At 40.3% G+C, this 134,677-nt stretch overlaps 7 protein-coding genes and 2 long non-coding RNA genes across 38 annotated transcripts in view; 6 read left to right on the top strand and 3 right to left on the bottom strand.

Annotated features, from left to right (window-relative positions):
- Positions 1-498, bottom strand: part of Mtp (microsomal triacylglycerol transfer protein) — a 17,946-nt gene extending 17,448 nt beyond the window's left edge. For both annotated transcript variants that reach the window (XM_022792607.2, XM_022792609.2), the window contains exon 1: positions 1-498. This exon is cut by the window's left edge. The gene's annotated coding sequence lies outside the window, so the exon portion shown is untranslated.
- A 6,302-nt stretch (positions 499-6,800) lies between these two features.
- Positions 6,801-8,225, top strand: LOC111245452 (uncharacterized). The gene is made up of 2 exons (XR_015322416.1): positions 6,801-7,240; positions 7,854-8,225. It is a non-coding gene; the product is annotated as an uncharacterized LOC111245452 (long non-coding RNA).
- Positions 8,226-8,859: 634 nt separating this feature from the next.
- Positions 8,860-19,729, bottom strand: LOC111244710 (telomerase reverse transcriptase-like). Of its 8 annotated transcripts, none has more exons than XM_086981828.1 (11): positions 18,524-18,658; positions 18,071-18,313; positions 16,969-17,027; positions 16,289-16,324; positions 14,643-14,815; positions 13,916-14,138; positions 13,192-13,398; positions 11,442-11,639; positions 10,971-11,142; positions 10,043-10,245; positions 8,860-9,868 (listed from the first exon to the last, which is right to left on the bottom strand). In XM_086981828.1, the coding sequence occupies exons 2-11, from the start codon at positions 18,152-18,154 to the stop codon at positions 9,757-9,759; spliced, it is 1,467 nt and encodes a 488-aa protein (XP_086837954.1). In that variant the 5' UTR covers positions 18,155-18,313; positions 18,524-18,658; the 3' UTR covers positions 8,860-9,756. The 8 variants fall into 8 exon arrangements, with proteins under 8 accessions (XP_086837954.1, XP_086837951.1, XP_022647789.1 ...); XM_086981825.1 differs by having other exon boundaries at positions 15,093-16,324; XM_022792054.2 differs by lacking the exons at positions 18,071-18,313; positions 18,524-18,658 and adding an exon at positions 19,597-19,729 and having other exon boundaries at positions 15,093-16,324.
- Positions 18,985-30,010, top strand: LOC111244709 (uncharacterized). 6 transcript variants are annotated; one of them, XM_022792049.2, is made up of 18 exons: positions 18,985-19,125; positions 19,564-19,744; positions 20,095-20,275; positions 20,543-20,676; positions 21,008-21,280; positions 21,661-21,855; positions 22,037-22,295; positions 22,387-22,616; positions 23,027-23,230; positions 23,583-24,293; positions 24,572-24,724; positions 24,952-25,092; positions 25,300-25,815; positions 26,544-26,844; positions 27,275-27,411; positions 27,784-27,970; positions 28,244-28,468; positions 28,874-30,010. In XM_022792049.2, the coding sequence occupies exons 1-18, from the start codon at positions 19,079-19,081 to the stop codon at positions 29,293-29,295; spliced, it is 4,497 nt and encodes a 1,498-aa protein (XP_022647784.2). In that variant the 5' UTR covers positions 18,985-19,078; the 3' UTR covers positions 29,296-30,010. The 6 variants fall into 6 exon arrangements, with proteins under 6 accessions (XP_022647784.2, XP_086837944.1, XP_022647787.2 ...); XM_086981818.1 differs by having other exon boundaries at positions 22,109-22,295; XM_022792052.2 differs by having other exon boundaries at positions 28,244-28,476; positions 28,874-29,029.
- A 1,200-nt stretch (positions 30,011-31,210) lies between these two features.
- LOC111244386 (uncharacterized) lies at positions 31,211-37,969 on the top strand. 2 transcript variants are annotated; one of them, XM_022791436.2, is made up of 6 exons: positions 31,211-31,400; positions 32,585-32,829; positions 33,090-33,223; positions 35,166-35,315; positions 35,630-35,931; positions 36,511-37,969. In XM_022791436.2, exons 2-6 carry the CDS (start codon positions 32,703-32,705, stop codon positions 36,626-36,628), a joined length of 831 nt encoding a protein of 276 aa, XP_022647171.1. In that variant the 5' UTR covers positions 31,211-31,400; positions 32,585-32,702; the 3' UTR covers positions 36,629-37,969. The 2 variants fall into 2 exon arrangements, with proteins under 2 accessions (XP_022647171.1, XP_022647170.1); XM_022791435.2 differs by having other exon boundaries at positions 31,212-31,517.
- Positions 37,970-39,116: 1,147 nt separating this feature from the next.
- LOC147757995 (uncharacterized) lies at positions 39,117-114,305 on the bottom strand. Of its 5 annotated transcripts, XR_015322413.1 has the most exons (5): positions 113,263-114,305; positions 106,679-107,131; positions 79,272-80,049; positions 64,459-66,858; positions 60,821-64,214 (listed from the first exon to the last, which is right to left on the bottom strand). It is a non-coding gene; the product is annotated as an uncharacterized LOC147757995 (long non-coding RNA). The 5 variants fall into 5 exon arrangements; XR_015322412.1 differs by lacking the exons at positions 60,821-64,214; positions 64,459-66,858 and adding an exon at positions 39,117-40,104 and having other exon boundaries at positions 113,263-113,800; XR_015322414.1 differs by lacking the exons at positions 60,821-64,214; positions 64,459-66,858 and adding an exon at positions 57,027-60,794 and having other exon boundaries at positions 113,263-113,800.
- Positions 42,089-52,564, top strand: LOC111244582 (neuronal acetylcholine receptor subunit alpha-10-like). Of its 4 annotated transcripts, none has more exons than XM_086981830.1 (2): positions 42,089-42,192; positions 51,065-52,564. In XM_086981830.1, exons 1-2 carry the CDS (start codon positions 42,141-42,143, stop codon positions 52,192-52,194), a joined length of 1,182 nt encoding a protein of 393 aa, XP_086837956.1. In that variant the 5' UTR covers positions 42,089-42,140; the 3' UTR covers positions 52,195-52,564. The 4 variants fall into 4 exon arrangements, with proteins under 4 accessions (XP_086837956.1, XP_086837958.1, XP_022647562.1 ...); XM_086981832.1 differs by lacking the exon at positions 42,089-42,192 and adding an exon at positions 44,278-44,668; XM_022791827.2 differs by lacking the exon at positions 42,089-42,192 and adding an exon at positions 47,689-48,287.
- On the top strand, positions 106,757-108,459 carry LOC111245213 (uncharacterized). Its single transcript, XM_022793249.2, has 2 exons — positions 106,757-107,371; positions 107,895-108,459. Exons 1-2 carry the CDS (start codon positions 106,757-106,759, stop codon positions 107,979-107,981), a joined length of 702 nt encoding a protein of 233 aa, XP_022648984.1. The 3' UTR covers positions 107,982-108,459.
- A 14,892-nt stretch (positions 114,306-129,197) lies between the features above and the next one.
- Positions 129,198-132,347, top strand: LOC111245214 (uncharacterized). 9 transcript variants are annotated; one of them, XM_022793250.2, is made up of 5 exons: positions 129,198-129,531; positions 129,712-130,028; positions 130,461-130,593; positions 131,338-131,457; positions 131,905-132,347. In XM_022793250.2, the coding sequence occupies exons 2-5, from the start codon at positions 129,861-129,863 to the stop codon at positions 132,012-132,014; spliced, it is 531 nt and encodes a 176-aa protein (XP_022648985.1). In that variant the 5' UTR covers positions 129,198-129,531; positions 129,712-129,860; the 3' UTR covers positions 132,015-132,347. The 9 variants fall into 9 exon arrangements, 8 of the variants coding, with proteins under 8 accessions (XP_022648985.1, XP_086837960.1, XP_086837965.1 ...); XM_086981834.1 differs by having other exon boundaries at positions 129,324-129,568; XM_086981839.1 differs by lacking the exon at positions 129,712-130,028 and having other exon boundaries at positions 129,324-129,531; positions 130,423-130,593.
- Positions 132,348-134,677: the final 2,330 nt, after the last annotated feature.

Consider the following 134,677-nt stretch of genomic DNA (forward strand, 5'->3'; position numbering starts at 1 on the left):
AACAACAACAGAACTCGTTTCGCACGCTATGCTCGGCAGCTAATATAACGGCGATAGCTTGTTGGTTCGACCCGCTTAGATGAGAAGGATCGACGGCAGCAGCAAACAGCCAGAAAAGACTTAACGGACAAGATTGCTTAAGACAAGATGTAAATGCTTTGCAGAACACTTGCTGGAAGGGTGATACGTGGCGGCCAGGGCGCGAGCGGCCGTTGACGTCGAGTTAGTGCAATAAAGATGGCCAAAGCAGATTTTGCTGCCGATGTCACCCTCAGATGCCTGATTCGCTTCTGGCGTGTCGCAACAGTCGAGCATGCACACCTATCAGGGAACCCGCAATTGCATATCGGCAGTGTGTTAATAAAACGAATCAAGGGCTATTTTTCGTCTATGTCGTTTTTGCCAACGCTTTCTGTGTATAATTAGAAGACAGTGAGAACGCTAAAAAAAGTTCGAATCATATTACGCTGTTGTTCATACCAGAAATACTATTGACCAGTTTACCGTACACCGTCCTCGTCATGCGTCTTGGTCTCCTGAAGCCGTCGCCACAGCGGCTTGTAGAGGCGACCGCGCTAATGTGGAATAGAGAGATCGGTTCCATATACAAGAGTATAGTCAGGCTACGACCCTCGACGCTAGTACCTGCTTTGCGCGCTGCAAAAAGTAAAAGCTAACTCAGTTTGCAGCAAAAATGAGATCTGATAAGGCTAGGAGCTGTCATTATGAATCTGTCACAGGATGCTTTTGAACGTCACCTTACGAATTCCTCAAATTTCATTCGTTCTACATAGATTACGGAAGATACGAAAACGGTTTTTTCTGGTCAAGTCGGTTAGAAAGATATGTGAATATGACTTTTATTTCCTTCCGCAGTCCTTTATATATTTAAATGGATTGCATTATTTATTGGCGGATTGCTCTATATCGTTTTTCAATACCTGATAGTACCTGAAGTGTCGTTTTAACTAGAACAACCTGACCTAGAAATGTGTACAACATTTGTATTTGTTAATAAATATCTTGCAAAATGGAACGACTAGTAATTTCAGCTATTCCAAGTGATTTTTTAACATCATAAAGTTAGATGATCATGTACTATGTTGATATTTTTGCTGGATTCTTGTTTAAAGTTCAGCGACGAAGCAAGCCGTCTCATTTAACGTATCGTAGTGATATTGGCATTGGGATAGTTGCAATACAAATCAGAGTAATGATAGTCCCGCTCACCAGCGCCGCTGCTTTGGCTTGCGTTACATTCTTGTGTGTAGTTCAATGTAAAACAGGAAAAAGTTTTTCGAACGAAACATCCGTTACTGCTGCTACTGCAGATATGCCAGCGAACATGATGATCGTTATGATTACTAATTCCTGTATAGTCTATTTTAGTAAACTGTAATAAGGAACATATACACTTTACCAAAATATCGATAGTGGTTACTTTTCAGCATCCTACGCCAACAACTTTTCTTATCAATAGGCAAACATAACCTATTTGATTGTTGAGTGAGCATCTCCCGTACCCAGATCTCCTGTTTAGACGAGCCTGCAAGCCTGACGACTGTTGCCCGCCCATGCCAGTCACAACAAGCGTACCTAGTCCGTTCTTTAAGCTCTCTTCAGAACTTAAGGACAGTATAAACATAGTAAATCTTCAGTACAGAACAACGAATATGGCCTATTCGTTTGCCTGTACTTGGTTAGTACATCCAGTGAACATCAACAGATTAAGTGGTAAGCCTGTGTTCCCGACCGTCGTTTTGAGGTTCGTTTGACGTGAGTCACGTAAACACTGTGTCGTCTTCACTGGTGATTTGTAGCATCCAAACATAATTTCAAAATTCGCTTGACCGGAACTAACCGCGCGCCAGTCGCCGTCAGATCCACGCGCTAATCGACTCGACATGAACAAAAAAAAACAAAGCATAGGCAACGATTCTTTGTTACGGTCTATCCGAATTTTTACCCCGACCTCATTTTCAATTGAGGTACAACACGTTTCGTTTCATTAGAATGATCTCCTTTACGAATAAATAAACTGGCACACTAAGTGACTGATACCACGACATTGGGCAGTAACGCAAACTAAACACAGTTTCAATTCAACCGCATCTCGACTCCGCTACAACTACGAATTTAAATATTTAAACATTTCTATATGTAGCTCCCGGTCGTTTGTTTAGCCTTTGATTCAGCACGCAGAGTCATCGAATAACGAAAAGAACTACTCTTATTTTAATTTTAGTGGGGTTGAATTGGATATAGTGGAGTAGACGCCTGGATGCTGAGTTGTTGTTACTGTGACCAGAATCGTTGATTGACTGGGCCGAGAGAGCAATACCGGATGTCTCGTCGTGTCCATATGTAATTCTTATAGTTTAGGGTGGTACGTTAGCGAAGATGTCAAATTGCGGCAATTGCCGCAGGGGCAGTCAGGCGCCCTGAAGATTGCTCAGGAATCTTCGGAAAGGCACGCGGCACCTTCTCAGTTTTACACCCCGTTTAAAGTAGAATGGCTATTGAATACGTGGTTGTTATATATGGAACGTAAAACATTAACATGTGTCAAAGAGACATTTTTAAAGATGGTATTAGATGAATAAAACGAATACATCAGTGTCACAGATGGCAGGGATCTATAACAGGTAGTGCGAAATTAAACTGATACTGTATCTAGAGAAGGTCCCCTTAACTACTAGTTAAAGAACGTTATTTTTTTACCGAAGAACCATAACGACTTTGAACGGCTTTGAAGTTTTCAGGAACGATTGATTCTGAAACTTCATTAACTTGATGGTATTGTAATTGACTATTAACTTTCTATCTGGATTACGTAACTAAAGACGATATTTTCGAGGGAAAACACGCTGCTATGAGAGCAGCGTCCTTGTCGAAAGGTGCAAGCGACTCGATTTTTATATATGGTAATGATGACAGCTTCGATTCTGTCCATACAATGATCGCCTCCAGAGTCATATGCTCTATCTGCTATTTGACGTAACTTCAGCCGTCTGTAAGAAACAAAGGTGTACCTTTTTTATTGCAAAAAATGCCTTTCCAGCAACATAAAAGGCCTACTGCACGACTAATAAGGCTTTTGCTAACGGTAAACAAAACACAGGTCCCTGCACACAGGTGGGTCGATTATCAGGCGCTGACTTGATAACAGTACGTATGAGTACCGCCTATGAGTACAAACTAAGAGCATAAAATAACTACGGAAAACATCGATCCCCGTAGTATTTACTCTGTCATGGTCAATAATGAAAAATTTGCGGGAAAAAGAAAACCGCATTAGAGTCAGTCTATCATGTATGATCCATCTTCATTTAGCCCACGCGGGACTTACAAATCGGAATTCTCGCCAGTAACAAATCAGTGATCATCGAATGCAGCCGTTTGTTTTGATCTTCTATTTTAAGACAATTATCTGATGATAGCTCGTGTCTCCTACTCACCGGCACTGCAAACCACTTCTACCCTAAAATTAGCACATACTTCGGATACAGGCTCCGCCTGTTCAAAGGCTACATACGTGCAAATACTAGGTAGAAAACCATTGACCCTAACATATTTTATTGCTAATATTAACAATTATACATGAGCAGTATATTTTTTCTACATATGTGTGGCTAAATGAAGAATTGTGCCATTTTTATGGAGCTCACATGGAATTGAAATGGCGAGCGATAGAGCTTTTGCTGTTGCTTCTGATGGCAAGTAAAACGTTTCTTTTTCTTTTTTTTTTTAGTGAATAGCAGTTTCTGATCTATTTGCAGACCAAAAGTATAGGCGCTTATATTCTAGTTAGCTAAACTACTAATCGCTCAGACCTTCATTAATTGTCCGAAAATACAATTCAACAATAGATGAGTTTCAGTTATTTTATTAACATCATCTTTTACGGTATAAATAACTACTGTATCCCGTAATCACAAATAAACATAATCACAAATGGACCCCTATTCAACAAAAAATTGATGACAAAGCATTTCTGTAGTACACTCGATTATGACAAACTTATAGTTGGTTTCTAAGTTAAGTCTAAAATAAAAGTTTCTAAGTCTAAAATAATCGCTCAGTCGGTTTGCAAGGAGTTAGTGAAAATGTCTGTTCATTTCGGGGACGAAAGGTTCGCAAGTTCTAATTTAACATATGATTTAATTGTCGTAAAGTTTTCTTCAGGAGGGTCACACTCTCTTGGATTGGCCCTCCCGAAAAAAACAAGCTTCTCTCTCCATTGCCTATTATATTCGGAACAGAAACAATCTGTTCTCATAATTTTAACTGTGAAAATCTTTCAGGGCCATAGACATCTACGAGCAGAAAGTAATCTTCAAGTAGCATCTTGAACAATATATTCTCAGGTTTGTTGAAAGTTAACTTGAGAGTTACTTTTTCATCGCTCTGTGTTGTGCAGACCGACTAAGTTGCTAACTTGGAAGAAAATGGAATTGTTCCATACTACACGACGACGCCCATTCGAACGAAATCCTCTCAAGTTCATGAGAGCCGGGCGCCATTAAAGGTCAGTTAAGGATTACAGTTACTAGGGGGTATACAGGAACGAATTCCTGTAATCTAATTTCTATAACTCCTTCGTTTTCATCTACGTGATAATGTTTCTCTGTTCATGGATCAAACACATTTAAAAGAGTTCCACGGCTATAACCCGCCGGTGAAGAAATTGTTTCAAACGTAGATACACGTCTAAATACACTAAGACTTCTTGCGGCCATGATATAGTAGATAATTAAAAGGAACGATACAATGAAATTTGCCTCAAATCTGAAGCGTATGACCCTTCTCTAAAAGCAGTTCGCGACGCCTCTACCTAATTCATAAGGCGCTTTGACGGTCAGTGTCGCAAGAGGCTATGGCCCGAACCCAAAATTTTTAAACTACTACGATTCCCTTTCCTGTTGGCTCCTATCTAAACGAGTACCATACGATAATTGCTTATGTGTGAAACGCAGAACAAGTACCGTGCAAATTTTCTTCTTTGAAGATCCTTAGGAATAATTGTCTTCTGTATATCAAAATGACTTCCGGTCGATAACGTATCTTAACAACGAGATCGAAACTTCGTTCAGCAAGGTCGATTGCTGAGATTAACTATCGTCATTTCGGATCTTAGCAAGGAAGGGGTTCTACGTAGTGAGTTATTTTGAAAAAGTTTAATCTATACACACACGCTAAAGGGTACTATTAAATACGAAGGACGTAAAAAGAGTTGAAAAATGAAGTATGATATTTGTTTTGTTATGTTGCAAATACTTATGGATGTTTCTAGACGACCTTGAAAATTTAGGATGCTGCCACAATCACTGATAAACTACTTAAGCAGGCTGCTAGTAATAGTGGGTTACACGTGGATCGTTCTTGTTTGAGTTTTGTGTGTTTTTTTGTTAATAATTCATATTTTTCCGCGTGTGGTTTTAACCCAAAACGCGTCAGCATTCCACTTTCACCGCCTGTAATTTACTGTTAAAGATTTGGACAAGTAACCGTATACCACAACTCCCATCATTGTTTTAAACACTTGGGGTTCTTCCAGGAAAAGTATTTTTGTTTTAGTTGAAAAGTTATAGACAAGCTTTTATCAAGGCAGAAAGCTAGAAGACAAGTGTCATAGCGATTGGTACGCGGTAGCCGCAGCCAAACCTGGCCAAGAAAAAGCTTCTACATGGCGTGCTCTATTTTTGGCTCTTTTGTAAAAATGAGCGTTGCCCTTCTTGCCTTCGTTATCGTATCAAATCCACTGTATAATATTACATATGTACATTTACAAAGCTAGTTGACCCTTCATGCTTCTTTTAAATGGTGTATGCTTAACAAATTACTAAGATATCTGCGAAGTTACAGGCATTCATAGTTCGACTCGAATTGCTCTATTTTGGCCAGACTGTCGCTATTGAGTTTTGTAAACATGTTTATATATTTCGCGCATCTATCGGACTCGGTGCTAATCAGAGGAAGATCAGGCACGTCAACGCCAAAGCTCCAAATATCCAGGAATCATTGAACATTTCTACATTGAACAAAAAGAGCGAAGTCCCATTGATAATAATATGCGTATAGGTTCTTCGAAAAAGTACAATGGTATTTTTTTAATTCTTGTTGTTGCCCTTGGTAGTCCAACGATTCTACGTGAGCTAAGTACACGTATTTACTTGACCATTTTTCGTGTTTCACATCCGGTCTTCCGTCGTAAGGCTCAATATTACTCTAATGGTCCAGACCCAAATACAAACAAGCACTACGTCCAGACGCATGTTCAAATACTGCTTTCTATGACGCACCGATTTAATTTATTTCTATTAATTAATTAATGTACCAATCAGCAATCACTTCAATGCATCAGGGGGCCTATGTTCACATCGAATGCAATTGGTTTCATTCAAAAGATGCTCATGAGAGGTCTGCCGGTTAAGTGACAATTTACGGCTATTCATTTGACGGTGGGTATTGCCTAGGTCGATCAAATTCTGCTTTGGCCAAGTTTCATTAGATGATAAAATTTAAGGATATTAACGGTATGGACTTACTGTGATAGAACAAGACTTTTGGTTGCAAATTGCATACGAGCATAGCAGCTTAAACAGCGATACCCAGGAAGAGATCACTAACTAGCCTTAGTGCTGGTTTCAACAAACATTTCAGCCATGCTTTTGATAAAATAATATTTTATTAGGGGTTTATTAGTGTACTCTTTTTCCGGTTATAATTATTTCGATCCATCTTCACCCAAAACCTATCAACAGCCAGTTCGTGTCGAAATTGTCGTATGCTTTTTTGCTCGCAAAGGTACACATTAGCGATGTTACACACCACCCGCACATTGGCACCATTAGCTTATCGTGAGTCGACTAAGCTACAAGCAGCTCATGTGGTCTTCGCAAATCATTCCGTTCTAGAATAGCTCCTCCATGCATTGCTCTTACAATTACAAACCCTGGTAGCGTCTCTAGAAAACTTTGAGCCAAATCCTGACCCTGAGTGCCTTGTGCATTTCCTACGTACAAAGAAATACGTGTGAATAAAGCATTCCTTTCCCGACGGGTGCACGCCATGCAGTTGGCTCTGCCCGACATCTGCTTCCCTCGAGGGACGGGCAGCACGGAAGTAATGTATTTATTTCATTTTCGTGCCTGTGCCGTCTCATCACGGGTGAGCGTTGGATCAAGCCTAATGTCTCAGCGTGTGCGAGAATTGTATTTGCATAACGCAATTTCTCCTTGTAAGTTATTATATATACCTTGTTATAGGTTTATTATCCTTTCGGAAATCGAGACGAAGGTTTAAATTGTTTTACTGCGTGTATTGTCATCGCTGGCAAGATACGTCTTGGTGAGAATATTAAAAGTGTATAAAGTCGCGTATAGTCATTATTCGTATAGCTTCCTGTTTTTAACTTTGTTCTATACGTGTTAGTTAAATTTTGTTGGGTAATACGTCCGTTATTATGAGTCGTGTGGGTAACTGGACAAACGTTTGTGGCATAGGGCCCGATCACGCCCATTTTGCTCTTAGGCGAAGTTCTGTTGACATCACCGCTCGCATCAATAGCAGACGACTTGTTTTTGATATGCGGGGATTTTCAATTATTTGGGCTAAATACTTCAGCAATTCAATAACGAAAGTAAATGGGCGAATGCTATAATCTAATGTCCATGCAAAAACCTAAGCACTCTTCGAAGTGACACAACATTTGAGGACGGAATACATTTTTCCGCCGGTAAATCGAATTTCCCTTCTACATTTGTACTAGTTATAGAAACATGTAGTTTGTTACCACGAAATCTACCAATGTGTTTACTAGTGCTACGACTTCTCTGTCGTACCAATTGCAGGTTTTGACATCGCTCACCAATGGCAGTTAGCCGTATCGCCTGCGACGTACTCATATCTTACGCAACAATGCTGCTTTTCGTATTATCTTCAGCCTGATGAAGCCGCTTCTTCACGCTGCAGTTGTTAGGCGAGGGTATTTGCATGGTGACGAATTAGATTATCTGTATTAGTACATTAGTCCTGCTATGTTATCGAAAGAGTACGGCGGAGGGAGCGACGAGCTTAAACAGGGAAAGTCTGTTGAACTGTCTTGATACGGCTATCGGAGGCCGCGCCGCCATTAAAACCTAGACATCGACTAATAATCTATGGATGTTATTTAGAACAATCGTCTTAAAATGACTAAATTGCACCAGCTGGATTACCAAAGATCATTCAAAGTTTTATCTATTACCTGGTACATAAATACGTATTTTTACTTTTATTATCTCTTCGTAAGAAAGAACCTTTCACACTGTAAAGTTAATGTCGGCGCCTTATAGAATGCATTTAACAATAAAGCTGACTAGTTAAAACAGCCGATTCTAGCGCGGTTGTTGTTTCGATAACATAAAGTCTTAATTATTGTGGTAACATGCATAGGATTCTGGGTGTAAAGTTGGCTGGCCATACAACTGCTGGTTTCGAAAAGGACTCTCGAAGGTACCATGAAGACTTCGTATCTAAACTGTCAAATAGAAATCCGTCGGTAAATTAAGACAATATTTTCTAGGTTGTGTCGGTATTTAGCCGTATTTGTTCAATAAGCCTTTATCACTCTAAATTTCGAGCGTTGCTTTTCATTATGAAAATAATTATCATGAACGCTTCGGCTATAGAATTTAGTTTATTACTAGATAAAGAATACGATACATAGAATATGATACGATAGATGATCAAAAATGCCCAAAAAAATGTGGAACTTGTATGAAAAAAAGATATCTAGTTAACGTGCTAAAAATTCAATATGCGCTTTCTTTATGAGTTCATTAAACATATGCCATAGGTATATTGAAAACATCTCTGTTCCGTTGCATAGTAATAATACTTAAACACATAATTCGAAATTTTATTGGATCAGTTCAGATCAAAAATATATCTGCTACGATCGGGACTAGTTGACACAGGCCCGTTCCCAAAATATAATTCAATGCCCAATATCAAGCGTATCCCGACGCCTTACCTATGTTGATCTAGCTCATGGTTCGATATAGATTGTCTAGCTTTTCCACTATGGTCGAAATATAGCCCAAATATCGTTTGATTTTTGTGTAACTTGCTCATATAGAGCATAAAAGAGCTACAACGGTTGTCCTAGAATACTTGTGTATAAGTAAAGCGCCTTTCTGTGCTAACTGTAGTCCTCAGATGGCAGAGAGCAAGCTCTAATGATCTCAGGTGCAAAAATCGACTCCGAAATCTCAAATTCAATGCAAACAATGGTTTAGTTATCCAAACCGCTATCCCAAATAGTCTTCAATGACTTCATTGTCTACAGTCCGTTGTCTGGGTTGCGCCCTCTGCTAACCATGATCCATACGCTCACGGCTTAACGAGTCTGACTCTGTGTCAGACGAGTTCATCAATTATTTCTTCTTACTTGATTTGGCACAATGTATCGGCTTTACATATATCTAGGCATGGATCATCCCAGAGGTTTTTTGAGTGCGTATCCTTAAAAACCTCTTAACAAGAGGACAGTTTAATAGTATGCGTATTTTCTAGAATCGTGGTAAATCATGTGATCGGAGCAAGAAAAAACGCATATCTTTTATACTAATATTCGGCCAGTTCGCACAGCTATACCCTGTGTCCTATTGTGTTTATATGAATGCCATTTTTATCTAACAAGCACTTTTAATCCGTGATTAGTAACGTCATTATTCCCTAAACGCGCTACGATCATCAAACTTCGGCCTATTTTTAGCTTGTCGTTAGAGGTCGTATTGCTCTCCTCAGTAAGTCTTTGTGAGGAAGGTCTTGATGTTCGCGAAGTTCCTGATCCAGGTAAGTAATGACCTTTTCATATGTTTTTCTGCAAGAAAGGAAACGTACTCACATTACCTAAGCAGGTAGACAAGACCTAGGTTGCACTAGGAATAAAATCGGCAGCAATCTCGCGAAACCATCTTCGTAGATCTGCATTTACAGACCCTATTTGTTTATGAGGCGAACGCATATACCAACAATAAGCGATTTAATCTCCTACCTATTTTTGTGAAGTTGGAACGCTCTTTTAAAGGCGACATTGTGCAAATAGTTAGCAACACGACGATGCCAATGACAGGTAGTTGACGCGGCCAAAGATGCCTTGGCTATCTGATTACACGTATATCGATAAAATACAGATCGGTGGAGCTTCACAAAGTTCAACAGATTTTTCTCGCTGAGATTCGAATCATCCGCGTAACTCTAATCAAAACATTAAAAAAAAATGTGAGAACACGGCTAGGATAACTAGGCTGTTACAAGCAAATCCGGCGAACCTTCGAAACTGACTATTTTCAACTAGCCGAACCATACCGGGCAGTCTTATGCCAATCGGGAATGTTCCCATACGCGATTTCTCTGCCTATCGTTTTTCGAAATTGAATCAATAATGGGATATGTTGTCCGACCAGTTGCCCCCTTTGAGTATGGGAAGCCCCGTAATCGTACCGACTTAGATCGGGCTAAATGATTTTTGCTCAATCCTGGAAGTAATTGAGACATGGTGATAAAGCATGATTTGTGTTTTTGGCCAGGCGTATTCTTTTCTAGTTTAAGTTTTGAAAATTGCGCGAAAATTCATTCTTGAAACGTTTGTATCATTCACGTACTATGGTTTAGTCAAAGACCTCCTTACCTAATGTCTTCGCCAAATTTCAACTAGCTTTTTTTTGTTATATACCATAATTGAAGTTTCCTTCTACATGTTACAGCATCTGAAAGATGCCGTTTTTATTCCCCTCAACAGTAAGCTCTATATTCTTGTTGCACCACCAAAGCTTTCCTATTTAACACGCTACAATTTCTGAAAGCAAAAAACGATTACATTATCTAAATTCATGCGCGTCGAAAGTAGTAGATATCATGCGGACACACGTTGCGAATATATTGTCTACTCGCCCAAAGCGTATGTAATACAAGCTTGTTACCCGGAAGCGTACGGAGCTCTCGACTGCGATCTCGAACATGTTCCGGAACAAGCTAGACAAGTTATGGTTGTTGAAATGAAACAATCCGAGAGAATATGCCCAACTACTTGTCGCTAGCAGGTAGCTTAAGGCCTGGACCGGCGGTTTGAAATGCAGCTCCTTATAGTAGCATCTGTTGAAGTGTCACAGGTTAGGATTTTCGTATTTCATAAAAAGCAAATACAGCCCACAACCGGGAGATATTACGTCCGATCCTGTGTTAGTATATACATTTGTACGAAATAGATATTGCTTCGAATAATCATAATCATAAGAGTAATACAAATAATTATACAATTGTAGAAATGCTCCTTAAAGTAAAACATGAATTTTAATTTGTTCAGATAAACATTACACCTATAGGAACATCGGATAAGTCAAGCATAGTTAAGGCTAAAAAAGGATAGAATAGATAATATATGCAGTAGATACCTGCAGTCATGAAGAAAAGTTTTGTAGTCCTTTGAAGGCCTCACAGCTCCTGAAGTGCAATCGATCTCCACACCACAGTATGATATAGTTAGTGGGATAACGTCGTTTTCAGGAGTTGCGTCATTGTTTCCCGGTTTCCAGTTGAGCATCAGTTTGCTTTTCGAAAACTGTAGTCCAGGATGATGCATCTCATTTTCGCTGGTTTCGATGTAAACAACGAAAGAAACTGTTGGATATTTGGGACGCGGAATGAAAGGTATACTCGAAGAATCAATCTACGGGGTGGTAACCATCACACTTCCATCTCGGTGATCACACATAGTAGACGTAATGTCTGAAGGACCAAATTGAGCTCGAATGCTAGGAAGAGACTAAATAAAATCAAAAGCGGGGTCTCTCTCTACGACTGCTTCTATTTCGACATGGCGCAGACCACATATTCATACGAACGACGAAGAAAGGCACATCCATCCTGATGGACAAGACAGAGTCAACTGGCGACAACCAAGCAAATATCTATTGACAAGCTGCACATACTGGCAAAAGCAAGGCAAGCAATTAATAGGCTTCAAACATGACATCCAGGCACTTCCATCTAAATATTTATTGAGGTATCTATTGTAGGTCGTAGCCATTCTGCAATAGTCCAGGAGACGTGCACCTATATGTACTAGAAGGTTGCTGGGCTGTCTTGAGAGTAATATATAATGTAAAAGTAGCGGAGTGCGAAAAGGAAGTATAGAAGCTTTTTTTCCGCAAGTAGATTAAGTGGATAAATGTTCTCATTAGACGGTGGATATATTTCGTTTAAGATAGGTAAAGGCAAAATAGAGACTGGTACGTTGCCCGTCTTCGATGTAGAATCTCGCCCTCGTCTATGAGAATTTAGTCGGTCTATTAGAACAGAAGGTAAACGACGATTTTGACGGGAGACCATGGGTAACACCCGTACGAAGTATTTGAATTCTTGACGGCGCACAGTGAGCTCCGAGCTGACAGTGAACTGCCAAAGGAAACATAATCTTTTGCCAAAACGGAGAAGAAGTGCTTTTGTAAAGGTCCCAATCCCATGGGCAGAGACAGTGGGCAAGACTTTGTCGGCTTTTCTGAATGCAGTCGCTTGATTGTAACGCTCTTATTTGCTTTAAAAAGCTTGCGTCGACAAGAGGTTGACGCCGAACAAATGGTGCCAGCTTATGAAACTATCCATCTACTATGACATCTGATCACCGTTCAACGGGCCTATTGGTACATTTATCTGCGCATAAATGTGTAATAGGGCCTTTTTTTGTGGCGTGTCTTAGTTCCAGGACCTTTCAGTGTTGAGATGATCTTTGATATCAAATGCTTTCGGAAGGCGGTAGCCCTGCTCAAAATAGCAACTAATGCTATTCTTCCTTCGATCAAATAAGGTTTTACCTAATTAACTAATCTATTGGTGCCGTTCGTTCAGGTTTTCGCGTGTGTGCTATTGCGAATTCGTTTATTGTGGAAATGTCCTGCAACTTCACGATTACGAAATGGTGTTCGCATGCTTCAATATTTCGGCTAAAAAGGGCAGAAAATAGCACCAAACCGAAAATGAAGCTCTTTTTTGTCTTAGCAGTGATAAAAATTTGAAATGACCTTTTTAAAGCAGTTCTTTTTAAGCATTTTTTATGCATGTAAGTTGCGGGGGAACTTGTAACTCTTCATTTTGAAAAACAATGTCAACTAACACATGGCAGTATTTTTTCTTTCAACTACTTACAAAATAACCCGAGCACGCCGAGCATTATCTAGTCGGTTTGTAATAACAAGGTAGTCGTCCATTGTCCTGAACACAACGAGGTTGTCCACCGCTGAGTTACAGTTTAGCGAATTGAATCGTTCAAATAACACATCGACAGTATATGTCAAATAGAGATCAGCCAGAAACGATGAAGGCGAAGCTCCTTGAGGTAAGCCTCGGACAAAACTGCAATAAACAAGAAAACAGTTCGAAATGAAAAAAAGCCTAGGTGATGATTGTGTAATAAATGAAGTGGCATCAAAGCCAACAGCAAAAATTATCGTGTATAATAATTTATAACATTGATTGCATTTCCGAGCAATTGAGCCTCTAATCCTCTATGACCTCTTTTATATGAACTGCTAAAAACGATGAAACTTTGCTGCTCTGGTCTATTCTTTCTTAATCTGTTTGATTTACTATATGGTTGATTCATTCCAGCATACAATTCTTAATCATTTTATCATATTTGTCGTCTGTTATTTTTCTGCTTTGCCTTGTTGTCCTTGTCAACAGTTATACCGGTTTCACAGGCCCTAGTTGAAAACGAAATTAGAAAATATACTTGACAATGCTAAACAATAGTCTTTAGGAGCTAATCAGAGAGAGCGAGAGAGTACTTCATGTTACCATTATTATTATCTATTCGACGTATCAGTGATGAAATACAAATAATCTTCGTGTAATATTTTTCAAATACTACCGATAACATCGATTGTCCAATGAAACGATGAAATTGTCAATCGTATGAAGAAGGCGGGCTTTTTCTTCTGAGCCCTTAAGATATATTGTTCTGTCCGTGGGGACCAAAATCGAAACTCTTCCTTCCAGTAGGGGCCAAGCAAAAACGTGCTCCTGAAGAATATTTATTATCCGCGCTTTTAGCATAGGCTTTAAAGGGATGTCTACCTCTTTAAACTGCAACGCTGTAAATACACAACGCAGCAAAAATCAATAAAAAAAATTGTTGAAAAACGTTGTTCCTAATTTGCAATATTCATCCAGTAATGGTAAAGGGTAGAAAATCCAATCGCAAACGATTATATAATAGATTTGACGAATCCAAACGTAGACCGCGGGACTTAGCTGACGCTAAACGTCTTCTAGGAAGCCTGGTCGACTACGCAGGTGATTACGTGAAAACTGTTCAAAATATAGCTGTTTTTACATAAGAGCTAGTTTTCTCTGAAATACTCCAATAGTATTTGCGTATACAAATATGTTAGAGATAAATAAAGTTAATGAAAAATAGGCCAAGCAGCTATTTTCACTGTTGGCCTGTTACGAACTTATGTTGATAGTTAGACGCTTCTTCTCGGCTACAAACTCATGCCTCGTCGTGTAGATTTACATTTTACTTTTTGTGTATTAATGCCATATATAGGTTAGATTTCTACTTATTATATCCTTTAACAAAGGTGTTGGATCACCTTGTTGACCGGTAGGCCAACGTCGTTCGATGATTTCTTTTAGATCTGCGTGGTTCACACTACCGTAGCAATCTTTAACATCTGCTCTTACGATGTAAAGGGAACCCTTTGAAGCGATAGCGCTCAGTCGCTGAAGTGCTAACGAAGTGTTTAGACGACAGATTGGACCGCGTCTGAAATTAAAGACAAAGACGATTTTCGAATTAAGTTTCCTTTTCTACATAACGTTTATCACAGTCAAAATATAGCAATTAAATTAAAGCCATCCGAACGACTTATAAAATTATGCTAATGAATAGTGATTTCTTTATAAATGGGTATATAACAGCCGTTGTTTTACTTTTGATTTGGTATTATACACTGTTTCAGTTTATCTAAGCGTCTTTATACGCGTTCGGATTATTCTATACCTAATTTTTTATATGTCATCCTCATATATGTAGTACATACAACCGAGTATATGCGCGCGCTTTGATTGCTTCTATATACGTCCGTGCAGTCTTTGAGAAGGAAACCATTTCGGGAAATTGATTGAGCATCGGCCGAAATTTGAGAGGATTTAGTTTGGGAAAAGGTCGTATGTTCCCTATAGGGCATCCGCTGGAGGGCTCCAGATTATCGCGAATTAATTCCTCTAGGCATCGTTTGCGATTATTACGAAATTGTTCTGAACTCCCGTAAATTGCCACTTTCGGCATGCTTCGTCGGTTTGTAACGACCACGGCAGCGTGGACGTTTAACACGATAAGTCTCATAATCAGACAGCACAGAGATTCTACTAGCTTTGCTTGCTCACTTAGACCTTCGATACGTTTTAGCCAACGCGGTATCTTAGCGCTAGATACAGAAAGCCTTCGGCGAAACTCCGCACCAGATCCATAGTCGATAAGGGTCTGGAGAAGTAAGCGTAAAAAGCTTTCCATACGAGATGCTGTTCGGGTAAATAAAAGGTTTTTCGGGAGGACCCGTCGTTGAAGGGCAATTGCACCCATGACAATCAAATCTGTCGGAATCTCAGAATGGTCTCCAAATTGCATACGCAGAAATATCGTATTAGCTTTTGTATTCAGAAGATTCGCTAGTGCTCGGACAACGGGGTGGCCTTCCACGAATACATTTCTAGATAGCAGAACCCTAATTTCCGGAGTCACGGACTCCCACCAAAAAGGCAAGGTTTTTCGAAGGAAATTGGCTTTATCAGTGGTGAAATAGTTCCGAAGTTCAGAAAGTTCAACGCAAGCCTTTTCACTTGTTAAACCAAATCGTTCAATGATTATATTGTTCGCCTTTTCAAGTCTATCCTGGCCTTCGTTAACGTTTTCGGAGAATTGTATTTTCTTCACTGCGCGTGCCACGTAATGCAGGGTAGACTTCTGCTGATATAATGGCGGTCCGCTCATTTGAACATAGTAAGTTACCTGCGGGTCAGCTACAAGAACTGTCTTATTGTTTAAGGCTTCTGACCATACATCGATGAGACCATTCTGTTTCAACAAATTGTCCAGTTCGCCCCGAAAACGGTTCCTGTTGAGAAATCCAACAATTTTTTGCGGCGATATTCTGCGATACGGCCCTTGCGGACCTAAGTCGCTGAGTACGAGCGTAGTTTTTAAGAAATGCGTTAGCTCCGGGGAGAGATTACCAACCGCTTTATTATTAGAGATAGCTTCGAGTGTTGATATCTGAAAATAAACAGAGTCATCCCGCCGTACTTAGTTAATAGGGGGTTTGAATGTGTAAGTAACATTTATAGATAGTAAGCATGTGTTACTTGAACTCCAGGTAACATGAAATGTTTGTAAGCCGTTCGTTTGATACCGTTTATATGTGATAATCGTTCACAGGCACACCCTTTAACGTACAAGTATAGTACAAATGTCCTTTTATTAGAAAAGGTCTCATGTGGTACTATTAGGGTACCTTACTAGAATACATACTATTAGGGTGTGTATAAGACAGACCAAATGTCAAGCATGAAAATTATTTTGGAACATTAACACCTCGGATGGCCGAGCTGAAGAGTACCTCTGAGGGCTTCTGAGTAGACTACTTCGAATAGGGTTATTCAGTACTCAAAGATCAACATTACGTTGGGCCTTAGTGGCACTACCAAGAATTATTTAGTCTTACAAAAATTTTACACCGCAATAAACAAAAACGTTTCGCAAGTTTATTTTGTATACATTAATATAAAGTTTTGCCAAAAAAAAATCTAACAAGCCAGCAGAAAGATAGTTCACACACATAGCTAAATTAATCGTGTTTAAATATTATATCAAGCACGGAAATCCATATAACCGGTGAATACGACAATGTGCAACAATACCTGGCAGGATAAGCAGGCTTCAAGTCCCTGTTTGAAGTACTCCATACTTCCACGGTAATCTATGAGAACCAATAGATGAAGTCTAGCAATTGTAGTTCACTTGCGAACTTGAAAAGGCACGCTGCTTAGGGCTCGCCGAAGAGGCTCGGAGAAATAACTATTTTTGGGTATCATCTACCACTATCTCACCATAACACATAAACAGGAGCCGAGGAAAAATCGACCGTTCAACGACGCGTCTTGCTACGCTGACGCAATTTTATTGTGAGCGTGCAGTGGTGACGTTAATGAATCGACAATTGATCTACAAAATGATTTAGCGATACTTGATGCGCCATCGGGTATCAGACTTGCAGTCGCGGGACGGACTGGCATAAGGAAGCCTGTTGTTTAAAATACATTCGTTCGTTTTGCGCCTACTCACACAGAATGGACTGTCTAAACATTCGAATTCGAGACATCCTCGTACCATATTCATTTACAAGGAAACAGAGCTGTCAGACGTTTCTTTTCCGTGTGTCCCTCAACTTTTCCGTGAAAGAAGTACTTATCTTTCAATGTGATTTATATGCTACATGACATATAATCTATGATGTCATTAAGAATGAAGAAAATTCTTCGGTAATATCTCAGCAATTGTTCTGCGGCTACATGGCAGATTTCAATATTTGATGTTACATTCTATTTAGCATAAACTATTGTTCGATTGCAGACCGAAACCTTGATTTGTGCCCGTTAGAGTTAAATCACCGTTTCGGCAAAAGGTATCATTATAGGTAGAAGATGAAAGAAACCGGTCCAGTTCAATCTTGTGTCTGTCTCGCATCTGCTGTAGGTTTATGGCCAAACGTGTCACCTTCGTCAATTATCTAGCCAAACAATCCTAATTACAAAACAAAGCCTTGTCCCCTTCAACCTACAGCATGTTATCCACGGAGCAGCGGATCAAATCGTCCATAATATTTTACTTCTCCCCGCTGTCATCGAATTTGCTGCAACGGCGATGGTATACCGCTGGCCACTGGACATTAACCGGCTGGAAGGTAATATATCTACTCACAGCATATACATCGATTGTAACAATGTGTGTGTATATACATACTGCGTTTTCTACGCAAGTTGAAAACTTGTACTTTAGCTGGTACTTCAACGCGGCACGATTATAAAGTTCAATTTCATTGTTCATTAAAATCTCGCTGATACGGTCCCTTGAACTGCTGGTTGACCCGACTCAGCTGCACAAGTAGCTAGCGATAGCATTGACTGCAGGGTACGTGGCGCTCTTTATTTGAGAAGATCTCACAGAGAAAAATTTTTGGCAACTACATCACATCAGAACCTGCTTCTGTCGGAAGAGAAAAACATTGAGTATCATTTTAACCTTGGTTGAAATTATATTTTTTGTAGTGACATTATTATTGACATCTAGAAAATATTCTGCTGTCACTAAATACTCAGAGAGATCTTATTCCCGGTGTCAACATATTGTGGCAGGCAAAAATTTAAAAACGGCTGAAGATCATTAGATTGAAGCCTAATCGCTAGCGTACGCCACCTTTGTACGAAACTTTAGAGTGTCCGTGTTTTATATGCATCCAAAATACTTCGTCATCATTATCTTCTTAAACAATAATATGACTACGTGTCTTGCAACAAGGCAAGATCGCGTATTTTTTGACGCGGGTTTCGAACGGTCGCAGTTTCGAAATCGGTGGGCAGCTTCGAGCCAACGTGTTCGATTGGCAAGTGTTGTTACAGTTCCGTTGCGCGCCCGTTATCATGTGCCGAAAAGAGGGCATTTTGCGATAACGTAGACGTCAGCTACAGGCTTGCCTGCATCGCCTGATCGTTTATGATGGACGACCAGAGTTACTTGATCATACGACATTCGATATTGTGCATCCGTTCGTTTTCTTGTGCGCACATGATTTATTGGCAGCTAGAGACCATGCGCTAATGGCTGTGCAAGCTTCACACCAGAGGCGTTCCATGACGCTACGCTAGGACACTGCGGCCGGTAGTCATGAGTCGCGTGTCTACAAATTCTAGAGACGGCTCTGTCTTTGAATAGTCGCAGACAGTAGGTAAATAGAGAGCAAGCGAGGTAATAATGAAGATGCCTAAATCCGCAAAGGGACTGAATACGGATCATATTCGGTGAGTGACGCACAGTAGGTTCCAGTGAATAATCCAAGCTATACATATGTTGTCTGTGTTTAAGAGAAGACTACGCAACGACCACGTGTTCACGTTACGGGATAATTGACTACGTCCAGTGATGCTTCGAGTTCGAGGAGCTGTTGTTTAATAGAATACAATGAGAATTGTAGGCTTTCATATCGAAAGTTTCAATGACCAGTTTCTTCCATCTGCTACTTTATCTAAATTATTCGCTATTTGTTCTGAACTACTCGCTTCTCTACTGTACCTAGTTAGTGTCCTACAATTGCACGGTAAAATTGATATCTTCCTATTCGTCGATGTTTACCATGTAGCATGGACTAGCTTTAGCAGTCGACGCGTGTACAACGAAGCTTTCCAAGTATAATTAGCAGAAAACGTTTTACATTATTTGCTATCTGATCAATTTTTTAGTGATGAATGCCTCTATCCTAATCTCGAATTTACCGTCCAAGTATTCGGGGATATAACGGTGGCTCGCGTGCAAGTAGAAACATTTCTGGAAGATGTTCGGTCACGCTTCATCTCGGCCTACGAATTTAAACAGCTCATGCCCAAGCCACCTGCTAAACACTACGAAGATGAATCTTATCTTGTAAGTATCTCTATCAACAGTACAACGATTGGCGTTACTATTACAATTATCGCTTTGTTTATCTAACCGCCTAGATTTTAGATTTTATGCAACACTTGCGGCAGCATCATGGCGCGGCATCGGCACTCGCCTCACAAACGAAAAGCCCTTGTCCAGCGGAAACCTGTATCATTTATTTGAATTAAATTATATCGGGTTAGTCTTTCGAACATTAAGATGGTCAATTATCAAATGACCATTAAAGTTCTGCAGTTTGAGCGATTTCAACGAAAATACCTACATTGACAATGGCTAATCATATTGTCATCCATGCATTTATTGTTGGCAATGTTTTTTGCATGAACTTTCAGTTAATTTATGCCTTGACAGTTACCCACAAACTGGCTACTTACGCGCTGACGCGATATCGCCTTTTGCTTCACTGGTGCATGCGCTCGAGGTTATGGGTCTTCCCGTCGGATCAAAGGGCTGTCAACTGGGATCGTTCACACACCCTGCACAATACCATTATCTCCATCGGTAATCTTGTCGGTACGTATTATCTATTTACATCTTCGATTTACCAGCATCACTGTCAATTTTAGGTAACATCCTTATTGTTCCCTCCAGAGACATTTGTTTCTGGTATTTTAAACGATACTTTCGAGGATTGCAGAAATTAGTTCGGGTATTTTGCGTTCGGTGTCTGAAATACAGGCAGTTGATGTTTCTCGTTGTGCGTACACTCCTTCATATCTTCCTTACGATTTTGTACCGCAGCATACTAAATGCATTAATTCTTATTATGTATATATGAAGGACCGTCAATATTTATGGAACACAATGTTTTGGGGACTGCAACGACAATCCTTGAGCATTCAACCCAGAGTCTGGACATTTTCATGGATCGACAAACGGCAGGAATGTTGAGACTTTCGTTACGCTATAATCAGGTAAAGCTGCTAACACCGGACAAATGTTTAAATGGAACGTTTCGCGGATTAACGAACCGATAAATATAGAATAGATATTTCGTTATATGTCAACAAGGCACAAAAGTGTATCTATCATAAGTCGTCGTCACATTTCCGATATACCTTTTCATCAAAACTAACTGATATGATAAAACGACGGGTACATTATAGAATCGGTTCTAGTGATATATAGGTGATATCCCTTCTTATCAGGACTCTTTTAAGGTCAACTATTTCACCACCCTGCTATATATTAACACAGTGTAACTAACAGCTGCGAACGTCTGTTCCGATTAATGCTGTCATACAGGTTCGACGACTGCTGGTCTACGTAATAGACTCGACACATGCTGACCTGTTTTTCCAGCTGAAAAGCGTAGCTCTTATGTCCCATGTCGACGCTCGGCAACTTGGTAGCCAACAGAGGGCCGCACGAATCGGCCGTCTTGAATTGCAGCTAGAAGATATAGGCATGATGCAAAGACTGCACGATCTACAAATCATTTGTGGTCCTGAAGCACCTTCGTCGACCCATTTTGGTGTTTGTCTCACCATGCGAATACATGTCCATTGTTCAACCGAGGTGTTTGATGGCGATCAAATTTACAGTTTTTACAGAAAAAAAATGTTTATGTATGATGATTGTAGGATTTGCGCTGCTTTAACCAATATTTAATAGCGTAACGCAAATATAACTAAGCCTTTCAAATAAGATGAGGTCTCAATGAAAACGGAATACTATTCTTCGTAACTTCGTAGTTACTAGAAGTGATACGGGCAGCCAAAGAGCGCTTTTACTATCACATACTTTTGAGACCCTTGTATAACGAAGTATCGCGCATTTAATTTGAACGAATTGTAGTTGAATTCACATGGATTTCGGAAAGTGGTGAATTCCAAACAAGAAAGGGATAAATGGAAGTCGAGGTATTTGCAGGCTAAAGTTATGCCGCTCTTCGGTAGGTAATGATCAACATGCTGTCCCGCCTGTCGCGCAAACTTTTGGCCTACGGCGAGGTAGCCTTTTGTAACGTAGATCGACGTGTGCTCGCGCTGCCATGGGCATTCGATGCCCACTGGCGGCAGAATCTCATCCAACAGCTTTCAACGTTTGACAACCAGTATGCGGTGTGTGCCATCTTCGCCTGGAGCAACGAGGCAAGTGCTACTGGATAAAGTTTGACCGAATTTTCAGAGCTTTGCATATAGTACAACATCATACGTATACGGCAACACGTGAACAAGAGGCACTATTTAGGTGCCCCCTGCCCCGTTCCATCTTAATATGATTTGCTTATTATACTTATGAAATAAAGGTAAATTGCTGCTAGCACTATAGGTACCTGATCAACTGAACTTTAACTTCTCGATGGCCGACGTGTTCGCACTCATCGTTTCAATGGATCGCAAGGCGCCCCAGGCATTGTACAAGGCCTTACGCAATATTTACACGGCTCTTGAAAACGGAGCCATGGTCAACTTCGAACGAGCGCTGCGAACTCTCTTTGCGCGCTACGATTCGGCCACCGTAATGAGTCCTACCGGCTATGCTTACGCCGATCCCCTGGAGGACCAGCACGATCAACCGTACGTTCCAGGTAAACTTTTCTTCCACCTCTCAGGAGTCCTTATTCCCGATCGTACAAACCTCGGGTTCGTTGTATCAGGTAAACGGAGTTCAATTTCCAGGTACTACGTACGTGCGTCGGATATTCATTACTCCAACGCGAATCATTTTGCGCTTTGCCGAACTTCATACGCAGAATCGAATTCTTCGTCACTTCTGTCCCGATCACGCTGTGCGTGTCAGTTTCCGTGACGACAATCTGGATAAACTGACGTTTGCCGTTTTTTCGATGCGAACAAAAGATGTATTTCTTGAGCAGATCGTCGGAAGGCACCTAGAACATGGATTTGTAGTGAGTAGCTATCGCCCATCAATGATTGTTAAAGTGATTGATTGTGAAGAAGCTGCTAATTGAATATTCGTTAAAAAGTAAAATAGCGATTGATGTACGAATCACTTAGAGTCGACCTCCAGACCAGGCGAACCACGCTGAAATCAAGCTTTTACTAGGCTGTTATATTGTAGGCGCTGTTAAATGCCATATTCATTTAACCACGCGAGCCAGTGTCGTCAACAGCATATGTAATGCTCTTCGATATGAGCTTATTCAACGTTTGAGTTGAAAAAAAAATTACTGATTAAAGCAAAGAATTTCGCTGTGTGTAGAAAAAAAAAATTTAAGCCTGGTACCTCGGTAAAATAACCTACCGCCATTCCTCCGTCGTTTCGCTGATGTAATTGTTTTCCAATGACAACATTCAGATCGGACCCCGACTGTTCCAGTTTGTAGCGGCGTCCTCTTCACAGCTTCGAGATCACGGCGTTTGGTTTTATGCTCGAGATAATCTTGGCCGCACCGCTGAATCTATTCGGCAATGGATGGGCGACTTTCATCATATCAACAATGTAGCTACCAAAATGGCTCGTATGGGACAGTGCTTCTCATCTACCCAGGAGACCGTTGAGGTATGGGCATACGCAATACATTTTGAGGCGTGACTACTACACAGGGTCATCCTTTATTATGTTTCCACTACAACTGCAGCAAATTCTTAAGTTGGATTGCATTTTCGACTTATAAGAACATATGATTTTAATCCTTTAATAGAGAGTACACATAGCGGAAAATTATAGAATCTGTGTTTAAATCATTTTGTTGGATTGTTATACAAATATCTAACGTGCTTTGCTAACTCACTATTTAAAGATATCACTATTCAATGTGCGTCATGTTTATTACAATGCTTGTTCATGAGTATAATACAATGACCTAATAGCATTTTATTGCTTGTACTTTCGCCGAATGTCTGATCTCCAGATTCGTCAAGAAGAAGAACTTCTCTGGGACGATATTGAGCGTCCGGAAAGCGTTCATCCACTGTCCGGTCGGCCGTACTGCTTCTCCGATGGCTGTGGGAAAATTTCCCTCGAGCTAATGCAGCAGGTATGGCGGACACTGCCTCGCGGGGCCAGTGAACTGCAGCCATCCGCTTTACAGATTCGTTACCGAGGTTGCAAAGGGATGGTGTCACTCGATCTTTCTTTACCGGGTCGTGCGCTCGTGCTCCGAAAATCGATGCTGAAGTTTCGTTGTGATTCCCCAAGAAAGCTCGAAGTAATCAAATGGTCTGCACCAATGGTAATGTTTCTTAATCGACCATTGATTGCTATTCTCGAGCATCACGGGATCGATGTTGAAATTTTTCTTCGACTTCAACTTAGTATGATTCTACAGCTGGCCGATTCACTCGTGTGCGAAGGGGCAGCGCTACGAACCCTCACGAGCTTTGTCCGGACGCCCGTTCCGTTCGCAGGACTCGCGGCAGCCGGTTGGCAATTGGCTCGAGATCCGTTTATCATCCAAGTGCTATACGATTTGCTGAAGAATGCGCTCATCAATCTTAAGGACAAGGCCAATGTAGCCATACCGGTGAACGAAGGCCGGAATATGCTTGGAGTTGTTGATGAGACGGGTTGTCTTGAATACGGCGAAGTGTTCATCCAATACACGGAACTGCCCTACAATGACGTCAGTATTGAAGGCTTACTATTTGTAAGCTAATACAGTTTAAGATATGATCGTACTTTCAGAGGTATTATTGAACTTTTCTAATAAACTTACGTTTATTTGTAACTTTAGCTAAAGTCTAACGTATCCGAGACTTTCCCCTATAATGGCTCGGTGCTGTACACTCTCGTAGTACAAGTAATTATAACTTAGCTTGGTTAATCTGCTTAACTTTTCCGCAAATTCTAGTCGCTAGTTTTCTCCATGTGATATGTGGGTGCATTGATTTCTTTCTATAGGCTGGCCAAGCACCTGTGCGAATTTTAGAGGGTGATGTGGTGATTACGAAATGTCCTTGTCTGCATCCCGGGGACGTGCGACGCCTTCGAGCCGTCGATGTACCCGCTCTCCGACACATTCGCGACTGTGTCGTCTTTCCGTCAAGCGGAAAGGTTAGCTGCAGATGGCTGACAGTTTCAACAAAAATCGACTGCAATGTGGCTCATTAGATTTGTGAGCTTTCAATTTTTCTTATACAAGCCTATCTATTCGAGCGTTCCATATAGTACTCAGAATTACAAAATTGCGCCTTTGACTAACGCATAGTAATATCACGCATCGAAAAAAGTTTCAAAATCATTCACGTTTTCTGTATAATGTCCTCCTATCAATCGGCCAGGCACCACATCCATTCGAAATGTCCGGTTCAGATCTCGACGGTGATGAGTACATCTGCATATGGAAACCCGAACTCATCTTCGAAAACAATGTTGACCCCTATATTTATGATGACAAACCCCTAGGAATAAACCCATACTCGGTAAGACACGGCTGTTCGTCGCGCCAGTAGGTGCCTATAAGCGATATCTGCATCATGCTTGATTAGCGGCTAGCTTGATTCTCAACAATCTACGGAACAACTCATGCAATAGAGTACAGTAATTCCAAGCACTATAAATAGTGACAATATAATAACGCTATCTTGGTTAAATTTCATTTCCATTCCCGCCCCCTTTTGCCGGTGCAGCACAATCTGAATGAAATAAAGTTCCTGTGTAACTACATTGGCAATGACATCATCGGCATCATCTCAAACGCCCACTTAGCATGGGCCGACCAGGCTGGTCTCGGAGCAGAGATGTGTCAGACGTTGGTTAGCAAAGCTTCGAAAGCATTGGACTTCGCTAAAACCGGCGACGCTGTTGAACTCTACCCGAATGAAAAGCCTGACAAGTTCCCCGATTTCATGGAAAAGGGTGACCACAAACATTCATATCCATCTCACAAGGCGCTCGGTATCTTATATCGAACTGTACGGCAAATCATGACGGTTAATGATACAAAGCTAAGTAAAGCTCGGAGTTTCTCGCCGCTTGAAGTGCCGGGTTGGCAGATGTTTGCTCAGGGTGCGCTAAAGGCCCTACGGAGCTACAACGCCAGACTGAGCCATCTCATGGAACAGCATGGAATTCAGAGCGAGGGTGAAGTATTCAGTGGATTCATTGGAACGATATCGTCATTCGAAGCTGCTAATGCTTCTACGGTACGATATCTCTTGCTATTGCATATAAGACCACTATTTGGTTGGTGTGATTAAAGAGGGTTACCTTTTAGTATATTTTTCGTGCCCAAGAGAGACAGGTTTGACCTGTGAAAAAAACATCTTTATAGCCATTTTGTGCGTTTTCTGGGTACAAGTTGACCATTCTTCTTTGGTTCCCCTTATCATTTTATTTTTTTAATTTATATATGCTGCTGTATTTTATACAAGCTGATAACCTAATTAGATTTACCCTTACAATTTTATAATTTTAAAATGTGTATTTGTGGATTTAGCCATTATGAATCGAAAAGTACGAAAACGGAAACAGTATTTACGAATAGTGATAGACCACAACGACGTTATCCACGCTAAACTTAGGGCAACTTTAAATCAGGCCTGGCAGGATATTGTCGAAGTCAGTAACACCATCTAGCAATAAGCTTTCTGAAATAAAGGAATCCCAAGTTAAGTTAGCTAAATACTTGAAATTAATGACAAACACACGCATTAGGTTCCGTTCTACCGAATTTGAATCGATATCAAACTATCACTAGAAACAATGCTTAATCTACATCTATATTCTACTGTTGTTGAAATTGTTCGTTAAATCGTTGATGTGGCTCAATCTGCCGAATCAAGCTGATAACGTTCTATTAGCAATCAACTACTAACTTACCCATTGCCCTGACGCCGATATGGAACATGCTACGCCTATGAATTGCTTTCAGTTTCGAACGGAAAAAGCCAATTTGGCTGTGCTTGTTGATCGCCAGAAATCCGCTCTCATGGAGGATACGCGTCAACAGTTCTTTCGTGAGCTCGAACTTGAGTGTCTTACGTATGGGGCCGAGGACGAGGGCTCGCGTCACATGTTGAGAATCCAGAAAGCCGCTGCGTGGTATATGGTCACATACGGGGACGACGGCGAAGGCAATAGCCAAAATGGCCAGGCCCGGGGATTCTTCAGCTTTCCATGGTGTATTGCTCACGTTTTGCTTGAGGCCAAACGTTGGCTGATGCAATTTGCCGGTGAGCGTTGTCAGGTTCCCTTTAAGACTGCCATACTCTAACGTTTATATAGTTCGTGCGATACGTGCAACGGTCCTTCAGAATCGTCCCACAATTTGCTTTTCAATGATTAGCTTTTATCTGTGCAGTAATGTGGAAAACTCAAATGACACGCTTCGTTCCTGGTGTCAAATCTATTACTGATGCGTTATAGACAGTTTTGTCACTAATTATTGAGCTTCTACTAAACTGGTTTACCAGCAAGTCATCGTTGATCAAGGAGAAAAACACTGGTCGTTAATTTTAGATTTAATTATTTTTGTAATGAAAGCGCCATCATAGCTGAACTCATTGAGCGAACTATAATTGCGAGTGATCTCTATGTGAACAAGTCTGTTTTTCTCCTTGGTTAATCTAGATTATGCGATTTGATTCACTGACTTAAACGTAGATCGTGAGCGAGGATATTCTCCGGCGGCTTATTCCGAGCCGACAGTTGGAAGTGGTGGTCTTCGCAACGCATTGACTCGCGTCATCGATGAGTCGGCGCGAGCAGCGGCCAGCGCATGTGTATCGCCAAGCCTGCAGGTAGCATAGGACAATTTTTGCAAAAAACTTTAGAATGATGAACTCTGATCAAATGCATCAACAAAATTGAAAGAAAAAAAAACATCTGTGAATACACAACGAACAGAACATTATCTACCTAATTTGTTTTTCTCGAACGCTGGAGAATCTGTTATGAATTCTATTGTGAACATCAAGCCATTAGTAGAAATGAATCATTCGACTTTCCAATATACAAATACATAGCTTCCCTACATAACGTACTTTAAGGTAATCGTCTGAAAATATATCTAATATTCATTAAATATCATCTGCTGGGGGCATTGAATCCACTGTCTAGGAGAGTCCGCTAAAAATCATGCATATATTTCTGTTTGATGCATGCCTTTATAGGTACCAATAGGTCAGTTGGAAGAGGCTGATCGTCGACGTCAGCTGCGTTACCACGTCACGCACTGGTTAAACGATGCGGCTGGACAACCAGACTCGCCTTCGGAGCCCTTGTGCGACCTGTGCTATGCACAGGTCTACGAAGCTTTCGTCAATCAGTGTGAACGCCGCCTTAAACTCTTCAGTCTGGGTAAAAGAAAAACGTTTTTCATATCTCAAAGAAACTTCCTTTAACGCTATACGAAACGATGCCATCTTTTTAAGAGGACACTTGCGCGAATATGCGAACTCGTATTGACTTGCCACAACCGAAGAGGGTTTTTAGTCAAAGCCGTAAGGGCTAGTCCGACACAACAGCTATAATATCGATAGAATTACCAAAAACCACGTAGACACGAGTAAACTGTTCGTGCACGCCAGGTGTTCCCCATTAGCGCATGGCCCCTCTCCCTTTTGTCTATAGGCGAGTACTTGGTGGGCCTGTTGGGTTTTCTCGCTAGTGGCGATTGCCCCTACCCAAGACGTTGTGAACGCCGAGGATGCCGACGACTATTTGAGAGTGACTGTCCATTACTGACGGTAGAAGCTGCCAAAGCGTACGTTCGTTTTGCTATCAATAAGGACGCGTGCTTCTTAGGTTTCCGTTGTGACCAAAGAGTGCATCGAGCCACCGACGTTATCATCGATGGTAAACACGTAATAATCGCAATGAAGACATAGATGCCACCTTTGTACTCCCTTGTATTAATAACGCTCAAAGGTCAATTACGCTCAAGCTAAATTCATAATTTGCATTATTACGATTTCGTTAAAGAGAGGTAGTGAATGCTCTCATTTTTTTTTTTGTTTAGAAATTATATCAAACTTTTACCAACGAAATTTATTTTTGCCAAAGGAGAGTTGCATAGAACAACTTACCATACGTACGTATTTATTCAATCAATACAATAAATAATCCATCCAGCTGTAACCAGTAACAAGGCTATACATACAGCAAAATAAGAAGGAAAATATTCTTAGTATAGAACATGCATTCTCAAGAACTATTGCATTGCTACATCAGCAACTTTTTACGTGTTATCTTGTCCGACAGCCCCACCAGAGAAGCTGACAATTTCCGAGCGATTTTGGCGTTTCCTTCGGCAGGACCGCACGACTGCATGCAAGGAGTACTTGTACAAATATACCGGTGTCTACCGTATTACAGTCCGATACGAGCGGCACAAGACACGGCGATTCATCCCCGCTCCTGCAACGACAGCCATGTTGCCCGGTGACAACGACTATCAGCTTGGCTTTTCCCATCAACAGGGACATTTCCAGCAGTGTAATGGGTCGCCATCTGCGCCTGCCCCGAATGCTTTGCCTGGTACGTTCACAACCGGTAATGCATTCTCCATGAAAGTTCACTATTGTGGGACTGATACGCAAATCTTTGCCATGCAACAGTGTCTACGCAACGACAACTTCCAGGCGTCTGTTCTGGAAAGTAACTACAGCCTACTAAGGCAATGAGCGATTTTGCCCCACCAAGGGCAAAATGGAAAAATGCAGTGGCAAGGTCAGCCTCGCTCGCTTTTCCTAACCACAGACGCCGATTAATTCATTTTTCCAAAATGACTAGCTTCAATGCCCGTTGTAATACTAATTGCTAGCATAAATATTGTGCCTGTTTATCGTTGTGGTACTATACTGTGGAATATATTATATATGTGGAAATTAGCTAGTTGTAGAGGATTTGCAAGCTGTACATTATAAGTATATATATATACATGTAGTTTTTTTTCTATTTAATTGTATAGAAAATGATAGAATATGAAAAGAGATTCAAGGACAGGTTCTCTTCAATATCGCTTTACCGTAGAATTAGGCTCATAATGCCGAGATTTTGTGTTTGTGAATTGTCTGACGGTTGTGCTGAAAGTCGGCTATGCGACGTGCAGCCGCGCATATTCATCCCAGTTTAGATCGAAACGCAGTTTTTGTGCTTATACTATTATTATCGCAGTGTTGTTAGCTTGTGTTTATTTGTCCATCATGGATGTGTTTGTATCTATTGATGTGAGAAGATCAACTCAGAGAATAGAGCAGATATCAAATATGTGTAGATACGTTAATTATTACAAATGGCACAGTCACGAATGTGACTGCACATTCGTGCAGACGCCATGCCGACTGACAAGGTTCAAGTGCGTGAAATAAATGTAGTTCGACTATTTTGTTATGAAAATTGTTATTTCTTCTTTTTCTCGTTATTACTGTAATTGTTTAAGTGTAGCTAATAAATATATTTTAAGAGCTCTAGATGTCTTCTCCGGCTCAGTCTGCCCCTCTTCGATACTGTCGTTGTAGCTTGACAATGAATAGAACCATTAATAGGGATCGAGTAGAGATGATACGACAAGACCGGTATAGCCGGTATAATTCAAAATTAATGTAGATCAAGAGAGTGCTGACTAAATGTAGTTCGAGGACGAGTCTTTCCCTAAGGGTAAACTGTTGAGCTCTAACGTACTTCCGAATTATAGAGTTCCAAATAGACTCCACCCTTTTCTGGATCGACTGCAATTGAATAAAGCGATTTTAAAAAAAGCAATGAAGACGCTGCCGGATCCCTCTTTTCAACGTAACAATTCGTCCGATATGAACGTCATTTGACAGCAGGGTAAATACCCAAACACAAATTAAGACTGAGCAGAACCAAGGAACAGTTATCATTTCCAGTTTCTTTAGGCTACCAAAACAAAAACGCTTCAACCCTTGGCAGGAGCATTGGTAATCTGTTCGCTGCTACCTGGCCCCTTAAGTTCCTATACGACGTTAGGTAAGAACAAGTATTGGGATTTTAGGTTTTTCCCAAATTCACGTACAGTCACAAGCAGCTCGAACAAGCCATTGTATGAATGTTGCTATTAACAAAGCTAGCTAGTTGCAGCAAATTAAACTACTTATATTCATCATCTCGTAGACTATGCACAGATAATTGTCCTATGGCAAAGATAATAGTTTCTAGCTTTCAATCAGATTAATGTTATCCTAAAAAGAAATTTATTTTTCTTATGAATGTGTAGATTTTTCATACAAAAATATAGGACTATATGAAAATCTCTACACGTCCAAACCAGTATTTCTTTCAGCACCTATAGCGGATAACGTGAAATTTCACAGTTTCATTGTGCCTTATATACATAGATAGCCCAGCAATTGTGTCGGTCTTTCGCGCATAGATTCCTGTTTACTCTCTGCGCCATTCTCGAAAAAGCAGACGATACAAAAAATCATAAGATCTAGTATTCTTCTAGCACACTTAAGAAGTCTGTAATCTCTTCTTTATTAATGCTTCATTTCACTATTTCAGGTGGCAACATAGCAAATCAACTAAGAATGAACACATTCATCATCAATCGATTACTCATACCGCGAATATTCAAAAGATTGCGGCAGGAAAGGGCCGCGAATCGAATATGGCGGCCGCATGTTTAAATCTACTGGTGGGCGCGTTCTCGATGATGAGCAGAAGAAGCAAGCTTCATTTGACCGAGTACGGCTTCGACGTTGCCACAAGGCTCAAAGCTTAGAAAACGATTTCGTACAAGAATTTCAACCGTTTCATTGACTGTGTTCGTAGTTCCCGGATTTAATCGTGTCTGTTTAATTATACAATCGAATTTGTGTGTATACAGAATCGTGTAAAAACTGTCATGTAAAAAAAATGACGTTAGCATGAATATGAGGAGGTATGATTTTTCGGTTGTCATATGGCTTCTAAAGTATGCAAGATTGCCACAGACTGACGTTGTTAGCTATACGTGCTTTACTTGTTTCATTTGTAGTGGTTCAAGTCAGTTGTTTTCATCACTCACTTAGTAACACGCGCTCGATGAATACATGTAAAGATTAACGCACGCTCGGTACTAATTAGCTTGTTGATTTTATAGATTTTCAGTTACTGAACGTTTCAAGTTAAGGGAAATACACCCGAAACGCAGTAACGTGTGTTGTTACTAATTAATATAATACACATTTATATCTAGCCATAACGTGTTTAAATATGTAGCATTGAAAACGTAGACGCATGGCACGTTAACGAGGAATAATACTCTATAGATGATCATTGTTGTAAGGCTACGCGGAAACTGCTTACTTCAGGCCTCAACACAAAAATCGTAAACGCTCTGATAGCCACAGCTGCTAACAATGAAAAATAACAATCAAAGAAAATTATCATCAAAAAATAAAATCGTGTTTATAGTAGGTGATAACGCATCTTCGCTGAAATGAAAGTAGATGTTTTTAGGTCACATTTTAAAGCGGTTCTTTGTGTTTAATAGTAAAAGTAGATCGAATGTATGCCTATTTGTTTCACATTAGTTATTTTTATAGGTTCATTTAAAAAAAATTTGCCATTTTCAATTATTAGAAGCCGATCTAAGTCACTTTTCTTTAACCTGAATCATCTGTTGTCTTATGTTGGCGTTCGGTAGTGATAAAACATGCATGAAGTTTACGTTGCATAATTCAACTAATTATTCAAACCAGAACAATTCCCTTAGGTTGCCTGTGATCAGACACAAGACCTACGAATGATCAAAACACGCAAACACATTTAAAACTTCAGAAACAATATTAGACAATACATATATGTTAAGTTTGCTACTCCTCAGCGGCAATATTTTTGCTGGGATATACACACCCTGAAAGAATCGGGAATCATTTTATCTGTTGGATTTAAATGTCCTATGTCATCTGTCGTCCGAATACATCAGGGTAGTTAATCGATGCCTTTTATATTTTGTACATTTAGGTTGTTTTAGAAGCAAAAATTACTCTGGGTTCGACGCTGTAAATATTACCGAAAAACTCGTACGTTTGTGGAGAAGTCGAATGTATTTTTGGTTGTCTTTACTACCCATCAAGACGAAATGACTCCACGTAAAACTGTTTCAACTAAAAAGAAATCGGGTGAAAAGACGAGTACTTCTTCTGGCCGTAAAGTTCTCCAGCGAACATCTATTTCTGTTGCATCTATCAAAGAGAAGACCAGACAGGGTATGTGATATGAAATCTTTATAGACAGAAATCGTTTGTAATTGAATTTGTAACAAATTTAGCTGATTTAAACGATCAAGTGATATGGCTTGCTATCTGAATTTTTCCTCGATTGTTTAAAGGTCTATTTAATATATTTTATGTCATCATATTTAAATCTTGAAAGGCATTTTTCAACCTTTATTAGAAAAAACATACCACTTAATACTAACGAGTAAGAAATGTCGCCTTATACATGTTGTATTTTGTTTTTTCAATAGGCCTGAAACGATTAACGAATAAGGGCGGTATTCAGAAGCGGACTGTGCATAAGAGCCCTGCGAAAATACTGAAAGAAAATATTAGCGCGAATTCTAGAAAAACCAATACTTCTATCAAAAGCCCAGCCATCAAGGTAAGCTTTTCGTTCGTTGAATGCTATTTCATATATTTTGGGAATTGTACTCATTGTTAGTTGGCATATGGGCTTCTAGATATGATTTAATTTTTGTCAATTTTAAAACTGTTTTTAATTTAATCTATCTTTGCAGCTAGGTGATGTTTATAAACGGGAAAAGTTTTGCCGCTTTGGTCCGTCCTAAGCAAATTCTTTGAATTTATTATATTCATTATTTTAAATTTTAGTTTCAAGTCTTATTATAATATAGTTCAACAATAAAGCTCCGACATAATTCGACCAAGATGTGCATGTGGCGTACTGGCGAAGAAATCCGTCTAAAATGCATTACAACTCATTGAAGTGTGACTTTTATAATATATATATATATATGTTTTCGAAAAAGTATTGCTCGGTTTTAAGCCAGTATTGAACTTAACATTTTTACAGTTGAAAATAATATCACAAAACCGAATATACTTCATTTTTATCGATGATTTCCTAGTAGCAATATCATTTTATCTGTGTAGAACTTCTGTGGTTTCTAAACGAAAATGTGTGACAAGTGATGTTTGTATTCCTCTATTGAAACTATGTAAACACCATTAAGAAAGTTCTGTAAAGACTGAAACAGTCTGATAGTCTGAGTGTGCAAGATCCGGGTTATATGGCGAATGCATTAACATGTGCCCTGCAAGTTTTCTCGATCCTTTCCAAGTAACTAGAGATATATGTGGTCTGGCATTATCATGGTGAAAGACGAAGTCTTTTCTGTTTACTAGTTCTATCTTGGTAATTTTTTGTCATACAGAGGTTTTGTCAAGAGATAGTACTATATGACTCGCGATTCCTTTTTTATTCTTCTAAACACATAGCATCTGTGTCTTTGGCGTCCATTTGGACTTGGCTACAAATTGCGGAGCATATTCTTTCGTATGTGATTCTCGTTTCATCAGTCTTGATCGACTAATTTAGAAAAAGCTCGATTACAATGCGCTCCTGTAGAGTTTCGCAAACGCAAATACGATTGAGTAAATTCTTTCGTGTAAATTCGTGTGGCACTCAAACCTCTATGTTTCGAGCTTTACATCAGGTATTGTCGTTACGCACACACAGATTTTGTTTCGTGCTAGAAGCCTCCTGTCTGATAAAATCCCTAACGGCAATACCGGACGTACAACTCGAAACATAGAGGCATCTAAATGTCGAGCTTATTTTATGGCCAATTATTTTAAGAAGGTTTGAAGTATTTGGCACTGCACGTTTACTTCCTTGAAGATACTCAACTATCACGAGAATTTCACTAGCTTTTTCTGCATTCCACTATCCGCTACGAGAAACACCTTTTTCCTCAGAATTTCTAAAACTAAAACGACAGAACCATCTTTTAAGTGATTACACACACTGAAGCACGTGTTCTGGGAATTTAATTCCCAGGACCATGGCATTCATTGACTTGACTGAATAGCGGTGCAAACGTTACTATCTGGAGTGTAGTATTTCTGCATTGTTCTGGCGTTAGCAGAAGCTACGACGTTGTTGTAGTGGTCGGGTTGAATTATGTATATATGCTGACGTAGTATAATGAATGTTTTCTATTTACTTAACGACCTTGTTAACACCTGTTTATCATTATTTGTTGCTAGCGTTGTCTCATGCGCCTTCCAAAATTGAAGTGTAGTATCTTGTTTTGTACGATAAGATAGTTTTAAGTAACCTAACCTAACCATAAGATAGTTTTACTATGTCTGCTACGTTTGAGTAAAGCTATTTTTATCTTTTTTACCACATTCTGCTTCTTGTTTCGGACATTGTTCTTCAAATCTTCAAGAAAAATATCATCATAATGACAGCTATCGGAAATACTTGTTGTTATTTCTTAAGTTGGTACATCTGTTGCAGTTGATTAAAAAAATAATGTAAGGGTGATATTGTTGTGCTTAACGATATACGCTTGCAGGTTTTTCGTCCGCGCAGTGACGAAAATTATACCCCACAAAGACAACAACCATCGAGAAAGGTTAAAACCTGCAAAGGCCCCAAGCAACAATACGAAAGTGAGTTCGAAAAACGTCGGATACCTGTGTCAGTGTCGTCAGCTTTGCAAGAGGTAAGGCGTGTTTGCAAAAACCTTCCCTTAAGCCCACTAAAACCACTAGATAGAACGTATACATGATGTTTGCTTTTCAAATTGATTGTACCACAACTTGTTATCAATAAAGCCTGGAGAAGGAAACCAAAAACCGAGCGCCGTCCTCCAGTCTTGGCTGCACCACCTTTATGGACTTAAATTTGTGGCGTTATTTTTTGTCTATAGCGGGTCTTACCCAATTTGCACCATCTTTACCGATTTCTTCGTCCGTTATTTTAATCCTCCCGTTCATATTTACTTCTATGTTTGCCCTATTTTTGCGTTTGTGTTAGATGAAAGGTAACATTTCCAAAGCCTTGGAAACAGTGTCAACGAAGCTCAAAATTAATCGCGGGGAACGACGCAGTATCCGTCAGTCGGCCTATGATCCATTGCTGAGTTCTGACACCCCAGTGAAACTTTATTCGCCGTTTACGATTGGCGACTTTGAGCACACTCCGACAGGTGAAAGATCATCAGAACACTCTGCAAAGCGTAACGGTCGTGTGCAGACGGCGTCTACGTCAAATCGAACAACCCCAAGAAATCGCGGCGGAAAGATTCAGAGTGTAAAACACGGAGCAAACGTAAGCAGGTAAGAATTCTCGAGCCTAATGTAGAACATAACGTAAAAAATCAAAATCAAAACAAACGATCTAAACAACACTAAACTATTACGGAAATAAATTTCAATTTGAGGATAGACGAAGTAGTCTAGGTTTGAGGTTAGGCACTGGTACACTCCGTTTTGTGTTAGACAAGAGAAACGGTCTGAAGTGATGCCTTCCTAACACAGTACCATATGTACAACCCGAACCATTTACTTTATACGCAGTTGAACTGTTAGCTGCATTGTGTATGAGTCGTCATTACAAATTGGAAACTAGGGTTCTTTGAAAAATTAGCTTTTTAGAAAGCAAGTAGCTTTCCTTATGGCACGGAAAATGTGCAAGCTTGAGGAAAATTCCAATACGAAATCCCTAATGTTGACATGCGGAAAAATACCAAACGGAAATGCGCTTCCATGATAAATATCTACACACTAAAGCTATATTTTGTCTATAGAATAGTCTTATTGATAACCCACAAATGAGCTAAGGTTTTAAGTAATATCGTTACTTACTTTTTTTTATTAAAATCTATAATACTCGTCTATTTTTTGCTGACTTTACAGGAATCTTCTCGATACTCCCACCGGAAAGTTTCGCCAAGATCTTGAGGATATGACAAAAGGCTTTAAAGAACTGACCTCACTTGCGAAACGGTTGAACGATCGTGTACAACAGGAGTAGATTTGGGGTTGAAAGCAAAAGCTGAACTATCCTATTTGCAGCTTTGCTATGCCCCACCTTGCGAAGTCTGGATATGCATACGCTTTAATCTGCAGTTTTGTTCAACATGCCACAATAAGTATTGGGATCCCCTATGCTCAAATTGTGTAAGGTTCCTATTAGAGTAATCGGAAAGAAAGCCACTTTCTCATATTTTGAAGCTATTTAATAATAATTACTACAAAAAATGGCGTTCCAACTGTTAATCTGGCATATGTTACCTGCTAACTGATTTTCATGTAGTAGGCGTTTAGTACCCATGAATGACATTTTTATTTAAAGCCGTACTAGATTACATAATAATTTCAAGTCGAATAAGCTTTCCAGAGTGGTACTGTCTTTTCTGAACAGATCAGTTTAGAGCGAAGTGCAGAACTCGCACAGAATTAATTGACTAAGCCAAACAGACAACTACTTTACTATTGCAGCTAGCTTAAAAATCTCGTAAGGAAAAAAAGCATCTGTATTTTTCCACTTTTTTTTCTAGCTCCCTCTTCATTCCTGGCAGACCCAAAAATCATCAGCTATATACGATTATGATGCATATTGTTAACTCCAAAATATTAATATTTTTTTTTTTAAATAAAGCTTCAGCCTAAGTAAAATAAGTCGACATGGTGAATATGCTATTATTCTACTGACACCCGCCTCCGTCTTTTACTTCGAATATTAAGGGAAACGAGTTTGGAACTACGCACAAATTTCAGCTGTAAATTAAAGAAGATTTCTACTATTGTGATTATAACGATACTTTTGTTACTCCTGTTAATCGCGCCAAATATAGTCATAATTTCAACCCTTTTCAGTAATCTCTTTCTTTTTTCAATATAAATTCTTTTTAATCAGTGTCGTCCTGGATTGTTCTCAACTATTTTATAGCAGCATAAATACTACATGGATGGCAATGCCTCTACGTTTTGTCGAATCATTAATAAACAAAAAATGTCAACTCGAAGCAGATCGTTTCCCTCACCCACTCAGTGTCTAAAGCCCTATGCAGTAAACACGAGTCCATAAAACAGTTTATGGCATCGCCTACCATATTATCTATTTGTCATTAAAATGCAATCATATCTAAAAACCGTCAATTTTCTGCTATGCTACAATGTTACCTAACGCCCAAATTGCTAGCTTATCTTTTTGTACTTCACGTGTGTACTTGCTGGTATTTTTGGCTGGCAGGGTTGCTAAATCTTAGATATAAAGAAGGCCCTATCTACACTTGGCAGTACGTGCTAGAGACACGCAAAAAACAACTGAACTGTACACAGATTTTAAAAATAAACGCACTTCAAACTTTTACCAGTCTAAATCTTATTTCGAATACATCGTTCTACGTTTGTTGCCCTTAGCAGCAATTCTTTATTTAAATGCGCATATCATTCATCTTCAATACTAGGAATTACAGCATATTGGTGTCGGGCTCTAATTGATTACTACGTTTTTCTAACTTCGTGCGCTAACCTTTCGAAATATAGTTATAGTGTCATCGAAGAACTGCGTAACGGAAGTACCGAATTTATATCTAGCAGAATGTCTATGATATGCAGATGGTATTAGTCCACAAATTTTCACCTATAAATCAGATACCATCGATTACGTCACAGATCCGATATTTACGATGAAACTATCCCATTCTTTGGTCTATATCATTTTTATTATTATTATAAAAGGAGTAACAGCTAAGACAAAATTCGCGCTATCGCAAATGTTTCTTTTTTATTATCACCTTGGGATTCGTTCTTAGACGGATTCGTAGACAAAACGAAATTCAAATAGCGTATACAAAACTATCTAAAAATAAATTTATATCTTCTCTAATTAAACATGCCGACTTAATTTTATGCGATAATTTATTTTATTCTACCTTATATAAAAGTTAATGCTCTTTTAATTAATAAGAGCTATTATGAAAGTTTGAAAATTATCATTAAATGACACTTTTTTTTTATCACGAAAAAACGCTTGCTTTTCGCGCTTGTTTTTTGCAGGCACTCTCCATTACGTTGTTAATACTGGTTTCTTTGAATAGATACACACATATAGCAATCATGCTCAGTGGGAACATCGTAGCGTTAGTACCTTACACTATAATATGTAAAACATTTTTAACGATTACAAATGAGAGGCGGAGCATTTGCCTTACCAGATTTGGCAACCTTAAAAATCATGCAGCTACCATCGTGTCTCCACAATACAAAATAAAAAATTCTTTAAAAAAAATGTAATGAAAAAGAAACGAAGACGACTAATGCGATTGTAAAAGTTGGAAGAAATAGTTCCATTTTGATTTTAACACACATCATGCTCTTGTAATGTACTTGGATTCTGTTAATCGGAGACGGATCAAACTAGTAGTAAATTTTATCTGCAAATAGGCGCGCATTGGAAGCTGTACCTATGTTGGTATGTTTTGACAGTTTAGCTAAAATTCAGATTCAACAAATTGCAAAAGAAAAAACACGAATTTATACGCACGGTAGTTTATTAGTTATAGTACCAAATTCAAATCATTGACTGAGACAACTAAATTCTCTTGTGTGAGAAAGCTGAGTCAATTATTATATTAGTTATATATATGTACACATTTGTTGCTGTAGGTTCGATTGAACCGCTTGAGAGTGGTCTGATATGAAAGGGGGAGCAATATGAAGATTCAGATTATTTTATTTATTATTAGAAGCTTACTCGGTAAGTATGGTCGGCAAGTATGGCCACCATGCCAATCTTTAACAGTGGTATAGCATGCATTAGATGATAGTTCTCAACTCTCGCAATGAACAATTAACGTCTGGCCAATGGAAGTTCTCTAGAGCAACTCTGTATATAAATGCAGAAAAAGCGTTGATCTTTCTTCATTTCGACTTCGTAGAGATACTATTGAATCGTCGTGGCACTCTGCCTAGCGTTTTCGAATGCAGCTTGTTTTGATCGCCGTTTAAGAGGCACCATTTTAAAACCGCCTCCTTTTCCGTTTCTGATCATTCCACAAAACGCGCCTTCGAATTACCATTACCCAATATGCAAAGGAAGGACCAGCTATCTAGCGACCCGCTTTTAACATCTCCGATAAGTTGTGTTCCTTTCCTTCCTATGTATAGATCAGACTTGTAGTCCGAAAAACATAGTATAGCACTCTGTTCACCCGAATTAGTTGCTCATTTTTGACATGTTTCGTCTGTTTTTCACCTTTATATACATCGAACCTATAAACGTGTTCTATTTAGTTTCCTCTACGTCCGTCGCGTGTCGGGAGCCAATATGCTGCTTAGACAACGAGTGCAAACGCTTGAATCGATCATGGTGGATGTCCTTGTGTTATGTGCTCTACCTCAGGATTATCTTCTAGGCGTGGGTGTGTCCAGGTAGACCGGATAACCGTCTAAAAATACGAAACCTCGAATATCGAATAATAACGCCTATCGTTAGCTCCGAACCTGGAGAAAGAATTAAAAGAAAATAATGAACTGTATTAAATGTTTTCTCACGTCGGAACAGGGTGTTGCTGGGGTAAAGTAAAACAACGCGAAAATCGTCTCCTATTTTTTTAATTGCATCAATAATTTGCTAAGAAATTTATATCAATTTATGGGGATAAATGAAATGGGGATTTCATTTAGCAGGCGTCAAATACTCTCAATATAATACACTCAGCTGGACTCCCAGGAAACTGACTATGCAGATTTGTTATTCCTGCCCTTTTCTACTGGTCGAGAACACGGTCATTCCAAAGCAGGATAACACTTACGAGAAAAAGACACTCGCTTTTTGCCGAAAAAGTATCCTTGACTTTTCCACTTTATTTTCATTAACGTATTTACATTGTAGAGACTGCTGACTGAGACCCTGTCCATCTCGTATCGAATTTAGCGTTCGCTCTTCGACTTAATGGCATCACTCGATGCCCGCCTACTTGCTTGCCCGCCATGAAACATGTCACGATATCAGCTTCATCGTCATCATAAATAACTACCATCCGTTTTTCCACTGCGTAAATGCCGGTCGTCCTACAGCAGACGTGTAGGGCTCTGTTGCTTGCCATATCCTTGCGATCCATTCAATAGCCAATTACTTTTTTAAGCGTTCGACTTGTTTACGCGATTACTCATATTCGTCCACTGAACTGACTCAATAGCGAGCCGATTAATTAACTGAGAATTGATGACACTTTTCAAACAGATATTTCTCTAATGTGTGTTAATGGGGGCAATGGGGACATGTAAACATGACAAGCGAAGTAACTAACGGCTACTCTAGTCGGTCGTGGAGACTACATCCGCAGCTAGCGTTCCGCGTTCTTCTACACACCGCACGCACTTTGCAGTCGATCACGTCGGAGGGCGATAGTGAAACAGGGAACGAAAAGGAATTTACTCCAAACGGCTCTCAAGTAAAATTCGGCCAGCCTTTTCCGAAGGCGCTGTGATATCAACATCGTAGTATAGACAGAAATGCATTATTGCCTGTTTTGACATAAGGATTTGGGGACAGTCTAAACAAGGGCATACCATAGTATTTTTTCAAGTGCCATTGCCTACTCATAAAACGTGAAATCACAAACAGTTATATATAATTGCGGTAACGTGGCCACTTTATTTGCTTGAGAGCCAAGCAACCGTAACACTCGTTAGATACCGAGGAGAAGCTTCGGTTTAATGAATGGAACTAAAATTCATCGATTAATAACTCCTGATACTCAGTAGGTGTTTGTATTGCCTGTCAATTGACCGAAAGCCTGCGTGTCTACTTTTCATTGTGGCAGGAAGGCAAGCAACTGGCGTGCAATCTTACGCGTATTTTACACTGATTTATTAGGCCACACTCGACTAAGCCAGGGGACCTATTCGCTAAGGATACGTGGAACAGGTTCAGCTTTCGAGATTAAACACTCAGTTTTCCTTACTTATTTGTGGAAGAATGACTGCAATTTAACCACATAGTAAACGTATGATACTAAAGCTAACCTGCTAAACAATTACATTATTTTAAATGTTCAGAACTACTGTTAAAGTAGCTATTCTTAATAAATGCGTTCGATCCCAAACGAAGCTATAGCAGATTTGTCGACATGTGTGAGTAAGGTTCATGGGACCATCGTGAGATCTAAAGGACTATGACGGCATCAGGAACATCACCTTAAGTTACATCACATATGGCAATCGTACATCAAGATCTTCAGCAACCTCAAAATAAACGATTTGTTCACTCACCATTCCTATCACTTGGTCGTCGACTTGTTTGGTATGGCAAAGTGGCATCCTAAGACGCAGGCAATCGATAACTGGGATACGAACATGTCATACTTTCCACCCGACAACCATAGATGTATGTTTCGGATTCGATCAGCGACGTGCCGTCTCAATCTTTTTAGATACGAAGCGCGTCTCTTAAAGGGCAAGGATGATCTATCACAGGGCAAAAAGTCAGTTTCTTCGATTCGAGACATCGAACGGACACTGCTCTAAGCTCATAAATGAAGAGTGCGTCACAGACCATTTTGCGTTGCGTGTTAGAAAACAAAATTGGTACGTTTACGCTGTTGTTATTTATTTGCGCTGGCCTGTTTTGCTGATTGCCCCTATCGGATAAGAGACGCTTCCATTTGGCCCTATTCAGTGTCATTCCGAACATCTATCTTTGTTTGAGAATTGTGGGCGATTTGACGCTGTTGACCCGTTGCATGAAATATTGGACTGACGCTCGAGGATGCCCTCGTGTCATTCGGGATATAGTCGATGGTCAACGAGTTTTTTAGTACGACAATTGTATGTATCAACATTTTAAATGGTACAGCTTTTCGACTATGGTCGCGACTTCTAACCACAGGATGCAAAACGACAATTTTATGATATGGCTAATTCCGCATTCGGTTTTCGGAAATAAATCCAGGCGCTACTTTATGTAAGCTAGACATACCGGCATCTTCTTCGTCCATTACAAGCTAAGCTACGTAGGTCAAACGTATGCGTAAATTAAAGCGCGGATGAATGCATTATACCTAGTTTACAAGATGATTTAGTATGAGTATGAAACTGCTGTAGCAGTTTCATACTTTTACCAGATTTAGGCTCGCTAGTCTTACCTCATAATTTTCTAGGGGAACTCTAAACTAGCCGTTAATATACGAATCCATCTCACAGTTAATAATACAAGGTGGGCGTTTGCTAAGTTATTAGAAATATTCAACAATTATAGCAAGAAATTCACATAACTTAGATACTGTATGCGTGCTAATGTTGTACAAGTTCCTTGTAGTAAAATAAACAAGTTTGTTAATTATTTATATTTATGTAATACGTCATCTTTCATAGTACACAACAACAGCAGCGGCACGATGGCCAGTTAGCTCTGTTACTGGCAGTGTGATAAGGTCAAAAGCAAGTTAAACGTTAAAGTCGTGCACACATATGGAACATCTTTATGTTTAAAAAGGGCAATTTGCCGTTTGTGCGCTACATTTAGGCATCCCGTTCAATATTGTACGATCTAAACGCTTAGCTATTTGGTAAACTTCATTATTTTCGCTAAATAGAAAAATGCTTCATTTAACGATGTCTCGTTGCGCTGTTTTAGGAGATGATGACCCAAAAATGAATTGGGTAACCAAATTTTATAGTGTTTCTGTACTCGGGACAGAGGTGCTATAACACATAACCGTATAGTGTTTAATAGCATTCTGGTGATGAAAGAACATCACAAATGACTGAGATGCTTGAACTCGTTATCAATCCTACTATAATAACTAAACACGGGCAGTAAAAAATCCACCGTAACAACAAGGATAATCACTAGAACGTGCAATGCAACATTTTCAGACGTCACATCTTTTCGAAACTACGAAAACGCTAATTACAAATCATTTTTTTTCCTTACTGAAACATATTGCCCCAACGTACATAGATATTTCTTAAAACAATAAAACTAGAATAATGCGGGCGTAAAGCCAGACCACAGTAATAATTGCTGCTCGTATTAGTTTGGTAAGCACACTACAGTGGTCATTTCGACGGAGTTACTGTCCGTTTGTTTTCAAAAATGTCTTGCATTTTCAACATTCGTAAAGTAACGTGGAATATATACTATCGGGCCAAAGTCCATCTAGCGCAAGCTAATAGGCGTGAGACTCAGCCCCAGCGCGAGGGCTTTATTACGCTGCTAGTTCGCCTATACGTGTTTCTAACAGTGCAGCTTGAGATATTGTGGCAAAAACGTGTTGTGTTTTTGCATTTAGTCCCGTGGAGAAACTGGTTTTTTTCGTTTTTTTGACGCAGGCCATTGTATAATGGCCTTATACTGTTTCAAAGTATTATTATTTTTTTTTTTTTTTTCATATAAGGGAAATAGATTTGTTCATACTATATTCAACACTTATAGGTTGAAAGCGATCGACCCTCGTTAAATCTTTGCCGTGTTTCAAGACAATGTGCCTTTAGCTTTTTGCCTTTGTTAGTTGTTGTTTTGAACGCCCCCTGTCCTCTTTGTTTTCCCTTTGCGTAATATCATCGATGCAGAACGCCGGTCAATCATGCAAATACAATTCATACGGTCTCTGCATAGTTGTTGTTCATTTCCCTATCACATTCGTTTGTGACCTGTCTTTCATCCGTCACAGAAAGCTCTTTCCTAAATACGTTCACTAAATTTACTCTAATTCATGTCTGCGCCAGTTTTTTGCCTATATATAAATAAATACACTATGCTTAACATTTCCGATACTCGATGATACCAGTAGTAGATAACATTGACGGGGAACAATGGAGAGTATTACTATGAGAGACTGGAGTAATGGGCGATCTAGTACTTTTAGTCGACTTTACCTTTTGATCGCGTGTGCTATGCCCAGTCATGCCGAATAATGAAATTGAGAAGCGACTGCTTTGAAACGGCTGAAAACGCACATTTTTCGAAATGGTTCCCAGCTGGGGAGAAGGATTCGGCCGGGTTTCTTCGAAAATACTCTAATGATGATTCGCAGCTCGGTTAGCTTCGAGCTAAACGATAGTAAGTATCGTTTCTGTGTTGTGTGCTAAGATCTATTGCATTTCATTGGCCAATAACGAACAAACTAATTAAACAATCATTGTTTTTTTTTCCGACTTAAAAAATATAAAATTACATTACATTATAAGTCCGTTGGAATGATCAATCAGTATCACATCGTCTGGATACGCTGAGTTTACAACATATCTTAAATTATTCTAGCTAGTTTATAAAATAATGATAACCAATTTAGTAGGACATTGTCGTGTTAATAAATTTAGATGATTCTAAAATGACGATGCGATCTGATATCGATATCTTCGTCATATGGGGTTCCCCGATTTGTTTACCGACTATTCGTATCACGTGATCATAGATCAGTCCGGATTACCAGAATGGTGCCTAAGGGCCAAAGTAGTCGTAAATTCCACCCGATGAACATGAATGCAGCCTCCTGATTGGATCAACAACGTACAGTTACGACTCGTTAAAACTTGAATTGGGTCTCATTAAAGACCAGGATGACTCGTCGCAGGAGGAGAAACCCATTTCTATGAACCGGCAACTAGTGGACGTTCATTTGAGACCCACAGGGATCGAATCTGTCGCGGATTGATTTGACTATGCGTGTGAAGTTACATTATGCGTCAGAACACGATCTTCAGTTCACATCTATACGTTTACGTTACTGTTATTCATTTATGCCGGTTTCACTGTCATGGTTTGCTGGGTGCTGCTTGAAGCGTTTCCGCCTCGTTCTGTTCAGCGTCATTTTGAACATCAATCTTACGATTCAATACTCAAGTATGCTGCAGCATTCGGCCAGTACTTCATAAGGGTTCGAGGCTTGCTGGCGATCCCATGCAGTTTACCCGTTGAATAATTGTGCTTCAAATACTGTATCTAACGCCTGAGCATGTCCTCGTGCCGTTTGCAACACAGGCGATGATCGACCGGTCTCTTAGTACGACGATTGTCAGTAGTTGTGTTTCGAACGATAAATCCGAGGCTTTCAAGGGAGAAGAGAGTGACGTCGCTATAGCAGAGCATGTAGAAGACTCCTCTTCAGACAATGAAGAGCAGCCGCTGATAATGTGGTCCAAGCCACACCCCGAATTACCAAGGAAACCATAGTGATATCCGGCGAAAATCAGGAGTGGAAGAATCTCCTTATCGCACTGATGCAGATATCAGTCACAATATTTCTGCCTAGCTACGCCTTGATTTATTACGTTCTCGATAAAATGACTGTGTCTTAACTAGAGGATTCGAGAACGTTTGGTCTTTTGGATGAAAGATAATTCATTACTTGCATCTGTAAGAGCATACGCACAACAGATTGCAGATTGAAAATAAATCATAATCTGAACCTTATCTTGTGGTCAGCTGAGAAGACGTGCCCATGATAAATTTCCTCTTAGCTTTAATCTAAGCTAATATATATTGTGGCAATCCCGTCTGTTAGAAAACATACTAACACCAAATAAGTAAAAAAGGAAGCTGATGCAACTGTTTTTGCAAAACTATGTTAGTCACATATATTGAGGTCTTGAAGTCAAAAACAGTAATCTAACTCCTTAATAAGGGTACTGAATATCCGAATAAGAACAGTCCAATAGCTTGACTTTCCCCAAAAGCCCCTGACACATAAAAGGTATTTTTAGTTCACAGTGGGGCATATTACTTATTAGATAGCAAATGAGTGAAGAGTACAGTCAACAAGTACAGTCTTGCTGCCACAACTAGCACTGCCCTTCCGGCAACACAATCCAATTCGATATGGGACACTGCGAAACGCTTCTCAAACATCGTCAATCCGTGATCAATCCACACCCTTCCGATGCACTCCAACTTTTTTAACGACAATTTCTTTTAATATTTATTCAAATACACAAATAATATTTGACATGTTAGTTTCCTAGGGCTTCGCGTTGCGGTAAGGGCACGTGCATGCATATTCCCTTCAGCTAAAATAAGCCGCGCCTCGTCGTTACCAATGTTTGATAAGATGAACGGTATATGATAACATTGTTCATATCATTAATATATGAGTTTATATTTATTTTCCCTAATGAACTTACAGTGGCGCTTGATCATCTGTCTATGTGTTTTATGTCTTGTTTCTGTTATCAAGGGCTAAGATTATTCATTCTACTTTTACTTCTAATCTTGTTTACATTTGTTCTTCCTCTCCCTTTTTGTCGTTACGTACACCCAGGTAATATTTTTTCCGTTGAAAAACGTATTTTTAGACAAAATTCGTGCTAGAGCTCATGGCGTCGCCATTATACAGTTAGATTGATTTAGTATAACAGTAGTATAGTACTCGATAAATACACCGCAAATATACATAAACGGTTAAAATTGCATTATTTTTAATATATTGACCATCAATAAGTGCCTCGCCAGCGTAGCCGTACGAGATTCTGAGCAGATCTCGCAATGATTTTATTACGAGATGTTTGGCTCAAGTACACTGCCACTCAGACGACCATGAGACATGGTAACGTGCCGTCCAAAATGGAATAGCAAAAAAAAATGCAAAACTAGTAGGACAAAATGCTTTTTTTCTCTGTCTCAGCTTGCTTTTTTTTAATTAGAAGCTAAATTTAACCATATTCATCTCGCTTTATATATGTGTAACACATATCAAGGGAGCTGAGTATGGTTAAATATATATATATAATGAATAAACGTATTACGTAGGTGTATAACGCGGCTTGGTTCCTGTTCTAATGCATTTAGTCGTCTTTTTACTCAAATAGGATTATCATAAACAAATAACACCGAATACAACAAGAAGCTATCGGAAATCTTTTTTTTTTCTCTTTAGGATCATGCAAAGATTGTGTGAATCAACTTATACGAAAAGAAAATAGCACTTGGAAAACTTCCTAAAAATACGGAACGGCAGTTCTACTACTGAACATGGATATACAATAATTAGAGTCATGCAGTGCTGCCTATTTTCTATTTCCTTGGACCGCGCTTACGGTACTTCTATTCGTTCTGACAATGCCTCTAGATCGTCCAGATACTCTACAGTGCATCGACCTGAATCGCCCCCCAGGAACCGCCGCTAACGTTTGTTCTTCCACAGAATAACCGACCATCTGAGGGACCTCTCTTTGAAAACATTTATACCAACGGACCGACAGATGGCTTGCAATCAACATATTCCATACACTAAACAATTTCGTGCCGCTTTTTTTAAATAGTAATACAATCACCGCTGTGATCTGTGCGCCCCATAATCCACTAAAAAGTCGCCGTCGGATCCTCTCAGCTTTTCTTCATAAAACTTTCAATTTAATTTAACACCGAACGATAGTGGTTAAATGCTCTAGGACAAACAGCTACTGTAAAATGTGCCAGTACCGGCGAACAAGTCTGGGTATCAGCTTAATGTGGTACAAGATCATTTATGCAATAGTGGTTATTGTTATTTGCGTCCTATGTCCAGTGAGACTTGACGACACTATTGACATGTCATCGGACATTGCCAGGCTACGGAAGGACATCTTGCCTACCCAATATCGGGCAACACGGCTCGTTCGACCTGTGGTATCTGAAAGTACTTCGATGACACTGACGGTGACGGTGAAGATCAGCGACTTCATAAGTTTCGAACTTGACAAAAGTAATTGGGGATGCGAAACATAGAAGATTTTCGTCGGTGTTGTATTGTGCACTCTTTTACGTTTATCGATGCGGGCGTGTACATTACTATAATTTATGTACTTCAATATTTACAGGATGTTCGCAGAATTTCGCAATTCTTCGGAAGGCTATTCAAAGTTTCAGAAATGGCGTTCTACACATTAAGATAGCACGGTGTATTTCAAATTAAAGAAAACGGAAGGGGAGGGGTGTATAGCCTTAGAAGGACTTAGGCTTAGAAGGTACAGGACCTGTTCCTAGAACAATTAACCGTTAAATATTGCAACGGAAGTAGATATCAATGGATTCCTTTTTTGTTTGGTTTTCGGTTACAATCAACTAAAAAGAGAAAAAAATAAATAATCATAAATAATACTATAAATAAAAATAAATATTAAAAAAAATTAAATAAAAATAAATTTAAAAAAATAAAAATGCTGAACGCAAAACTTGTATTGAGTGTTACCTTCAAAATCGCTCAACCTTAACTAGCCCCCCGAGAGTTGCGGAATTTTGAGCACAGTGTGTACTTTCTACATGTAATACAACATCTTTAGACATGTGAAATCGAATGTGTCGGTGCTATGCTATACTCGTTGGTTACATTAAAATGGATTCGTAATTATTGTAAGTTGACGGATACGAACTGTATATTAATGAAAATAAACACAGTCGGTGAGGGTCCACAATAAGCCGGGAGCTCTCCGCTATTCAGAAGCTCCACGCTAGCATAGAGCGGACAGTTCTGTGGTTCCTCCCTTGTAAGGCACAGGGCAAAGTTTGCTGGTTTTTGGCCGAGTGTCTCACAATTGCTGGCTTTCGCGTTCCTTATACACTGCGGCGGAAGCTTTTTCACAACTTGCGTGACACGGTCAAAAAAATATTGACCGTTTTTCTAGCTAGATGCCCTTATTATGAGTCGCGTGAAAGTCGGCGTTGGTGGTATTTGAAAGTTTATATTCGGCATGGTATGTGTGCTTAGATTTAAGGTAGAGCGCCTTGAAAATGAGTGAAATTTCTATGAAAATTTACTATAGAATTTTATTTTAATAAAGGTACAGATGCTGTGCACGCCTATGAATAACTGTACTATTTATGATCAGGATGCGTTATCGGAACAAGGGGCAAAAAATAGTCGCTGTCGTTTTTGTTCTGTTCATTTCGATTTGAAGATGTTTCTCGTATTGGTCGACCAATTACAGGAAAGGTTAATGAGATTATTGCGAAGCTTGAGGAAGACCAACACCTAAGTAGCGATAAGGAACTAAACATCCACCATTAAGTAGTTTTAAACCATTTAAAGGAAACAGACTACAAAAAGCGCTCGATACTTGAATGCTCCACGAATTGACGTAAACGAACTCGTTCGATCAAAGATACATCGACAGAAAAATCCACAGAAATCGAGCTACTTCTAAAGCGGTTAATGAAAAGTGGGTTAAAAGCGAATCTGTAGCAAAGCCCAGATTGACGCCGGAAATTGTTCGATGCCATTAAAAAAGAATTGCGCATTATGAGTTGTTGCTACCTGCCAAAACAATTTATTTCGATCTATAGTGTCAACAACTAACTAGGTTATAACAATCCGTTGAAAGAAACCAATCCGCACTAGTGAGCAGGGAAAGTAGTACGTTTCTTCTGAAAATGCCTCACCGCATAGAGCTTTAGCTACCCGGAAAATATGGAGAGAACTTAGCTCAGAAATTTTAATGCACCTAGGATATAGGCCGAATTTTGTACTATCAAACTATCTGCTCCGGTTTATGTAGGACTTCCTTGATAGGGTTAAATTCATTTTTAATGGAGGAATGTAGAAATCACTTGTCACCATTTTTTGCTCGTAAACCACAGAAATCCTGCAATAATCGAATTATGGTGTTACCACAATAAAACAAAAAAAAACAGGAAGCCATTGGTCAAGATGGCGCATATTCATTTCCGTAATATTATTTAAAAATACAAAGAAGTATGTGCTTCAATGTTAACTTCAAAGCGGTCAGTACTTTTCTAGCAAGCTAATATTTCAAATAACAGACCATTAACGAAGTAGTTTGCTGTTTATATTCTACATTAGGACAATGCTAGTGGCTCTGTCTGGCCAAACCCATAATGGTAACAAATCAAAAGAACTTTATAACAAGCATATCTGCTTATTCGGCAGACATCGGAAATCCATAGGGCAGGCGAAACCCATAAAACACGACCCCTGAGAAGAAAAATTCATCCATCTTAACACGGATATCCCTCTATCTGAGCTCATTGTACCTTTCAGCTCCTCGATGGACATTACTAGCAATATGGGCCAGTGAAGACAGATTTCAATAAGTAAAGATATAAATTAGGCAAAACAAATTAATAATAGCAGAAAGTTATTTTACTACTAACTATTTACGTACAATCGTTTGCGTTACCATAATAATGTGGCGGTTATGTCAACATTGTAGATAATTAAATATATTCTAATAAGAAGAGTTTTACATATTGATAGTTCACTTAATTCGATTTGCCTTCCTATAAACTTTTCTTTTTTTCATTGAAGATTGAGATGTTACATTGTTGTACACCACGCACTTAATCCTTAAAGCGTTCTCAATAAGAGACAAGACCAAATATCGTCGCTTAAATAGTACATTTTAGTAGATAAATTGCGCACAAGTGTTGAAACTTCATTATCCAAAGGATTTCACTTGTTCTTACATACCATAAATTAAATTAAAAAAAAAACCTAATTAATCCACTGACTGTTTGACATTACAGATGAAGCCGCCACACAGCTCTCTATGTGTTTTAGCTGGTGCGCTGAAATTCTTGCCTGGGATCCGTCTGCGTACAACGGTCTGAGCAATATTACCGTTTACACAACCGAAATATGGCGACCGGACGTCGACATTTTTAATCATGTCGATTTTCAGGTTCCGTACTTCTCGTCTACTATCATGTTTCTCTATGCCAACGGCACTGTAGAATGGTGCCCACAAGTTAAGTCACTAGTTAGCTGCGACACGGATATGTCGCACTTTCCGCATGACGAACATGTATGTGTCCTGCTGATAGGCTCATCGACATACACCTATGAGGAACTTAGGCTTGAGCCACGACTTGTCTTTGATTACAACCCATTAAGGAAATCTGTCCGCTCCTCAAACTGGGAGCTGAAAGGTGCATCCTTAACGTTGGTCAAGGGTAGCGAAACAGAAGACTATTATGATTATGCTTTACAGCTGGCAATACACGTTTCTCGCCGATTTTCGCTTCATCGTTACGGTTTTACGCTACCACTATTTACCTGTGCGATTCTGACGTTTCTGTTCTGTTGGATCCCACTCACCAACGATAAACGTCTTCATTTAGGTTTGCTGAGCGTTGTTTTAACCATGTTTTTGATGATTCGGTACTCGGACACCCTACGCCATTCAATTAGCACCCCGTGGGGTCTGAGGTTTGCCGGCGATCTCGTGTTATTTACTTGCATCATGATTACGCTGCAAATCTTGTGTATGGCCCTGGAAGACTGCAGTGTCCCGTTTGCTACGCATCCAATGATAGATCGATTTCTAAACACAACGTTCATCAGTGCCTATGTTCTCAACGAGAGGTCGCTGCTAATCAATGAAGAGGGACTGGGTCCCGACGCAGAGATGGATGGCGCGGCGGTAGATCCAGCTTCGCGAGAAGACAGAAGCTCTAACGATCCCTCAACCAGCGATCCGAAAAAGGAAAACGAATCTAGTAGCGGTCAATTTCAGCCCGAAATTACTAGTAATAATGAGACTATGCAATTAACATGTGTCAACCAAAATTGGCAAAATCTTCTCGTGGCCACAATGCGTATATCAGTAACGATATTTTTTTTTAGCTATGCCTTCACATATTACGTTCTTTATTAAACGATCAAGTTTTGATTGGGTGCGCGATCCTATTGAAAAGTACTCTTGGCAGAAAATAATATATTCAGAAAGGAAGTTGATTCGATACCTTACCACCGCCTTTGCGGTGGCAAGCCGCTGTAGATCTATATATATATATATATATGGCACAACATGTAACTTTCATCTCTGTGCCAAGAATCGTTTCATGCCGTTACTATATTATGCTATTACATGCGGATGAAGAACACATGATGCCCATGTTCGTCTGTTAGGAGCTTCACATTTTCTATCTATATTTTGCTACACTGAACGGTAGCGATAAAAATTATTTGTATCACTAATAATTTCTAATAAAAATGTCGCCATTATTAATTTTTTATTTAATTTAGTTATAATAGTTGTCTTTATGAACTACTGTGAAGTCTAGTTTATTCGTAAATGTAATGTGTCAGTGAATAAACGTATGTATTATTCAAAAGGTACCAATTATTCGAAATTATCCCTACGCATTGGCATAAAAAGTTGAGCGACTTTTCGAAATTAATTTAGAAAAAAATTAGACTATACTCCACATAAATGTTTTAGAGAAATGTAATTACGAATTTTGGCAGTATAGCTAGCTGCATTAGGTGCTTGAAGATACAGCCCACCACGTCCTATTACTCCTCTATATGGTACATGCAAAAATCGGTCTATGAAAAAAGCGACCTGTATTTTGTAGTAGCAGTTAAATCGAACTTGATGTTGTACGGTCGCTTGGGAAAGAACGACACATTTTCTTCAGCTAAACGGGACTAGCCGTCGTCACAAGCCACGATTTTCTACTGTTCTCAGTGGAACCGCCACTGCATGGTCGTCGAAGCGTCTAGTCGGAGTCCAGAAAGGGCCTGCGGCGGTTCGTACTAAGGTAAATCGATATAAATGCAGATGGCAGACTAGAACCGCGGGCAGGCCTGTGCCAATAGCGGAACGTGGATCCGACCGAACGAACCCGCTTGTCGGCGACCTTGCGGCGCTAAACTACAATAAGCGTCTTCTCCTACATAGAAACGATAGAGGGACAACGCACCGTTTGAGGACCCTATTTCCTAGAGGTAGGGGATGGACATGACCAACCAAGAAAAAACCGCAGGCACGGCAGGTGAAAACTGATTCAGATTTGCTCTAAATCCAGTGAAGATGCAGTGGACTAACTTCAATCTTCCTCTTTTCCCAGTTTTTGTCATTTCTTAACAAGTTTTCTACTTGTACTAGCCATCGGACACAAATCAGGCAAGTTGAAAAAGATCGTGTCGAAATTGACTTCAGTGGAAGGTAGTGGCTCGAGGTAAATAGAGACGAAAGGCTATTTTTACATCGAGCTTTAAGAAGTCATAGTAAATAGAATATTGTCACCACTAGTAAGCCCATTTCGCCGCAGTGTCGGCACTATTGCTCCAACTGACAAATGACGTACCCAGAAAGATTTTCCATTTAGATATTTTATGCTTTCTACGAAGAGAGGTTAACTTGAATCACGTGAAACGTTTTCTTAAATTGCTTCTAAGAGAAATCGTCAGAATATATAAGGTAGTACTATATATCTTAGTTCATAGTATAAATTAAGCTTTTTTAGTGTTCAAAGCAGTGGGTGTTCTGCCTTAAGTTCTTCCGCGGTTAATAAGGCGAGATCTTATAAGAGAAATAATTCAAGATATTTCAGTATTTTACGAATTCAATCTAAAAAATCTATCTGAATTAGTTATTAGCTGATATAAAACGGCACCATTGCAAAGCCATCTATCTTCAGACATTTCTTTACTCTTAACAAATTTGCGATCGTTTGCATTGAACTGATCACTTGTTGCTCGCCGGGCATCGACAACCTAGTCACGAAAAAAGTCGGCCTTACGGCGCGTTCGATGAGGGGCGCATCAGTTCTGCAACATCAGAGGCCAAGAACATCGTTTGCCTTGCGCTGCCGTATTAGCCAAAGTGCCGTTTGCTTTCCTTTCCCGCCGCTCTTCCTATTCAAACATCGTGTTACCAGTTATGTACGGCAGTATGTCCGAGCGTACGTGTATTCCTTTATTCTCATCTGATCCAGTATCAGCCACCCACAAGTCCCATTGCACCTCATAGCATTTATCTGTTTGTCTGTTAATGTTAATAGAATTACGAGAGACCGACAGAGGCTGCGTATTAGGACGCACCTACATACGAAAATATGCTGCTGTTGCTGCTTGTCTTCGAGCACGCAGACGAGGGAACTTCGACTATATCAATGCAAGCCTGTTTTCCTTCTCGTGCAGCTAGACGGACATCTACCTGGCCGTCTTACCACAAACTCTCGTCTTCATCTCTAACTAGAGCTTCTGCTGCTCGGATGTGTCTGTCAGCAGGGTCTCCATACCATGAACCCATAAGTCGAGCAAAAAGCGTACGCTATATATAAAGGTATATGTGCACTCGTAATTGGATAACTGTCTCACCAATAGCAATGTGACAGCGATGAGGGTTGGCGCATCAGTTGCTCTCGATGAGGTTTCAGTTTGATCTCACAGGAGGATGGCGATGGAGAAGGCTTTCTGGAGAGAAGAGCATCTGAGGGAACCGGCTTGTGTGCGAGTATTAGATTGTTGGCAGACTGGCTCCTACACAGGTATAGAGGGTTAGCTGAGATGCTTAGACACACACCCAGAGGGACTTGTAAGTGGCAGGTAATACCAGTGATGTGGCTGAATTGAGGTGCGTGCTGGAAATGCATAGAGGCGCTATTTGGGACAGGGGTATGGTGTGGATAGTTATTATGGATGAGGGGGTAAAGAGATAAAGGAAACAGGGCGTTGAAAGCAGCTTTAAACAAGATCATGATCGGAAGCTACAGGATTGTTACGGGCGCGAGGAAGGCGACAGAATGATAGCAGGTGATCTGAGTGTGCAGTGTTAGCTGCGTTTGTCCGTATTTCCGCATAGTTAGTGAGAAGACTGAAGGACACAAAGTCCTGTGGAGATATATGAAATAGATAGTTGACAGAATGAAGGTCGCAAGGCTATCTAGATACATTTGATGGACTAGCTATCGGACACGTACGCTTCTTGGACATAAGAAAAAGGTACCTATAAAGTTCGGGTTGAGACAAAGAAAAGTTCGCTGTATAGTTTGTGACAGTATAAAGATCTGACATTCGCAGATCAAAAGAAATGCATAGATACATAGACACACACACAAAACAGATTCTTGATCCTTTTAAATATATTATCTCAAATCACAAGTTCGCCACACAGAGAGAACGAAATCATTGATTCACTAGGTGCAATGTTATACAAAATCTAGCTTTAGTTAATGTTAATAACGGTGAAGCGTACAAATATAGAGATATTTGTTTGTAGCCAGCAGAGAGGTTTGTCTTTTTGTACAACATCGGAATTCTGAGCTTTAAGAGTAAGGGCTATATACAAGTTGAGTGTTTTGGCATACAATCTATATATCTTAATATAATTTTTCTTTGATAAGCGCGTAACAGCTGATAGCTAGATAAATTAATAGGAAAATTAAAATGTTTGTAAAAGGCATGACCACTACAAAATTACTGATACAAAATTTCCATCATTATTTCCAAAGTAGCGTACGTGTTATGTTCGCCTTCATATCCTAGCGAAAGAATAGCGCTTTTAAGGTGTGCACTTAGCTAGAGTAGTCGTTCATTTTCTTTAATCGTAAATTCCTGAATGTTCCAAAAAAATAAATAGAAAGTCATCTTAGGACTCCAAAAAGCTTACGATTTGGCTCGGGACGAGTCTCCGAGTGTAGGCTGCTAGCTTGTAAGGATCGGTCCTACACCGGCTTTCACAAATCAAACATCGACGGTATATGCTTGCTGGAGTTCAGACAAATCCTATTTTTAGCGAGGTATTTTCGCATCAAAGAGAAAGCTGAAACGCGATAGTGTCTCGGTGTCACGATTATATTATTGAAACGTTCCAACGTAGGCTATACTTAACGAAAGTCTCGAAAACGATCCCCGCCTGCAAGAACGGAATAGGTGATTCAACGAGCAGTTCCGGCGGATAAAGTTTATGTTAGAGTGACAATCTGAGCAACTCGTAGCAGTTGTAGTAATCCCAATTCTAAATTCTTGTCTCGGCGTCACAAATCTAATTTGGGGGTCCTGCAGCGCCGCTACCCCCGACCAATTAGGTCAGCGGAGCATTGCGATGCTTCGCGTGGTCCCCATTTTCCGACTAGGACTCGGGCCGTCGCATCATTTTTTTCACGAGGGCGGAGTAAGTGTCTCGCATCGCAAGCATCATATATCATCGTTGCTCTTTACTTTTCTCATTTGCATGCTTAGGTGTAAGCGAGTTCAAGAGGATGTAGAGAAGGTTTTGCAACTATTCCTATTCAGGACCGCTCTTTTTTCCGAGCTGGGTTCTGCGCATTTCGGAGTTCGCCTTCGGTGCTTTTTGGGGGTGCCCAATTATATGGGGTGCCCAATTATATGGAGCGCCTCTGCTTAACTGTGCACTAGCCCTACGTCGAGGTGATCCCAAATCGAAGCCTGTGTATGTATGATATTTGTGTGGTCACCTTTTATTTCCGCTGAGATAAAATAACGGTTATGTATCACGGTAGACGTAACTAAAAGAAACATCTAAGTTAGTATATATATATATATATATATATATATATATATATATATATATATATATACACTAGCTATGTTATAATAGAAATCTGCTTGTTGTAACCCTGTAGATTGGGCAAAGTGAGCTGTGTTTTGTTCGTGTAGAAGAATCCATATTTTAATAGAATTGATTTTCATAGGATTTCGTCATTTCACACTATTGGTTTAATACGATCTTTTTATTTCCACTTGTTTTCGTCAGATATCGAGTTCGTTTAGCGTCTATCCCATACATTTATATTGCACGCTCCCAAACGCTGCTCTGTAATCTTCTGAGTGCGGCAGGCATACCTAAGCACGGCGCGCAAACTTTAACAGCACAAAATAGTTACACGTGTCTATATAAAATGTTATGTAAAAAAAAAGCTATATTAATCAACACAACGGTAGATTGCACAGTATTGATTATACTTTAGCCAGGGTCCAAATCCGTAGAATGTTGATTATCGGGTATTTAAGTACGTTTGCAATTGGTTTTAGGTTTTGATCCAGTCTACAAATGCATACAGGGCTCATTATCAGAATAAAGATGGACACATCTCTAATCTTATAATGAGTCCCGTCTAGTATCATATGCAAACAATTTATCTGTGTGATATCAACAGACTTAATCTAGACGGTTCTAAGTACACTGATTTCATCATTAACTCTTCGTTTAGGCCGTCTGTTTACCAAGTGGGTATTAACCCACTTGCGAATTGTAATATTTGCACCCCAATAGAAGTTTTCGAACTTGAATAATTACGTCAAGAAGCGAGTTTCCGAGGGTATCCATATCTAGTACAAAGTAAACATACTATAAGTACATATCCTTTGGTGCTCGATGTCCTTGAGACATTGCCAAATGGGTATCTCCTTAGTTACATTTTGATCTAGCCCACTTATGGAACTATACCAGTTGAACTTGAAAAAATGTGTATCATCATTGATATTAACATATATGTGAAGAATATGATTAGTTTAATTAGTAGTGTTAACTGCCAATAAAATAGAAACTTAGAGAATAAACGACTGCAAGTACTACGACCGGCAATTTAAGGTGCAATCTTCCGCGAACGGTTTAGCCATTTATATTGTGCATAGAAATTAAACGGAAGAACAATAATTTTAATTTAACTTACATGCGATTCAACTATAATTACGGCTAAATGTGACATCGTTTGTTACCTGCGCAAACGTCTGCCTGTACCCTGCAACTGGCTTCTACTTCCTTCGAGGCGAAGGAAAAGCAGTCAAATTATCATTTAGCGTAAGTATAAAGAATTATTTAAATCTGCGCGGGCTTTTCTGTGATTCTGTTATCCTCTAGTCGAGCAAAAGTCACCGGACCCTAACGTTTGATACAAAATGTTTTTACTTCATACGTAGTTCCGCAGAACTGGAAGCACTTAGCTAGAAGACGAATTTTAGCAATGGGTCGTCTTTTGTTGAAGCGAGAATTTTACGAGTGACACGGATTCGATTCAATCAAGACAGTGCCCGAAACTAAAATGTAAATTAAACATTTGTGCACCGGGCGAGTTTGCCCCAGGCTACAACATAGCCAAGTGAGAAAAAGGAACACGAAGTTGTGTAGAGGTGCTCGGCTAAAGCTTGGACGAAATACGATGTTAGAATACGGGCCTAGCTAACCCCGATACCATGCTATCCCCGGGGCTGTTCCAGTGATTGGTCCACTGGAAAAAATATACTAGCAAATTACGTGATCGCGCATGAAGAAAATGGCTAATTTCATTCTGGATAAAAAATAAGGGCTTTGTGGATGCGCCGAGCTTCTGTTTCCTAAGTTCTGCTATATTGCCATATTGAAGGTTCAAGTAAAAAAATTACACAGTGTTACACGTTCTTGATTCAGATTTACCGTGCACCGTTCCGGAGTTTGTACTCACCTTCTCTTAAATATTTGCTGTATGTAGCAAGCAAGTATCGCTTCGTTAAAATTAATGCCTCTGTACAACTAACTAAGATTTATTATAGACGGATATATACAGAAACAGGACGATAGATGGGCCTTGTAGTTTCTTACGTCAGAATTATATAATGTACAAATAGTGGTGCTCGTGTCAATAAAAGTAGAAAAAGAAAAAAAAAAAGTACACATTATTTGGCACTTTACTGTTTGCCGTAACGTTACAAACAATTAAGAGCTCATCATAGACTCTGTTTGCTGCTCCACAAGCTTTAAATAGATACTTGCTTGACATGCATGGGCCAGGGGAAACAAAACTCCAACATCGTGCTATGAAAAAAATGCTACAGACGTATTCCTTAATCCAACTGCTTTGTACATTCACCGTGACAATCATCATATACATTTGTTAAATTACCGCTGGCAGTTACGCTTTGCTTGCTAATTACATTATTATTTATAGCAAGTTTTCTTTTTTCTTTTGAGACCAAAAGAATTTCGACGGAAAGCGTTTGTCGAACGATGTCACCATAAAACATAAGTTATGTTTGCGCAGACCAGACGAAACATAAATTAGTTTGTTAGGCTAGATCCTATTATGAGTATTCAATTATTTTAAAGGTCATAAGTTTCAGATGGACAATTGAAATACATTACTACCTGTAAAATATGAAAGTTACAAGGAAAGTAGAGAGATCAATACACTTCTTTAGGTGTCCCTACATTTACACTATATAATAAAAAAAAACATAATGGAGACTTATATGCCGTATTTATGTAAGTCTCTATCATCTGTAAATGTTCCAGCCGTTAGTATTCTCACTAAAAAAAAATTTTTTTAAAAGGTATATTGATTTATTTTTCCTAGAAATGAACAACATACAAATGTGAATATTTAAATCAGCAAGTAATCTACCATTAAGACCTTACGAGTTTCCAATTCTATAGCAGTAGAGGAAATTATAGAAACTTGAAAAGACACCAGCCTTCCAAAGGTAGAAAAGGTTTCAAGTTTTTAAAGAAAGGTGAAAAATTTGAACCTAAACCGATGACCGACTGTTTCAGAAAAAAGAAAATATGAATGAGTAACACACCCACACAAGTTACAATACATTTAATTTCACGAAAGTTCGCGCAAGCGTTTCATAAAGATTAAGTATTTGTCTTATAAAAAGAAAACAAACACCCCTTAAACTTCGTTGCCTACCTATATTAGTAATATTGTACTATGTAAAAAGAACATAAAGGACAAAGAAGCTTCCTGAAGAAAAATATCATCACATATACTTCGTAATCACACCCACTTTGACAACAGCAATACGCCACATACAATAATTCTTCCACTAAAAAATCATTCTTCCATGATATGACAACAACAACAATCGTAATAATTATATAGCCTCTATTAAAGCTTGTGCAGCCCAGTCCGTCCTTGCCGTTCGAGGAAAAATTGTAATTTGCTGGTGATGCCAGCGTGGCCATGTACGTTTTTGTACGCGTAGCCATTCCAGGAATGTCCCACAGTTACGTGCACTTCGCATACATATTTCATCCGAGAAGTTCCTGACAGGATCTGAGAGGTTTCTCGTAAACGCGACACGACACGGATTCGGTGACGGTGACAACGACAGCCCCATGCACATTTGCGATTGCAAACCCCCCTGGCTGCTCCTAATAGTGGTGGCTGATGACAATGATCCGGTTTTGATACTTTCAATGAAATACGCAATGCATTAAAATCATTCACGGTAGAATCACTAATTTTGTGATTAATTACTCCATGTCTACCCACAGAAATAGCAGAGACATTATGTTTTCCCAGGGAACAGCATCTAATTGGCGGCCATGTTCTAGGTAGTCGGTGAGCGATTTTGCTCTTCCTGGATCTGGATGACCTTGGCTGGCGAGTTAGCCGACTGATTGCTTCCCTGCGCATAACCCCTTTGGCGCCGCGTGGCTTTATGAAAGCCGATCTAAGTCGTATGCACTCGGAACGTTCTTCAAAAGCGGTCGGCCTCACTTCAGTATGTCGTGCGGCCTATCTATAATGCAAACGAAGGAAACTAGGTAAATCGGAGCCCCTCATTGTCTGTTATGATTGAACGAGTTAGCCGTTGCGATCAAGTTTTGTTCGCCCTGTATACGTACGTAACCATAGTATTACAGAATCTATATTCCACAGCTATCTAACCCAGATTTGCGTTAAGGAAACAGGTAGCGGTGGGACTACAGTTAATGTGAACCTGTGAGAAAAATGTTCCAATCGTACTTGTTGTATAAGATAAGGAAACTTCCTTCCCAACCCCGCTAGTTAGAACGTTAGCCTTTTTCAGTCGTCTTTGGTCATTCGACTACGGCTATCGACACACAGGTTGCACTACTTAAAACTAGATAATGTATGCCTGTCTTCGCAAATTCTACTTCATATACATACTCCGGAACACCATCCAATGCAAGCTATTAATCAATCGACCAGTCATCACTGCGCGGACGTGTTCAGTGATAAAGCAATGTTCATGAATTCCCGAAAGCTGCCCAGAATGTCTTGTCTCGTATATGCTTAGGTTGGTCATATTTTTACTCCATTAATGCGCCGGTTTATATTTCTCTGTTCTTCCCTACCGCGCTCTCCCAGTATGCTTTCTCTCTCTCTTTTCTTGTCCATCCATCCCTTTCCTTCTATTTCATTTTCTAGCACAATCGCTCCCCATTTGTAACACCGTGCGTTTTCCTGTAGTTAAGCCGAATCATCTCGTGTCGACTTCTTAAAAACGACAGCAAAGCGATTTCGCGCATGAAGCCAGCCCCGCTTACGCCTCATACAACAACAGACATTCTTTGCGTACATTTGTCATAGCGTCAGCTGAGGTATTTGCGTGCATCCCCATGTAGATGTCTGTTCTATATTGCTCGTCCTATGTATAGCCAAATACGAACAGAGTCGACTTGCAGTTTCACTACATCACAACAGTCACTATCAGCAGGCGCATGGTTATCATGAAAAGCAAACTATTCTAATTCTCCCGTCCTCCACCCCTGAGTGCGAGAGAGCGCCGACTTGGTATAGGCCATCTATATGCGCACGCCTTTAGGTTAGAAGAGGCTGCTCAGCGCAAGCCGCTCGCTGACGCCCGGATGCTGATGGAGCGCCAAAGCGGTACTCAAATGTTCCTTATATCATTTCTTCCTCATTCGGGCCATTACTGCGGTGTGAACGTTTACCCCTCACTTGGGTTCGTTCGAATGACGAGCCAGACGGCACAAAAATCATCATAAAATTCCAAGGATCTCGTTCGTCGACTTATAGCGTTGATAGAAAAGCTTCAAGAGAACGAAGAAAGCGAAAAAGATGGGTACTGATGGCGGCACAAAGGAACAGGGCCCATTGTTTGGCAACGTTCGTTGCGTCAAACTCTTTACAGCAGGAGAGACAGGTAACAACGACGACAGGTTAGGAACAACACTATTAGCAATAATGCGACATGGGTCGAGGACACAGCTGAAAAGAAACCGCTGTAGCAACACGGCAAGCACATAAAATCAAGGATGACCGCGGTTCGCTTTCGGTCCATTTTGAAACTAGGGTGACATTGGTAGACGACTAAAATATCGCTGTCCGCATGGATATCACCAGCGCGAGAGATCGTGAAGAAACTGAGCGTCATTCCAAGGCGATGCTAAAAACTCGACCGCGACATGCAGATAACTGTGAAGATGAAATGTTCAGAAGGAGAGATGTCTGACTCGGAGATACTGCTAGTAGGTAGAGGAGGAAAAACCGAGAAGAAACGTGGAAGATTCGACTGAAGGACGAATCGCTGCGAAACTACAACGCACGACAGAGGCTGAAATCAGCTGAAGAAGCCTTAGAACACAGCGGCCAAGGCCCGGAGGTGTGCATGTCCTAGCGAAATCGCAAGACAAAAAGACCACATGCGATGGTGAATTATGAATGCATTTAAGACTCTAGGAGATGCACAGTGGACCTATGTAATTTTTCATTGAATGCTTGTCATTGCTTTGGCGAGCGAGAACTGTAGAGGCAAACGATGGCTTTTAATTATGGTTCCCTCGCACCCACTACTATTTCGTTAAAGACGCAGAGAAAAAGCGCAAACTCAGAATTGTGAATAGAGTGGCATGGACGTTCTTTACCAGCGTAATGCAATGGCTAAGTGATAAGGTATCTGACTACAATTAACAATTATCAAGTTTTTATACGATAAATATCACAAATGGCAGCTATTCTTGAGAGTCTTCGTGCTAACTTCTAACGATTTATTCCCACGTGCCGGCGCTCAGACAGAATGGCGCTTAATCTGAGCTAGACTCTTGTGAATGACGCATAAGTGTGGATAAGCATCATGGAAGAAAATAGTTTATAAGTAAAGCGATAAAAGCTACTACTATTGTATGTATGTTAGATAGGCGTAGATGAAAAAGCTTCGATTGGCAAAAGCATGCTGATACATGAAAGATAATATAACCGTTAAGAGAGTTAAACATCCACATTTAAATCGCTGCTGGCAGGGGCATCGCAGGGGTAACCAAATATATGGCAACACGAATTTAACTAATAAAAATAAGCAAACATACACAAATATCTCAGCATGCTTTTCTAAGCTTCAAATGTATTTTCGGGAATAGATGTGAAGATATCGATTTGCTAACGAAAAGCCCTTTGTATAGTAATGTGTCCGTGAGGGTGGAGAACACAAATGACTTAATCAAGGACTGTCATGAAGCTATCATAGGCTTCCCAAGCAGACTATCCTTTGTAGCAAAGCTAAGCCAATTATATAATACAGAAACACGTGGCGCGGCATATTTATGCATCTAGTGAGCCTAGCATCTAGGCCTGAGCATCTAGTGCTGACCTTATGCGCCTTTCATGCCGAATCTAGATAAATGCCCAGACACCTTTATACGATCCCCTTTTATTTTCGTTCAGATCCCGTTTCCGGGTCAGAAAATTTCAGGAGTGTTTGTAGAAACCTTATGGATGATTACTCGCCCTTTTAATAAACAAAGGATTGCACTCGCGTGCAGCCGCAAAATCGTCGGTACCCCAGTTCATCGCTCTAGCAGCTCTGTATTTCCGTTTTCATAGCTCAAGTCTGCAGTGTCGACGATGGCAGATCGAGATCGACCTATTCGGAGCTGGACCGCTCAGTGTTTGCCAGGCAGGGACGCAGTGGAAGACCCTAGAAGATTTCAAATGAGATGCCTTCCAGTTGTCCGTGGCCGTAAGGCCCATTCACCATTGACGCCCTTTCACATGGCAGGAGTCGCGTATCCTATTTCGTCCGGCTACGCAAAGTCCGCCAACAACCAGCTCGTCTGGCTCAGGTGTTAAAATGATGTCACGTCGTCCCGCCTAAATCCGCGACGCGACGCTCTATCCTCAAAAACCAAAAAAGCCGTCGCGTCTTTTCACTCTGGTGTCTTCCTTTTTTCCGGTACTGGAAAATAGAATTCCAGTCATAATCAACCACTGCTATGCCTTTAGTAACAGGCTCTTATATACGTACCTATCCTCAGCCCGTTCCCATAAGCATTCCCCTAAAAAGGATTGTGCCGACAGGGGAAACGGCGTTTTGGGGCATCCCACTTCCTTAGGAAAGGGAAGTCTATGTTATAATGCTAATCAATATTTTGTGTAGGCGACACCAAGTTGCGTGAACATAGAAAGACAGAATTGGAGACCTTGAGCAGCTGGTACAAAGGAAAAAGCCTGAGGATCATCAGAAACATTCTTCCTAATATTATCACCCAGTCGTTCTTAACATGCTCGCGCGTCGCACTTCGTCGGTCCTCCTTCGCAGGTTAGGTAGGTGCATATATGTCAGATCGACCAATCCTGCAGGCTCGCGCAGACCACGGATTAGCGGCTTGGCACGTGGCGGCGTATGGAAATAAATGAAAAGAAAGAGAACGAGATGTGAGTGATTACTTTCTGCCTATTGCCTTAGAAAGACACGTCATACATAAGGAAAATGAAAGCGCGCAACTGCCTCAGCCGGAAAGGCTGGTAATGTCAATGTCCTTTATAGGTTCATGGACAAGAAGGGAAAGGCGCATAACTCTATAGGAAAACAACGTGAAACGCCTGATCACACGAGCCCACAGACACGGCTTGTATCGCACTAGAGAAAAGGAATCTTCACAGTGAGTTTCAGGCGATCTTCAGGAGTCAAGTGAAGTTTCGTCCATGCAGTTTTCCGGGGCCTAGTTCATCGAAGCTACTTTAAGTGATCTAGCTTTGTAGCAGCTTCGTGACCACCAGTTAATGGGTATAAGTGCACTATTCGGGCAGGATATTAAAACTGTATAGGACAGAACCTCAATTTTGGTACCGCCACGAATTGGTGTAGTTTAACGGGTTTTTATTTCTGCGACATACGCCATTACTGAATAAAATATTCGTAAATAGAATAAGATATTCATGTAGCATTTTTCGATCCCATTTCTGTGCAATACGATTTACGATACAAACAGCAAAAAAAAAAATAGAACAGGCATTGTTGAGTAAATAAACCGTCACGCCTTAATGACCTGGTATTAACCAGGCTGGTTTAAGTATAATAATAAAAAATAATGTATTAGAATACAGAATTGAAACAAGAAACTTTCAGTTTCTTGTTTTTCATTTTTTTCATTTTTCTATTTTGTTTCAATTCTTTTTTTTTCAAATTTTCTCTATTGCTCCTAGGCTGATTTCGCGTATTTCTAAATCGCTAGCTGGTCCTTTTGGGAGTTAGTTATGTCACTGACTCCCATTACGTTAAAAGGAAGCGATATATATGCGCTGAAATAATTGCTGCAGAATTAAAAAAAAAAATAACTATTTCAGACTTTTGCTTATGTGGGTAAGATAGAAATTTATAATTTTTATCATGATAAAACCTAGCACTATTCAAAGGCAAAAATCGAAACGTTCCGCCACATATATATTCCAAATTGGTCCAAAAAGATATGGGAAAAAAAACTATCATATTTGTATTCAAGCTTATTTAAACTAAAACGATTACAATAGGTACTGTCCGACGTTTTATTTAACAGGTTTTAATAATTTTACTTTTTCATCCAACATATATTATAGGTAGGGTGTCCGTGCCTTCTCGTAGAATAAAAGGTAATCACCCGGTAGCTAATCTGTTGTCAAGCAGATTAGATTAAAAAAATATACTATCTCCATAAGGCGTATAATGTCATTCAGATTCATGTAATATTATTGATGTTTCGTTTGTACGATGCGTCTTGCTCGTAACATTCGTAATGGAGCGTAATGTACGTTCATCGCGTAACTTGTAATATAGGAAGCAAACATGTAAATACTGATTAGGGGCACATCGTAAAGAACGACACCCCGCCGAGCTAAGCAACAATCAAAGAAGCTAACAGCGTCTAGCTCTATCAAACAGTAACTTGTGTACGATCCTAACTGGACCTAGATTTGTTTTCACCCACCCTTCGATTATGGAACCGCTCAGATGTTGAATTCTTATACAATTTACGACAATGTCCACTTTCTCTATCGTGCAACAACAATCGTAGATCCACAGCGTCTTCTGTGTACAAGTGTATATTGTGTCCGTGATCGGAAACAGGCAACGATCAGATTTGAACGGGTTCGTGTAAGTAAGCGAGAACGGGCAGACACAAACCAAATAAGAATCTCTATATGAGATATCCATAATCACTGTGTACTCGATTATATCCCGCCACGTTGTCCTTTTGAATATACTCTCCGCAGAATAGGCCCGTATAGATGCTTTACTGGATGCACCTCACAGTCTGGAACGCTCCAAATCGATCTTGCGCTGTGTTAACGCACAGAGCCTAAATTAAAATTGCAGACAGCATCTCTGTCCTGCCTTTCAGTCATTTTCAGTGTCTTCCTCTCTTTGACATTCTCGTAGTAGTACTGAGCCTCTGCGTTCCTGCCGTTCGTTTACAGTCCTGCTCACTTGATTGGCACCGAAGCAACGTCAAAGCAGCGAATTATCGAAGCACGCTTAAATGTAGCTTATACATAGCGAAAGCGTTTTGCGTCCAGCTGTGAGTGAATCGTTCAGGGACCGCGTCCTAGTTGTTGATAAGAGCCTAGGTCAAACCGTTGCACATGTTTTAGTTAGTGTGAAAAGCCTTGAACCAGGTAGCATTTGAGTTAGCGTGACGCCTGACTTGCAACTAACTTCGGCTTCTAGCTACGTACAGGCGACAAACAGAATACGAACGTGATGGAAAAACGTGGCTCAATAGGGACTTAACGGTGAAGGGGGTGTTCAGTCGTCTTTTGTGCCCATTCGACCCCTAGAACGTTGGATTGAGTACCGTCATCGTTTTGTGTCACTATGCGGTCGTTGCGCTTGCCCAATAAAGCGCTAGGCGTTGACCCACAAGGTCACTACCCTCAGTAGTGTTTACTGTTCCATTTCCACCACACAGAATATCTTCTCCGCGCAACGACGGGCGTATCGGCACCGCATGCACACCTTTCTATTGCTGTACGACAACATTACTAGCCTCAATGTTGTCTGGTCTGCGTATTCTATTAGCTGGTTCTTTTTGTTTTTGTGTTACATGATGACGTCTCTATTGTTAAAGCAGTTCTGCCAGCATATATCCCTAATGATGAAGTGGCACTGCGGTTGCGACTCGGAAGCTAATGAAGAAGACACGTAACAAGTTGACTGAATGTTGTTAGATACTGATTTGTGTACGCAATCACTCACCACTTCACAAGTTGCGTAAATATATGTGAACGCATGAACGACATCAGCAGAGTCTCTATATTTACATAGTAGGCCTAGTGAAGACTTACACATGCGGTGATTCCAGGGGGGAAGTCTCGAGCAGAACAGGGTACTTATTTGTAAGTCGAATAAACATACGTATTTCCTTAACCAAGTAATAAAAGTAGCATGCAAAGATACATATGATGTGTTTCTTACGTTCAATGAAATGGCCAAATACCTGTAAGGAGCTTCACAGAATTGTGCGCAGTCTTTGGGTCAGACCATAGATACGTTCAACAGAAAAAGATCAGAAATTTCACTTCGTATTTATCTATTGAGGTCTCATAAAAATAAATTCTATTGTGTTTAGTTCAAAAATTGCGTGTGCGGGTGAGATATAAGCTACCTGCTGGTCATAGGATGTAATGCCAGTCACACAGATAGAAAAAATGAATAATTGTAAGACATGTATAGGATCGAGACAGAGATATATTTAGCTCATAGTGAAGTTGAGTGCGTGGCTCTGACTGACCACCTTGGTAAGCTCGTCCAGAGCTGGATGCCGATATGCTTATACATACACAGGTAAAAAGTAGCCTCGCTTGTCTGGTTTCTGGTTAAGTGTATAGAAATATTCTATTTGTTTATCAACACTAACTAATTCATAGAACAGAGTAAAAAAAAATAGGGCGATGCATAAAGCTGTTTCCTTTTTTTTTTTTTGTCTAGTTTTTAAGTAGGACAGTTACATTTATAAGGTAGGTGATCTACATTTTTTTCTATAGTAAACGTTAACATTAGTATTGAGCCGTTGTTCGAAAGAATGAAACAGACATTTCACTTGAGAGTCCTTGACTATCCAATTGGTAGGTCCTATACTACGAAGAACACCTTGTTGTCGGATTGAGTTCGAGACTATTATAGCGAGTAGAGAAAGGCTATATCTCTAAAAATACCCTTTAAGATTGCCCGTAAACTTAGTACTTTTGTATGATTTTCACCTATTTGGGAGAACTATGAAACTAACACTAACGTTGTATAAATTTCGTAAATACTATTCAGCAGCTTGCTTAATCATACCATTATTCGTTCCTAATACTCTATGGATTGTATATCCATAGATTACCGTACATCTCAATTCCCAGTAGCGCACTGTAGATTCTCTAAAAACCTGAAAGAATTAGTAGTTCAATTAACACCAACAGACTTCAGCGTCTACGGCATGAAGATGCGCGAGGTGATTCGACTGATACAATAGACGAGTTCCGAAAATTGGCAATGCACGTTATCCAGCTGAAAATCCCTTTTTCTCCGATTGTCTATTGAATCAGTCCGTATCAGTCCATCATCGCCCCCTATGCCAATCAGTAGCTATTGTTTTCGATGTACGGCCTAATTTATTCGTTTGTACGTATGCACAGTGTGTGTGCTGCTATCGGTAAAATGATGCCGGCACTATTTTACGCATAAGAAGATAACATATCCGTTAGATTTCGCCCTAATCATTTTGGTGGACACCGGCTACTGTCCGTCTTCGCCACCGCCGCTGCCATCCCTTGTGTCCCCCCGGCCGCCAAGAGGACTCCTGATGTCAACTTCAATCCTTCAAAATATCTCATATGCCTCAGGTAGCGGGATTAATGGAAACACCCGCTTTCTGAGTAACCTTATGTACATTGCTTATATGCCCAGAACATACACTGGAATATATAAATGAATGGCGATATGAGGGTATCCCTGAGGGTCTGTTCTGACCGCAACGGCAGGTATGTAAGTTTGGCGCTAGGGTACGCTAGCCTCCAGCTGTCCCCCGCCTTGAGGCATTGAAGTCGGAACAGAAGGGCAGGATAGACGGTATTAGGAAAACCACAATAGTTCACAGCCTTGGTCCTTGGGCCGAGCTAAATAGCGTCAACAAGCGACGCCGCAATAAGCTTTTCGAAATTCAAGCCTCAAGCAGTGAGACAATCGCACGGCCCGTTGGGTAACGCGCTAGCTTTCCACAGCAGTAGCCTCTATAATAAGGCTCTTTAAGAAGGCGATGTTAGGATGGCTCAGTAATAAAGCGAAGCTTGCTCAGTCGACCGGGTAACCGACCTACCGAGAAGGATCTATGAGAGCCTACACTGGGTATATGGAGCCTTGAAAAGCCCCCTTAGCCGTTCAAGGAACGAAACTGAGCCGATGAGATAAGATGTGGACGCCGATAAAGTGATGGGAGCATGCTCGATGATAAAAAGGCGTTAGCCTTTTCTAGAGAAAGTATTTCTTATCGAACGTGCGCTTAGTACTTGACAGCTTTTCGTGCAACAAGTGTCCCGGAGGGATCTTTATTAGTATCGAGATACGTTTTGGACTTACGTAGATTATTAAAACATAAAACAGTTTACTGTACATGATGGCTCTGCCGCACTTAGGCGGTGTGCGATTTCTCCTTCGCCGACAAACAGGTAGAAGCGTCTTGCGCCTCGTTGCTCCGGCAGACAACCTATCGATTCAACCTACAGCCGCGTAAATGGTATACGCAGAATGTCTTATATTATATCAACCTGATTTTAAACTAACTTAGTTTTCTAATACGGCTAAAGCTTATCTTACGAAGTAGGACATACCTGATTAGGCTAAATGGCGATAATAATCCTATTAAGGCAGATAAAAGAAAAAGAGCCACCAATTCCTCATCCTTCTTTGGGTTTCACGAATTTCGCTGAATCATGGAACGGGCGGTTCGAAATGTCGCTGAGCACGGGAAGTATCCAGTATCCTTTAACTCAAGCACAGCTGCTTTAACATACTCGACCAAACGGCTTTATTAATATAGAGTTTAATTGGTGAAGATAGTAATATATGGCGGCCTCTGCCGATACTTGCGTATTGTCCTGAGAATTTCTTTGAGACAGATCAGAGTCGGCGTAATCTAGATGCAATCGTGTACATCAGTAGACAGATTGTTAGAAGTCCATGACCACTCGCTTCACACAACGCGAACGCGTCTGCCCAGGCTGCTCTTTGGTTTTGGCCAACAGCACTAAAAAATAAAGCTCATGAATAGTAATAACATTAAATTTACATTAGATGAATACGCTGAGACGAAGCTTTCTTGACTACTAGTTTGTTGTGGAGCTCAGTTTTCCATAGAGAACAGCAGTGAGCTTTGAGTTGTACTTTTCGAAAGGGAACGAGAACTGTAAAACAAAAACCGTCATTCAAAAGCGCCTAGTAAGGGAGACGGAGATGACTGCAGAGCGACGTTTAAAGACGATCCAGGGCCTGCAAAGCAAAACGCCTCAAAAGCAGTCATTCATAATATAAGGAAGATAATCCGAAAATTATCACGCTCACCGTCAATATCCTAATGCTAACGTCATTTGCATGACCACGCTTGCGCTGTATTGAAATTCACATTGAAAATATGGATGAAAGGGATTACGGCCACAAATGAATGCCTTTCGTGAACTGACGATGGCACAAAGAACGTTGGCGCTGTTTAGGCCACAACAGCAGGTCTTATTATATGTTTAAGGAATCTATATATATAAACGTACCGAAACTAAAAACTCTTTGCTATCTGAGATACCCAAACCGACAAATGAGGTCTAAAATTAATATTCGAGGTTCAGTGTTACATTATCTCAAGATCACCTTACTGACTGCAGTCTTTTAAAGTCCTAATAATTTAAATTTATTAATTTTGCTGGGGCAAATGACCGATTTTTGAGCCTAACTGTCGTTCAGTTTTTATCCCTAAGTCTCAACTGGACAGATAAAAAGCTTGCACATATATTGGCCATGTATGTATATATATATATATATATAGCAGCTGGTTACCTAGTAGCAGGCCGGAGTAGCATTTGAATTGGACTAACTCGCGGCAGGCAATTGGGTGCCTGATAACAAGCACCGCACGAAGTTTTATGTGATCTCCAAAGTGAGCTATATTATATATATATATATACATCCTTGCTATTTACTAAGCTTGTGGATTGCGTATCTCTGCTTTCTAATGTCCATACAAAGATGCATGAACCATAGCAAGTTTGAGCAGTAGAATATTACGGAATTATGTATGCAGCTTTTCTATGGTATTATTTTGAGAACAATGCCACAACAATTCTAAAAATCAGCATCTGCACAAGTACCGTGCAAGAGGTGCAAGGTCGTTGCTTTTGTCTATAAGCTTGCGAACTCTCGCCGCATTTCACGGTAACCCTTTAAGGTCCCAATCGCAGCGTGCCCAGAAAGCTCTTTTCGTTTAAGCATCAATCAATCACTAATCCATCGGTATCATTTATCCAGTTGCGCTAACTTTCGATGAACGACGTTTTTCTCGACGCACTGAAGTAATAGATTATGTTTGCCCTCATCAAGTTAATCCACCCTAGCCAAAGAGACTAGTGGCTACCCAAATCTCCGAGGGGTGGTACGTGGCACTTCACAATGAGTATAGGAAAGCACTCGTTCTCTACATGTTCAATGACTGTAAACAAAGATAATTGCATCCGGGCTTGTATTCAGTAGAGTTGGATCACCAACTTGTTGTTTAACCTGATCTCATCATACAACTAAGCCTTTCATCTTGTGCGAGGCAGAGAAGATGGCCGGCCTTAGAAAAGGTTAAATAATCCTTCAAGATCTAACATTGAGGTCGCGAGCAAAATATAGTGCGTGCATCGCCGTTTAGCTGGCGGCCGCTGCATCAGTTTTCAATCAACGCATGATGTATTACGGTTCTTCAGAGATCTAGGATAGAACCTATACTCGCTAGTAACCTATTGATTAAGAATTTATATTTTCTTCTTTGTCTTTTAGAATCATTAGTTATGCTTTTTTAAACGAATAAGCTCTCGGGATAACCTCTTTTTAGCTATGTAGCATTAAGAGCTTGCTCTCACAACCGGAACTGATGTTAACAAGCTTATATAGCAATTCTCTAACAGACCTATAAAACGGTGTGGTAACCATATAAATAGCTATTAGCCTTAATATCAGTTCCTTATCTTCCTTAATTTCTCATTTTTCCTAATTAACAATTTTTTGGTAGAAATTTTGTCGATGCTGGAATTTAAAAAAATGCATTGCTACTGACCGTGCCCTTTAGTTACGATTACCATTGCAATACACTCAAAAAAATACGCTGTTTTTCTGCTTACGTAGCTTAATAAAATATTGCCTACCTGCGCCTTGGTATTACAGGTATAGGTAAGTGAAGCGGTAATATAAGAAAAAATTTTCTCATGTCGTTTCGCAGTACTCAAACAACAAAAAAAAAAAAAAACAAAAGTTAGATACAATAGTAAGATACTATTAAGTTCCATTGCTACCGAATAGTGTTATCCTCAGTTCTCATTAGGTAGATGGTAGAATCCAAGTGCTATTTTGACCTATGTATAATTAAAATAAAATTAGTTTATTTAATTAACATCTATTCAGGCGTCTGGCTCGCATTATAACGTATATCTGACGATAGATAAGGAAAAACCCCCGGTAATTGCTAACGTTGCAAAGATTAACATATAAAATTTGATATCATGTCCTAACACACTTATTCATACATCTTATCTACAGCGTATGACCCTATGTAGTCACAATAACTTCCGATTCCGCAGCTCTCTGTAATTACTTGAATTCGACTAAATAACACAGTCGCCAAGAAGGCACGTAACTGTTCGAGCAAAAACAAGCAAGACCTACCTTTATGTTACCTTTTTCGCTGAAACTACATAAATAGGAGTTTTCCATTACGATAATCTGCTATCTTAATCCTGTCAGGGCAATTTCACTTGACAGTGTCTTTGAGCCTGCACACACGAGTCTTTGCTATGCACTGTATAGAGATTTCTGTGGACGCGTGCACAGGCGACGTTGCTTCGAGCACGCGCAATTTCCACTGCACTTCCATATGTCGCCTACTATGAGCTACAGTTCTTGTAGAGAGTCCAGGATGGGCCCACTATGATGAAGATATGAGGAGGAATCACGCTCTCCGCCCATTGCGGTCGACAGGACTACGGCAGGGAATGAACCCCCAAGCTATTATTGCATTATTACCTGCGCTTTTCTTAGCCCAAGAAGCCGAAGAACGACAGTTGCACCAGCATATGTGCCCATAGCAGCAGTTTGTATCTAACTCCTGCAGGAGCACACCATCGCCAGTACAACCTAGAATGAGCAGTCGTTCCCGCATGCCCCCTACATATCAAGGGAACTGTGCCCTCCTCAAAAGAAAAAAAGGGCAATAGGCTTTCAATCTTTGGGTTCAGCAGTAACCACAGCAACCACATCGTGATGATACGAAGGGGTGCAGTAACGAGTAGTGTCTAGTACAGGGCTCGAAGACCTCATAAGATCCCGTAACCGCGGCGCTGCCGCTATTGGCATCAGTGCATCTCTTTGCAATACCAACCATCTCCGCGCGTAACTGCGTTATGTGTTTCTTGTGGCTGTTGCCTTTCAAGTGTGGTCCTTACTAACAATTTCGTAAGGAGTATAGCTCTATAGCCTTCGTTTACCCCCTGCCTTCCACCCGCTTCTCCGTCCTCCTGTTTAAGGCTCCGTTGGCCATTCCTCATTGAGGACTCCTAGGCTCCTCGGGTCTTGGCCATCCACATGCCCGGAGTGACGCTCATTAATTTATCGCGGTTTAGGAGGACTCACCGAGCTCTCGTAGGACGAAAAGGAGAGGCTGCCGTGAATTCTGGTGGTCGCTTTGCTTGCTCAGCCACACTCTAAAAGAAAAAGAATCACATAGAGAGGGGGAGGGAGGGAGAGAGAGCAAGGAAGGGAGTAAAATACGTATAGGAAAGGAGCTGAGATTTGCAGGCAATCTGCCTTCCTGAACCAAGACACATCAACCGCGAGGCGCATGAAGAGAGCAACTCATCAGCTTGAGATGGTCTTCTCACTAGATAGAATGTGAGACAGCATACTAGTAAATGTGATCTCATAAACTTGAGTGTACTACCACTCGGTGTAAACGATAAAATAACGTTTCTTAAGGCGCTTGCAGGAAACGTCGAGGTCTTATGTTTCCGGCCGTATCGTTCAAAGGCGGTTTGTATAAGTTAGTTTAGTGCGCTGGAAATGATTATTGCGTAGTCGCTAGGAAATAGTTTCCACGCAAGATGAAATTACATGTATATTCGCTATGACCTAAATGGTATTAGATTTTTCAGAGGATTACAAACCTTTTTTGCTGCAGTTATTAATGGAAAAGTGGAAAGCATGTTGTAGAAAATAACTTTTTAGATCAAATGAGACCGTGTGCAAGAACTATATATACTATTATTTACTATATATATACACTATTGTTATAATATAAACAGTTTCCTATATATATACATATATATAGGAAACAGTTTAGTTGCAGTGAGAGAATCATTTCCAGCAACATTTGGCTAAGAATTCGGAAAGTAATGGTAAGTTAACGATATTCTCCAAATTACCTTTCTCTAAATCATATCAGAATTCTATTTTACTTTTCTTAGCCTGATGTCACTTTCTCTGGCCCACCCCTGACTTCCCCTTTATTCCGATTCCCCCATCTTCAACCCCGTTTACTGAAACTCGTTCAACCTAATCCGTTAGCCCACTCGTACATTGTCGCTATCGTGATCAAATGATGAATGCGGATCAACGCGTTCAGCAGGGCACGCGAGCGGGTCCACTCGGGACAGGTCTGCCCCAGATGATCGCTAAGCGGCACAGCGTTGCCGGTTTTTTCACACCGTCGCAGTTATCGGCACCACCGCCAAAAGCAATACTACGACCACCGGTAGCGTGTAGACCCTCCGCCATCGACTTTGTGCCCCTTAAGGCGACCACGTGTGTGCTTGCCTGGCAACTTTGCTGGGTCAAGGAGCGCAGTTTAGTAAGCACCAAATAGAGAGCCATACCCGTTTGAATCCAACTAGCCTCGTTTATCCGTGGCTGAACGCTAGTCCACGGGACGCTTCTGTGGCATCAGAAGCGCTTATTGTGCGATCAATCTTATCTTGCATCAGAAGGAACCAGGGTAAGCAGCGACTGAATGCGGGTGATGACGGCGGCAGAAAGCAACTCGTCTTATCTTGCCGCGTCATTTATGTCTGCCTTCGGCTCCTGCGAATTCTTTGGCTAACTGCACACCGTGTGCTGGCACAAAACAACCCACGTCGATCGGTGTGAGCCAAAGGCGGTAACAAAATGAAAAGAGGTGGCTAGGCAAACGCAGCATTGGTGAACTGATCGTTCGGTCATCCAGGAATCGGCAGAGGCGCTGTTTCGTTGCGTCCTCCAATTAAGGAGTCTTCTCACGCGTAGGCCTAAAGGCAAGCGACGTGGATGTCTTGCCTTTAGGCTGAAAGGCCTGGAGACAGACGAGGCCTCTGTGCCACAAGACTTTCGCCATTACTACTTGCAAACCCAGCGCACCGGACCGGATGGTCATCGAACGATTGTTTTGGCCCACCTAGCTGCCATTGCTTCCTAACTAAGCAAGGAAGGCAAGGGGCTTAATTGAGCGAACATCCCGTCTGTTGCATCCATGACGAATTCCATAGACGCACATAATTACAGCTGAGGCCAGTACAGTCGGAGGCGTATAAAGGTGATCATAAGGTCGCAGATTGTGGTAATTCGTTGTTTATTTAGATAGCTACTATATCAAATGTAGGCTTCTTAGAAGCCATTTCAGGCGCACTGGAGGAAAATGAGATTCTCAAATGTAATATTTTCCTAAATCTTAATTATACTGATTTGCAAAGAATATTAGGATAATCCGGATCTGTTACGGTGAATCTTATACGTATATAGTATTTTCGATTTTGCCTGGGTTATGTCTGCGTGCAATTCGTAATGTTAAAATTAGGCTGACATAGCTGGGCTTCAGAAGTTTACAAAATTGACTGTTTTCCGGATATTTTCGATCGACATTGGGATGCCGATTAACGAGTAGCCTCAATGGTTTCGAGTCGTCAAGAGAAAGCCTAATACTGATTTCAAAAAAGCTGATTGTACTCTGCTCAGGCCTAGAGTCTCGGGCCTTTTTCAAAGAATTAAAATTTCATAACCAGCCGTCTAAGCGCTTTTCAAGTTAAAGAAGCTTTCTGCTATTTAGGCTGATAGTTTTTGCGAGCTTCTGATTGTGACAGCTGCAACCGTTGCGTTTCTTAAAAAATCTATCGAGTGGTTCACCGATCGACTATACCAAGTGATTACCCTGAAGGATAGGGTTAGTTTCTTCATGGACTCGAAGCATTTAAGAAGTTAAAAGAGCACAGCAAATGCCTCTTATATCCACGAGTATTGCATTTACAGTGCATAAGTACGCTTTGATTTCGGCGATCTAGAGTACTTATATTGAAGTCCTGCTACAAGGTGTGACTTAGGTTTTATGACGTATTTATCGGGCGATGTTGTGTCCGAATGATAAACTTGTAATTTCTGTTACTTATTCCTAACAGGATTTGAACGCATACCTCAGTTTAGAAGATATATGTAGCCTTTATTAATACGCTTCTCTTAGATGGCACTCAGCATTTAATTACTTGTTATTATGTAGTTCCTCTTCATTTTCAAACACCATAAAGCGATATCGTACATCCATGATTCTCGGTGTCAGTGCTACGAATATAACAAGTTCATCAAGTAATTCAAATTTCGATAAAGCGATCATTAAGTATACATCGGTCTAAGATGGCCTAAGATGCAAATCTCAAGTCACTAGACCACTGTTAATTACTAGCGCCAGTTAGGCGTTTCTGTTAGATTTGCTTCTGTCAGGGAAGCACAAGACTCCGACTGGTTGGTACCCGGGGGACTCGGGGGTTAAAGGAAGGTAGTCTTTCTTCGGCGGTCCGTCTCCTTGGCTTCCCTAAGGCCCCTCAAAGCAATCTATAATAATTATCGTCAAGTCAGTGGGGCAGAAGTCTGGTATGTGTAGTCCGGGAAGAACTACCGCAGCTTTACCCGAAATCCATCTAGTGGCCTATAGGCCCATTTTCGGCAATGCGGTCATCAAGCGAAGTCGGTAGATGCTGTCGCTGCTTTAGCGGCATGACCAAGGGCGCCAGCCATCAAATATGACAATGCATCATTAGGCATCACTTCCTATCTACTTCGGCTAGTCTAGTGCAGCTCGTAATTACAGGGGCAATTCCTTCTAAGGCACACATCTACAGGCGAATTGCCCTTGTCCACTTCAGCGCTCGGGCACATATACCAGACCACCCGAGGCGCTTTTCCAAATGGTTAAGAGTGGGAGAGTTGCTTATCCTGTAGGTTGGTCTAATAGGTAATCAGGATAGTGAAGACTTTTATTGGAGGCCATTCCTCAATAAGAATGGCCGTCTCCATTGAGATGAATTAATTTTATTCCATATACGCATGAAAGCAAGGGTGCATGTTGCCCTCTCAATGTCTCATTGCAATTACCGTGCATAGTTCCAAGCATATGATGATATAACAGTTGCGTTCTTTTATTAGAGCAATTGCCTATAGCTGATTTTTTTAAATTTTTTGGCTCACTTTGAAGTGCTGGGCCTGGAAAGAGTGAATTATAGCGTACTCAGCTAAGTAATCGTTCTTGCTTTAAATGACGTTTGCTTATTTTTCAGGTAACCTGCACACGTAGATCCTACGATGTGCAAAATCGTTCCTCTCTAAAGGCGATCCAATAGTCAATCCACCCTCACATATCTGGCTCCGCTTTAAGGTATCTGTTTGTTAAGCTACGCTGCATAGATTTGCTATGCTGGTAATCCCAAAAGTGTTTGGGTCACAGTCGAAACCTCGTAATTTTGATTGTGTCTGGTGTTCCAGGTCACTTTTGTTATACTGTTTTTGCCGTCGTCATGTTGTAACGGTACTTTACGTCATTCTTTCTTGTCTGACTTGTGAACCGAAGTTACTCCTTCCGTACCCTACCTAAAGGCAGCCCGAAACATTCGACTAGCCGATGTATATTTTTCTGTGGCGAAATTTCGATTTGACCGAGCTGCGTTTTTATCCCGAACGGCCCTTTCTTAGATATGGTTGGTCGGAGCAGTTCTTGTCGTTCAAATCCAAACCTCAGTCTTTTTTTCAACTCCATATTCCAGCGTTCCTACACTTCGGATTACTGAACTGTATAAGATAGTTTTGATTTAATTTCTGTAGCCCTGCGAATTCTCCTTTGATTTCACATGCGATCCTTATAGTCTCTGTGTGTGTAATCAATTATCAATTAAGGGGATATTTTCTTAGTAATCCTTTGATTGGGAACGAGAATCTAGTGCTGTTACAGCCTAATTTTTATATCTCTAATTATGAGTTACTCATGTCACGAGCCCGCCTACCTACCTAGTAATCCCCTAGTAACTCATCACCTAGTAATACCAACTATGGCTCAGACTAAATAAGTTCAGCGTTAGTAGAAAGATACAAATTAGCTTCGAAAAGAAGAGGCATTTTAGTCTTTCTTCTGAACTGACATTAATTAAACTTAAGGATCATTAGTTTTCAGAACGTTCTAATTTTCAACTGTAATTGATTGTTTTTGCTTCGCTCTGAACTGTCGCAAATGGGAATAAGTAAGCCACAGGGAGTAAACATACAATTCAGCAATGTTTCATCATTTTCGTAAATTCGTTCGTGTAATATCTTCAAAACTGAGACACCCGTCCACCTAGAACTATCTATTTACTATGTTTAATATCAAGCGATACCGTAGAATGTCATTCGCTCCCTAAAATTCCTACAAAATCTAAAGGGGGTCCAACATTGTCGATGTTCTCATTTAATGCATAAGCATTCTCAACTCACTTTGCAATGATCTTTTGAGCACGTAAATTGAAGGAATGAGCTATTTTAGCCGACATCGGGAGGACTTCAGTCTGCCAGGTGCAGAATCGAGCGGGGTGACGAGTTTGATGCCCGGTTGGATAATTTGTGTTTGTCTCCGATCTGCTCTTCATACCTTCCGCTACCTTTCACTGATCATACTGGCTGACGCTGACATTTTTCCTTTTAATTGACTTCCGGAAATCAGAGAGTCTTCGGAGAAGTCGTCAGTGTTAACGCGCCTCTATCTCGACCGGAAAATACTTTCCAACGGTTTAGCGAAGTTCTAAAATTTAGCTAGTCGAGATTGGCTCATATATATATATATATATATATATATATATAGCTTATATATACATAATAGACAATATAACAAGCTAGATCATTTTAGTATTTAGTCGAATAAACCTTTCTCAGCAGACAGTAATCAGTGCACACAAATGAAATGGAGTTATATGTCAGGGTAGAGAAATTGAAAAGACACGCGCATTGGCTCACATAGATGGAGTAATGAGCACGTTTTTTTCGCCATAAGAAGTAGCATGTTCTTCAGCCGTCCCCCCGTCCTATAGGCCAGCTACAGGTTGATCCAGTGACGCGTTTGGTTATTTGTCGGTATCAACAGCTCGCTATGCATTTGGGAAACAATACAGCGCTTAGAGTAGAGTCGAATCCCGTAATTGGTACTTTGTTTTCGACGATTTTGGGGCAGCGTTTTAGGACACGTACTTTTTCCACAGGTCTCCTCTAGCCTCATTACCTGTAACGAAGCCAAACCCCAAATAACGAAACGCTCTTTTCATTGAATTGTATACAGAGCCGGTCTGTGGTTTGATTGAATATTATGAATAAGGCTGTTGTCGTTTTTAACGTAAAACAGTTCAATTTCAAACCAATTCTACACGATTCAATTGAACAAGTTGGTATATATTATACGCCCGCTCAACAACTCTCAACGAGATAATAGTGATTTACTATTTTTCATCACAATTATAGTTATTATTGATGTTTTGCCTTTGGAATCATATTTAGAAGATACCCTTTTCCGACGATACATTGGATTCAGACGGGAGAATAACAATCAACATACCTGCAAAGCTTTTCGATGCGTTTTAAAATAGTAACTTCGAAAAAGCTTTTGCTGTAATATACGGAAATATTTGGACTTTGTTCCCTTCACATCCGGCTTTGAACATACACCCACTGTGTATCGTTTAGTAGCTTTTTATATCATTAAGCTGATTTATCAGGTCAGAGCGGTCTCAATATCGACCATTTTGCGAGGCACACGTTACACAAAAAAAGAAAAAAAAACACAGGAAACGGAATCCTAGATCTAGATAAACAGTCTAGACACACACATGTGAACCATTCTTGTCATACAGTACTTTCTATTAGAAGAATTGGAATAATCCTTTTAAGAACAAAAAAAAAAATAACGATTCCGGTGCATTATGTCACAAGTGGCTCAAGATAACATACGAAATATATCACACTTTGAATACAGGTTTAATTTACACCATAAGCCTTTGCTACATATACAAACAAGCAAAACGTGAAGTAGGTATTCGTATCCGAGACATTTTTGATTACTGAGCCGCATGGCACGAGCGCGTATGTCTAGTCCACCAGGTATATGTCGAGTAAATCTGGGTACCACAAAAGCACCTCAGACAGAGTCAAGTACTTAGTTTAACGCAAATCTAGCATAACATTACCATCGGTACTGCGAATGATTGTTAGAGGGTTGGATTAGAAAAATAAAAAAGACACCATATTTTCTACCCAACTACTATAAACCTTAGGAACAGGCGTTCACAATATTGAAACATCCAATATTCATCTATAATAAGCTTTCGTTAATATTTTATTACTAACTTCGCATTAACCAGGTAAGCAATCCTTTTGCATGCATATTAACAAAGGCTTTATCTTAAATTCGCTCTGAGAAAACTTCAAAGGAAAGCATGCGGGGACCGCATTTTGTTAGGTTTCTATAATGGCAGAAAAAGAAAATATTAATGCTTTTTGAAATATTGCCAAAAATAGCAAAGATATTGTCACGGCAGGAAAAAGAAACGTGTGAGGCCACTGACGGTTTACACCATTCAGTGTGTCCATATGTTCATACGTGCTGGTGGCTTCGTCAAAGCTTGATACGGAGGATCCGCTTTCAAAGCAAAGCTTCGACTACTGCGCGACTTCTTTCAGGTCAACTGCTTCAATAGCGGGAAAGAAGCAGAAGGGGTCGAATCATTTGCTGCGGCTGAGGCCGAACCTGCGCATCCGACCGGGTCTGCCTTTCCGCCTGGATACGCGTCAATAGAGAGTGGTTTGAGCGCATGCTATCGTCTCGGCCCAATGACCCTATTGTTGGCAGCCAGACGGGAAGACAGTGAAGACGGGTTTGGAGCACGAACTGAAACTTATGACGAAGTCAACGGGGCAATACGGTGAGCTTCTAGTTTGCAGCCACTAGTTTCTGTTGGCGGCGGCAAGCGTAACGATTTCGTTCGAGTGGACGGTAGCAACAACCTATCCCTATTTATTTCACACACATACGGGTCCAACTGCCCTGAGGCGCTTCTGACCGTAGGCTAATATGGTGGGCTTTCTGGGGGTCGGAGATATGGCAGTTTTGTAAAGGCAGGCGACGAGACACACAGACATGAACCCACCCAACCAGTTTGTCGAACAAGTGGTGCTAGCCATCAGCTCACAGAGCAATTGTCTGTCGCAAAAATGACGACGTCAAGATCCGGAAATCATATTGGTTTACCTACGCGGACTTTCGCCTACCTACTAGGGACAGTTGCGAGGCTGCAAAGGCTCTCTCAGGCAGACAGGAAGTTAAACCGAACGGTTACGAAATACACTGAGTTATTTCGTCCTGCTGACGGCGAGAATGATTATAATGTCCTTGGCCTGCAACAGAAGCAGTAGAAAATTGAGACTAGAAAATTATGTGGGCGTCGGACTGGATAGACGGTCCGGCAGCATTTGCGCGTCGGCGGCAGCAACGGCGGCAAACTGACTTACAGCTTTTCAGTCTCCTGTATATGGCAACTGTAACTTACGGAAATCTTCGAGACTGCTAGGCGACGGAAAGGCTGCGCAAGCAGGGACCTTTTAACCTTGCTTGGTTCACTCCGGTCTGAGTTAGCGGCAGATAAGTCTTTCAGAACAAACCTTTTTCTCCGGTGAGGGTGCAGGTAAGCAAAATCTGACACGTTAATTATATATTCCATATCCCAATTCATAATCAAGATGACATCGATGGAGTTTCGACAAAGTACCATAATTTTTATATTGATCTAGCATACGCTGACTTTGAGCTCAGCTAAGTTCAATCATTGGGTTTTCAGGCTCAGAATCACTAATACACTACAGAGGAACAGTGCAACGCTAGTGTTGTTTGAACTTTCGTTATGAAATAAGACTCCCTGATCTTTTTAGGTGGTTTAAGTTCTTCATACCAACATTTTAGCTGACCCTGTAACCCAAACAAACCTAAATAGAGAACAAAACAGGCTTACGAACTATAACAAGTGAATGTTTTTAAATAAATCATATATCCATAAGGAAGGAGGTCGACAGCGCAGTCACTTGCGACACAGTCTTCCTCAACTACACGGAAAATGCTGATCTCCAATGCATTCCCCACAAAATGGAAGATGTTAAAACTCACCTAAATAGATTTATACGAGTTGCTCCTGAGACTGAAAGAATAACGTGTTGCAATTTATAGTTTTTTTCATATCCGATATTTCAAAGGATTATGCAGTGCTTCTGCATAGACGGAGAAGGATATGTATGTTAGTTTTCCACTTGATCTAGGCGCAGAATCCTTCTGGGTGGCCGAAGTCGAGACGCTAATAAGAATGAACGAGTCGTCGAAAATCTATAGTGGGCAATCGCCGTAAAAAAAGCGTTTTATAGAAGTATTCAAATTGTCAAGCCTTAAGGCATGGTCCTTATATAATTTACACCGTATCAAATATTCGATATGTCAAGTTTTGGTGAGATAATAAAGTTGCTTTGAAAGTGTGCCACTCGGTTTAAGTTAACAGTTGTGGAAAAATAACTCAACAAAGTAGGACTAATGGAATCGTCTATCATAAAGGTTTCCAGCAAGCGGCTCCTGGTCGTACGAGAGGTAACTTTAGATAATCGATAGACTGGCTAGAAAAGCTACAGTCTAAATAGTCGGTCTTTTAACTCACGTGAACACCCTGCTCTAAGCAGACTCTTCAACAAAACGTCAAAGGGTGGTACTACGGTTCCTTTGACAACTTTGCATACTTTTCTACTATGATTAGAAAACTCCACTTGCCATTGGACACTAGTATTGTGGGCTTTGCCGTTGGTTCCGAAAATAACGGAAATCTGAACGAACACAAGGGAGGTAGCAGAAGCTTACTTCGAGATGGGGTTAAAACGCCCCTGCCTATGTGGCCTTCCTGTCGCCTAAAAGTCCCGAAGGTCTCCATGGGCCACAGTCGTCGCCCACAGGAGATCAAAAAGCTGCAAGTCAGCTTGCTACCGCTGCTGCTGTTGACCTGTAATCGCTTCCGGACCACCTATCCGGTCCGGCGCCGACATAATATTCTAGTCTCGATTTTCCGCTGCTGCTATTGTAAGCCAAGGCCGTTATCATCGTTCTCGCCGTCAGCAGGTTGAAACAACTCAGTTTATTTCGTATAAGGTCACTTAGCTTCCTGCCTGCCCAGGAAAGCTTTTGCAGCATCACGACATTCCCTCGTAGGTAGGCGAAGTCCTATGTAGCTAGACCAGTAGAACTTTCAGATATTGACGTCGCCACCTTTGCGACAGACTGCTGCTTTGTTAGCCTACGGCTAGCGCGACTGGCTCGACCAACTGGTGGGTGTCTCAATTCATATCTGGGTGTCTCGCCACCTGCCTTTGCAGGACTGCCATATTTCCTACCCCCAGAAAACCCATCACATTAGCCTACAGTCAGAAACGCCTCAGGGCGCTTGGACCCCTATGAGTGTGGGATAAAAAGGGATAGGTTGTTGCTACCGCCCACTTGAACAAAATTGTTACGCCTGCCGCCGCCAACAGAAACTAGTGGCTGCAAACTAGAAGCTCACCGTATTGCCCCGTTGACTTCGTCATAAGTTTCAGTTCGTGCTCCAAACCAGTCCTCACTGTCTTCTCCTCTGGTTACCAATAATAGGGTCGTTAGGCCGAGACGATAGCATGCGTTCAAACCACTCTTTACCATTGCTTACCCAAACGGAAGGGTAGACTCGGATACGCAGTTTCGGCTTCAGCCGCAGCAAATGACTCGACCCCTTCTGCTTCTTTCCCGCTATTGAAGCAGTTGACCTGAAAGAAGTCGCGCAGTAGTCGAAGCTTTGCTTTGAAAGCGGATCCTCCGTATCAAGCTTTGACGAAGCCACCAGCACGTATGAACATATGGACACACTGAATGGTGTAAACCGTCAGTGGCCTCACACGTTTCTTTTTCCTGCCGTGACAATATCTTTGCTATTTTTGGCAATATTTCAAAAAGCATTAATATTTTCTTTTTCTGCCATTATAGAAACCTAACAAAATGCGGTCCCCGCATGCTTTCCTTTGAAGTTTTCTCAGAGCGAATTTAAGATAAAGCCTTTTTTAATATGCATGCAAAAGGATTGCTTACCTGGTTAATGCGAAGTTAGTAATAAAATATTAACGAAAGCTTATTATAGATGAATATTGGATGTTTCAATATTGTGAACGCCTGTTCCTAAGGTTTATAGTAGTTGGGTAGAAAATATGGTGTCTTTTTTATTTTTCTAATCCAACCCTCTAACAATCATTCGCAGTACCGATGGTAATGTTATGCTAGATTTGCGTTAAACTAAGTACTTGACTCTGTCTGAGGTGCTTTTGTGGTACCCAGATTTACTCGACATATACCTGGTGGACTAGACATACGCGCTCGTGCCATGCGGCTCAGTAATCAAAAATGTCTCGGATACGAATACCTACTTCACGTTTTGCTTGTTTGTATATGTAGCAAAGGCTTATGGTGTAAATTAAACCTGTATTCAAAGTGTGATATATTTCGTATGTTATCTTGAGCCACTTGTGACATAATGCACCGGAATCGTTATTTTTTTTTTTGTTCTTAAAAGGATTATTCCAATTCTTCTAATAGAAAGTACTGTATGACAAGAATGGCTTAAATAAAGGTGGTAATATTTGTAACAAGAGCTAAGATCGAGCGTCATTATTCAAAAGAAACATAAAAAGACGGTTATATCAGAGAAAAAAAACTCTAAAGAAAGGTGACGGAAACTCGTGCGGTTATTTTACTAAAAGTCACTGGAGAAATTAATCCGCGTATTTTTTTACACGGATAATATATACAAGCATTTTTAACGATATCCACATGACCTTACGAGATTCAATTACCTAACGTACCCATTCGGTAATAATATCAATCATAAACTTTTAATATCTTTAGTTTACTCGCCTACAATTTTCAAGTCTAGACATGAAGTACTTTTATGCTGGTGAAGCCTAGAGGCGAGGCAAAGGTGTTCATCCTCTGTCTGGGAGTCATACTCTTTTACTTTAGTTTTCTTCGTCGGTATGGTATGGATAGCGAATATACTGTATAAAGCCTGACGAATCGAAGAAACGCGAAGGCATAAATAAATATATACACCATAGTGAATCGCTCTCTGAATAGCTGTTCCTTAGAGAATAATAGGTAAAGCCGTCGTTCATTCTTGGTGCTACCACAATAAAGCCCTGCTTGGCCCTGCCGAGCCGCGGCCATGTTTATTGGTTGCCACGACCCCGTATTTTAGCGTTTGCTTGCCCTCTGTTTCTTCACGAGGTTCATGAGTCAAGAAGGCATCGCCTTTGCCGCTCAGCCTTGCCTAGCATTGCAACTGCCATTTAGCGATGACTACGCTGAAGCCGTGCATTGTCGACCATAGTAAAAGCTCTTCTAAGCCGGAGCGCTTTTGGACCCAACGAAAGCAAGTCGCACGGAATATAGACGCCTGCCTGCTGGTGTTTAGTGCACTCTATTATGACGGTGGGCTCTTGGTCTTTCTAACCTAGGCTATTTATGGTTGTCCTCTAGCCTTATGCCGTCAGCACTGTTTGCGGTCAGAAAATTTTCAGCCCGCACGAGTATGATAGGTCGAGGGCGAGTATGATAGGCATTTACGTGTATGTATAAACTTCCATTTCAAAGGCGGCATCTCGCGAGCAAATCGAAAAGTATGTAGAGTAGAGCATAGATAAAGTCGTGATGGTTGACAAAAACTAGATTAAAGACTTTCGTAGGAATTATGATATATTTATACGATTTGAGCTTGCTTTGTCTGCCTTCCGTTCATAATAAAGCAACGTCCTAAGCCAACGGAAATATAGTGAAGATGAAGACGCGTTTTATTTAAATAATAGGCCAAGTTCTAGATCTCGGTTACAGTAATAATATTGGGTTATGCAAATAGCTTCTATAGTGAAACGAGAGATGACCAGCTTTACGTACAATATTTTAGCAATCTTCTCTCTCTGTTCTTAGTTCCTATAAAATATCTCATAACCTGTGGATTAGATTGTCGTGGATCTCCGTCGCAATCCTAGAAAGATCTATGGAATGGAATGGAATAGTGATGATACGCGCTGAACCAAAGTGTGACCGGCATCGTCAAGGCGTTACTGCCAAATCCTAGCTCAATCATAACTTTTTCATTGATCGCTCTTCGGTGATGGCCTAGTGGGTAACGTATTTGACTTAAGGATACGTCGTGGCTTAGGTTCGAATCCGGGTATGGACAGGATTTCAGCGTTTCGTGATGAGAGCCAGTCAACCATCCGTCTGGTGGAATTATGCACAACGGCGATACCGGACGTGCACCATTTTCTTATAGTTCGCTTCATTATTATGGACATCGGTCACAGTCTGCGTCTTCATAGTCAACGCTACTGTAGACGGGTGAACCACAACAAATTCAGTACGCATTGCATGCACCCAAATGGTGCAATGTAACGGTCTAGCCAATGCCGCGTGTGTATTCGTTTTTCCTTCGATCTTTACAAATTCCGGTTTATTTACACATGTATGTTCAAGCAAGAAGTATCTCTTTAGATGCTAGTCCCCTTCAAAGCTCGGATCGCGTCTTTATAATGAGATGAACATTTTGTTACGGTGTACTACCCCATATTCCGTAAAATCATTTTACAAAGTAACGACAAAATACACTACCTGAATGTTACACTCTTTAAATATAGTACCTATACGAAAATACCGAATGGCTCGTACAACTTAGAAATTTTTTCTATGCCTTATTTCCAATACAGCAGAAGATGTTTTAACGATATTTTATCGAACATGAAGGACGTGTCATTGATAATGATCATGTTTGTTCAATATAAGCATCATCGACCGCGAGTATAGCTTCGATCTAGGTTACCGCTAATAACTTTTTTTTAGTATTTTTTTGTTTGATCTACTGAGGTTTTTTATAGTAACTGTGCATCTCGTTATATCGGTAAGAGCAAACCAGTTACACTGTGGCCTAATCACGTCGTACTTAAGAAATTGCAATTGAAGTAAGTCGAAGTTGGGCTGATGGCAGCCGAAAAAGTCCCAAAAATGTTTTTTAAAATTAGCTTTCAGGATCCAACGAATAAGGAATGTGCAGTAAGATGCAAGCTGTTTCCAAGATAGTAGCCGTTCGAGTTTATCTGGAAAACCCAATTGGCAAATGATTTTTGTTTCTAAAGCCATCGTTCATTTCTGTACGGAAGGCCTAGAAGTATCAAAAATCGCGTTTTGAGCCATTCTGATGGATGATGAGTTTTTTTTAATTTTATTTTTAGGATTTTCCGGTTTATCTTATAAAAATCTTGTTCGAATTATTTAGAAGAATCACAAAGACGTGCAATAATTTGGGTCATCGATTTCGAGAAAAAAAACGGAGCGGTTTTCGTCCTGGCCGTAGTTCGTCCCGCACGAGTAGATCGAATGATAGCTAATTCTCGTTGAAATTCTAAAGTGGATGCTCTGTTCTTTGTCATAATGAAATTGTTGCTTTGTTCTAGAAGGAGCTGGCGAGCGTCAAATAAACGCATGTTCGTTATGATAAACAGATTGCCAGTGTTATTAGAGCACATCACCCTCTACCTATATATATATTGTTTGTCGAAAAGACAGTGTCTGTTTTTAAGCAAAAATTGAAGCAAATAATGTTTATATCTGGAAATAATTTTTATTCCATAATAAAAATTATTGAACTAAATATTGGATATGTTGATCGAGAGCCTTCCGCCATTTTTTAATTACCGTTACCGTAGAACTTTTGTGGCTCGTGGGTAAAAAATTGTGCCAAGTAATTTTTTTTATACCCCCGTTAAAACCTTAAAGACCATAACAGGTGATGGTCTGATGGTGCACGATCTACGCTAGCAGGTGCTCCCATCCAAATGCTCTCAATTTCTGCTACTTATGATACTTAAGATGTATGTGATTTGGCGACACTTTTTCAGTAGTTTGCCATAATAATTATTCACTCCTCACAATAAAAATTTGAATCGATCGTTGACAGACTGCAGCAAGTCATAATGTGGGGGTTCCTATCCAGCCCCAGCATCCGTGTGAGCTTTACACATTTTTGTCGTGTGCGATCCGCTTTTTCTCACCCATGTCCAACCGCATGGAACCGCATGGCCTTGGAAATGGTTGGATTACATTACGTTTCTATATATTTTCGCAGATGGAATTACGATCGAGTAAATTATTTTCCATCAATTCGGGGGTGGCACTCAGACATGCGTGTTTTATTTCGAGCTAACCTTTTTCAAGTAGTTTAAAACTGTTTGTTGATGGATGTCTGCGCTATTGGAAATCTCTCTATGGAAAGCTATGGAAACTCACATGTGTCCTGTTCCACTTCTTCAGCTCTTTCCATAGTTAGTTGACTACCATCGTTCACATTGGAATCTCTTAAGCGAACACGATAGAACCGTTTTTAGGCCATATACGATACAGAGCAAGACCTTTTTTGTGGGCCCGGCCAGCATGTGCGCCTTTATCATTATCAAATTATAAATTGTAGTACATTTTCACAGAAACCTCACTTATATTCAAGGTGCTCTATTACAAACACTTCTACTACTAAATTTGTCGCAGTTTACTACTAAATCTGAGTTTTCGAATGGTACTAACGCCGGCACGACTCATATACCCATCAATACGTGAGTTCTAAGCCAGAGAAACTGTCAATGCCTCTTCGACAACCCAACATACATGCATATATATATATATATATATATATAAAGTGCACACTGACTTCATTTATACCACTTCGAAAAAACTTTTCATTGCTGTGGATTTATTATATGACTACATTGCACTAAAGACCTTTAAGGTCTTCAAGAAGATCACTAAGAATCATTTACGAAATTTTCATACACAATTTAAATTCTCCATTGTAATTTAAAAAATAACTGTTTTCTACGTACTTTCAAGGGATGAATACTTTTTATTATTATTGTTCTTATTGATAATGTGATTGTTGCTTCGCGAGCTTTAAACGGACCTCTAATATCAGTATTACGTAAGCTGTAACGTTGCGTCACTGTGAATATACCGAGCGTCCCGAATGCAAGTTCAACCGTTAACTGTCTAAATATTGTTAGCAATAAAATGACTGTAGTATCAATTAGTTATTTTATTGTTGCCAAACTTGACTACAGCAATTAATCACAGAAGGGTATTCGCAGAAGGAGAACAGCCGCTCTTCATGGATCTTCCTGTAGCAACCTTATCTTGAATCGCTAAATAATTGCAATAATAAAATAATAAAAACCATCTTAAAATGTTGTCACGAGTGTCGTATGTATAGTTCTATGATTCATTAGAACTGTTTTGTAAAAGAACATTAGAGACACATGCAGACCTGCTTAGAGATACAAAAGATGGCGTGCAAGAAAAAATAGAATGAAGATTTTTTAAACAGAGAAAATCAGAAAAAGGTGCTGTCTACTGTTAGCAAAGAGCAAGCATTAGGAACGCCCATATTTTTTATTTTTTTTTTAAGCTTTTAGGAAAAAAATTTGATTTCGTTAATTTCTTTCTGGTTAGGAGCTGTGTTTAGGTAATCTTAAAGATCAACCGTGATTAAAGTGGACGCTTTTGCTGTTAAAGCAAGAAACAAACAGAACATCTATTTACATTCTGAGAAAACCAACTGTGGTACTATCTTTACTGTCACTGTTTTTCCCAAAACTATACGAACAGTTACCTTGAGGAGCCTATTTCAGATGCTAATGCTGTTATTAATGAGAGAAACATGAGGAAACGCTATGATTTTTAACACGATTACTGCCACCTACGGGCTCCTGGCTATCTTTTTTTTGCGCCAAGCATTTCTACCGGAACTTTCCAGCGGTATCAATTTTTTTAGGCTTACAAAATAATGGAGAGCTTTGCTTATGTATGTATAATGAGAGTACGTATATATAAATATATGTACTCTCATTATAAAGATCTCCGTGGACAAACGAAAGAATACCTATATATATATTGTTAAAATAATTTCGTGTTATTCTTGATGTCTTTCTTTTAAAAGCTAGACGAACCTCTCCAAGCATCCCGGAAACCTGTGTAATTATCCTGCAGCTACAAGCGCCTATTACCATGCTTGTAATCGACGTGTTGGGTACGCGATGCAGACGGATGAGATTTGCATGGCTGGACGAGCATGATTCTATATACTTCTATTCAACCCAATTCATTCCCGGTCATCACCCACAAATGGCTGTCAAAAAAAAAACGAGTAATTATAGTGTAGCCCGTAATATAGATGGTGGGGATGCCAGCATTAATATGTCAAATGACGTAAATGGCGAATAATCAAAATTAAAGACCACGGACAAAATTATTTCTTCAGTAAAGGCTATAGCATAAACAACAGCCAGTGACAAAAGTAGCCAACGATCCTTCACATCGCATAAACAACCATTCCCCACAACATACATTTCCATGTAACCGTCTCACTGTATTTCAGCTTCTCGTAGTGACATGTTCACTGTGTATGGATGTTACCCCGTTTGTAGCGTTCCGATATTGAGGGCCCCCCTTCCGCCACCTTTCCGATCAGGGAATCACCGACGAACGGCACGAGCCATGACAGCTAGTCTTTTTTTTTTTGGATGCTGCCACGAAGCAGGCAATGATAATGATTTGCATGAGCTATCCAACGAGCATATGGTGTTGCAAACCCATTAATGGGGGTAACACTGAAGTACATGACATCGATGGGCGCCTATGTGTCCGTGGACAGACGGATCACAGAAGCTGATTGCCAGTGGACATCACAATATAACAAGCACAGTAATGAGTGCAGTGACATCTATCATAATCGATAAATATGTCGTCAGATACCAACTTGGTTATTTAGTTGACATCTGTCAGTTGCTAAAGCTGCTATGCGTGTCCAGTACCAGTCTATGTGATATCACACCCTGCGTAACGCTTAATTCGCTCAATCTGGTCCAATGCTCCCTTACATAAGAGGTGTTTTTACAAATTGACCAACGCCTTCCGGCGTTTGACGGAACGTCCGACCATCATCAGCTATACTGATAGTGTCGATGGTCGCAGCGATGGTCCGATGGTGCCGTGAGTACTACTGCTAAATATGATGTGAGAGTCATCGGCCCCACTATGGGCACTTCAACCGTGATTTGCTTATCGCGTTAGATAGAGTCCGGTTGACCGATCAGAGATGGTTGACTGGCGGGACGTCCGCTCGCCACATGTCGCCCTTGTTCGCGAGCAGCCGCTGATTCAATGGATAAAAATTTCTTTTCCTTTACCTTCCGCTTGCATTCGTCCCGTTCGTTTCGGTTGATTCATAGCATTAGTATAGACCGAAGAACATGCTGTTTGGGTCTAGTGTTAAAAAATGGTAGCGCACATTGGGATGCGAGATGTCGTATTTTTTAGCAACGTCACTAACGTAATTTCCACCATTATTGGCTATAGCCTTCAATGGTCCAAGCATGTGTAATTGCGGTTTTAGACCAGGCGTATTCGTGATAGGTGCGACCATTTGCTAACACGCATGGAGCCGCATAGGGTCAACTCGGAGAGTTGTCGCCGAGCGTTATACAGGCAGTTGCGTAACTGAATATCGTCGCTAAAGGGCTACGTACAGACGCCCGGACGTTGGAGCGGGCGCAAGCAAATACTACGCAAAATAAACGCAAAGAAATACGACTATGGCATATATGATATAATAGAAATGGCTAACCTTCAGTAGCGTAATGTAATATAACGGGACCTCCGGAACACAATGGATACTCATGATAGAAAATCGATGTCGTTTATGTTTAAGCCGTGTCTGTATATAAACAACACATTAACATCGTATTTTTTTTACATGTATAGATAGTGACGGTTTTGGAAGACGTGGTCTCTTCGTGTAACCGCCATCCGTTTCAAATACAGCCTTCTTTGGCTGTCTGAACAAGCTTTAGGCCATTGTCAAAGCTACTCTTCCTAGACCCTAGTAAGCGCTACACCTTTTATTGCGCCTAGGATTGCTGAAGTATAGCTCAAGTAGGGCAACCGAAAGAAATCAGCTGATTTTCCTTGGGCAAACCAGTTAGTAATCGATGTTCCCCTATCGAAAACAGCCGCCTATCCCCTAAAACAAGCGCCTTCGTTATTAACGTAAACCAAACAATGGAGTCATACAGGTCTTAAAGGGAGTCACCTATCACGAAATAAAAACTTCGAAACATTCAACATATATACTGGACGTTTCCAAGATCTACGCATATCTACGATCCTGAACCCTTCAATTTACTTTACTGGGACAGGTCTGCGACACAACGAGATTAAAGAAATCATCAAAGAGATAGAGATCAGTAAGTCACAAATACGAAATACGCTTGAAGCAATTAGCAATATTATCAACCACTTCATTTCCCTGAGCAAATCTGACAAAATCTAAACACATCGTACACGAAAGCTGAAAGAAGGTTCAATTAAGCTAACGTCGATACGAGTGATCTACTAGCACATGTCCGCGTGCACAGATCCCATAGGGAGCCAGGGTCGCTATCTGCAGCCTTCGAAGATGTTTGGCTGTGTACAGCATAAATTAGAAAAACCTGTTTCCTTGACTGATTTACGTTTGCGACCATTGGCTAATCATTACTAGATTCAACGCGTATCGCTATAGACACGCAGTAACTGATGTAGAGCTATTGAAAAAACTAACCCATCTATCTACGATATCTTAGTGGCTAGTCACTGTGGCCCGAGCTAACCTACAAAGCGGCATATTTAAATTTCGTTTTCGATTAATTTCGTTTGTGTTTGTTCTGGGCTTCTGAAGCTTCCCTTCCCTTTTCCGTTCGTCTTCGCCGCACTTCAGCTGAGAGGGTAACGAATCGCTTCTAACTTAAGATAAAAATATAATAAGCACTCAAGTAAAATAATACAAAAATACGTTTTATTGAAAAATATGTCTCAGTAACGGCGACTAATCTGCTGAAAACGGCTATCTACCATACGAATAAAATTATCACCACAATTCGAAAACATAAAAAACGGAAGTAACACAGTCAGAAAATAGTAAAGCAATATAATCAAAGTATAAAAACGCAAAGCACAAGGTTCTATAACGAATTACGAAAAAATTAGCCTCTAGATCCACTTTCAATAACTCTTCCGTAATGACTGCAACGAACGCCGATGGCAGCGTACTCTATAGCATGCGCATCTGCGTACACTCTAAACACGTGCGCGGTATATATGAACGGGTCATGGTCGTTGTATGACGTTATACACGTGCACAGAACGACAACCCCTCTGATTTAGGATAGTGGATACCTATGTTCTGATAGTAGATAGGTTTGGTAATGAAAATCTAGCGCGATTTACGTATGACCTCATAATCAGTATATTTCCATAGTAAAATAGTACTGTGCATACATCTCTGTCTAAATGTAGAGACAACTGTAACACGTATTATTCATCGCTATCATTATGATTTTTGATTGCACAAAGCGTACACGAGAGACGCACAAAAATCAAGCATATATGGATAGAGGTTTTCAAATTATCCCTACTCGTTGCTTATTCGTAAACTAAACGTGGCCTTACGTACGTTTTACGTAACGAAATTTCTATTGGCCGTTTGTCATCACATTACTACGGAACTGTCACTCGTACCAGTAAATCATATGGTCTCAAAAGCTCAGTCTCGTTCAATGCCACAAAACAAGTTTGTAAGAACTTCTATTATTATGTGTTCGCATTTATTCCCATGTGTAAATCCGAATTTTAGATTGCTTCAAGTCTAACTTATCTATATTATAACCAGCATTTTTTCCGTTTTCTTTTATTGATAATTTTTCTGAACCGTTCTATCTTGTCTCTCCGTCCGTCCTTCCTGTTGTTTTTAGTATCGACTTTTTTTTTTTTTTACAGAAATCGATATTTAACGCCAGCGCAATGCGAAGATGCAGTATAGTTTGAAAGGTAAACGAATATATTGAATCGAAATATGTCTGCAGGTCGGCAAGACAGTCTCCTTAACGCGGCACCCTGTCCTGCCTGTGGTAGGTCATCGCGTTCTAAAGAGGGAAAAAGTCGTCGGATCGTTTCCTCTGAAACCAGTTAGCTACTAGCCTACACCTGTTTGAACTTTACAAAGACACGCGTTGTTCGTCCGTTTGCAATAAGATCTGTTAGTTTCTCTCAGACGCTCACGCACAGCATCGTAATAGAATCGTCAGGGCAGCGAAGCTGGCAGCGACTTCACCAGTCGATAGCGGGAGCTCAGTCGCTGTTCGAGAACGAAACAACGTCATGCTGTTGTACATGGCAGAATGTAGGGACTGCGCGCGGGACTTTTCGCTATCGTCTGCTATTTAAAAAAATATCAAAATTGATTTCGGACGTCGCGATCATTGCTGGCACCAAGCCAGCAATAGAATTAGCAAAAGTAACAGGAACTGCGGACCCGTCTACGACAGGAAGAGTCCAGAGTCGGGTGTTGACTCATGAGCACAGATGAGTTACTACGGCGGGTTGTATGAGTGAGCTTCGTCATCGAGCTAGATTGCTGAAGGAACACTAGGCATGCCGTCTGAAACATCCTTGCGCAGAGTAGGTCAGGTACCGCTTTCTCGTACATTATCCATTCGTCTTGATCAAACCCTAGGAAATAGTCTAAGGTGGAACGCTGGCGTGGAAGAAAGTCGCACTATCTAAAGTGTGACATGCGCATAGAAAAGACAAGGAAAGAGGAGAGTTTCAGACTGAACGGTAACTTTGGCCTAGTTCAAATTGGCGGAATGGTCGGAGGCACACAGCAAGCTAAAAACATGTAGATTCTAACGAAAGATTATTTCGGCGCCGTTGTCAAGCGAAGTGGACAGTGCAAGGTTGAACAATAAGCCAAAGGGTGACCTTCATGTATTTTTGGCTATACTGATTAATTTTGGGCGTTACTCGGTCGTGGTTGAAGGTTGACATTTTGTTACGTTGGCGGCTTTGCGTTAACGACTGCATTGGGGGTCGACGTAGCCAACGCTGCAAACATCTTGAGAATTGCAAAAGATTATTAGTTTTTCTACATAGGATAGATAAAATGTGTGCGCTCGAAAGTCTACGCATTAAACGCAAAAATTAATGAAAAAATACGTCTGTTTTTTGCACGTAAATATTGATCATTCAGATCTGTAGCTGCTATCGCAAACTGGCAGATGAAGTCAAGATCTCGTGCTCCCTGCTACTACTACTACTACTGCTGCTGCTGCTGCTGCGGCTTCCGCCACTACTAGGACTGCGCTTGTTCGGTCTCAGTTCTCCCGAAATGCCACCTTAATTGGCTAAGGGTTCATATGCATCGCTTTCAATCATTCAAAGACTTCCGGGCAAAGATTAAGACATATTTAGACAAGACTGATATGACATTTTAAAGTCATCTAGATATTAGAGTTTCCCTCGATTAGCCTTTTGGCTACCCGGGATCATACTCCGGGGCCTTGGTCGCCTTGAACCCGATCAGGCGTTATGAGAAGCTTGCGTTTAAAATATGTTTCGCGTGAGCGTTTTGCCAAGGTAATATCATAATAAAAACGTGATAAAACAGAAAAGATCAAGAGGGTAGAGCAATCGGTCAGGACGAATTAGGTCTCATATATTGCAGTTTTCCAGATGTATCTTATTTATTGGATATAGTTGCATACGGGTTTAACATATTTTTATAGAGCATATCGACTCAGACTGTGGCTATAGCTAGAGGCCTATTATAGGAAGAGCTAAAATGACATTGTTCCATTTTCGCGCATTGACACGTATGAGGAGGGGGGCACATGGATGTATTACGGATCGATGCGATATCTGACTTTGGTCTGACTTAGATTAGGGCTACCTTGCACAGCGGGTGATGACCGTTTAAAATCTGACCGAGAATATAATAGCGCTATAAAAAAAACCAACTGGATCTATGATTACTTTCAAAATTACAAAATCTACTTACAAATATGATCGTATACAGCTACGAACGGTGAGAATTGTGTAGCAGGGCTCCATTGAAAAATAGGCCGATTTACCTAGTTAGGGATAATGACCAGACAGTGGGTGGTTTTGTTGGAAGATGGCCTCGTTCCTGTCAGTCCAGCGGCTAACAAGCTGCAAAGCTATAGTGAGCAATGTATGCAACAAGCATGATGTTAATTGCTCATAGGTCTAGGTACAATCCTATATAAAGAATACATTGAAAGTAGCCACAGTGAGCATCCAATGGTAAACAAAGCGACACGGCTCTGCAAATTCGTCCGAACGTATGAATCCGTCTAGGACCTTGATCGCTGGGCGTCCTTTTGGGTTGACCCATAACATAATACCCTGTGGGAAAGCTATCTCAAAAATCAAACAGGCCAGTGAGCTAAACGGAACGCATGACGCTATCATGAGCCTCGCACCGATTCCGTGGTAGCAGACAAACATGTCGTATCGTTCTCACGAGGATTTGATATGGCGTTCAGCTAATAATCATCCTATTTTCTAGCCGCGATTCCATTTAGTCAAGTTTTACGAATAACGTTAATGGACTATCATCGAGATGATACCTCATTAGAAACATGGACGACATAAACAAGCAAGAACTATAACATTGACTAATGTCGTTGTGGCGTTTGTCTCTGCGCGTATGGAAAAAGCCAATTAAAAAACAGCGGCTGAACGCGATCCGCCAGTTCAATTTCATATCTTCAGCGACACAGAATAATGGTAGCACGAGTTCATACGTTTTTCCGCGAGAAATCGAAATGTGTTTACGTGTCTTTAGCTCTACAAACCTCTATTAAGACCGTCTATTAAGAAAGTCGGCACAGTCTCCCGGCCCGGTTTCCCCACGTAGATGATACCCGGATTGGCCAGAAAATTAGGGCACTATATACAATTTAAAAATTCCTAAACGTAATCGGCCACTTTCAAAGCCTGCGTACGAAGGCAGGAATGGCCTAGTGCGATTCTACCGTTAACGATAACCAACTACAAAACAACTATAAAACGAATTAAATATAGACTGAGGGTAATGATGACAGATAGACAGGTAAATTGCAGAGACTTCACGGCCGAACACTGGAATAAACGAGGTTCTATTTTTCGAGTAGATGTCGACGGCTTGCGACGATCGTAAGCAGATCTGTATAAACAAAACGAAGAATGAAATTGCTAAAAATAGTTATATAGAGTGCATATTTATATCATATGTGGCGGATACCGTTATAGTCAATGGTGGAATTCGATCTATTGAGATTACTAAGACGAGGCCAAAAAACAGCGTAGAAAGAATACGCGAAACGCTCTGGTTTTTTTTTTCCGTATTCCGTAGCCGAACACATAAACGCTCAATCGGACATTAACGCGCAGATCGGCGGTACTATGACGATGCATTATTTATTTGGATTGTATCATTATAATTTTTGGTGAAGTCCGGTCACAAATGATACGGCCCAATGTTGAAACGATGATTGCGCGCAATCGGCTTAACATGAACCCTTCCCATGTTACTGAAGCGTACGCCAGACAAGCTGAGCTGAACTCGACGGATAAGCCGCAATTGGTCACAGATTCAAACAGATAACAGGCAAAATAATAGAACAAGCGGAAACAGACCGCCGTATACAGCGCAACCGTTCGATAACGAATTTTGGTTTGAGTCTGATTTGGGCGAAAAGTAGATACATCTAGTATATAAGCCGATTTATTTTTCGAGAGTTGACACAAAGAGAGATCTCGTCTCATCTGCAATATGCAGTACGGTACTGTCTATGAATCCGGCGAATGGTCGTCCTTTTTTCATCACTGTCAGGTAATTAAGAATGATAGGCGCTTCTCTAATAGCCGATTGTTTAGATTCAATGAACTATTGAAAGCGCTCGTAGGGACAATGGCGTCTTATGGTCGTGGTAAAGTATAGATGAAATTCGTTCGCTACCGTTAGAAACAAACAGCCGATCTGTTCGTTGATTACACTAGTTTAGAAGTAGAATTAAGACGTAGGCAAAAAAAAAAAACCTTAATGAAGCGCATTAAAGACATTTTTCGATGGATCATGCAGAAATGCATAGTGAAACACGCTTCAACGATTCTACGAGATGTAATTGGCTAATTAAAATAAAGAGGAACAAAGTGCAACGATTTTTCTTGTGTTTTTTTTAATGAGAATTTCAGGTGTCGGGTGTTGTGTAATTACGGATTGAGAGGAAACTCATATTTTTACGTCGAACTTCTATGATCAGAGCGGCGAAACGCACACGAACGAATGCTGAGCGAACTGCACGGGTTCCATCTCTATCATTAGCAGGAGGTCTTTTTGAAAGGTCCCTATAGTACCGACTGGAAACGTTGTCTAGTAAACCGAAAGCGGCAGGCATTCAAGATGTCTACGACGTATTTCTTCTAAGAGGATAGATCACAGAGCTAGTGAAATCACAGGGGTCACGGCGCTTCTCAAGGATTAAATTGTTCTAGCTTTACATAAACAGGTGCATATCGGAAACCGGAATTATAACTTTGGCTCAGATAGAAAATTGAGCCCGTTGTCATTAATTTTTTACAACATTCGTGATCATCGGCGCAAATTGAACCTATATTGGAATAGCGTTTCGTTCGCTACTGTAACTTAGAAAATTGTGTCAACTGCGGTCAAGAAGGAGAAGTTGATCACGATGATTGTGTCTGCTGCCTTCTATGAGGCGCGATACGTGGTCAAAACAGTAGATTTTACAACAGATATAGAGCCAAAACGGGCGATCACTGCCGTCTAAGAATAGACCCGGAACGCAATCTAGATAGATTCACGTTCCAGAATAACAGCAAGCCCACATGCGGCTTCTGCTTCTGGAGGCTCATCATTTTCTAAATAAGAGCATATTAACAAGTTTTATTGATAACTGTTTTTCGTTCCATCTTAGAGACTGATGATCTCGCACAGATTTATACCCGTCAATAGTTACAGCCCTTTTTTGGTCGAATTCAGGCTCCACCTTAACAGTCACTAATGTTTAGGCATTTTCCTTTTACCTCGCCAATACGATGTGTAGCCAACGATCAAAATCCGAGACGGCAAACCAAGTCTACAACGAATTACAAACCGGCTGCGTTAAGAAGACGCTTAGCTTCTGTTTTTTTTTGACACTGGTCTTAAGGCGACCAATACGTGAAGGGATGAAATGATAGGGGACCGTTCCTCGAAAAAAGTTGTGGCAATGCATTATTTCTCTGACTCGGCTCCATTTTGCCCGTTGCGTGTCTGATCCCGTCGCCGTCGAAAAGGCTGACTACGAACGGTCTGTGGCCGTTGTTCGAGGCTGCTGATCTGTTAAATGAACTTTTCTCACTTGAAACGGAAGGGGTCCGCGCAGCTGTCTGAAAATTGTTGACAATTTACACTAAAACACATTTACGTACCAAGTCAATACGTGAAAGAAGCTTCACGTAACCGGGTCTGTGTGTGGGTGTGTATGTGTTTTCATATTGTCGTTGCAAACACGACAATATTGCGAACGAAAATCTTTTCTTTCTTTTTTTTTTTTCTAGTAATAGAGTCGATCCCTTTATACTACTATTTTACGGTTTCTACAGCTGTCTTAGTTCTTTGTAATGACAACTTTTGTGATTCAAGTCATAGATGAATCGGCGAAGACTTCAGCTCCGTGACTTGTGAAGTTTCCGTTCTGTACAATGATGATCGCGATGATAATGGTAAAGGTGGCGAAGATGCTGGCATAGCCTTTAGCGATTACGCGTAAGTAAAGTCAGCATCGTTTAGGTCCATATTTTCACTCAAAACATTGACGACCCGGGTTTTTGCTGGGTGACAGCCTCAACAGACAATGTTGCAATGCCTATTGTAACAGCAACTACTGCTAATTTTTCTATTACGTGAATAACAAAAATAAATCATAAGATAATTATGATTGCTTAATCGACATAAAAAAATAAAATGGATATAATAATTTGAAGCCTGTGATTAGCCTGAAGATAAATTGTCTGTGAACTATAGGCGATCCATTCTCAGATGTTTTCACTACCGGAGATATTTCTAGCGGAGATTTACAGAGCTAGATCTATGACATCTTCGAAAGCGATAACTAACTTGGTGTATTTATCAACCAAGCTTCTATATTGAACACGCCGTTTGTCGTTATCACCTTGCAAAGCTCTCGATGGAATAAAACTTTAAATAATTAAGAAGAAATGGAAGCAGTTCTGCATAGCCGCGATCGTAAAACCAGCACACAGGTCTTTATTCAGACACGTTTCCGTAACTGATTCGGTTGGCATTGAAAAGCCAACAGAGAAATAACATAGCGTCTTTGTTAATATCGGGAGACTGTCTGAGCATGAGGAAGCTTTTTAGTTGAAAAAACAAAGAAACAATGAGTGAAAACGGTAGCGTTTAACATTAGGCAAGTTACTATGAATGATCCACCATGTTGAAAATGCATTTAAAAAAGGCAGAGCACTCTCGACAAATCTGAACGACAAGATGGGTACTTTAAGCGTCCAAACCAAAATCGTAAGCAATAAGGGGCAAACGAGACAAACGATCAGAGTCAATATGGCGTCTCAAACCGTTTTCTTGGACTGTATCATTCCATATTACCCATAATATGACCCAGCCATACAGGCTTATTTTTGCGGAAAAATGTCTACTGTCCAGCCCTGATCCGTCCAACTATCAGGCGGCAACGAGCAACATATTATCTTATCTCACATATAGATACGCTTAAATAGAAATATTGCATGTTCACATAGTTATATGTCTTGGCCATTGCTGCATGTCATATCGTGCCGATATTTATACACACATATTCGCTCGCATCCCTATCACACCCAGATGATTCGATAGCATAAGACGTAATCAATAATGGCATGTTAATTGATTACTACCGTTGCTATCTGCGTTTCTATTGCATCTCCATTCCTAAGAAAACAATTTGCTCGTTATCATTTCCGGACTGCGGATCGTGCATCGCACAGAAAGTTCGTCAGCGAACCTTACGTGGCCGGCTGGCACCACCCCAGCGGTTGCTATTATCGCCGTCAAGCAAAAACCGTTCGAGCAAATGTCGCTAAGTTTTACTTCTTCTGCTACAGTGGAATACGTTTGCCAATCTGGGAGTAGATTAGGCTGTCAATAGTCAGTGTCGGAACTCGTAATTCTGCAACGGAGTCGACGAAAATGGGTTGTGGACGAGGCGCAGCAAATCAGGGACGGCCCCGTCACCGTTGACCCCAACAAAAGTGAATCTAGCATATATATGCGAGGAGATAGATAGAGAGGGGGGAGGGGGGGCTGTTTGTGTACACATGACCCCTACGGATGCTAAATGTCATGTCGAGGGGCGATGGGCGATGGGCGTCTACATTTAGAAGGAAGAACGATTTACAAGAAAATGGATTTGTAGCTGACAGACAGATGAACGTCGTCATATTGTTGACCTGTAATACGCGATATAGCATGGGCAGTGAGTGACTAGAGATCCACATAGTCACGTTGCATACACTTCATTCGCGCCGAAAGTTGACGAGGCAATGGAATAACTCGCGAACCTAGCCAATGTTTTATCAGTGATAGTGAACGCCATTAGCAGGCCATTGTATAAAAATCCATTAATAAGCCTGAATTGCACCGTTGCTGATAAGCTCGTGCTAAAACCGAAACGAGAAAGGTGGGCAAATCGTCTGATTTATGAAACGGGACATTTTTAATAAAGGGACATAATTAGCTGTCACATAAATTAAATATATTCTGTTGAATTAAACGTAGCTAGCTAGAGTACTTAGAACTTTCATTCATTCTGTGCATTGTAAAGGAGTATGTTATGCATAATAGAAACAATAAAGTTCCTTACAAATCAATGGAACCGACATCGACGTGTGCTCATCGTTATTGTAACTAGGACCCGTTTACGAAGGCGCAATAGACGCGGCTTCTGGAACGATGAGCAGATGAAACCTGAAATTAAGTACGTACGTTCCATTCGTTTGCACGACGATACAGGAAGCGCTAGCAAAATATTATAGAAGTGTAATGCGAACATATCAAGTTTTCTTTTCTATTAAGTTTTATTTCTTTTGAAGGTACAGGATAAATACATTTACACACTGCTGGATCACCCGGAACTGCTCCATCTGAAACTTCGACCTGCACAAACGGCACATCACTACCGAGGCTCCGCGAGTGGACTATAAATTTTCCACGTTAATTTTTGTAGCTCTTAGCTAGATAGAAGCTAGGGACAGAATGGAAACTCCAACTGAACAACAATTTCAAGCTTCACGCCTGCCAATCAGACGGATGGCCCCCGGCACAGGACAGAATGTGTCTACACTTAGCTTGTTGTTATTGAAGCGTCATAAGTTCAACTTTCGTGGCATTGTTTATCCTTTTAACAATAATAAGACAATAATATCGAGACGTTCTAATTTCGAAAAAAAATCTCATGCGTCTTTCTTAAGAGCAGACGATATTGTACCGAAATGCCGTGTTTCAAAATGAAGTAAAATTTTCTATAATACGCACGCTCGTTTAAATCGAGTCGCGTTTATCGGATCGTTGTCAGATGACTTCGGATGCACGTACTTGAAAAGAGAGCCGTAATCATTTTTTTTGCGATCCATTCAAATTTAGAGTTCTTTCTTGAGAAAACAAAAACGACAGGCAGTACGAACAAAAGTTATGATAGCTCATGATCATAAAGTATATTGGCTAACGGCTAGCGCGTAAAAAGTTGTCAAACACTGCGAACGATGAAACATGGCGGAGCAAGTTGTTAGCACGCTCAGAAGTCGTCCCCTGGAACGTCTAAGTTCTCGACATCTGCGAAAAATCGACGAATCGTCCGTTCGTGTCGCGCGAATTCTACCGACGATTTGGTTGTTTCTATAATAATGATAAGCAATCTAACCGCTATGCACATATTTACTGTGCATATATACAGCAGAAGAAGAAAGCTGTTGCATAAAACATGATCAGGACTTATTCGGCCTACACGTTAGAGATCGCAGCGGCAGCAAAACAATACGAAACATCCACAGTTGGCGCGGTATGGAAAAATATTGAAATATAAATGTTCAATAAATCATAGCTCGAAACGAATGGTTCGTGAGAGCAGATGTGTCTCAGGCATCGATCGATTGTCAGATCTGATCTCTTTGATAGCAGTCGCTGCAGTAGCAACCGTCATACCAGAAGCAGTAGCAAGATACGAAATAGCTTGACCGTAATTCACGGGTCGCGCGTGAAACCTTTCGCGCGCATAAATCAGCTACCGCTATTAGGCGAACTGAGACGGCCTGGCCGTTGGGCGGTCGAGTCTGGGCAAAATGGCGGCGACGGACGCATCCGAGGGAAAGCTTTCTTCATACACGTTTCGGCTCTTAAAATTTTCAGATTTACACAAAAGGACCGGCGACCAAATAAGAGCATTGCACTACGCAAAGTTCGAAGCACTAGAATTAGCAGAAGCAGTAAATAATGATTTCGTGTCGAAATGAAGAAAACGAAAGGGAAGAACTAGTGATGATCCAAACTTTTTTTTTCTGGAAAAAGGTAACGCTAGTTGAAATATGTGTGCTTTGCAAATTAACAAAGCAACGCTGAAAGTCGGACTGGATCTGAAAAGTTCTTGTTCGCTGAAGTTCGAACTTTATTAAAGCGATCATATCGGGGCTCTGCCATTCAGTCGATGGCGTACCGATCACTTTGGGTACACAAATGAAACTTTACACATTGGTATTTCTGAGTCAAAAAGTGGGTACGCACGTTGACAGTTTTCTCTGGGATAAAGGACCTGATGCTCGACGCTTGTCGGCTAAGCTTTGTGGGTTCGAGGCTACTTCGTGCATCGGCGGCCACCCTTGATGGCGCGGGTTAAACCAAAAACGTCTTCTCGGTGCTGTTATCTACCGGAAGACTTGCGGCGTTCCGTCGAAGTTCTATCAGTATTATTCGTAATAGTTCAATAAGCACATCACTGTTTGTCTGTGATAGCATCGCTAGCGCCAGCTAGTCTGAGTCGAGCCGAAGATAACGCTGATTGCCGTCAACAGACCACGAACGTTGATGAATATCTCGTTGCTTATGGGCGGTCTATTTTTTGCTTGTTGGGTCCAACATCGAATAATCGCAACTTTGTTGCCGCATAAGCATTAAGATGAACCTCTTTAACGTGGGCAGAGGGAGCAAGTTAAATTGGAGTGTAACAACAACTACATCTACCGGGCAAATCTTCCAGCCATCTTCCAGCAACTGTGTGTGTGGGTACGCATCGGGGATTTTTTCTCTCGACAATCTTATTATTATGTGGCACTGTTCCCGATGTTACTCCATGCGGTCGGTTATTTACTAACAGTTACTGTAGCAGTGCAAACGGAGCGCCTCGATGATAGAATCTCTTCCCGCTTGTTGATAGTAGATCAAATAAGAAGATCAAGTTGATAAACTCAAACCGATTGTTGCACTAGCTGCGGACTTAATAAGTTTGCGAAGAACTTACTCAGCTTCGCTCTTACTCTGTGTTCGTTTTTTCTAAATACGAAGCAAAAAAGCCCTGTTTGAATGCTGGTGAAAATAAGGTTAACACATTGATCAGATCTCAATAGAAGAGGACGCCAGTGTTGCGGCTGGGTAGAGTTAGTATGATGAAAGCCAATTTTGTGTGCAGAAACAAGAGGAGCTCCTGAAGAACTCGTCACGATATAGAGGTATGCGAACTATTTTGGAAGTAATCTATACGAGTAATTTAGTCGCACGGCATCATTCAATATTGCCCTCGACAATTCTGTTGCTCAGCGACTTCTGAAAGATGTTCTTGCAACATCTGGCAAAGCTTTTATGGTAATGATTTTTTTTTTCATTTTCAGTAGGACAGATTGAGTGAGCACTACTAATGAGCGGTGCCTCGACCGGGAAGCGAATCGCTGTTCGAAAATTTAGGTGCCACTCCTCCAGGTGAGCCGGCGCACGGCCGTACGATTACACATGCTGCTGACGTGATCCAATAAAGCATACAAGTTACGCCTACCAGAAGCAATATTTCCTTATTGAATAGTAACAGTACATAGATCATCTTCAAATATCTTTCGTTCTTTCTTTGACTAGCATTAACTTAAAATCGTCAAAAGAAAAAACAACTTTAAGCAAACTGATTCTGAAGATTAAAACAGATGTCGAACTTCTCCCCCCCGGCCCCCGTCCCCCATTCTTTTAGGGGCCGGCACACTTTTCGATTTTCGGTCTACGCCATTTAACAGCAAAACATTAGCGCCAGTTCTTATTTGACTTTTTCGCTATAAACGTCAATGTTTAGCGTGAACTTCAGCGACCGGCAAAGCTGGTAATGGAGATGCTCAAGCGAAATCGACAACAACAAAGAAGTTGCTGCCGCAAAAAATATCGGCGATCATCATGTCAACTATCGAAGCCATGACAAGAGTGAGAGACGTCTGGGCCCCGGCATGCTTCCCTCAGCCGACCGATTACGTTCTCTCTACTTCCTGCGGTAGTCGGCGTCAGCGTCGTCCGCGACGTTAGTTGGCCTCGCGTCGAGGGCGAGGGTCGAAGAAGAGACTAAACGCTGCCAGTTCTCTGCCCCCGAAGCGACCCTCACACGAAGCCAACTACATAACGGCATCGCGGGAGCCGCGCAGTCGCTAAAAGTGAAAGTTTTTCCCGGGTTTAGGAGTTCGCCGCTGCACGACGGCGTGTCAAGTGAGACGATCGGCAACGAGCTAACCGAAAAAAACATATCTTATTAGTGAGATACAAGAGTTTTATTCATCGTCGTTTGTGGTCATCGTCGCTAACCTGAGAGCCACATTGGACGGTGAGTGACACTCGTGTGTTCGTGAAGAACTGTGCTCCTTTCTTTTGTTCCTGCTGAAGATGCGAGCCCAGCTGGTTGGAGCGGTGCTCGTGGCCATAGCATGGGCAATTCAGGCACAGGACTTCTCGACTACCATTCGCATTCTGAAAAGCAATGATCGTGTAAAAATTGGTGGTCGCTCGTACAAGGTAAAGCGCACAAAAAGCCATACTTTTGTATCAGATCGAAACGGATCCTGTGTATTTGACGGTCAGCTGTTTCGGCATGGCGGAAACGTTCACAGAGAAGACGCTTGCGATAAATGTATGTGCTTTAGTGGGGATGTCCTGTGCTGGAAGACTTCGTGTCCCCCAATGAAGGTAGCGAAAAGTTGCCGCGAAGTGCGCCGCGCAGGCATGTGCTGTCCACTTGTCGAATGTGACCCGGAAGTTCCCCTGAAAAACAGCAAACATCAGGGGTTCACTGCAAAGAAACAACGACCATTTGTTGCGTTGCCAAGCAAAGCGAATCGCTACCAGGACATTCAGTGCGAACTAGATGGTCGCAAGTTCCACTACGGACAGATTGTTCCGCAGGCATCAGGAGCATGTATGGAGTGCCGCTGCGGTCTCGAAGGGCAGCTGAAGTGCAAAACCCGCAAGTGCTATCTCACAGGCGTTCTAGATCTCGCAAAGGTAAGCCCGAAGATTGGATACGGGCTGCAGCTGAAGCATTCTCATTGATTCAGTATCATACTCAAGATGCTTTAGTTCTACGAAAAATCGACTTGCCCTTAATTTATTGGTCACAACGTGTCTTACATTTAGGCAATTTCAAAAATAGCTGTTACAAGTACTACATTTTTATTAAAGAGATAGCTCAGCAGTTACAATGGTCTAGACGGAATTTTTTCTTTGTCATGTATCTAGCTTGATGAAATCAATGCAGATTGTGTATCACTGTTTAGAAACTACCCTGTTGTTGCTAAGCGACGCCCAGAACGCTTTATTTTTTTAAATTTGGTGTTAACGTCTTAAGGCCGAAACAGCTTTGGTTGGCAATGACTACATGCAGGACTTAACGTTCTGTCGGTTGTACGTCGAGTACGAGTTACGAAAGGATTATGGGGGTCAGTTTAGCAATGAAGATTCACTCCATCATAACTTAATTTCAGTTTGCCAAAGAATCAATATTGACAACAATTTTAATACTTTTTAGGTGGCAAGGGTATCGCAGAATACGAAGGTGGCCTCAAAACCTGCTGTCACGATCCGCCAACGGGATCCCAACCTATCATCTTCCTAATGAGAGCTGTATTGTTTATTGAACATTTTGCCTTCTGAAGGAACTCTACGCCAATTGTTGAACTCAAATGCCCCGTTGCATATCGGACTTATGGTGAACAATTACAGGCTGCGATTAAGATGAAAATTAAATATGAGCGGGAGTTTTTTAAACGTTTGTGGTTGAATAACGTCGTTTTAATGATTAGCAGTTGTCGCACATTTTTTTACCTCAGGGGAAAGACTATCATGTTTTATAAGTGATTTATGCGGATATATATATATATGTATATATATATATATATATACATATATATATATATGTATATGTATATGTATATCCCAGAGTGAAACATCGGTTGTATTTATATTTTATTTATTTATTATTTTTGAATGAACTGGAAAGGAAACAAGAGAGGCCGAACGCAAAATGGTGCGAACGAATGATTGTGATGCGGATAGACGCGATGAATAAAGTCAAACCGTATTTTTCAATTAAAGCTATTTTTTTATTTTTATGTATTTTAAGATCTGCACAATGCTATTCAGGATTCGGCCTGGTTATATTTTTTTTTTAAGAAATAACAAACCAAAAATTTTATAGTTTCATGTCATAATCATTGCGGATCCACGCGTGCGCATATCTGTTTTATAAGTTATATAGGTAGATTTTGTTCTATAGGCAGCTTTTCGGTTCTTGGGTGGTTCTTGGCTTGGAGTGCCTGACTGCTTCCAGTCCTGAAGTCAGTTCGGACTTCAACACCACAGAAGCCTTAAAATGCGCGCGTTCGGGTTTGTAGTTACGCAACCTCAGACAGAATCACCTAAATAGATCATAATGATCAACTTGTTTTGCCATCGTTTACTCGGATGTTAAAATTGAGATTCATGACTATTTTTTAGGGTCCAATAGAAGACAAACACATAGTCCTGTACTATGTCCGACTGATAACATGTTTTCCTGTAGAACTTTAGAACACGTTGTGGTCTGGGTCCGATTTCGACCTTAACTACACTTCGTTTCGCGCTGGGAGGAGACACCCGTCTGATAGGATACTTTACAACTCGAATGTCGGAGGTTAAAGCAGTTAGTTCGATGCTCCAATTTTTTCAGCTGTTGGCACGTTTTAATTATAAGGAAATCTATTAATTAATTGATTAATTAATCACGATAATTGTAACCCTTGCTTGACTAGCGCCGCTGATAGCTTTATTGCGTGTAGAAAAGTTTTAACTAAGTTCCGTTACGTGTGTCGTATAATTGGAACGCTTACATACAATGTTTACAATCAAAGGTAGAATAGATTAGATGGATCGATATATTAACGATGGATAGGAGTTGTTGATTCCGATGTTTACCTCTATTGCGACTACGCGTAAAGATGTATTTCTGACGATGTACACAAGCTATTATAAGCCAGGTTACACAGCTGTTCGACTAGAAGTTGCTGCCTTGTTTTATCAAATATAAATCATTTGTCATTAGTTGTGTTAGCCTTTAGAATACCAATGATATACATGGTTAACTAAAACGTACCCCCCTCTGTACATACATATACGGCGTCTACGTTTTTTCTTAAAGCTACTTTTCCGACAATCCATAACGCATCAGGCATTTCTACCAGTTACTTCCTGTCTCGCAGTTTGAATTCAAGTAGAACAAATCTACAAAACATAATCGATCCCGCGCTTCAACGGCAAGAAGAGTCTTGTCTAATATCTGGGCATATCGACTCGTGACCCAGTGATAGTCGTTGTTGTCGTTATTAACCCCATATCCCTTTCTCGGCTACTGCTACTGCCCAAATCCAGAACAGTACACACACGGGAGGCACTAACAGCCACGAAGTCAGCAGGCGATCAGAGCATAAATTTCTCCTTATCGATGCTGTTAGTTGCAACTATTCAATATAATGCGACGACTGCAAGACCCAACTCCACCTGGAGCTACTGGTCGGACGGCCAATTGAGACTTCCCTACGTACGAATATCGGCTTTACGAATATCGTTATGGAGCCGCGTAGCAGGAGAAAATGCAATGGGTCAAGGATCATACAATGTCAAGAATTCGACTCTCCTCGCGTCTCCCAGGGATCCGATAAATATGTTGGGATTACGTTTACAGCCAAGCGCAGACCCGTCTCGGCAAGGCAAAACGAGCTAGTTGCCAATATTGTGGTTGATGGTGGCATCGATACCGGCTACAGAATGATCAGAGACGGCTTTTTTCGCTTCGTCTTTTTCTCGTCACCGTTGTATTTTTCCGATTTGTTCTATTTTGTTGCTTTTCGGAGTGCTTATCAAAGTGTGGGTAGTATATCGCACGAGGACTGTTGTAATAGTAGCTCTACTATTATTCAGTGAATAAGCACCAAATGATCCGGACGGACGTGCCGTTTGTGAGGAGAGGCGGGAAGCGCGCGTAGCACCGCCACCCGCGCCAAGACAAAATCCATAAGCGCGTAAAAGAGCCATTGTGCGAAATAACAGTAGCACTAGTAGTACAGAGTAGTATGGGGGGTTAAATGAACCCCTAGCAGCTGTCCACTATGCCGGCACGGTCTGCGCCAGTCACGTCTGCTAGCTTTCACTAGAATGCAGTCACAATCGGCACGACCATAATAACAACGACGACAGTGGTCGCGACGATGCCGGCAGCATCAACAACACCGAAAGACGCGACGGCGACGGCGACGGCGACGACGTATCCAGTACCTGCACCGGTAAGCAAAACGTTTGTTTCCATTTTGTGGTTACTAACAGCAGACGCAGAAATCGTATCGTTGCTAGCTGAATAACGGGAGGTTGCAATCTGTCTGCCGGTAAGTCTACGTGTCATGCCGACGTCGTAATTGCTTCATCTTTTCCGTAAACATCGTCGACAGCGTCATCCTTTTCTAATAGTGCATATTGAATGGAACTTCGTCCAAGTCAGGAATCGTCGCCTGCGCTTGCGGCTCACAGGAAGGTAGCGATGATCACGTACAACAGGTCTATATTAGCTAGACTTCGACTTACTCGACGCGATTGAGTTATAAATGATCGTTGATCGGTAGAAAAACCATTGCTAATCCAAAGTTACTATCATTTACTTATGGATTTCGCTTTCAGCTGTAGCTGACAGGCGCAGTATTTTGCGAATGCTAGCGTCGTATGGATTTTAAGACGCTAGAAACAGCCGAGTTGTACGCACATTTTACGTAATAGATATTATGTATGTATGTATATGTAAAACATTACTGTTCAAAAATAAATTATTGAAGAACTTAATCTAAGTAAATTAGATCAATTAAAATGTCCAATTTCTTGTTACATCTAGATGAGATTTCTATGTCAGTATTGTGCGTCCTTATGGCCATAGATCTAGCTAGTAAGGAGTGCGACTTGATGGTGTATCACTGCATTTTATAAAGAAAAAAAACGGCGTGAATACGCAAGTAAGTGTCTCAAATTTTTATCCGCCGTTATTGAATAATAGTTTACCGCAACGAGCTCGTTAAATAAATGAAGTTTGATATTATGCCACGGTACAAATGAAAAATTAACTTAATCGTTTGTCGGTATATAAAAAGGACATATTTTTAAAGATCCGCATGAAATTTGTTTCCTTTCCAAATCTACTACGATTCTTCTATATGCATAACTATAAACATCTTAGAAATGTACATTTACGAACTTATCTCAACGTGTTGAAATGTGATGTATGTACATAGAATTGCAGCATGTCTTTTGTTACATATGGACACCGATAGATTACGTATCCCACACAGCCTCGCTGTACAGTCTTTGCAAACGAAGGCTAAGAATTAGCAGAGTTCGTAACAAACCTTGCGTTCCGAGAAACGTGCCGCACAACTCATAACCGAAGATGTGGCCCATTGAAAGGTAAAAACAATAGATCATTACCCGCTATAATTTGTCATATGGATTCTAATAGCTAGCAAGGGCTCTTAAATCTTCAAACCCATTACGATTTTAATTATGGGTCATTACGGTCGCGGTTGAAGGAAACAACAGTAACAATAAATACTAAACGTATATTTTAATGTCATCCTTTCTCTATCTGCTGGGTCGAGATTCCTACAAGATACAAATGTAAGCTCCTACGCTCCATTTCTACCGAACACATGCAGATAACAGTCACCCAAAAAACATTTCTCTATAGCTGACAAGTCATCACGAACAGAGGTTTCTGGGCCTAGGGTACCGCAGCTGCGATCGATTTCTTTTGACTCCTAAACCACTACTTAATAATCTCAAATCCCCTTTGAAGCTTAATTAGACAAATTCTACTTGCTTGACAGACTGAATCATTGATCCCATTGCGCCGATGAATTTATCTTCACATACGCTATACGGTCGGCAATAAAGAGACCCTTAAAAACAATGTAAGCCATAATAGTTCTAATGTGAGCAATAACTAGAAGTGAGAAAAAACATAAAAGAAGGACGTCGTCGTTCTTACACACAGAAAGAGCAAAAACACATACTGACACCGTCCGACGATCACAGATATTCTAACCATGTTAATTGCAAAAACCTCCACCGAACTCCAATCAGGTGTGCCATCAAAGTGTCTATACACTGCCTCATACCCTCGAGTAGTGAACTCACAATGCTTGTTTACGGCCTCGTGGCGTAGAGTGTTTCTGTAAATATTGTTTTGAACAGTTCTGTCCGATGCGTTGTATTCGTATCACATTGAACATAGGGAGATCGCTAAATATCTCTGATCATCTTCTCCTCAATGATGCTATTACAGCAGTGAAATCCAAGTTTGATCATAATTTTGGAACTGAAACCTATGCTATATAGGTTTCAGTCAAGCTTAATGTGACGGGCTAGTTTTGACGGACATGATTCATTCAGAAAAAATCTGATTTGTCTGTTCCAGTTCTGCCAACGAGATGGAGTTTTACAGTTTCCGTGAAAAGAAAGAGCTATTTTATGTAGCACTCGATGATTAAATGATATACGATTAAACGATACGCTAGAAAAGCTTTGTGACCTTTATGATGGTAGATGAAATTTAGAGCAAGTTGCGAGCTTCTGCACATTGCGTCCTATCTGCGCGTAATGGCCTAACCCAGAAATAGATGAATATGCCTGTTGCGAAAAACTCGTAGAGATTTAAATTGAAGACAAAGCAAACTGAAGTTGTCCATGTTTTTACAGCCGAGCGAATTTTAAACATAGCCATTGTTACCACGTTCATGGTAACGTGTAATACTCGAAAATCCGATAAGAAAAGATAATGTCCACTTTTAAACGCTCAGAATGCGAACATTTGCCCAGATACGCACCCAGTAAATGTTGATCTCCAATTAGATTAGCAATTCCTCTAGCGCCAAGATCCGCACACTGTAGTACCGAGTTGACCGCAACGGCATTAAGAAGCACTTATTAACACTTTTGTTATTATATACAAAGTATCGTTACGCTTTTGTGTGTTTGACAATTTATCAGATTCGCAATGAACGAATCACGATTTAAGTAGCGCATGACAGGTATGGATTTGTCAAATAAGAAACTAGTCGTCTTGTACTCAATTGAGCACCCACTAAGTAGTTGACTACTCAATGAGTAGTGTCGAAGCTTTCAGCTTTTATGTGAACTCTAACAATACGATCTACTGTAAGCCGATTAGAAGAGCTGGTGGTCGTATTAATGTCAAATGTTTTTACTACATAGTGAAATATAATTCTGACTCATTTCCAAAAGCAAAAACAAGGCCTGTCTGTCTATGCGCAGGTTGAAACATCGACACTCAGTATGGCCGTATTCGTTCGGTTCGACGCGAGGCCCCGCTGTGTTCGTGAATGTTTACTATATTATGCCATATGGGAGTATCGCATCGCTATGTGGTACCGCAGTGAAATTATGTCATGTATCTACGTGTATGTATGTACGTAGCTAAGGCAGTGCGTATGTGTTAGACTAACGTTCATTTCATGAACGAGCAGCCTTCTCCCGTTGTCTTAGGCTGGTGCACGTGTAGCACACCACTGCAAAGGCACATCTATACGCCATGTGAAAAGGCAATATCTAATTGTCCTTAACGCGGTCGGTCACAATCCGTATATATAAAATAAAGATCTCACTGATATTTCATATTTGTGATGCTTTTGTAACTGAACAATATGACATTTGTCGATAAATTTTAAAATCGGTTTTTCTCGTTTGATTCCCCGGCCAATTTTTTACACTACATAGAAGGATTTGATTTGGTTAAATAGGTTTTGTATTATTTTAGCCGAATTTTGCGATATATGGAACTCTCAGGTGTTCTTGAGGCAAAGATTTTGTCCTTTTTTTGTACGACAATCTATACCTTCCGTAGAGCATAATGCTAAAAACCGCTTTCTAGTCAAATTATCATAAATACGTCGAATTTTACATTAAGAGCAACGTTTGGTTAGCTACAGAGAAATCAATTTTCAGGTTCTAATAAAATACACGACGTCTACCATTTTAATTTCAGTAAAAATGATATATTCAAGATCAACGTCCATGAGAGATGTCTCTAAATTGTCACAAAAAAACACGCAAGGTCTTCCAGTCAAGGACCGTGGGACCTTGCTGACTGCGACTATCATTGGCAAAATTCTAGCACCAAACTGCCACGCAGGGTGGTCCTTATCATCGATTATGACTTATCTATGTATAAAGCTATTTTTAGAGTTAGAAACGCTATATTTGACGATTCGAAACTACTGAGCAATTTCGCTAGGGTCATTTAATATGTTCCGCAATGTCTAGATGCTTAGAACTGTGAATGAACGATAGTTTTGTTACAAATTACTGTTGTTAGTTTATAAATATTGCGCCATAATGGTTGATACACCGCCATCTAGTTAACAGAATCTACCACTTTCAACAAAACACTAGTTCCTTAGGGATTTCACAGCGACGGAGGACATTGTCTAGGCTCGCGTAGAATTCCTAGTTCAAAAATTAAGCTCTAAGTAAATTAGCATATACTGTAGCACTCCATCATAACTCACACAATTTGGTATGCCCTTAAGCGGCGTCTAGGAATTCGGTACTTGACGATTAGAAACGGCGTAACTATAAAAAGCTTGGACAACAAACCGGTGGCTGCGCGAAAATGAGAAATATTTATAAAAAAAAAGCGATAGGCAAGGGCTAAGAACAGCCACACCCCTTTTTCTGATGGGTCTGCTTGCACTATTATTATTAAGCTTTAAGGTAGCGCCAAAGTCAGCGTCGAACTGTATGTAATCATCATCAGTTGCTTGGCAACCCGCATTGGGCCTGGGAATTCAGCCTTATCATCAACCTATTCATTTAACACTCATAAGGTAGCCCGTGTAAAAACTCGCGAACACATTTTGAGATAGGATCGGGTAAGAATAACCTAAGAGGACTGAGCGAGTCTGGTCGTCTAATAAGACAATTCATTCGAAGTTAGACTGGATATTGAGATCGAGCTTCCTTATGTTCGTTTTAACCTAATTCATCAAAACGCATCAGTTTCCTTTACATCGAGACTCAAGCGAACGCTTCCCGACCATTCGATCGATTCCGTACATAATATTTACCATATAAAACACGTTATATGCTTCTACGTGCTTAAACCGTCACCATATGCTTGCTCAAAATAAGGTTACACGTCCGTTTTCGCCTTAACGTTGAGGCGGCTTGCGCCATCATCTGTGTGGCCCACGCCCACAGGTATTTTCTCATAGCCTTGTTACTAAGTCACGAAATGTACTTTCAGTATTACTTAATTCCAATGCTTAAAGGAAAATAGTTTAATAAACAGTGGGTGATAGTTTTAACATATTATACGTGCTTACGAGCGATCCCGGAAATCTCTGTTTCAACGAGTCGTTTCAAAACGTTAAGGCACAACGTCAATTTTGTGGGAACACCTGTCCATAGGACCTTAAATTGCAAGTATGAACCTTGCTTTAAACAACATATATAATACGGACGCATAGAGAATCTACAGCATCGAGTAGTTATGAAATTTTTCCTTGTTCAGTTGTCTGATTAACGGCAAATCTAAGGGGCTTGAGTTGTCGGCAAGGTTGGCCATGACCGTTTTTGATACCGACTTTTTAAATTTCAAGCTAAAAGATATTGTTACGCTATTTTTTTTTCTTTATTCTTAATAATTGCTTGAGACATTTCGGTATTGTTGTTTGATCATTACTAGCTCGAAGTAGGGTTACCAAAGGGTTTCTGCCGCACCTGAATTCGTGTATATACAAACATACGTAATAAACTATTGCCGTAGTAGAATAGTTAGCTGTTATTTTTGGTTTGATGAAAATATTTGCAGTTCTTGATTCCTATTCATAATCTCAAATGACCATGCTGATGATCTGTGCAAAATTTACAGGAACTATTAGCCCGCGTCAAGATCTTTGAACGTTTTGAAAATATTCTTCAATTGGAAAAAATTGCGACATTTTCTTTTTTTTTTCAGGATATTTGATCATTTTTGTGAAGGTTAGTATGTCAGTTTTGGTTGTAGGGCTTGAATAATAAGTCATAAAAGCCGAAAGAAAAAAATATTTTTTCTCTAAAAAAATAACTTGGAATCAATGACGCCGGTAAAAAATTCTATATGTCTGTACATCATGATTGTTACTCTTTGATTAAACATAGAAAGGATAATAGAATATATTGGGATATTTCGTTGGGAAAAAAAAACGAAAATTTATATACGGTTCATTAAGACAAAAGTTTTTTTCGTATAGCGTATACTCTACCTAGTCTGGTCGTTCATGCAGTGGTGTAGCTATGTGGTTCAAGCAGTGGCCTAAGTTGCGGTCAGTTCTTTAAACTTTTATTTCGGAATATTTAATAAGTTAATATTCCATGATATCAAGTGAACTTTTTAAACTTCGGCTTCGGCTGCATCGTTAATAACAATGTGCACATTTTGATCAAATCAACTTTTTACTGTCACTTGTTTCACATGCTGTCAACCGCCATCGAGCAATTTTGAGATCATCAAGTAAGGTACTCTGCGTCTCTATAATTCATTTAACTATTGCTGAGTAAGAGGAACTGTGGTGAGCGAAGAGGTCCCTCGTATTGCTGAACATCATAATTCTGCGCAGATACGTCCGCTCAATCCCGTTTCCCCTGTGGGGCCTTCTTTTAGAGTGACCTTGGGCTACAAGACATAGCACTGATATCGGCGAGCGAGAAGTAGAAGTATAGAGGACGGACCCTAGGTTGATCAAAAATTAAGAAAAAATGTCTACTTTGAGCTATTGCTGTGCTATCCTTAAGTCGGTACTTGTCCACAAGCTTCTACGGTGTATGGTAGAGATATTTTTTGAGCAACTCAACAAAATGCATGCTTTTTAATGTTGACTAACTTGCGCCAAAAAAGTTGGAAGCTGGTACTGCACCTCATGACTTTTCGTAGCAGTGAGATTCGAAAGACCTCAAAGTCAGGGCGCTACGAGGCACTTTGGGGTCGGCCGGAGAAAAACTTTATTTCATTACTTTTTACGACCTTTACATTTACGATGGTGCGAACGCTCCCTGGGAGAAAAAATGTCACATTACTAGGTTATTTCTCCTGCGTAACGCAAACGTCGTTGACATACGGGGTTGTTTTTACAGATGTACCAAATAGTCTGCGTAGTGATCAGTGCCAAATGTAGTAAAACTCTCGTAGGTTTAGCTCGGATAACAGACAATATCGATCCAAAGTCGCAGGGCAGGCGCTTGGTCAATTTATGTATGTTTACACGACCACAATAATAGTTATACGGATTTCATAAAATTTTATTGATTAATCATTCTTTTCATTATAGTTATATGGAGGATCAAGTATGTTGGTGAGTTGAAAAATATATGTGCTGCTTTTGGTTGAAATTCGAAAATTGAAATCATATGGCACTCGGAGATGGCACTGCGGTAACCATGATATACTCTTAATTGGCCGACGGACCACCGGCAGATTGCAGTAGAACTTCGCTTGCTAAGTGAATCATGTGGCCTCTTCTTATAGGTTTTATGAAAAGAAAAACAATTGCTCGCACAGGGGCATGTTTTTTTTCTAAGATTAAACTAAATTAAACGTTAAAGGTGAACTATGTAGATTAACATCTAATTCCTGCTGATCTACAATGCAACAGAGTATATGGGACTTCTATTGGACGCAGATGTTTCCCGAACACTCGGACTACTTCGGTCACGTCTATTATTTCACCATCTCCCATATTTCACCCATTCTATATGTATTACCATGTGCATTGTAACACATAAGGAACCTATGTAATGAGATGGAAATCTTTTTTAGTTGGCGGCTTTAAATGAAACTATCGTTTACTGGTTCAGAGACAGGGTCTGCTGCTACGTTTGATTCTAGTCGACCATCCTAATTGAACGTAAATGAAAATTCCACGACAAAAAATGCCTCTACGAAAAGCAGACACGCTAAAACGTAGCTAAACGTAACAGAAAACGATATAAATTACTCGTAGCCTATTGATGACTGAAATACACGCGTCATACGGAATTAGATAACGCAAACGTATATGGCCAGAGCCTCACGTTAACGAGTTCGATACTTCCGTAAAAAGTTATTAACGGCTGAAAGCCGTAAATGCTGAATGGCTAACTATTTGATTTGCGATTAGGTAATCCATTTGTTTTTGGTATTGGTAAAAAAGCCTGTATCGTTGTATTAAAAAATTACCATCGGATCTGAGCAGATTTCATAAAAGTGGAAATAGGATAGAAAACATATGTTAAGGAAGTACAGCAGAAAATCTGACACGAATCAACATCCCTTCCGGATCTGATATCTAAATAGCAGTCTATTGGACAATCGAGGCCGGCAATCGAATGGGGTTACTTGGATATAATTGTAACCCATGATAAAACTGGCCCGCGTATGCACATGAATGGCTTTGATCTTTGTAACTTCTAATGAATTACATTCTACAACGACAACCTGCCGCAGGTGCCTGGAAATCTAGATGCTAGATGGTACTTTTATGAAGTTACTCATTAACTGAAGACTAAATCTATATATATATATATATATATATATATATAGGTATTTTTAGATAGAAACTACGTCGTAATTCTAAATCATCTTTTGAAGTGATCGTATCCTGCGTCTGTCGGCCTTGTAGACTGGATTATTCCTAATTGAAACCTGTGTGAGATTGGACTTTAATGAACACAGATCGTGTGTTTGAATTGCTTAATTCAATATAAATCCGAGTATTTATCTAAATAAACTGGCGGGCTTGATGTTTCTTGCATCAGTTTACACAAAATGGTTTTACTCAGACGGCAAAAATGGATTCCATTTTACTTAACGGCGGAAGGGTTTATTGTACAGCTGCCATTAGTCGTGGGGCCTGCCGGGTATTAATTTTCCGAGTAAAATACGCAATTACAGGTAAAAAAAATCTAGATAAAATTGGATTTCCTGTCTACTGTAGACCAGCTATATAATAAGCTTTTGCCTTCCGGTTATCTACCGCAGTTCCTACTTAGTGAAAGCCCCAATTAAGTTTCATTCCGAAACCTTCTGAAAGAAGGTCTCAGAATGAAACTTGATAGACATTCAAAGTTGGTGACAGGAAACTCCAACATTTATTCTGCAAGGATGCGGTCGACGTGGATGAATCTTTCCCCGTCAATTATAGTTATGTTCGTATCAACTTTAAAAAAAGATTGGCAAGTTATCAGCTATATTGCGTTTGCAACTAATCTATTATGCTATTAACGATATCGTCATATCAAGAAGTTGAGCCATTTAACGCAAGAATCATGGCACTTTTCCAAGCTCAATGGTAGGCTAAAGCCGTAATTTAGGGCACGGCAAAACGGCTAACTTCCAACAAAAATATTGCATTCACACCTACATAGAAAGAGCTATGAGCATCGAAGTCCTAACGACTAAAAGTCTGGATAAAGAAAACTAGAAGTTACTAGTTTAACTTCCGCCATTAATATATACTATACACAAAACACTGGTCAAATCACAGCAATGCAGAGTTTTTTCGAAAACTGAATCAGTTTTCGATGTCAAGGTAGGCTCACGACTTCGCAACCTGATTTTCGGCTCCGTTAGATACAGAAGAACCCTACCCACCCAGCGCAATGATGTTTGCAGTAACTAGCTTCTTTATCCGAGATTCTAGTCAAGTAACTGTAGCCCCTTTCAATGTCCTATTGGATGCTGCGTATATGACAATGCAGTAGCGCGTAAATACCGATCAATAGTGCATTCGTACAAAGTGCTTGCTAGAAACACTAGCGACATTGTCTGAAAGTAATGTCGATAGATCAATTATCTTGCAAATATTAAATAAGAAATAGTACAATCTCCTGAAGGTCACAGAAAAGTCAAGCGGCTGTTATCAACGTAGGCAGTATATTGACGACGGCTCAGCTCTGGTGAGAATTTGCATGCTTTACCAAATAGGTGCCCCCGCAAAAAGGCTCACTCTGGTTATATAGGTTACTAACGTTTGCCTTTTTTCGAGGAACATTAATTAGCACATCTGCACGCCTGTGCATATGGCGGGAGCCGCCGCTGTGGCATGCCGGGATCGACACTTCATATTCTTCAACCTATTTAAGACTTACTGATCATTGATTGAGGGTTTGATTTATTTTGATCTAACACTGTTCTTTCTTCTTTGCTATAAACACGACCCTCTCCAAGCTAGTTTTTTTGTTTTTTTCTTATTCATGTTCACTCCGTTCGACCGACGTTCACAAACACTTGTGCATGAGACCTCGTATCCGCCAGAGTCACTAACTTTGATTAGGGGTGCGCGAATGTCTTACGCAGCGATTGCTCGTGTAGCTAGACGATTTCTCCGCTCAGCTTTGCGGTTTCCGTATAATAATAATAATGATTATTATCTAACTAATTCATTCAACTGTAGATCATCGTGAACTTGCTGCTAATTATACTTACATTATTTTTGTGCGTGATAAACGCGTGCTTGGTAGCCTGGCTTAGACACGGTCTCGCTGTGTCTGTTATTGGCAAGCGCGAAAAGCACTACGTAATTTATGTAGACGGACTAAACCGTAATTTCGACATCCATTTACGCGATCTATCAATAAAAGTGCACTGATAGCTTAAATAATATCATATATTAACGTATTACTGAATAATTAAATAATAGTATGCTTTTTTTGCAGGTAACATAGAATACCACCTTCTTACTCATATAATGTAGTATGTACTTGTTGATTTACGATAAGTTTTCGATTCGATAAGATTCGGGTACCTAGACCATAGCAGCGTGTGGAACAATTGTGCTCTCTCGGTTCCGTTCGAGTAGAAAGGACACTGCTAATCGATATTGGCTGATAACTAATTATAATACCATTACAGTTATTACCTTGAGCCGACTAGGTCTAGCAATAGCACTGTGTTTTTTTTCTATGCTTTCTGTACATTTGTGTGCTAGTAACGAATATTTACGGAAAGCTGTTCAGTACACACAACTGCTAACATGAAGTAAAATTAGAATCTTTCACCCAACATGAACGACGACAGTCGTACATCAGTGTCTTGGTTAATTTTCTACACAAGTTTTTTGAGTTTCTATAGCCGCTGACCTACCTTGGGCTGGACCTTTTGGTACCGTCGAGCTCAATACGTTAGTTCATCGTTCCACGTTCAAACGTTACTATACAGACGATGCACAGCGTAGAAATCTAGATGACACAAGAAGTAGACGGCAATAACTGTGTCCTGGTTCGTCAAATAGTGCCTCGACAGCGAACTTGTCAAGTCAGCCTTGAGGTATTACGTCTGATGCATCGATTCCTCTACAGACATTACCTGGCACCTATATTTACTCATTAGGACGTTTAGAAGCTATAGTCGCATCGATAAAGCATTTTTTCTTGCTTCTTATCGTCTAGATAAGAGAGTATTTTCTTTGTTAATATCTATTCTTCTCTTAATGTCGATTTGCGTAACCTTACTATTCTAATTCTAAGTTCCAGAACGTAAACGAGTAAAGTTAACGCTGAAAATGCTTTGGGTTGTCGTTTCCGTAACGGTATTGACATCTCCCACACTGATCGTAGCTAGGCGCATGCTAGTCCTTCCGTTCGCCGACCACAAGGGAGCAGCACCTTCGGAAATTATGCGACACCCAGTTCAGGTGGCAAAAAAAAAGAAGTAATTTTACTTTAAAACTTTACAAACAGCGAGGAAATTTGATCAATGTCAAACTAGAAGGAAACAATGTAATATATATGCTATATATCCATCTTTATTTTTCGCGTTCTTATTATTGTTGTGTTTACCATTATCGCTACCCTGACTTATCTCATAGGATCAATTAACCTAAAATCCGGTAAATTGACTCTGCCTATTGCACTCGTATTTAAAATAGTCGAGCTATAGCAATTGTTTGAAGCGATTCTAAGCTAGGATAGGTAAGCGTTCGTGCAATGAGTGGGCTGGCCTGGTCGGGCCTGGCCCGGTCCGGCCTGGCCTAGGCGCGACTATGTTCCTACGGTGTCAACATTGTTCAGTCTATATTAGCGTTTTATCCTTGAGATGTTTTCTAATTTTCTAAACCAGTCAGCCGAATGCGACTTTTATAGATAGAGTAGGGTGTATTGTCGAATGTGGCCTAGCCAGAGCCGCAGTAAAGGGTTCTTAGGCTTGCGAGAGGCGAGCGGCTCTTCAAATTTGATGCCAATAATAATGACGCACAACGAAAAAGTAAATGTGTTTTTAACGTACTGTAACAAACGAGGCGTTGTAACCGTCTAGCGTTCGCTTAGCACAACTGCCTCTGCAACCCTTGCCATAGTGTAACACCGTTTTACGGTTTGCCGAATCGTACCGTGAAATGGCCTTAGACAAATGTTATAGGTAATGACCTAACATTGATAATAATAGGTTGGCGGCTATAAAAAGAATGCTGAACGCTTGACACATAGATAAAAAGTAAGTGGCCCACTTCATTCTTCCATTTTCAGTTTTTCCAACATGTCGATGCTGTCTTGAAGATGTCTATGGAAAAAAACGGCACCGGACTATCTCGTAGCCAGTTTGCGAGATCAAGTGTTTGCAATTGATACACCTCCACAAGAGGTTACTTGTTCTTTATTGCTGAGGCGATGGCTTCACGGGGTGACGTCACGATGAGAAACTACCGGGACTATCTTGTTTCCATTGGCATGCAACGAAGACTATACGGTTAGTTTAAAAGAGAAGACTTGTGTTAGCGTCGTTCCTTGTATAGCAATCCGCATAAAGCAAATACATGTTCAATCTGGCTCAAGGGTGATGGGGTTTTCAGCAAACGAAGTGACTGAATTGATTAGCACACCTCGCAGCCAGCAGCACTATCTACGATGCGAGTTTTGGCATACGCTATTTATTCACTGGCAATTTCAGAGCGAAAAAGAATTAAGAAAGCCGACTACTATGGCCTGTAAAAGGTCCGAGCAACATCTCAAGCATTTAAGTTGATCGAACATGAAGAAAGGGTCTCTTTAAAACATGGTGCACTCGTTCAGGCATCAGCAAACAGCAACAAGCTACGAAATACAAACGGAGTATGCGAGCAGGATTTTCTAGAACGCTTAATCAGCAGCGATGTTGAAGTCTTTGTTAATTTAATTTGATGCGTCCCAAGGGCTAAATCAGCTAGTCGTTTTCCTAGGGACGGAAAAACGTTATCTAGTACATCATTTTACTAGATAGATTTCGAGGACATTGTTGCTTAGCATTTTATCCCTTAGTTCGCTTCGCAGCCGTTCGGCTCAAACGATGGGAGCAAGCTATTTGATGTTAATGAGCTATTCGAAATGAGATGGAGTCACTATACGTATTTCTAGAATCACATACACGTTTGGACGGAATGCGATATTTTGACGTGGGTAAAATTCGGACGCATGAATAGCATGGGGATTTTTGAATTGATACACTCCAACAGGTACTGCAATAAACAGTTCGACTACTGATAACATCTTACCTCTTATCGTAGGTAGTTGAAGAATAGATAAGAAGAATAGATTGGCCGGCGGGCCGGCTGAACGTTGTCGGCCCTTCGCAAACATTATTATTTGTTACGTCTGTCATCGGAACCGCGCACCCAGATAGAATAATACATAGAAACTGCGCTACGAGTGCGCAATGATTTGATCATACAACACTTTCATCGTGAACAATAGTTCTTTTTTGCTATGGGGACGAACCATAGAAATTTAGATGGAACCAAAAATTCTTACCGGACCGTATAACAACATTCTCCATCAACGAAACTACACAAATATGTACGGACACCCTTTGGAAATGGTGGTATCTCAGCAGCCGTAAGTTTGCAATGGGCCTGATTTTCGTGGCACTTAATTTTGCATATACGAGAAGGAGGGTAGTTATATTGCAGGTCAACTGCCTTTAAGAATTAAAAAAAAAAAACGACTCCAACTGAGATCCGCCGACTACTCCCACTCCCGTGGGGAAGACATCAGAATAGGTTCGATCGCAACAAGTGCTTCAGCCTAGAAGTAGTTTATTGTACGTACCAGATGGTAAGGTGTGGCACTTCAAAGACAAGGCAAAACTGATGACGAAATACCTGCAGGGTGCAGGGGCAAACGATAAATCGTATGTTTTTTAATAAATGTCACATTTTGTGCCTGTCTTGGAAATGCATGAAGCTCAAATTTATCAACTCAGCTGGAACTGGAACAGCTATTAATTAAATAGGCAACTCTAGTGTTGGGTAGTGTATTTTTGTCTGTGCTCATTCATTATGAGCCTGATACCACGATAGACCACGCTCTCGGGGCTATCTGTTCGTCCAAAATGATTCTGTTGACGAAGATAGATGTGACTGTGCTCAAGTCGAGTTACGATAATTAAACAGTAGCATTGAAAAAATCTGGCCACTTTCTGATTCTCTTGTATTATACACTGCTGTCCTAGGAGGACGCGTACCTTTTTGTATGTTCGGCGACAGCCTAATTGGAAAAAGCCCTTATATGCTTTTAGCTAGATTCCGACTACAATTTAAACGAGCTTCCTGGAGAATCTGAGTCTACCTGAGACAGAGCATCCACCGACTTAACAATCAAGTAAAATTATTATAAATGTAATTCGAATAAATGCGGTGATGTAAAGTAAACGTTGAACGAGAGGGCCCACCCAGACATTGCTAAGTAGATCTATAATTATGCCGGGCCTGTTTGTATAGGGACCAACGTAGAAGCACTTATGCAAAACATTATGAAAAAAGTCTAAGGGTTTCTGCCTATCATGCGGGGCCTTCATTCAACTAGCGCAATGGTTATGCCGATAAGCTGCTTGCAGTATGTTAAGAGGACATGGCTCACCCCCCTAAAATCGCCAGTGGTACAGTTAAGAATAGCGTAGTACGCGGCTAACGCGCATTTCTTCGAATGCCCGCGCCCGCGAAAAATTGTGTTCATGAATTAATAACCAGGAAAATAAAACAATAAGGGATTAAGGAAAAACAAGGATTTATTATCAACGTTCGTGTGTGCTTGTATAGCTGCTATACCGCTGCATATGACAGTTTCGGTATCATAGGTAAGCTTAGCAAGATCCACCAGTACGGGTAAAATTTTATCGGTACAAATCAACTATCGTAACATACTAAAATTGCCAGTAATAGCTAGTTTTATTTTTCCAAATATATGCCAGGGTTTTTTCCAGGTAGAGTATTATGTCATTGCATTACTCGAGGGCTTGGTCTATTGATCCGCCTAAATTACGGCGCTGATCGATGGTCGTCGATAAGCGCTGTCCTGTTTGAGGTCACGTAGCATTTATGACTTCGTAAGCTTGGCTAGTGTTTCTAAAATTTGGAATACTAATATATTTACAATAATAAATAATAAGAATGAGGAGAAGAGCAACGACAACAATGTTTTGCTGACAAAAATCAATTCATGTACTCGTCGAGAGTACGTTAATTATAGGCGGCTAGATAAACGTCTTTTTTTTTTAAAAAAAATCAAGATTTTAGTTTTAAAACTTAAAGGCTGAAGTATTTTAAGCTACTATATCTATAAAGGGCACGCTTAAATAATATCAACATGGAAAAATTTGTTTCGGCAGTGACTGATGAATGGCTAGTTTCAGATCGGTATAGAAAAACACGGCGAGTACAGGTGTAACGTCCTCGTTCATGACCGTTAGACAAATAGGTCCAGTGATAAATCTTTGCTGATTCAGTATTTGGCTGTCCTAATGGCAAACCCTAAGTGTATTGTTGTCGTCAAATAGGCCGTTTAGTAGGATCTGCCATTATGAAAAATCATTCTTCAAACTGTTATATACTCCAGTAGTCCAAGCGAATTGACTCACCATTGTCTATCGGCAAGGCAATCGGTAACAGGCCGATCTGGCCGGCAGGTTTCTTACCGGACGCCTAAGCTCATAGCTGTCCTATGATATCATCTTATTGAATCATAACGGCAGCTTGAATGGATTCACCTCTGGTGAACGCCATCGACGAGGTCTTCCACTTCTCTATTTGATTTCCTCTATCCAGGCGCGCAACTAGTCGAGGCAAATATATTTAGTAGCACCGCTAGAGACCTAATGCTTATGGGGGTGGGCGAAGATCGTTTCGAATAAATTATGTGTAGGAAGATCATGCAGTGAGCGTTCCCTTTATCCCATTTGCTTAAAGGCTGCTTGTGGACAAATAGAATCGTTGTTTCGTATCGATAACGTTGCGCATGAATTGCCAAAGGCAGCAACCGTAAAAGCGATAAAGAACAAATACTTAACCTAACTTTATGGCTTATGCCATTCCCATACCAACCAGATCACGAAGGTAAAGCGTAAATTTACGATTAGAACGACTGCACAACCACAGGACTAGCTAAAAAAGACAGCCTCCAGGTTACGTCCCGGACAGAATCTCTGAAGTTTGCTAATATTAGGTTCATAGTTTGTGATAACGGCTACTTGCTTATATCGTATGATGAAACGTGCCACTTCACAGGCCAGGTAAAGGGTGCTGTTAGTCTTCAGAGATAACGAAAGTTACCTATACACCCACAGGTGGGGTAAATTTTACTAAACGGTCAAGGTTGGCCAGATGATTTGCGCATGTATGCAATTACTGTGAACGTGTACGTTACTTTATTTAATTGATTCCTTTTCGATTGCTGGCACAGAAACGTTATTGATTGAAAGCCGGCTCGGATCTATTTGCAGGTTGAGTAACCAATAAATCCAGATCGATACTGATGCAAGAGGATGGTTTGAATCTTCAGCGTTAGATCATTTGCCCAAGGGTGCTTTTTTGTATTCATTTCCGTTTGGCCGTCCTATTTGATACGGACGATTCCATTGATAAAGGTAACAATCTCAGCACGGGACAGTAGACGAATCAGCGGTAATACTGAACATGTACGTGTATGATGAGTTACATAATTATAATATATATATATATATAATACATCTTAGTTTAGAAAATTAGCTGCGCGTCTAGACTCTGTGTACCATTCCAACGTCAATAACGTGTGCTTCTATCCTAGTAGCCTTTGTATTCTGACTGGATGAAAATCCTAGTGAAAATAACATTGGTGTACATTGTCAAGTAAAACCGTCTTTTGGCTACCTGATGATAATACAGCGGTACAATTCATGCACATTATCCCCGAGCAGAAGTCGAAGCAGTATCAGGCTGTGATTCTCGAATAGATGATCTGGTATTTGGCTAGTTTACGATACGGGTCCCTACTTATAAACCGCGCACAATTTTTCCTCGGTCTTTTGAACCTTGGAATTTGAATGATGGGATGTGTTTCCCGTATCGATGATACCTCCACCGCTGACTCGGTGAGTGAAAACTACTTGCTTCTAGAGTGCATTAAGCAGCCGAGCGGTGGTGCCATGTTTCCCAACAAAGTTCGCTTTCTATCTCACACAACATCTGCGTGCTACCGTGCGCATTGATGAAACTGTGTCACAATGAATTAGGGAAAACAATAGGTTATCGTAATCTATACAACAACGGTTGAAATTGAACAAATTGAAAAAGTCTACCAGCCTCGTAAGAAAATAGAAAACAAACCACCAACGTTTGACCTTTCGACACGAGTGGAAGGTTAGGCAATTTCATAAAGGATTGCGTAACTAAACTTAAAAATTACTCAACAAGTAGGGTTAAGCCGAACAGTTCGTTCCTATTCCGCTAATTTACGCTATAAAAAATTCGATGATTTCTTTGAATGCGTTTTGATGGGTCGCGTATTCCACTCTGGGAGCCCAGTTCTATGTCGTCCTCTATCGCGGATTAATTAACACTGTCTAATATTTACTGAACAAAATCTGTATGAGGTTATATAATCATATCGTAACTCATTATCCAGAAAAAAAATTAATTATATATTCTTGCCTGAACCCTGACGTTCATATAGTCATAATAGTGCACGATAAGTGCCGAGTATTGATCAGCCACATATGGCAGGACACTATATATATGTATATATATATATATATATATAAAAGCGGTATATAAGAATGAAAAGGTTATTTACTTTTAACTGACTCTTGAACAATTTCTAATGATTTGCGTAGAATACGTACCTTTATTATTATTATTTTGCATTTATCTGGCCCATATATATATATATATATATATATATATATATATATATGTATATATACGTATAGGAAGTTATCTAGCGGAAATACACTTCATAAGCATGAGCTTTCTTTTGTGCTGAACAGTCAGTTAGCTTTAGTAGGCTCTACAGGCGATACCGACACATACAAGTAAGTTATGTCATTTAATATCATAATAATAACCGTTAGGGCTTATGCGGAAAAAGATGTGTATCAGCCGAGATGCATACATTTTTCTAAATAAGAACGGTGAAAAAAGATCACAAACAAACTATCATACAAACTAATGCATCAGGGTAAATTATTAAAAATGTACTGGTTAAAATTTTTTGGATCGTACGCATACGGACAAAACCATAAGCGTAAGCTTATGAGAATTACAGTGACAATAAATAACTATTAAAAAAAAAAATGATATTTCGAACTTCCGGGATCAAATACCGCCCAACGGTCTAAATGTAATGGATCCGCCCGGGTCGCTAACGTACGGTAATATCTCTAATAATATCTTTCTCGATACACAGTGAACCTAATCGAAACAGACGCCACTTAATTATAGCCCTAATCAGTAAATACTAACGATCCACTTTTCGATTCCAGTAGATTGTTTCTGGGCCAAACAGCGTTTACTTTAAACCGGTTAGTTTACGACTTAATTCAAGGCATCATTGCTCGATGCTCGGTAGAGGAGCCACTGTCTATTCAAACGAACTATCGGTGACCGACAACCTCTGGATATTCTGAGTCTTTCAGCGAGAGCAAAAGAGACACAACTGTTTACGAGATGAGATAGCCAGTCATCGCTACAAGACAGCCTTGAATTACCGTGGGACGATAGCATGACATAATGCTGTGAAAATCGAACGCCCGTGGATCGAGTGGCTTGACGGATGAATCGCTTAGCTTCGTAAACCTTTGTTGATCCTATTGTTGTGACAAAATGGTGAATTTTCACTGTCAGGTACGTCTAACGACCTGTATCGTCTGCTATACAAGTGGTGGGAACGTTTTCCGCTGTTATTACCAACTGCAAACGATTACTCGAATCTAATATAAATTTCCTATTGGTTAGTATTTATAATGGGGTTACAGTATGAGACAGTTACTCAATGAAGTTTGTTCTTTCCGTTTTTACCTTCAGCTACCGATTCAAGTTGTGTACGTTAGGACGGCGCATCAAATCTGTATATATGTTTAAAGTGCACGTGCGGACATGGATACACATGCAATGTCAGTGCTTTCAAAAACAGTTAAGCTATAAGAGTAGCGGCGCGAAAAGTTCTGGTACCGATGCCTTCGTACTATCTCAATTCAAAGGCTACCATGGTAATAGCGTCGTTTATATTTCTGCTGGTGATGCCATGCTATCCAATGGTTCAGATGGCTTTTATCGAATCTTCTTCAGCTTATAGATTCAGTGAGCGCGATCCTAAACGGGTTTTCAATGCTTATCTAAAGGTACGCAAATTAAACGGACGCAAACAAAAGGGTATTAATAGCTTGGCAATAAAATATTTTATCTAATATCGAGTCTAGAAAAAAAAGCGCCTACGTTTCCCGTAGTTGACCACGATAATAGGGCGAGATTGACCAGTTCGATTGGTTATCTATCCTATTTTAGACCTAGAGCCAATATGTATATTTTATATTAAACTGATTTTAAAACATATAGTGTACGTTAAGAGAAGGAGTCACTAATAGTCACTAATTAATCACTTTATTTAACGAATATATATATATCATTTGTATAAGATATGTTGAAATAATGTAACAACAGCTTCTAGAATAGCTTCTATAGAGGATAGTAGTGCCTGTTGTATACTAATGTAGCAATCAATTACATCCTAAATAGAGTCCAAACCACATCTGCAAATCATGTCCTGTTATCAGGTCCACCACAATAGCAATGGATCCTTGTGCATACCATACAGAACCGTCTGCTACCTTATCGAGCATTTGAAAAAAACGAAAGTACCATCGATGTTTCAACATGAAGAAAATCCCTCGTATTTAAACAAGTGCGGTAAGTTCCTTCTTCATCTAAGCAACGCTTTTTTTGGAAATAAAACCTAGATAAAGTTACAGTATTGATTTTAATCACGCGAATTGACGCGAAATCTTCTCCTAGCGATGGAAGCCTGTTCTCCTAGCGATGGAAGCCTGTGTGCACGTCCTCGCCACTTAAAAAGTCTACACCTTTCTGTAGCTGCCAATTACCCTTGCCCAGGAGCAGGTAGCTGACGATTAATGTTCCTATACTCCTACTGCCTGATTGTACAAAATACGATTTAAATAGTTTTGAAGAATGGCAAAATATCTACCTTTACGTACGTCTATGTATTTCCATACATTAGGAATACATCCAACTCAGTTAACTATAAAATGACAGCTTATCCAGTTGGAGGATCGGTCAGACAATACTTTATGTACCGCGAAATAATGTAACGCTTTATAGAGACTATTGATGGATATCAATTGGGCTTTGAAAACACTGATAGGTAATATACCTGAAAAGCCGTCAAGTCAGACTGGCTGTTTGTTGGTGTCCGTATTCTCAATAAGTATTACCACGATTAAGATCAATTGAACAGAGCTACTTCATATTGTAGAGATGCCCCGCAATGACATCTCTTTTCACTAAAATGAAGCTTTATTTCAATAGTGACGAACTTTTCACAGCCACTGGCTTCATATGATATCTTTATATAATAGTTTTATATAGCAGTAGATATATGATACAACGTAGTCTGTATTTTATGAATTTCAGACATTTTCAGTGAGTGGTTAACGTGCCCCGCGACCCCGCGCAAGCCATTAGACAAAGTCAAGGTAGTTAGACTCGCGTGTTCCCGAATCAAGAGAACGAGCCTGGGTCGTGAATGCCAAGGTTAATAATACCAAAAGAGTTTCAGATACGTCACAGAGCATATGAAACCGTTCTGTCATTACCATGACGTACTATACCAGGCGTCTTACACGATACTGCTAGAGGAATCCCATCGGTCTCAGGAGAAACACCAGATCTTAAATGTCGTCTTATTTCCTTTCCTGAACCGTCCAAGTCGGAATCGGCTGAATAAACTTTTAGAAAAACCACGATAACGCCGAGGATGAAGCATTTGCTGAGATTCATATCAGCTTATCTGTATTCTACGAAGTCGGCAGTAATCGAGTACTCGTTTCGTTTGGAAAACTATATGTATACATACGATGTTTGAAATTTTGTACAGTGAATTTACGTATACTACAGAACCAGCTTTATCACGTGTAACGTGAGTGAATTTAACGAGCTTTGGTGACCGTACTCATTGAACAGCTTTTAACATTGTTGCAGGCTGCATCGTCGTATTTGGCTCAGGTGTCGTAGGGATTTGTACCAATTGGACCCTGCTCCTAATAACAACTTTTTTGGTCACTGTGGTTTTGCCAATGAAGATCGCCTAATTACGACAGATCACTCACCTAAAAACCATCGTCTTGGATTCACCTCGCGTCGAGATCCTTCTAAACAGTAACAGTTGACATGCCCGTAGATGACGCCCAGAGCAACTTGTATATATATATATATATATATATTCACAAGTATCATATAATTTAATTAGTATATTCAAGGATATATGAATTTGTATACGTGTTTACTGAAAACGTCAAACTGAATTTTCCAAGAATATGACAAAGTGGCAATTATAGTTGAAAAAAATATCTTCGAGCTAAATACAATATATGTTACGCTGTGATAAAACGACTTTGATAATAAATATACTAGAAGCCCTTGTATCTATCGTTAATATACAAAATAGAGACAATAGCATACTAAAAACAAATGTTCGCTGCTCTACTCCAGCTTGATGTTAATGAGTTTTTTTTTTTTTTATCTATCACCAAAAACCAAACAGTATATGAGATGTGTGTGTATTCCCTATTGCATTTCTACGATCGTTATAACAGTCACATTATAAAATAAGATAGTTAATATAGATACATTTCTCACAGTAAAGAAAGTAACTTTCGTCTGTGCTAACGATATACCCCGATAAAGACTAAAGATGAAACTACAATACAAGAAAATAAACACAGAGGGTGAACTCTAAGTGCTATAAATATTTGATTGGAATGGGCCGATCGGCAGGTCGATCCTTTGATAATCAAGCTATAAAGCTGCTTTGGCATCCTTTGGTGTTTAGAATGTACTAGAATACTACATAAATGATGACCGAAGCTGAGCTCCAACGGCGCCGGTGAAGGCAGCCACTTCCTTTCACGTTGAAGTTGACTCGTATCGTTGCTCTACGAAATTTCAAATCGTATTGCGAAAGTTATATTGTTTTTACTATAGCAGTTTTATTTGATACATTGATTACCGCCGTGTCGCGGATAACTCATAATTTTACTTAAAAGAGTTAGAGGAAACAAAAATATTTGCAACTGTTCCGCTTATTCCCATACTATAACAGATAAATAAGGACAATATTTGCGGTTTTAAATTAATTCAGCTTTATGATAACGGCGGGAAATCCTTTAGCAACAATCCGTAACCGGTTTTTGAAAGCCGAAACTATTTATGTATGTTATCGGCCAGGCAAAAAGGATTCGGGTTCTGCCCAATATGACAAGCGCAATACAAGAGTATAGACCCAAAGAGATAACTGGACAGCTCTGTAACGTATTTGTACGTTCGTACCGGCTAGCCATATAGCTACACTCAGAGCCTTTACCGCACTCGTGCTAATAATATTGTAGACGCTCCTTTTACTTCTGATTAAATATAAAAAGATTTCCTTTCGAAAGTACCAATTGAAAATTCTCTGTGACGTTACGTTATACCAATCGTCATGGGTGCTACGTTGGGTTGGGGTAATTATCATTAATCATTGATTGCCTTATACGTATTAGCGTTTTTTTTTTTTTTTTTTTTACAAGCAAAATATGGCAAAATGTTACATCGATTACCGAATCAAAAATGAAAAAACTTTTTTGTTTCATATAATTATGTAAGTATGCATTAAATCCTAAGGATTTTCGACTCTCCTATAACATGACAGCCAACGACAATACAGTTTTGATTATTTGCTATAAGAAATTTATTGGTAATTAACTTACATTTTGACGCACTGATTGAACAACCTGAGTTAAGGCTAGGAGAGAATCAAGGGGGAACCTTGAGTACCAACCACTTCTATAAGTATAATATTTGATACAGATCTGCTAATTTGATTTTATAGATATAATTTATGTAAATGCCAAACAACACAGTACCTTTACGTATACTTACAAATACGTATCAAGCGACAAGCGTACGAGGGAACATTTTTTCGACGATTTCGTTTTAATTTAAAGATTCTTACTGTTTTCTTTTAAACATGTGCAAATATTTAGTGGATGAATCACAGTACGGCCACGTACCTGGAACAGATGACCGGGGAGATGAAGCTCTAAAACTACTAAACAAATGAAATCCCGAAAACTTTGAGGTTGTAGAGCTGGAGTTTGGCTTTGCAGCCTCAAGAGAACCCATGATGCTGGCTCCAGAGACACGATGCGTGATTTTTCTGTCTCGTTATAGAGAACGAAGTGTTTTTCGATGGATTTTAAGATGAAGTGCGTAATTGCGGAACAAACTGTGTTTATATAGAAACTAAAAGGAGGAAGAGTGTGGCAACAAAATGAACATTATCTATTGCACTGATTTTATGAAGTAACAATCTTCGTGATAGTACTGCAATAAGTATAGGAAAGGTATGTAAATTATTCTGAGATGTAGCGTAATCAATGTTCTATTTCTGGTTTAATTCGTTATCAACGAATTAGCAGCTTGTGATGACACGAGTAATTACCCCATTTGAAAAAATGTGCTTCGTTGGGGGCTAGGCGGGCGGCTCTATCGTCAGCTCGTGAAAGTTACACAGCTGCTCTTCTAGTATATGAAGGTTAACAAAGCGCCATGATGGAAATGTAATTTCGCATGGGCTGTGTTAATCATTGCTGAATCAAAAATCCCTGTAGCCATAGGGCCTTGGAGTGAAATTGAGCTAGTGCACGTATACTTGCTTAGGCTTGAGCGGAGTGCCGCTTAGGGTAAATTGAAATTTAAAACTTGTGGAAAAAAA

Source organism: Varroa destructor, unplaced genomic scaffold (assembly GCF_002443255.2).
Source record: "Varroa destructor unplaced genomic scaffold, Vdes_3.0 BEIS01000002.1, whole genome shotgun sequence".
Classification (NCBI taxonomy): Eukaryota; Metazoa; Arthropoda; class Arachnida; order Mesostigmata; family Varroidae; genus Varroa; species Varroa destructor.

What these genes read in the sequence shown, in the direction of transcription:
- LOC111244710 (XM_086981821.1), bottom strand. Translation starts at nt 18,154, where the DNA reads ATGAACAATGAAATTGAACTTTATAATCGTGCCGCGTTGAAGTACCAG. An exon ending in TTGGACAATCGATGTTATCG is followed by an intron (nt 13,399 to 13,915) that starts GTAGTATTTGAA and finishes TGTTTATTGCAG; the next exon opens with TTTTGTCCGAGGCTTACCTC. An exon ending in CGGCGTGCTCGGGTTATTTT is followed by an intron (nt 11,640 to 13,191) that starts GTAAGTAGTTGA and finishes CATCGAAACCAG; the next exon opens with CGAAAATGAGATGCATCATC.
- LOC111244709 (XM_022792049.2), top strand. Translation starts at nt 19,079, where the DNA reads ATGAAGATGCCTAAATCCGCAAAGGGACTGAATACGGATCATATTCG. An exon ending in ATGTCCATTGTTCAACCGAG is followed by an intron (nt 21,281 to 21,660) that starts GTGTTTGATGGC and finishes GCTCTTCGGTAG; the next exon opens with GTAATGATCAACATGCTGTC. An exon ending in AAGCTGCTAATGCTTCTACG is followed by an intron (nt 25,816 to 26,543) that starts GTACGATATCTC and finishes AATTGCTTTCAG; the next exon opens with TTTCGAACGGAAAAAGCCAA.
- LOC111244386 (XM_022791436.2), top strand. Translation starts at nt 32,703, where the DNA reads ATGACTCCACGTAAAACTGTTTCAACTAAAAAGAAATCGGGTGAAAAG. An exon ending in TCAAAAGCCCAGCCATCAAG is followed by an intron (nt 33,224 to 35,165) that starts GTAAGCTTTTCG and finishes ATACGCTTGCAG; the next exon opens with GTTTTTCGTCCGCGCAGTGA. An exon ending in CACGGAGCAAACGTAAGCAG is followed by an intron (nt 35,932 to 36,510) that starts GTAAGAATTCTC and finishes CTGACTTTACAG; the next exon opens with GAATCTTCTCGATACTCCCA.
- LOC111244582 (XM_022791827.2), top strand. Translation starts at nt 48,014, where the DNA reads ATGTGCCAGTACCGGCGAACAAGTCTGGGTATCAGCTTAATGTGGTAC. An exon ending in AAGTTTCGAACTTGACAAAA is followed by an intron (nt 48,288 to 51,064) that starts GTAATTGGGGAT and finishes TTGACATTACAG; the next exon opens with ATGAAGCCGCCACACAGCTC.
- LOC111245213 (XM_022793249.2), top strand. Translation starts at nt 106,757, where the DNA reads ATGCGAGCCCAGCTGGTTGGAGCGGTGCTCGTGGCCATAGCATGGGCA. An exon ending in GCGTTCTAGATCTCGCAAAG is followed by an intron (nt 107,372 to 107,894) that starts GTAAGCCCGAAG and finishes AATACTTTTTAG; the next exon opens with GTGGCAAGGGTATCGCAGAA.
- LOC111245214 (XM_022793250.2), top strand. Translation starts at nt 129,861, where the DNA reads ATGCCTTCGTACTATCTCAATTCAAAGGCTACCATGGTAATAGCGTCG. An exon ending in TTTTCAATGCTTATCTAAAG is followed by an intron (nt 130,029 to 130,460) that starts GTACGCAAATTA and finishes TCCTGTTATCAG; the next exon opens with GTCCACCACAATAGCAATGG. An exon ending in CCTGGGTCGTGAATGCCAAG is followed by an intron (nt 131,458 to 131,904) that starts GTTAATAATACC and finishes ACATTGTTGCAG; the next exon opens with GCTGCATCGTCGTATTTGGC.